Source organism: Haemorhous mexicanus, chromosome 14 (assembly GCF_027477595.1).
Source record: "Haemorhous mexicanus isolate bHaeMex1 chromosome 14, bHaeMex1.pri, whole genome shotgun sequence".
Lineage (NCBI taxonomy): Eukaryota > Metazoa > Chordata > Aves > Passeriformes > Fringillidae > Haemorhous > Haemorhous mexicanus.
This window is the reverse complement of record NC_082354.1, coordinates 3,705,851-3,846,372: the sequence shown is the minus strand read 5'-3', so window position 1 is coordinate 3,846,372 and position 140,522 is coordinate 3,705,851. Positions and strand designations below refer to the sequence as shown.

At 43.4% G+C, this 140,522-nt stretch overlaps 5 protein-coding genes and 1 non-coding gene across 13 annotated transcripts; 3 read left to right on the top strand and 3 right to left on the bottom strand.

Annotated features, from left to right (window-relative positions):
- Positions 1-3,632: 3,632 nt before the first annotated feature.
- On the bottom strand, positions 3,633-15,028 carry LOC132333700 (phosphoglycerate kinase). Its single transcript, XM_059859056.1, has 11 exons — positions 14,870-15,028; positions 12,313-12,363; positions 11,296-11,451; positions 11,058-11,202; positions 8,926-9,029; positions 8,087-8,206; positions 7,351-7,465; positions 6,876-7,055; positions 6,151-6,328; positions 5,878-5,976; positions 3,633-4,105 (listed from the first exon to the last, which is right to left on the bottom strand). Exons 1-11 carry the CDS (start codon positions 14,932-14,934, stop codon positions 4,065-4,067), a joined length of 1,254 nt encoding a protein of 417 aa, XP_059715039.1. The 5' UTR covers positions 14,935-15,028; the 3' UTR covers positions 3,633-4,064.
- Positions 15,029-20,736: 5,708 nt separating this feature from the next.
- Positions 20,737-50,632, bottom strand: ATP7A (ATPase copper transporting alpha). 3 transcript variants are annotated; one of them, XM_059859699.1, is made up of 23 exons: positions 50,496-50,632; positions 44,341-44,484; positions 41,429-41,918; positions 39,951-40,682; positions 39,025-39,231; positions 37,945-38,108; positions 37,177-37,338; positions 36,461-36,537; positions 36,050-36,275; positions 34,856-35,089; positions 34,510-34,601; positions 33,984-34,111; positions 33,672-33,826; positions 33,262-33,396; positions 31,051-31,245; positions 29,833-30,015; positions 29,326-29,539; positions 28,528-28,674; positions 27,978-28,120; positions 27,122-27,325; positions 26,472-26,589; positions 25,422-25,524; positions 20,737-24,078 (listed from the first exon to the last, which is right to left on the bottom strand). In XM_059859699.1, exons 2-23 carry the CDS (start codon positions 44,446-44,448, stop codon positions 23,802-23,804), a joined length of 4,494 nt encoding a protein of 1,497 aa, XP_059715682.1. In that variant the 5' UTR covers positions 44,449-44,484; positions 50,496-50,632; the 3' UTR covers positions 20,737-23,801. The 3 variants fall into 3 exon arrangements, with proteins under 3 accessions (XP_059715682.1, XP_059715684.1, XP_059715683.1); XM_059859701.1 differs by lacking the exon at positions 50,496-50,632 and adding an exon at positions 50,287-50,440; XM_059859700.1 differs by lacking the exon at positions 50,496-50,632 and having other exon boundaries at positions 44,341-44,502.
- Positions 50,633-51,301: 669 nt separating this feature from the next.
- On the bottom strand, positions 51,302-53,587 carry LOC132334024 (cytochrome c oxidase subunit 7B, mitochondrial). The gene is made up of 3 exons (XM_059859702.1): positions 53,430-53,587; positions 52,045-52,169; positions 51,302-51,500 (listed from the first exon to the last, which is right to left on the bottom strand). Exons 1-3 carry the CDS (start codon positions 53,464-53,466, stop codon positions 51,426-51,428), a joined length of 237 nt encoding a protein of 78 aa, XP_059715685.1. The 5' UTR covers positions 53,467-53,587; the 3' UTR covers positions 51,302-51,425.
- Positions 53,588-53,739: 152 nt separating this feature from the next.
- TRNAL-CAA (transfer RNA leucine (anticodon CAA)) lies at positions 53,740-53,856 on the top strand. The gene is made up of 2 exons: positions 53,740-53,777; positions 53,811-53,856. It is a non-coding gene; the product is annotated as a tRNA-Leu (tRNA).
- Positions 53,857-55,306: 1,450 nt separating this feature from the next.
- MAGT1 (magnesium transporter 1) lies at positions 55,307-66,468 on the top strand. Of its 3 annotated transcripts, XM_059858975.1 has the most exons (10): positions 55,307-55,439; positions 56,574-56,743; positions 57,606-57,723; positions 58,688-58,828; positions 60,062-60,202; positions 60,522-60,611; positions 61,796-61,859; positions 63,467-63,541; positions 63,970-64,060; positions 64,996-66,468. In XM_059858975.1, exons 1-10 carry the CDS (start codon positions 55,347-55,349, stop codon positions 65,009-65,011), a joined length of 999 nt encoding a protein of 332 aa, XP_059714958.1. In that variant the 5' UTR covers positions 55,307-55,346; the 3' UTR covers positions 65,012-66,468. The 3 variants fall into 3 exon arrangements, with proteins under 3 accessions (XP_059714958.1, XP_059714960.1, XP_059714959.1); XM_059858977.1 differs by lacking the exons at positions 63,970-64,060; positions 64,996-66,468 and having other exon boundaries at positions 61,796-61,884; positions 63,325-63,541; XM_059858976.1 differs by lacking the exons at positions 63,970-64,060; positions 64,996-66,468 and having other exon boundaries at positions 61,796-61,884; positions 62,833-63,541.
- Positions 66,469-71,547: 5,079 nt separating this feature from the next.
- Positions 71,548-139,571, top strand: ATRX (ATRX chromatin remodeler). 4 transcript variants are annotated; one of them, XM_059859381.1, is made up of 35 exons: positions 71,548-71,753; positions 81,967-82,079; positions 85,038-85,093; positions 85,922-85,974; positions 87,525-87,649; positions 88,828-88,947; positions 91,970-92,079; positions 94,109-94,176; positions 95,086-98,042; positions 100,933-101,011; positions 106,925-107,055; positions 107,554-107,766; positions 109,322-109,415; positions 109,907-110,015; positions 110,636-110,815; positions 111,170-111,311; positions 111,701-111,810; positions 113,623-113,769; positions 113,972-114,149; positions 119,145-119,282; positions 119,904-120,079; positions 121,093-121,210; positions 121,750-121,880; positions 122,179-122,267; positions 122,430-122,599; positions 123,516-123,669; positions 123,975-124,078; positions 125,566-125,674; positions 126,691-126,868; positions 128,570-128,764; positions 133,302-133,451; positions 134,598-134,720; positions 135,270-135,365; positions 135,847-135,975; positions 136,712-139,571. In XM_059859381.1, the coding sequence occupies exons 1-35, from the start codon at positions 71,563-71,565 to the stop codon at positions 136,988-136,990; spliced, it is 7,515 nt and encodes a 2,504-aa protein (XP_059715364.1). In that variant the 5' UTR covers positions 71,548-71,562; the 3' UTR covers positions 136,991-139,571. The 4 variants fall into 4 exon arrangements, with proteins under 4 accessions (XP_059715364.1, XP_059715365.1, XP_059715367.1 ...); XM_059859383.1 differs by lacking the exon at positions 71,548-71,753 and adding an exon at positions 81,381-81,421; XM_059859382.1 differs by lacking the exon at positions 88,828-88,947.
- The last annotated feature ends 951 nt before the right edge of the window (positions 139,572-140,522 follow it).

Below are 140,522 nucleotides of genomic sequence, written 5' to 3'. Positions count from 1 at the left end.
CCTGCCTGACTCAGTGTGTGAATGAAATCCACAATGACCGTACCGGGGACGGCCGAAGCAAGGCACGGATGCAAAGCTTTTAACCCTTTGGGGATTATCACCCTCCAAATTTGCTCTCCCGGAGACCAAAGCCAGGAGGATTTGGAGACGTTCCTGTTAAATTCAGAGCTGGGGCATGTGCGGGAGGAGAAGGGCAGAGCAGGGACCACCCCTGGCGGCCGGGGCAGAGCCTGCGGGCAACAAAGCATCCCCGGCACCACCCGGACCTGACAGCGCAGCTGGGAGGGGCCGGACAGAGGAGCAGGGACGGGTCCCACAGCTCCAGCAGCCCCGAGCCTCGCCGCCTCCCCACGCCCAGCCTCCCCCGGAGCCACCAACAGCGCGGGCTGAGGCCCAGGACCGCCCCACACCGCCCGGGGAAGGAGGAGGAGATGCCCGCGAGGGCAGCGGGAACACCCGGCTGCCCTGCCCCGCCTGGGGGGGCCCGTCCCGGGCGGTGCTTGAGGGGACAGCGCTGGCCTTTCCCCGCGCCGGCCGCCAGCCTCGCCCCGGGGCCGCGCCCTCAGCCGCGCAGCGCCCTTACCCCGCGGGCGCCGGGCCCCGCGGCCGCCCGCACATCCATCCCGGGCCGCTCCCCGCGGGCCGCCGCGGCCGCCACGGCGCTGGGCCACGCCGGGGAGCTGCGGCAAGGGCCCCCCGCCGATGCCGCGGGGAACTTTCAGCAGGCGGCTGCAACTACGGCGCCCGGCATCCCCCGGCGGGCCGGCGAGCGGTGCCGGCCGGGAGCTGTAGTTCCGCACGGGCGGGGGAGCCGCCGGGCGCCTGCGGGCAGCGCGCCTCGGCCGAGGGGAATCACGGCACCGGCGGGGCTGGAAAAGCCCTCTGAGAACAGCGAGCCCGGCCTGTGAGCGATCCCCACCTTGTCAGCCAGCCCAGAGCGCTGGGTGCCCCGTCAGTCGTTCCCTGGACACCTCCAGGGATGAGGAGCTCACTACCGCCCTGGGCAGCGCCTTCCAATGTTTAACAACCTTTTCCGTGACGAAATTCTTCCCAATATCCAACCTGAACCTCCCCTGTCCTATCACTGGTTGCCTGGGAGCAGACTCCAGCTGTCCCCTCCTGTCAGGAGCTGTGCAGAGCCACAAGGTCCCCCCTGAGCCTCCTTTTCTCCAGGCTGAGCCCCTTCCCAGCTCCCTCAGCTGCTCCGGGGGCTCCAGCACCTTCCCAGCTCCATTCCCTGCCCTGGACATGCTCCAGCCCCTCCATGTCCTTTCTGAAGTGAAAGGCCCAGAAGTGAATCCAGCACTGGCCTCAGCAGTGCCCACTCAGGGGACAGTCACTGTCCTGGTCCTGCTGCCATGCAATGGCTGGGACAGGCCAGGTGCCATTGGCCTCTTGCCCACCTGGGCACACCTGGCTCCTGTTCAGCTGCTGTTGACCAGCACCTCCAGGGCCTTTCACACCAGGCACTTTCCAGCCCCTCTGCCCCGGCCTAGAGTGTTCCATGGGGTTGGTGTAGCCAAAGGATTTATGTTCTTTACTTTTTATTTCACCTGGCTCTTAGTATCAGCCCCCTAAACCTGCTGTATCTATTAACTCCATCACATCATGAGATTTCTCCAACAGCTTTGCTTCTAAACTTTCTTCCACCATGTTTCTGACAGGGACCATTCCTTGGCCCAGAAACTCTCAACAAAAGCTATAAAAATGTAAAAGCCAACCTATCAAAGAAGTATCAGCAGGTAAAACTTAAAGACCCTGGAAAGTCAGTCAGTGAAATACTCAGCTGCTGGCCATCAAGGGTTCAGCTCATATGGTCTTATGGTCCATTTTTATTTACAGTTTATTTTTATTTAAAGCTGATTATCTCTCTGGCCCTGCTGTGCCATGTTTCCTGTGTTGAACACAGTACAGTACACAAAACAAGCCATATGGAAACAAAAGAATATTTTAGAGATGGGAGTAGGAAGCATCCAAATTCAGGTAGAAAAATGGTTTTAAGCAGAGACATCTGTGTGTACAGAGCATTATTACTGCTTGCTGTTTTTAATCACAGATAGCTTTGTTTTGTTGCTTTTGATGGAGAGAGGAAAAAGGCAGCAGAGGTTGGGCCACACACCAACCTTCCACTGTAAACACCCAGAAAGGAGGGCTGGGGGAAAGTCTGTTATTGCTCCATGGGAGTCCAGCAGCACAGGGGCACAAGAGTGACACAAAAACGGGCTGTGCTGTCACGAGGTCTTGTTTGCCAGAGCCAGACAACGAGGATCTGTTACAAGACATGGTGGAATGTTTGTTTTTGTAGTAGTGGATTTCCAAAATCCACGGTCTTTTTGTGGCTGACAAGTCCCCTCCTTTCTTTGCCTCGTTCCTGCAGCTGTCGGAGGTCTGCACCCCTGCCTGGAAAACATGAGCACAGCACAGCAAAAATGTGCATCATTCATGTGCCATCAGACAATGCTTGGGAGAGTTACAAAGCAGGGGAGGAAGAGGAGGAGAAGACCACAGCGCTGCAATAATTTGCATTATTTCTACTTTCTTTGCAATAGTCACTTTTTAGCTTTACACTGTTACAGCTATATATTTCATAGCAGCTTTACCACTCTCCAGCAATTACTGGGTTTTAATTCACACCCCCTCATGACCAGGTAAAATTTGGCAGTGTGTCTCTGTTCTAACACATACCACCAAAACAAAATGAAAGTATTTCATTTATAAAAATGAACTGAAAAGCAGAAATCTGTGCTGTGACCTGTTGCTTACCTCAGGGATCCCCTCCATGGTTCATCCTTAATGCTCTGTGCTGTGCAGAACCTCCTGGGAGACCACTGCTGGAATTTCACTGGCAATCAGACCAGGCCCTGGCTGCCCCACACCACTCACTCTTCCTGCATCCAGCAGGAAGATCCAGCAGTTCAGCTGGAGCAGTACCCCTCCTCAGAGCTGTGACTGCTGCCCTAACCCAAAGCTGAGGCCAGGCTGAGGCTGGACAAGTCCCAGGTTTGGTTTTGTGCTCACATTTGGGCCCTGCAGCAAGCACAGGAACCAGCACAGCGCAGCCCACGTGGAAATCCAGCTCCAGGCTCTGGCAGCACCTTGCTGGGCCTTCACTGACAGTACCTGCAGTGCTGCCACGTGCCAGTGAAGCCAGACACAAAGCTCAGTGTCCAACTGTGCACTTTGACCATGCTACTTGCAGTGCTTTTAGGACAACAAACTGGAACAGAGGCACATTGCAATTCTGTTTGTCAGGGACTTCATTTTTACCTCAGTCTTCAAAATTCTCCCTCTATTAACATTAAATACAGTAGTTGCCCACTATGAGGCAAGTTCTCTAGATGACAAGCAGCTGTACTTGCATTTTTCTTGACTTGCACATTGAAAATTTCATCTTACTTTATTATGAGGGGCATTGAAGTTTTAACATAACTGCACATCTGTGGCAATTTACTTCCTTACCAACTAAGTTCACTTTGATGATGACTGGGTGCTTATAGAACCACTGGACAAACAAAAAAGGAGATTTAGAAATATTATAATTAGAGCAAATAAGAAAAATAGCTCAGATTCCAGCTGCTAGAAGATACTTTAATGCAGACCATTCTAAAATCTGAAATAAGGACAACATACAATTGGGAGCACTTGAAATATGTTTATTCAGCAGCTATTACAACCAACCTCCAAAAAACTGGAGTCCCCTCTGGTTTCTGAACCGTGTCAAGTGATGGAAATGCCTTTAGGATGGAAGCTGGACAGTGCACTCCTTTCTGAGATATACATCTAACAGGGATTAATCTCTTTGAAAAGGCAAAATATAAATATATACACTCTAAATTCACAACAGCTTCAACTCACTACATTAATTCAAGTGGGGTAACAGTGGACAAACCCACATCATGTAAACTGCAGTCAGGAAAATCTCTGCTCTCTGCTGCTCCCTCCTGCTCCCAGGTCCCGTTCTGGTTTACATTCTGGGATCTGCCTCTGGCAGAGCTGGAAGATGGAAGCGCTGAAGTGCTGGATCTCAGGGGCTGTGCACGGGACCGGGCGTGGGGCTCTGCTCTCTACACGTTGCTCAAGGCATCCACACCAGGGAGAACCTTACCTGGGGGCAGAGAAAACAAAGCAGCAGGGGTAAGCACCTCTCTGTGCTCAAACAGCTTTGCAAGAGATGTAATGTTAAAAAGTGAATCAGGAATTATAGGTTGAAAATGGAAGAGTTTGGCTCCATGCTGACCATGGGCCTACTCCACAGAGTGAATCCACCCAGAGCACAGCTGCACTCAGATGTCAGCAGAGATTCCTAACACAGCCCAGCTATCAACTCTCAATTAACAGTCATGGTACATTTCTGTCCAAGTCTCTGCTAGGGCCAGATCCAAGCACCCAACATCCTTCTCCATTAAATTTGATGGCAAACAGATTTTTGATTGGATTTAGGGAGTTGCTGCATACTTTTCTAAAACCCTAGGGGCATGTAAATAGAATTCTGGGGAGTGTGGTGGAAATTTTAAGAATGAATTAAGAGAAAAAGCCTCCTATGAGTCTCAGGTCTTTAAATAACTAAAACACTCAGGTTGAGACATTTACATGTCTCATTCCAACTGATGGAATCAAAGAATATTCTCAACATTTTGAGTACCAGGGCCTAGATTAATAAAGTACAACATTTTCTAAAGCATTTTAAGCTTTTTTTGTCCTACTTTAATAATGAACAGACACCACTCTGGTTCTGCCTTTCCTCAGAAAAACAACCATCTAATGCTCAAGCTGTGCAGCAGGACTGAATTGTAACACTGTTCACAACTCACTAGTTTGCTGAGTTTTCAGGGATTTTTCCCCTTTCTTCATCTTCAGAAGCTTTTCTAATTAGCCAGACTTCCGTTACATTTAAAAGATCACACACACAAACCCATATTTTGGGCCAAAACTTAGACAAGTTTGTGCTTTTGAATACACAGCGTTTCCTTCGAGCCATCTGCATTCTTTCCCTTCCCCATCACTCCCTAGGCAACAGAAACAAAAGCTCTGTCTCCCATCTTACTCCTGCAAACAGCAGCTGCAAGGCAGTTTACTGAAGTTTCTCCTCTCCAGAGGAGTTGACAGCACTGGATAATTTACACACACTGGGAAACGGCAAATTACTAGAGGAAATGAAAAGTCGTTTAGAGAACAATGGAACTCGTTACAAGAATCCCTTCAAGCCTCACCATTTTGAATCCTAAGTACCCTCGTGCACGTTTGTCGGTGAGCACTAGAGGGCTCCCCAAAACCAAGGGAATTCCAAACAGGAAGAAGAGACTTTTGGCAAGAATTCCAGACTGTTCTGATGAGGCTTCCCTACCAGAAACCGAGCATTTTCAACCGGTTGGCATGTCCTGAGGGACCAGTGATAAAATCCAGCCCACTCTTATTTTCTATCTCAGTATTTTTGCTTTCTGGAAGAAGCATGCTGTGCTGTCTGCAGGAATATTCCATTTTCTTTCCTCTCTTCTCTGTGAGGGCTCCAGAACAGAAAAGGAGCTTGTAGCTCCAAAGCTACATGTAACTAACTCCACATGGTGGCACAGAAAAGACATTCCTCTATGTCCTGGTTTGATAAGGAAGTGAGTTTTTTGGGAGTTTGTGGTTAAATTAATTAGTGCTGAGATGTGAATATTGGTATTTGGTGTGGCTACTGAGGACATGGGTATGTTTTTGAGAATACAGGGGGTTAAAAGTAGAGAACTTTTAGGGGAATGTTTTTTTGGTTTTGGTTGGTTAAAGAGGTCAGTGTCAAACCATGACACTGTTGTTGTGCTTTCCTGATCAATGATAATGGTAAAGCACCCAGAACTCCACATCTACTCAAACAAATGAAGATAAGAGAGGATTTACCCTCTAGCAGCTCCAGGCTGGCACCACCTCCTGTGCTGACATGGCTGACTTTATCCTCAGTGTTCCACTTAGCACAGCAAGTAGCTGTATCTCCACCACCTGTAGCACAAAGAGAATCCATCAGACACACAAGAAATTCAGATTCAGCTGAAGGCCCAAGCTGAAGGACAGAGGAGAACTTGAGGAAAATAATTTCACCAGTATTTCTATCACACTGCTGGCCATCACAAGCTTCCTCCACACATTTAGAAACAGAAGAACACAACTACTTACCAATAATGGTGATGGAGCCTTTTCCAGTCACTTCTACCACTTTGTCCATCAGGGCTTTGGTTCCTTTGGCAAACTTGTCCCACTCAAAGACCCCAACTGGACCGTTCCACACGATTTGCTTGGCCCTTCCCACAACTTCAACAAACTTCTTCACACTCTCAGGACCACAGTCCAGGCCCTAAGGGAAGTGAGAGAAGTCACTCACTGCTGACCCCCAGCTCAAATCACCCATGCCCAGCCAGAAGCTTCCCCCTCACCCCAGACATGAAACAAGAACTTCTCTCTATTCACAGACAGATTTGCCACCAGCTGCTGCAGGAGGGTGGAGTCTGGGGGGGTATTTATCTTCCTAACACTTCTTAATCTTCCAGTAAGTCAATTTTAAATCAAAGTCAGATTCTTGAAGCCTTAGTTAGAAAACTTTGCCAACCCTACTTAAATTCTAGTCAAATAAAAGGGATTTCCACTGCATTCAGATCTGCATGTTGGGAGAGGAATTTTTTTTGCTGCTTTAATCCAAATCTCACAGAAGCTACTTTAGACTTAAAAATTCAGAACAAACAACAGGGCTTCAATTTCATTAAACCAACAAACTCCACACAGCTTGACTGCCCTCAGGAACATTTGCCAAGGCTCACAATTCTCTTTCTACTCCTTTAAGAGGAGTCCTACCCACCCTATTCCTTACTGCTCCCCCTGTCAGTCCCTTTCCCATTCAAACCTACCATCCAGCCAGCAGGAATGCCTGAAGCCACTGTGGCCTCCCCAGTCTGTGCATTCTCATCAAATTTGTCAGCAGTGATGAAGTCAACAGGCAGAGTGATCTTCACACCGTTCTTCTCTGCCTTGGCCATCAGGTCCTTGACAATTTTTGATCCCTCTTCATCAAACAGAGAGTTGCCAATCTAAAGGAAACATTTGGGGAAAGTAAGAGAGGTGTTCATTTAGCTCCTGGTCATGACAGAAGAGAACAACAGCACCCGAACTGCTCAGACAGCAGTTCTGGAGAGATTGTTTTCTTAAAGCCCATGGAGAGACATAGCAGCAATCTGAGTTTTGAAAAGAGACTGTCAAGTAATTTCTCAGTGCTCCCTACTCTTGCAGAGAGCCAGGAGAGCCAGTGCTCAATCCCAGAACATGCAAGGGACGTTCAGACCACATTCCCCACTAGGAGCAGACACGGAATTGTTCTCTTTGTACCTCCATGTTGTTGAGCACTTTGAGGAAGGTGAATGCCATTCCACCACCAATGATCATCTCATTGACCTTATCCAGCATGTTACTGATCAGCTGGATCTTATCCTGAACTTTGGCTCTGTAACAGACAAAAGGTAAAACAATGAATAATGAATACTGTGACTTTGGTACGTCAAGGCTGTTCTAGAGAATGATCCAACAAAAGAATTATTGGGAATGGGCAAAAGAGAATTTTTAATGTTAACAAGCCAGCATTAAAATTCAACTTACTGGAGCCTTATTCAGCCCTCTGTTTCTTCTTTTCTATTTAAATATAAACCTCATGTAGCCCTTTAGAGCCTGATTTCCCCAGACTGCCCAGCAGAGCCCATGCAGCCCCAGCAGGGCCCGTTGCATAATGAGAGGTCGTGTCAATTTACAGAGTGCTGAGCCTGAGCACTCCTGTACCCTGAACTGGGGGAAAAGGTCACTGACAATGTCTGGGCCATCTCTAACTGCTCTCCTGGCTCATCTGGGCAAAAAACTGCTGGGGACTGTCTCAATTTAGGGAATGACAATGAACAGCCAGACTGTATCATCACAGGAGCAGATCAGTTAGCTCCTCTCTAATCCACATCTCACATCTCAGGAGTCAGCTACAAAGCTGAACTGCAGGTATACTAGAAAGGAAAGCACTTGCTTAAACAACATGTCATTTGTTAGGGCAGTTAGAGAAAGTCACAATGTTCTTGAGTCTTACCCTCCAAGAATTGCCAAGAAGGGTCTCTCTGGACTCTCTAGGGCCTTGGCAAAATAATCCAGTTCTTTCTTCATCAGGAAGCCAGCAGCCTTCTGAGGCAGATTGACACCTACCATGGAGCTGCAGAAATAAAGTAAAAAGTGAGGAAAGGAAAAATTTCCTTTTCCTGTGAGACATGGAGGTATAGAAACACCCCCATGCCTCACAGCATTACAAAGCCAACTCTTCAGTCAGCTGCAGCAATGAGAACAGCTACCACCTGCATGAAAACACACACAGGGGCTTTGCTTTCCTAGTTTGGTAAGACAGCTGTGCATGCTTCATTTTTTACATTGGTTTTGCATAGAGATACTGGTCTGCAAGACATTTATCATCTCAACTAGTGATCCAATAAACCAGAGGACAAGTAAGAATAGCCAAGAGCAGGGATTTCTTCCACGAGGACAACTGCAGTCTGTCTGCAAATACACATATCCAAACACACTCCATGAAATAATACCTTTGGAGTGATGAATCTTTTAGAAAAGAGGGCTGTTGTCATTGCAGGACAATTTATACAAGCTCTAAGCAAGTAATCATTAGATGTTCAAAGTCTAAAAAAAGTCAATGCAAGTCTTAAGATCTTGTTTCAGCTTTCTCCTGTACCCCAAGACAGCCTGAAAGAGCATACACTGAGGACAACTACCTCCAGTAAATTCACTACTGAGGAACAAACACAGCACAGTGATAGTGGGATAAGCCCAAAAGGAAGTTAAAACTCCTCAGGGGCAGTATTTGATGTGTTTCCACAGCAGATACTGTTCTGTAGTTCTGCCTGTGGAAGGGAAATGGGTACCCACCTGTGAGCTCGGTGTGCAGTGCCAAAGGCATCATTGACATAGACATCTCCCAGTTTGGAAAGAGAGGCTCTGAAAGCCTCCACTTTTGCAGGCTCAGCCTTGATCTAAAAAGAGAAAGGACAAGTTTGTACCCTGAGAGTTTGACTCTGAATCTGAGCTCAAAGTCAGCTATGTGACTGAAACCCAAAGCAAAGGTCAGTTTGAGGAACTCATCAGTTCATCTGGTGGGTGTCTTCATTTGCTTTTTCCCAGTCCAACAGAAGCAACTAAAAGCTTAAATGGTTTAAATTCCACTTTAAACTCCCCAAGACTGCTATTGCTGAGGCCTGTTCACACTTCTGAACTGCAGCACCAAAAACCTTTCAGTCCCTCTCCAACAGACTTCCAGTGTTGTGTGCTGAACACAGGGAGCACAGGAAGGGTGTGGAGAGACAAGGCAATGCTGAGATCAGGCTAAACAAATTCATGCTCACTCACTGAACAAAGCATGCACAATCTCCAAGAGACACAAGTAAAAGGTTGAAGGACTGATTTAGCAACTGCACTGAGGATTAACCAATGAACAGTCTGATAAAAGGCCTGCACACTGTAACAGGCCACAGTGAAAGCAGCCAGTGCTGGAAATGCAGATAAGTGTAGCATGTAGTGGGTAAAAGCAGGTGTATTTCTGTTAAGAGACTCCTCCAAGCATCCTACTAAATCCTCACAGGATGGCTTATGCAGTTCAGCTCTCCCTCCCAGCATGAGGAGACAGCAGAGCCCACTAGGGCAGCAGGTGACTGCTCAGAGGTAGCTGGCAGCCACTTGCTGCAGAGGAGCAGCCCAGACTGGAGTCAGGCCAGCCCCTCTCCAAGGGCTCTCCTGCTCAGTCAGCTCAGCACCCCACGGGAGGCCTCTGCCAGCACCCAGATGTGACACCACAGGGACAATGGCAGAAGGCACTCCAAGAGATGGCAGCAGGGCTCAGCACAGCTTTGGGGGCCCTTTTTAGCAGAGCCTGAGCAGGAGACAATGCAAGGGACCACAGAGATTCTAGAACAATGCTGCCAACTGCTCCTTCTCTCAGTAAACTGCCTGGCTGCACAGAGACTAAGTGCTGCAGTTGGAACCAGTACCATCTGTGAGCAGAACACAAGAGGCTCTGACAGAAGGAACCACTACCACTGCATCTACTTTGGAAAAACACAGTTTAAGCACCAGTCAGCAACCTGCAATCCTGTACTGCATCACTGTTTCCACAGCATTGACTTTCACCTCTGTTAGGAGAGGCAGCTCTGACACTGGCACCTGTCCCCTGATGTGCTGAGTGCAGTGTGTGCTTCCATACGCACATACCCAGCTAAATCAACTGGGAATTACAGAAACACACAAAACCAAGGGATTGTCTCCCAGAGAAAATGAAATTCTTGCCCCATTCTTCTCCCTGCCACTATACATGCAGTGGCACATAGTTCTAGCAGGGAATAATTCCAGATTTGCTCAATTTCCCCCTTCCACCTGCACAGGCTCACCAACTCTGTGCTGTGTTCCTAAGCTGCAGGAGTCCTGTGTCAGCCCATAAAGGGCAGCACTCCATGTCAGCATTCCCTCCAAGCACTGGATCTCTGTAAGCCAGCGGGGTCACCATCGCTAAGAAAAGCAGCTGTCTGGAGCAAGCACTCTGCTGACCTTCAGCAAAATGTCAGAGGTGCAAGGCAGCCTGCTTCTAGAGAACTGCTCTGAAAAGCAGACAGGCTTAGAGGAGGGTTTGATAATCCCTCTGCTGCAGAAATATTAGGCATGTAACCCAAAAAGGAAGCATCATTCTTATGGGCCTGGTGGCAACAAACTGTCTCCAAATTGGTTTTCATTTTAGCATCCAATACTGTAGCCTAACAAGCAGCACAGCTCTATTTTGTTTCTTTCTCATTTTTTGACAGTCATCTATAGCCTTCCACTTGAGCTGTTTCATCTTGGAAACTCACTGTATTCCACTCAAAGCTTTTGCACAACAGTGGGACACACTGAACTAAAGATCTCTGACATGCTGTTAAGAGCAGGTTCACAATCAGTGCTTTAGAGAGGCTGCTGGCTCCTTGTCAATCTGCAGCAAAGAGCAGGTAAGACCAGAGCAGGCACACATGATGTTTCACCTTGTTCCCTGAAGCATCCTTGCCTTTGCCTTCCTCTTCAACGTGGAACCGGAGGTTCTCCAGCAGGATGACTGAGCCAGCAGCAGGATTGGCACAGGCCTTCTCCACCTCAGCACCAACACAGTCCTTCAGGAACAAGACCTCCCTGCAAACACAAGACACACACTGTAACCTCACCACTTTCCTGGTCCCTTGGCAGGGAAGGCCTGGTGCACACCAGGCTGCTTTTCCATTTTACCTGCCCAGGAGTGCCTTCAGCTCCACAGCTACTGGGGCCAGGGAGAACTTGTCAGGCATGGGGACACCATCCGGGCGACCCAGGTGACTCATGAGAACCACGGACTTGGCCCCATGGTCCAAGCAGTGCTTGATGGTAGGAACAGCTGCCTTGATTCTGTAACAGCACAGAAGAACCAATTAATAAGCACTCAATTAGAGTTTACCAGGCAAGCACATTAGTACCACTTACACATGAGCCCTGGGAGCTGTCCCTCAAAAATGACAAAAGAAACAGAGCACAAGAACTGGACAGAACAATTTCTTAAGAAAACATCAACAAAACTCTCCATCCCAGCCTGTTTGCATACATTTCACTGTTACCTTCCAAGCAATACAGGACATGGAATTAAAATGCATTTTGTAATCTAAGTTCTGCTGATTGCTCAGCTAAGAAATGCCAGGACACACTTGAACACTAAAAGGCTCCCTAGGTTACTCTGGGATCCTGCACCAGTAGAGAAATGATGAGCAGTGAGAACACTGTGGTGAGCAAAGCTAGCACCTCCTGCAAGTGGCAGAGCAGCAGGGCAAGACAGCTGGCATCACTGTTTCTAAACTCCAAGGTTTTGTGTGCTGCACTTTAGCAATTCTTCTAACACAGACAAGTTACCACAGCCCCAGGGTAAGCAGGAGGCACAGAGACTTCTGGATAGTAAGAGAGACAACTTTCACACACAGCCTAAGGGATGTGGCTGTGAAATGGCCATGGCCAATTTAAGAAGTTTAAGTTAATCTCTAAAATAACAATTTTTTTTCCATATGCTTTCCACAGCAGTGAGTATCAGCCTTGTATTTAAGTGTAGTTTGCTAGCAACTGCAGAGGGTTTAATTAAAAATTGTTGGACTTTCTCTGACACCTTTAAGACTCTGGTATGAACAATAACAGTTTAATCATGGTAATGTTCCAGGTACTGGGGTGAAGTCAGACACACAGCAGACTTTGGGGCCTCCATCTGGGATGGAAATTACAGCTCACCTCTGATTGTTGGTTATTTTGTGATCCTTCATTGGAACATTGAAGTCAACCCTAAAAAAAAAACCAGAAGCAAAATTAAATATTCAACAAATTTATTTTATTACTTGCTTATTTAATTTTAAATATTCAAGAAATGAGTGAGGGAACCTGCCAGTAAAGGTGCTGGCTAGAAAAGCAGTGTTACAGTTAGAGTTAGGTGTTCACCTCTGCCCTGTTGACAAGTTCTGTTCTGAAATCAATGTGTTCTAAGCCATTTCTACTTGTGATAACACCACAAATGGAGAACAACCACTGCTAGAATAAGTCAGGAAAGCTGGGCCACCAACACATCCTAATGCTCAGGACCAGAGCAGCAGTAATGCTGAGCTGGAAATCAACCCAGACAGAACTTTTCATATTTAAGTAAGATCATTTCAGATCCCCAACAAGGAACATCCTAAGGAAAGGGAATGAACAACAACTGGTGACTTTGTGTCCTCAAATGACATTTCAGAAATACTTGGCTGGACTACTGTGGCCAACAGGCAGTTCAAGGAAGCTTTAACTTCTGCCCCCTGCAGCTCTAATCTCCCTGCTGTGGCTTATCACATTCTCCCTGGAAGACCTGACTTGGATCTTGAGGTAACTTCCTGAGCCGTGCCAGCTGGAGGGCTGGCAGGGCGGAGTTTCAGCAGCCCGTTCTCCTGTGCCCATGTGCAGGAAGCTGCGTTGTGTAACCGCGGAGGCACAAATTGCTCACTGAGCTACGGGAGGGAACACCCATGGCTGGAGCAGAGAGCAGAGTGTGCATCCTTCATCCTTCTATACATTAAAAACCTCGCGTTCGGCAAGCTGCGTCACTGAATCCCCTGCAGCCCACTCAGCACGTGAAACAAATGGGAAGAAAAGACAAAAGCTGCCAGCAAAACAGAAGTAGCTGAGCAGAAAGAAATTGAACTGGCAGCCCCACAGCACAGTGGTCGAGTTCTAGAAGGGGCAAAGAAAAGCACCATTATCCTAAAAGGAGAGAATAAAAGGTCAGTTTGCTCTACAGAGCCATCAAAACTACAAAAGAAAGGTCCAGCTCAGCCTTCCTCCCCCCTGCAGACCATTGAAATCTGAGCTCCCCTGAGCCCTCTCTCCTCCCCATTCTCAACTTTTCCTGAAGCTTCGGCACTAGGACCCGAAGCGAAGCAGGATGTGAGTACACCAAAATTACCATGAACATGAGGAGAAAAAGAAGAGGTATCGATTTTAGTACTACTGAGAGCACGTGGTGACTCGTTTCAGAGAGCTGACATGCAGACGGGAGACACGGAGCCTAGCAGCTCACCTGCTGTGTTTGGGTAGGCCCTCACAGAACAGCAAAATTGATTCATTAGCATTAATTAACGGAGATTTTGAGCGGGCAAACCCAGCCCATCACCTGCCAATGCACGGCCGTTCTCTGTAACATGACTCAGAAACGGAAAAAAACCAGTCAGATGACCAAAAAAATAGTCAGGTGCAGACTTCTACAGAGAGATCTTTTGTTGTACCAGACTTAGAAAGTGCACGGAAATCCTGAGCAAGCTTCTTCAGTACTTGCTACATGGGCTGGTTTCTGATAATCGAATTAGGGAACTAGCTCAAAACGAGGTTGAAGAGACGAGGGGTAAAAAGAGCAAGTTGTCTGTCAGACTGCGAGTAAGAGCAGCTATATTCTTGCTATCCCTGCCTACTCACAGACCAGATAACACACACACGGTAACCACGTTCTAGTGACCTTGAACAAACTACCCCATAATTAAAGTATTTCGAGCAGGACATATCACGATGTACCTTCGTGCCCTTATCTCCCAGGACTTGGCAACAATTTTAACATGACGCTTTCAGGCACTGATGCTTTATAAATAAGCAAAGACTGCCTATTTTAGGGTTTTAGACCAGGATGTGATGAAAACCTGCGGTGACGCCCCACCCCTGGAAGTGTCCAGGGCCAGGCTAGAAGAGGTTTGGAGCAACCTGGTCTAGCCAAAGGTGTTCGTGCCCTTGGCAGGGGGATGGAAAGAGATGGGCTTTAAGCTCCCTCCCAACCCAGGCCATTCTATGATTCTGTGATTCGATTCCTGCTAAGAAATGAATTATTATTGGTATTTGGACAGCTGAGCAGAGCTGTATCTTCACTTTTTTATTGCAATGCTTTTTGAATTTGTATTAAGGAAAAAAATTACTGGGAAATAAGCGTTTTTTGGGGTAGCTCTCTGGAATAAAAGCACAGCAGGCTGGCTGGATTTGCCCTGCAGCCTCCTGTGGCCGACACACGTGCGAGCGGGGCGATCCAGGGCGGCAGAGCCGGGCCGGGATTTACACCCTGCCCGGCCGCCACGGCCCCGCAGGGGAGCCGGGCCGGCTCGACGATGATGCAGGAGCCTCTCCAACACCCAGAAAAAAAAAAAAAACAACAAAAAAAACCTCACAAATCGACATGTGCTAGGCTCGGGCAAGGGGCTGCTACCGGGGGGCACCGGCCCGGCCCCAGCGTGGAGCAGGGCGGCCCGCAGGCGACGCACATTCCCTCCGCCACGCCTCACCTCACCTCATGACGACGCGCTTTCCCTTCACGTCCACCTTGTCCAGGGTGAGTTTGTTGGAGAGAGACATGTTTGCTGCCGGCCTCGATCACTCCGCTCCCGCTCAAGCCGATCCGCTTCGCCGCCTCCGCGTTCTGCCGCAGCGCCGCCCGCGCCGCCACCACCCAGCGCGCCTGGCCCCGCCCCTCCCGTCAGCGATTGGTCCGTGCTGTCCTCTCTGTATTTCTATTGGTCAATCCCCCCGTCCGGCAGCGGACATCCCGCCTCTCGGGGGCGGGGCTGCGGCGCCAGCCCCGGTCACGTCCCACACGCAGCCGCCGCTCCCTGAGGGCGTCGGGAGAGTGCGGGGTCCTGTCCCCGAGCATGAAATGAACGGTTCCGCGCCTTATCTGAGGGAAAATCACTCATAAATGGTGTCTAAACGTGTGCCGGCTGGCGGGAATCCTTCAGATGAAGGGCAGGCACTTCACGGCTGAGCCATAGGCCTGGGGCAGGCCACGCGTCGGCTGTAAAGGACGAGACAAAACGCGGGATATTTTTAAGTGACCTACATAAATACTTCTCAAGACAAGTGGGGACAAAACAACTGTTTGAAGGGATACACCTTGTAGCAGCATGGTTTAGTAGAATCACGGAGTAGTTTGGGTTGGGAGAGACCTTAAATATCATTTCATTCCACCCCCCCACCGTGGGCAGGGACACCTTCCGCTATCCCAGGCTGCTCCCAGCCCCAGTGTCCAACCCAGCCTTGGGCACTGCCAGGGATCCAGGGGCAGCCACAGCTTCTCTGGGCACCCTGTGCCAGGGCCTGCCCACCCTCACAGGAAAGATTTTTTTCCTGATGCCTAATCTCAACCTACTCTCTTTCAGTTTGAATCCATTCCCCCTTGTCCTGTCACTCTAGGCCCTTGTCAATAGTCTTTCTCCCTCTTTCTAGTAGGTTCCCTTCAGTACTGGAAGACCACAAAACCTTCATTTTTCCAGGCTGAACAATCCCAGTTCTCTCAACCTTTCCTCATAGGTGTAGTGTTCCATCCCTCTGATCATTTTGGTGCTTCCTCTGGACTTGCTCTATGTCCATCCTGTGCAGGGGACCCCAGAGCTGGAGGCAGTGCTAATCCTGCCCTCTGTCAGGTCAGAGCCATTCCTGTTGTGTCCCTCCATGCCTTCATAGCAGGTTCTGGGTGCAGCCAAAAATCACCTGCCCCAACATATGTGCAGCCTCTAACGCAGTGCACTGGGCTGTGCATTGGGTGACAATAGCACAGTGCAATGCACTGTACTGGGTGAAAAAGGAGCTCATGGCCTTTTGTCTTGTGCCCATAGGATAGGCCTTTCTGTTGCTGACAGGGTTATTTTTTTGCCACACTCACAAAAATGTACAGATACCACTGAGAAAGTGGTGGTGACAAAATCAATTCTCTGCTGACAGAACGGTGCTGGAGAGAGTCAAGGGAAGGGCAACAGAGCTGGGGAAGGGTCTGGAGAGTCAGTCCTATGAGGAGCAGCTGAGGGAGCTGGGAAAGGGGCTCAGCCTGGAGAAAAGGAGGATCAGGGGGGACCTTGTGGCTCTGCACAGCTCCTGACAGGAGGGAACAGCTGGGGGGAGTCCGGCTCTTCTCCCAGGGAATAGGGACAGGACCAGGGGAAATGGCCTCCAGTTGTGCCATGGGAGGGTCAGGCTGGACATCAGGAGAATTTCTCACGGAAAAGGTTGTTAAACATTGCAATGGGCTGCCCAGGGAGGTGTAGAGTCACCATCCCTGGAGGTGTTCAAGGAAGGACTGGATGTGGCTCTCAGTGCTCATTGATAAGGCAGTGATCAGTCAAAGATCAGACCCAGTGGTGTCAGAGGTCTTTTCCAACCCAAAAGATTCTCTGATTCAAATGAGCATGCACTGACAAGAAATGAAACACAAAGGTACCTGGAGAGCCAGACTAAGGCACTGCTCACACATGGGTGAAAACACCCAGCCTGAGGCAGAAGGGTGGGAGTCTCCTGCTGCAAGAGTCAGGAAAGCCTGGATGGGCCTCCAAGAGATGTTAAAGGTATCTGTCCCAACAGCAATAAACACTGAAATACACAAGTGGGAACAAACTGACGGGTGTCATGAAATCTCCTGTGAGGTGGTCTCCAGTTAGGATGGAGGAGAGAAGGAACATCCCTTTAGTTTGTCAGTGTGTGCCACTGTAGTTTATCTCATATTGCTGTAAATCTACCATCGAGGTTCAAATTAAATTAGGGGCAGTAAAGGTCTCAATGTTGACTGCAGAGTAAACCTGGGGGGTACCCAGGGGTCCCTCCTGTGTCGTAGCAAATCAGACCCAACCTTGCAGTCACCAGGTGGGTCCTTGTAACCCAGAGCCCCTGGACAGTGCTTGCAGTGTCCCCTGTGGGCAGTGACATCTGGAAGTGTCACTGTGAATCCAGCCTTCACCAAGGCCTGAGAGTCAAATCCTAAAGTGGTCCTGAATCCAGCCTCCCCTCAGGAGCTGGGATCCCCTGCTCAAAGCACAGCTGGCCAGAGCCACTTCTACCTGCCAAGAAGCACAAGTGACAGCAGGTGAACAAACCTTAGAGGCACTCTGGTGAGGAGATAAGGGAGGACTTCTCTGGATCCACAGGAGCTGTAACTATTTAACTGTTCTGAAATTAATCCCTTTCTTTCTTCCTGTACTTCATGCTGTGCTGCTTTTCCCGAAGGCAAAGGTTAAATTCCTCGATGGTGACTCAGAAAGGAAAGCTCTTCCCAGCTGCAGCCCTCAGCCCTGCCTTCCCTGGGAAATGGGTTCATTCATTGGGACAAGGCTTTCATTTCAAAAGCTCTCCTGTCACCTCCTAGGGGTAAAAAAGTGTGAAGCAGGAATGTCACAGCGTGTGGTGGCACAAACACAGTAACCTGGGCACCCACAGCAATTTGGCAGAGCCGTGTGCCAGCTGAGGGAAAAGGGACAGCAGGACACTGGTGAATCCCCAGGTAGACAGGACTCCGAGCAAGAAAGGACCAAGGAAGCCATTAATAAAAATGACCAAGAGGACTCTACTGAATAGAACCAGTTCCACCATATCCCATGGGTTAGGAGAGTATTGGATAAGAAGCCTGGAGCAATCTTGGTGCACTTACAAAGATCATTGTTCTGGCAGAAGTGCAGCTCATTCAGTGTTGTCTGGTTTTATCCTTGTTTGCTTTTTCTCTGTTTTTTTTTTTTTTTTGTGTGAAGAACATGAGACAGAGGAATAGGAAGGATGTCACATGAGAACTTGAGGTGGCAGAAAACAATTACAGATGGGAAATGGCCCAGGCACGAGAATTTGTGTCTTATAAAAGGAGTTACAAAGAACAGGGGAGAAATAAAGACACACATTCAAAGCTCGCTTCCACGCTTGAGTCACCTCTCTGTCCTTCCCTCCTGTTGTGAAATATTTAGAATATACTGCAAATATTTAAAGAAAAAAAGCCTATGCAAACACTTCAACCCCTGCACTTTTAAATTAACCAGTGCAGCAAAGCCAGGAGGGCAAAGGGCCGGTAATGACAAACCCAAGGAGCTGGGGTTAGACCTGTGACCATCCTAGGAAGTCATTCCTAGGAATATGAAGCAGCAGCTGTACTTTAGACTTGCACATCTCTCTCCTGCGTGATCCTGCTTCATTTATCCAACAGGAACAGGACTGGGCAAGTTTAGGCAGACCAAAGGCTCTGGTGCACTGGGGTGCGTTTGTGAGACCAATAATCTGCATCTCCATCCGTGCCGCGTGACCCGGGCTGCAGAAACTTCCTGCTTTTAGAACCACCTGCTGCAGTTTAAACCTCCCCTTAAAACCAGGCTGCAGCACAAGGTCTGAGTGCTCTGTTCTCCTTGCAGGGGGAGATGCTCAATATCCAAGCACAGGGATCATGTAGGAAAGATAAAAGAGCACCCAGTCTGGAAAAGCTGCCTGAAAAACTGGCACAGTGCTCAGAGAATAAGGCAGACATCTGGCTGCTCCCTCACCTGGTCAATGCCTGTAAACGTCATTCCCAACACCTGCAGGGACAAAGGGCTTCAGGCCGTCCAGGCATGAAATTGAATGAGGGGTTAATTAAAAAATGCTGAAGAATCCTCTGTGTCTTTTTTTCCTGCACCTGAGTTTGTGTGTGTGTGTGTGTGTACAGCTCTCCAATTCTCCTCAAAAAAATTATTTTAGAGATGTGTTTGATGGGATATAGGCAAACCAATCTCACCTGGTCAGCAGTTTTCCTTCGTGACCAAGCAGACATGGTACAAATTCACAGCTACTACTTAAATTGTCCAGTCAACTGGAAGGAAAAAAACCCTCACAGTGCCCATAGCACAGGTCTGCTATCAAGGGCAGATGCTGAATTTGGAATGAGAGTCTGACCTTGAGGGCTTGTCATACTGCTCTGCAGAGATGTGATCTAAAAATGTTACTTAAGAAGGAAAAAAAAAAAAAAAAGAAAGATCTTAAAAGATGATGTAGCCATCCTGAACTGAAAGCATCAAAAAATCCATGCAGGATCTGCACGCTGGTGAAATGGAAAATGGATCCATCAAGCCTGCAAAGGTGATGTTTGAGGCAGCAGCTGCAGAGGCTCCAATGTTAACCCTGGCTGTGGCAGGGTGCAGGAACCCAGCATTGCTCTGTCTCTCTAGTGCCAAAGACAGTTTTAAATGAACATGAATCCTACTTTATCTACAGTATCATTTTCTATCAGAGCCCTTAAAGGTGGTATTTGTTCCACTGATTTTTACAATGTAGAATGAACCTCAATTTGATTTACCCATTTTTCCCTAACAAAACAGTGCTATGGAATGTGTGAGCTCTGCTCACCCCTCCCACGTGCTCACTGACACCAAAGGAGGTGAGGCTCTGCTAAACTGAGCTCAAGAAAAACTGAAATCAGGGGCTTGTAACAGAATTGACTCTGGGACAGCTCTCCTTTTCACTTAGGAAACATCATTGACTTGTCAGGTTTCAGGAAAGGAGAGACATTTTAAATTCCAGGAGAGTCTTAACAAGTTTTAGTTCTGTATTAAAGTTGGTGTTTCTTGAATCACAATGAAGGGTGTTGGCCAGTCAAATGCAGATTTTTATATCACAGTTTAGTCCATAGGATGTGGGGTCTCATGGCTACTTAATGAGGTTTTTTAAAATTTATTTTTAATTCAGTCAGGGCTAAAACAAAAGTTCCATTTGAAACAAGAAGGCTCACACACTGCCTTAACTCGAAATGACTCAAGGCCTAAATTAAATAGATCCAAATATTTTGGTTACTATTTTTGTACAACAAACCTCCATTTTCCAAACCAGTGCTAAAATTGTGGGTTTCCACACCTGCTGGGGCATACTAGGCCTGAAGCAGCCTAGGAGGATGAAATTACAGGGTTGATCTTAAGGAAAAGCAAAATTCTTCATCCTGGAAACACTTGGATACAAACTGAACCTGACTTGCTCAGTAAAACCAGTGACAGAACAAGGGTTAATTGGCACAAACCAAAACAGGGGAAATTTCATCCTAACACAAGAAACCCTTTTTTTACTGTAAGGGTGAGTGCCCCTGGCAACTCCTGCCCAAAGGGTTGGAGATGTTACAAACCTCAGTCCTGGGTGCTGCTGGGACAGGTTCTGACTGTGTGAGCTCCAGCAGCCTCTGCTCCTCCCCCATTTGCTAACACAGTGATGCTCCTACATGAGATTATTCCACAATTTCCCAACTTTCACCAGCCCCACCTGCCCCCAGCTCTACAAGTGTTTGCTCAAGGTTGTGTTTAGCAGAGCTGGAACTACACCTAAACCCCAATCCTTGGCCTTTTGCTAAGACAGCTACAAATATTTAAAGGAGATGAAAGAACATGCTTTAAACCAGCCTTTGGATGCTACATTTTTATTACAGAGCTTATAACTGCCATTAGAATGATGGAGGCACAGTCTTAAAAGAACAGGAAATGGGAGACAACATGTTCTGAGATGCAAAGAACTGTAACAGCCCTACATTAACATTCCAACCAGCCCTCACTTCTCCATTCTTCATCCCTAAAACTGAATAACAAAAGTTCTCCAGTTTAAAACAATTTGTTGGAAGTTCTAATCAAAAAATAAGCATAGATTTTAATAAATAAAAGAGTGTTCTTGCTTCCATTGTGTTTTGGCAACTTCACATTCTTTTTTTTTTTTTTTTTTTTTTTAAATTTCAAGTGTTTTAAACTCTTTTAAAAGTAAGTTTGGTAAGATTCAAAGAGTAACTTTTAAAGCCTGGAGCACATGTACTTTTTTATTAAATAGAGGACAGGTTTATAAATAGCTAGACACAGAAAACAATAAAATAGACAAAGGAGTAATACAATATTGTTTGTAACTGAGTGTTTCCAAGTGATAGTTTAAATTTCTGAATCCAAACTGTCTCCAACAGAAGCAACCTATTTACATATTAAAACATTTACATTTAGGAAAACACTGAGCTCCCACACATGATTCCACTTGCACTGTACATTCAAACAGAAAAGGATTTTGGTTCTTCAACGTAAAGCACCTTTTGTAATATTTTAATCTTAAGATAAACATCCTAGAAGTCATTACCTCACCCTTGGGGAGTGCTGGACAGAGAACCTGCTTTCAAAAAATCTGAGTTTATCACAACCACCTTGCACCCATCCCACCTTGGGCTCAGTTATTTCCTCTCCCCAGAGCCTGATCCTCTGGCTGTCCCTACAAGCTGCTCACATCCCTCCCAGCCAGCAGCTGCTGTTCCTTACTCCCTGATAATCATCCTGCACCTCTTTAGGTGTCCTGGTTTGGAAAAAGAGCCTTATTTTCTGTACCTGGATCAAACACTGAGTTTCACAGAAAATGATAAAGCCTAGAAAAAACACCTGTGTTGGGAAAACGTTGGAGGTAAAGCTGTAAACATTCAACCTACACAGCATTTGGACAATGAAAGGTTGAAGACAAAGCACTCTAAAATATTTATCTGGAAATTGTTTAACAAGTTCTTAATGCTGCTTTACTTACTAACCAGGAATTCAAGCCTGAATTACCTCCCTGTTTCCTGCAGTGGGAGGTGATGTGGCATTTCCAAGCCATCCCAGCCAGCACTGAAACTCCCAGCTGAAGGAGTGGCTGAGACCACCCAGAGCACAGACAGAAATACGGAAATACCTCCCTTGCACCTGCACAACCCTGCCAGGAACGAGGAGGGTGGATAAACAAGACAGCTGAAATCTTTGCATGATTGTGAAGCACTAAAACCCACCCTCACACAATCAAAGAGCTTTGGATAACAATCTGCCTCGTAAGAACAGCCCTGCTGCTGCAAACTGAGAACAAAACCTCATGGAATGGCTGTGCAGTGATAGATCTCAGCATGTAACACCACCACATATTACATACAGGTGTAATCTAATTTATAAAAATACTCTATATTCATGTAGAGATATTAAGAACCCAAATCCTGCCACAGAAATATTTTGTTTCTTGAACCAGCAGCACATGATACTGCTCCCCTCACTGCAATACAGGTACCCTGATTTCCTAACAACACATCCCCCAGCACACCTCCACTGCTCTCACACAACAGGATTTTTCTGGTGGTTCTCAGATAAAATGCCAGAGCTGTTTACTCAGGATTTTTTACATACACAATCTATGCCCTGACGTCAGGCTTTGAGTTAAAAAGCAGAACGTTAAAGAGAATCTCTTTGTCTTCACCAAACTGAGTATTTCTCCTCTACAAGCACAACTGGTACACATTTACATCACAGACTGCACTTCATAATGGAATTCAACATTATTGAACCCAGCAATTCCTACCAAGGACTGCCTCAGCAGGGGACAGCAAGGTTCAGGGAGTAACAAACAGGTAACCAGCCACTGCTGATGAGCATCTCTTTCTCACTGAGGATATTTTTGATATTAATGATTTCATGATCAAGAGCTGCATTTTGATACTGCAGTTCAGCCACAAATGACAACTGTCTGAATTCATGATGCCTGGATCTGCACAGAACAAGCAGAGGGGGTTGGATCAACCAATGCAGTGATGCTGGGCCATTTCTAGAATACAGACACTTCACAGGCAAAGCCTGAACTGTGAAGACTTTAAAGGCAGTTGGCGACAAACTCCCCTGGTTCACTGGAGTAGTGCCAGTAGATCCTGGTGGTGAGCACTGCTCCTTCCTAAAGCTGAACACTTTGGCTAAAACCACCTCACACTGATATTGCATTCAGGTGTTGCAGGAGTTTTTGGCTTAGGAGAGGTTGGGAATGAGCAAACCTCCCAACCCCAAACCTTCATGAAGGCAGGCAGAGCTCAGTGTGGGTATGGCCCCAAACCTCCCTGTTTGCTGCCACGCAGGAATCTGAATCCCATGGAGATGATTTGAAGCCTGGAGTGTGAAAAGCTGGAACCAGATGTTGACAGCAAGAAGAGGCATTTGAGAGGACCCATTTCTGGCACAAGGCAGGCTGTGGGAGTGAGAGGGTTCTGAAGTAAGGCACATCTCTCTGCAAACAGAACCTCCAGGATTTTGCAGATGCAAATTCACAATTTTTTTAACACAGTACTGAACTCCACTATGCATAAAATAGCCTGGTATAAGGCTGGGAAATCAGTTTCTGCTTCCTTAGTTTCCTTAATTGTATTTTGACAATTTGCCAAAATAAATGCTATACTGCAAGCTCCATGGGATGGGAACACTGCCCTGTTTGTGAGCATCAACAGCCCCGCACCAGATATTTTTGGTAAGTCTAGATTAAAAAAACCACAAAAGACTCTGGAAAGTCACTGCAAAAACTACCTCTACACTGAAGAAGAAATGCATCCAGAAGACCTCCACAAGGATCAGGACATGCACAGACCTCACGAGAGCTGTTTTGGTTGTGTTTTTTGCTTCAGGGTATTTTTGTTTTGCCTTAGTGGGGTGGGAGGAGCGAGTCTTTCATAAGGCTGTGTCATCATCTTCCCCAAAGTCCCCCACCAGCAGCGAGTGCTTGTCTGGCTCGCTGAGGACGATGCTGCTCACGGAGCGCTTGTCTGAGAGCAGGGAGTTGATGGAGGCCCTGCTGTAGGTGATGATTTGATCCATCAGGCTCAGCTTGGGGGAGCCAGCCCCACTCTCCTCGATGCCCACGTGCACACTGATCTCTGATGGGCTCTTGTGCCTCAGCTGGCCACGGGCACGGAACTCCAGCTTCTCAGAGCTCGGCTTCTGGTACCTAAGGAAGGAAACACCAAAATATATTGTTGCATTGTGATTGCAGGATTTACCTCATAACCTCAGATCCCTCCCTGATAATTCTCTGCCAGGTGTGTCAGTCACCTCTCCTTCCCCCTCCCTTGCCCCCTGCTGAGTGTTGTCTGTCAGTCCTGGCATTCCAGAAGGGTGTTGAGTGATTGGCAGAATTCAAAAGATGCCCTCTACCCCTGGGGGGACAGGGGGCCATCCAGGTGTCCTTTGTCCCTTAAGATGTACCTGGTTGGTGGCTTCCTACCCCTTCCCTCCCTGGGGTTAAAAGAGCCAGGAACGGTTTGGGAGTTCTGTTGGAGCTGTTGCTGGTTTCAGAGGCCTGTGGGCCAGAATAAAGCTCTGGATCCAAACCCTCCAGCAGAACCAACTCCTTTCCTTCACCATCACCTTAAAGCTTCTCTGCCAGAGGGAAACCTGAGCTCCTGCATGCCTGGACTTGCCTCCATGTGCCCAGCTAGCATCCAGCTAGCCAAAGGTCTCTGGGGTGAAAACACCACAGCTGCCACTATTTGGTCAAGCAGCAAGGGCCAGACAAGCTCAGGCATGTTCTGTCCAGCTATACTGGTAATTATTCCAATAATATATCAATACCTCTGAAGCTGAAGTACACTGAAATATGAACTGATTATGCACAAGTCAGAGGCATTTAGAATCTGACCAATAAGATTTCTCACAAACACTCAAAGGCCATTAAGTATCACAGTCATATTTGGTGAAAAATCTTTGCCCAGGATTTTCTCCTGGGAAGTTGAGAAGCTTCAGAGAAAAAGGAAAATAAATTATCATTTCATTTGCTTCTCCTGTGCTGTGCTCACATGTGGAATGTGTTTGGAGATTGTTTCATTGGTTTCATGTGAATTGTTTTGACTTATTGGTCAATCACAGCCAAGCTGTGTTGAGGCTCTGGAAGGAGTCACAAGTTTTCTTTATTATCTTTTTAGCCTTCTCTAAGTATCCTTTCTGTATTCTTTAGTATAGTTTAGTATAGTATTCTCTAACAGAATATAGTATCATAAAAAAATAAATTAGCCTTCTAAGAACATAGAGTCAGATGCATCATTCCTCCTTTCATGGGGCACCCCACAAATACAATAATTAAGGAATTTCCCATTCTGAACACTTCTGGTTTGTATATCTCTTCCCATTAGAAATTACATTTCTAAAAACTGCTGTCTGCTTAACACAGACTTGTGAACTGCTCTTCAAAAGCCTTCAAAATCTCTCACAGTCCTACATTTATTTTCTGTCACTCGAAGTAAAAGACCTGAGCTTCAAATCCAAGTTACAAACCACAAGACTGCTCCTACTCACATCTTCAAGAGCAAAGAAGAAAGCACAACAGAGACTGAGGAGGCAGCCATGGCTGCAGATCCCATCCAGGGCTGCAGAACCAAACCAATGGGCAGGAAGACACCTAGAAAATTACATCAACATTAAGTTCAGAGCAGGAACATTGCATTATTCATATATTAATAGATACAATTGCAATTCACACAGACTGTCCAGTTAGAGTTGTTTTTTAATGTGTGAGTAAATGGGATTTTAGTTTAAATGACCAATATTTAATACATAAGGATTTGTGGTTTATCTCAACTAGAACCTCAGCCTGAAACTCAGAGGTGGCATGTCCTGCCCACCCTGCAATAAAACTGCTCACAGGATCAGGCTCTAGCAATAAACCTTTTATCTTGATGTGCTGAGCACATCCACAGTGGCCATAGTGTGGGAGGAGGACAGGACAGCTCACTGATGCCTTGAGAGGCTGATGTAGAACAGAGACTAGACAGAGCTAAAGAATAAAGCAGGGATTGATTAGGAGGCCTCCATGGATGCACCTTGGGCAGCACTAGAGCCCAGCCAGGGCTGCACCCAAGATGAACCAAAATGGTCACAAAAACCCTGACTGGTCACGGAGTCTCTCACTTTTATCAGTTCTGCTCCATTTGCATATTGGAGTCAATTGTCCAATTCCAGCTTTAGGTGATCAAGTCCCATCCTTCTTGTTTTTCTCTCTTCAATTCACTGTTGTTAATGCTTTTTGGGCCTGAGATTTGGATCATTGGTCCTTGTCCCCAGCTAAAAAAAAAATTGTTTCGTCTCCCTACTCTGTGAAGTGAGCTTACCAACACTTAATATGAAGCTCAGAACTCTACACTGAAACAGCACAGAAACTGAAAAATATAAAAGCTAAAATTTAAGGTATCATCACAGATAGTCCACTGCAACTTCCCCAGGCAAAGAACTCTGCCCTTACTGACAGCCAGAAATAAAGACAATGGAAACTCTCCCACACAACAGTAAATCACTGCAATCTTCTACTCCCTGAGCCCAATTCAGTTAGTGCAGGCAGCACTCACACACCTGCAGCTATGGGAACTCCAATGAGATTATAAATTAGAGCAAAGACAAAGTTGATCCGGATCCTCTTCACAGTTTTCCTGGACAAATCTATGCTTGCTACCACATCCATCAGGTCATCCTGCAAGTAAAAATATTCACTGGAGTACTCAGAGACAGAAAGCACACAGGTGGTGTCCCCACAGTCCTGTGTTACAGCTCACTACAGTGCACTGGATGGAACAGGCTAATTACAGTGAGCCCTCTGGAGGCTGCTCTGCTCAGGCCAATCCATCACAATCCAAGTAATGTCCCCAGCCCCTCCCAGGACAGCTCCAAACACTGACCACAGTCTGCCAGGGATTACTGATGTGTAGGAAGAAGTGTCTGTAACCCTGGAGGTGCCACGGTGAGTTACCCAAATGTAATTTACGTTGGCCAAAGGACAGGTCACTTTGTCTTCCTTTGCCACTCTCAAACTTTAATTACCCCAAAATGTGCAGTACCCAGAAAAAGTGGAAGTTTCCTTCATGGGATAATCACTGCACTAAACACAGTGAAGACAATCTCTGCTCTAGTTCTCCAGCTGATGGAGACTGTGCACCCCTGCACACCCAAAACATCCTGGGCCTTCTGACCCCTCCTACCAGCTCCCTTCAGCTCTGATTCCTTACCCTGATGAGAACCACATCGGCTGCCTCGATGGCCACATCTGTGCCCGTGCCAATGGCAATGCCCACGCTGGCCATGGCCAGGGCTGGGGAGTCATTGATCCCATCTCCAACCATGGCCACGCGCTTCCCTTCGTCCTGCAGCTGCTTCACTTTGGCCACTTTGTGCGAGGGGAGAACCTCTGCAAACACTTTGGTGATGCCAACCTGAACAGAGAGAGAGAGAGGACACAGCTTTTCCAGCAGCTGCCAAAGCTCCTGCCTGGAATGACATGGCCAGGAAGAGTGAAAAACATTTTATTACTCATGAGCTAAAGAGCAAACCCAGCTGATGATATGAAAACAGCTCTGAATTTACAGCTGATGTACTTCCATTCAAAAACTTCTTGCAGTCTTGATTCCAAATTTTTTTAAAACTACCATGTTTCACAACAGAGTAGCTGTTGCAGTGAGGGAGGCTCGGTGACACCTCAATGTGAGAATCAGCAAGCTTCGTTTATTGATTAGAGCATCAGACATTTAAGCACAACATGTAATAAGCTCATGCATATTCTGTAAGCTAAGCAGTCTATTGGTTATTCTTACTTCTTCATTCTTTACAACTTACATCTCCCTTTTCTCATGCTCTGCTCTCGGCTACATCATCCTGTTCTCAGACTACAGCTATACCCAAGGCCACTGTGACCTTGCAGGTGCAGGGCTTCAGATTAGCTGAGCCAGTACTTTTCCAATTCTCAGCTATCCAGAGCATGTCTATGTGACCTTTGTCATGTAACCAATTCCCAACAAGTAGCCACCAGCAATATGAGCATGCCACACCACCCTTCCTGCTGAAACCAGGCCCAGGCCACCAGCCCACCTGGGAGGCAATGGACCGGGCTGTTTTGCTGTTGTCACCAGTCATGAGGACAACTTCTAACCCCATGCTCTTCAAAGTGTACACTGCCAGCTCAGCCTCTGGCTTCACAGTATCTGCAATAGCTATCAAGCCACAGAGCACTCCTGAAAACAGAAAGAAAGTGTAATTAAGACCTTTATCAATTTAAAAAACTAACTTCCCCCAGTAAGTCCAGTTCCAGAGCCAATTCATACTGACAGTAAAGGGCGGGATGACAAGAGATATTAAGGCAGCAAAAAAGGAAAAAATTCCTTTTTTCTCTCCTTTTTCCCCTTTTGCTTCCTTTGAAGTCTTTGCACTGTATTATGCCCAGCTGTCCTGTCAGCTAAGTGCAGGAAGAGCCTTTCCCATAAGAAAGTGCTGTAAAACTGATGAATGATCTCTTTTCATCCCATTACTCTGCTTCAGTGTAGCTGAGATGACATCACTACTTATTAATCTCTATTTATGTGATGCTTTATGTGGTATTTAGTGGCAATCAAACTGAACACAGCAGCAGCCCTGAACTCACCATCCACAGCTGCCAGGACAGCCGTGCGGCCTCTCCGCTCGTGCTCCATCATGGCTTTGTCCACCTCGTTTCTCACCACGAGGCCATTCCTGGTCATCCATTCCCTGTTCCCAATGAGAACTGAGTATTTCTGAGAGGTCACAGTAGCTGAAGGAAGAAAACACAATGTGGATAACCAGGGAGCTTCCCTGCAGCTCATCCCAGCCAGGCTCTCCCAGCGTGCACTGGAACAGCAGGGAATGCAAAGAGAAATACAGAATTCCTCAATACTTTCTGCCCTGCCATCTCTTCATGTGACCTTCACAGGAGGGACACCAACATTTCTTCAGTCCTGGGGAGCCACCCCATGTCAGAAGGCCAAAAACCACAGGTCAAAGGACAGTAAAGGACCAAGTCACCTTCTCAGTGCTTCTGATTTCTATGAACAGCCCAATGGAGTTGAAAGACATAACAGTGAGCTGTTCTTGAGTGAAAACTAAAAACCAGTTATGCAAATACACATAATTTTGGCTAGCAAATGGTAACTTGGGATGAAGCAAAGTAAAGCGAGAGAGAGCTGACAAACAACTCCTGTCTGATTTTCCAGTCCCATATTCAACATGGAACTTGAAATTGTATTTAACTTACATGTTCTGAGTGATGTGTGAGCACAAAATAAACTAATGAGCAACTATTTAATGTGTGCCTTGATGTCAGCCCAGTTCTGCAAGGTGGAAATAAATGACCTCATTCCTAGGGATCCTAAAGACACAGAAGCAAACATTGTCCATTTTATTCTCAAACCCAGAACTAACTTACTTGGCAGGTCAGCATCAATGATCAAAGCAGGCTGCATTGATTCGTCTGCATTCTCCTCAATTTTCACAAGTGTCACATTTTTAACATTGTTTTCTTCAACCATTCTGTTTTTCCTGTAGAGTAATGCTTCAATATTGGTGACTTTGCAACTAATGCCACAGCCAGGAACTACCTGAAAATCTGTACATGTCCCAAGGGTTTCTGAGTTCAGCTCCTAGAAAAAGAGGATGGAAACTGATGAAGTTTTTAACTACATAAAAGCACGATACAATTAGAAACCCCACAAAATTAAAGTGCAGTTGAACAAAGAGGAGAAGAGAAATCATCAAAATCTAGGTCTGAATGGTGCCTTTAATATGACGTGATTTATGTGGCTGCACAATTTTCAGCTTTCCCAATTAAACACAGCAACTACTCAATCTGCATGAACAGTCTTGTGGCATTGAGGAAGTCCTGCCAGAGAGGTTCTTGCCCAGGGAGAGCAGGCTGTGTGTGGGAGCCCCTCACCTTCTTGCAGTACTTTGTGATGGCTGCTCCCAGGGGGTGCTCGCTGCTGCTCTCCGCCGTCCCCACGATGGCCAGCAGTTTGTGACGAGGGAGGAGGTTCCCCTCCACCAGGAACTTCACCTGCATCACCTCTGGAGTGCCGTGGGTGATGGTCCCTGTTTTGTCAAACACAACCACCTTCACCTGCAGGAAAGCAGGAAGATTTCACTCAATGAACTGAGCAGGGAGGTGCAGGTTCCTTGGAAAAGCACCCACTTGAACCAGATCCTGAACATGGAGCCATGACCTAACATGGAGCACCCCGAGCTGGACGGGACCCACCAGGACTGCAGGACCATGTCTGGGTGGGCTGTTGGGGTCTAACTCTGGCCAGCTATGGACCCCAGCCCACACGATCCTACACAGACAAAAGAAAAGACCAGAAGGGCTCTTCCCCACGTGGGAACCTCTGTGGTATGTTTATTTCCAAGGTGGGCAAGAGGCCATGGAGCCAGGGTAGGAGACTTTTATACCCAAGGGAATGGGAGGTGGAGGAGGATCACAACCAATGGGATACAAGTGGAGAGGGACTGACCAGAGGGTACTGGGCAGAGGGGTGGGTGAGAGAGAAACCATGTCATAGGAGAGGGGAATAAGAAACCACATTGTCGCCCTGATTTTTTAAGATTTTCTAAGCCTTCTGATGTTTACATTCTTGTAGCAAAATTTCTCACACACTTTCTGTAAATAACTCATTGTTTTGCATTCTTTTATGGAGGAGGAGAAATTTGATGGACTGTTGGTTTGTCCAGTGTCATTGGAGAGGTGGCACTTTCACCCTCCAATCCACTGTCACTTTTGGAAAACTATAAATGTTGGAGTCATAAAATAAACTTCCCTTTTTTCACCTTGAGAGCAGCAGTGTGTGCGCCTGTGTTGTTTCGTGTCCTATAGAGACACCACGTGATATAACAAACTATTCAGTGCAATACAAAGCCTACCCTGAGCAAATCTCTAATAACTCAGTGCAAAACAACAACCAAATAAACTATTTAGTGCAACACAACGCCGGACATTCCATCATCATCTCCAAAGAGCTGGCAGCAACAGACACAGCACTGCTGAGAAAGGCACCTCTGGAACAACTGCTAACGTGGGGGAGAACATCAGCTTCAACCTCCCCTCTGGAGATTAGTTTAAAGGAAAAGAGTTTTCCACTTGGACAAAGCAAGGGCTCACCTTGTGTGCCATCTCCAGGGGCTCCCCTCCCTTGATGAGGATGCCGTTCTGGGCGCCCACGCCCGTGCCCACCATGACGGCGGTGGGGGTGGCCAGGCCCAGCGAGCAGGGACAGGCGATGCACAGCACCGTGATGGAGGCCTGGAAGGCGAAGCGGATGATCACCTCTGCTGCTGAAATGCTCTTGCTGTAGCCCTGGGCACAGAGGGGAGTGGGTCAGGGAGAAATCAAACAGGAACAACACATTGGCTGCACACCCCAAGCACTGTGATGGAGGCATGATCACCTCTGCTGCTGAAATGCTCTTGCTGTAGCCCTGGGCACAGAGGGGAGTGGGTCAGGGAGAAATCAAACAACAGGAACAACACATTGGCTACACACCCCAGGCACTGTGATGGAGGCCTGGAAGGCGAAGCACACGATCACCTCAAATGCTCTTGCTGTAGCCCTGGGCACAGAGGGGAGTGGGTCAGGGAGAAATCAAACAGGAACAACACACTGGCTGCACACCCCAGGCACCGTGATGGAGGCCTGGAAGGCGAAGCACACGATCACCTCGATCACCTCGGCTGCTGAAATGCTCTTGCTGTAGCCCTGGGCACAGAGGGGAGTGGGTCAGGGAGAAATCAAACAACACATTTGGCCATGCCTTGTCTTGGAGGTTGGAAACATCTGCTAATGGATCCGCTGAGTATTAATACTCAGCAAGGTATGCAAAACCTAAGATGAATGATTAAATTAATGATTAATTAACTGACTTGTGCTCTATACTATGTCACCATGATATTTTATGAAACATCCCTTTGCCAGGATTTTTCTCCTGAGAAGCCTCAGAAACAAAATGTAAACAATAATGATCTGATTGCCTGGAATGTGGTCTGGAGGTTGCTCACCAACAGGTGCAGCTTGGATTGGTTCCATGTGGTTTGTTTTAACTTAATGACCAATCCCAGTCCAGCTGTGTCAGACTCTCTGGTCAGTCACAAGATTTTATTATTCATTCCTTTCTACCCTTCTGATGTATCCTCTCTCTTTCTTTAGTATAGTTTTAGAATATAATTTTCTTTTAATATAATATAATATCAAAAAATAATAAATCAGCCTTCTGAGAACTTGGGAGTCAAATTCTCATCTGTCACCTCGTCCTAGGGACCCTCACAACACTGCAACATCCTGCATCTACCCACTGATAGCTGCATCTACCCACTGGAGCTGGGGGTGCTCAGCCTGGAGAAAAGGAGACTCAGGGGTGCCCCCATCACTCTGCACAGCTCCTGAAAGGTGCCTGTGCTCAGCTGGGGCTGGGCTCTTCCTCCAGGGACTGACAGACCCAGAGCTCACAGCCTCGAGCTGTGCCAAGGGAAATACAGGTTGGATAGCAGGGAAAGCTTTTTACAGAAAGGTGATAAAGTTCAGGAATGGCTGCCCGGGGAGGTGGTGGAGTCCCCATCCCTGGGTGTGTTTAACAAAGCCTGGATGTGGCACTGGGGACCAGGGTTTAGTTGAGGTGTTGGGGCTGGGTTGGACTCGATGATCTTGAAGGTCTCTTCCAACCTGGTCATTCTGTGATTCTGTGAATTACCCTCAACTGTTTTATTTATAGGACATTCCCCTAAACAAGACACCACATGCTACAACTCTTTAATGATGCACTCTAATAAAAGATACTGTATCAAAGATACATACAGTAAGGAGGAAAAAAGGGGGGAAAAAGGCAGCTATGAAGATGGCTTTCCTGGAAATGGAGAATTTCTAAGTTTTGAAACGAGAAACCCTGTGACCTAAGCAATGCTTAAGTCCAAGCTGGGATCCTGACCCTCCTCTGGAATTTGTAACCAAGATGAATTCCACTAATTGCCAAGATGAATTTACACAGAGCTACATACATAATTGGAGCTTGTGACAGGAGGGACTTCTTTTTCCCACACAGGAGGGATGATGGTGGGAAATTTTTGATGTTTAATATTTCTTTTAATTAACTTTTTTAAAAATCCCAGCTTACAAGAGTTGATTAATTACTGTGGATTCTCTTTAAATACAACTGCAGGAATGATATAATATAAAGAAATACGTAATATAAAAAATGTAATAAGAGCAGTAATGGTCAGAACTGCCTGCAAGGGTAATCCAGAAAGGGAACCACTGCAGTCTAACAGAACTGTAAGGCTGTTCACAAAATATTTCAGAAGGTGTTTAAAGAAATGTACTTACCAGAAAGTATTTTTCCACTATTTCAAAATCCACAAACCCAATTATAATCCAGGCAAAAAGGGTAACCACAGAGACAGCCACAATAAAAGGAACGAAGTAGCCACTAAGTTTGTCTGCAAATTGCTGGATGGGAGCCTGGGAAGGAGAAACACCACTCAGCACCATCATGTTTGTGTCTGAAGGCACAGAAGAGAAGAATCACAGCTACTGCCTGCAGCACACTTGGCTTGCCACACTTGGTAATTACAGATTTACTTAATAAGAGGATGAGACTGGGCTCAGCAGACAGGATGAGAGTCCTTATTCAGCAGTTCAAATGCAAGCAGTCTCAGCCACCCCTGCAGTAATGTGGTGTGCTGGTGCCTGCATGAGACAGCAAACCTCAAGAGTTGAAGTGGGTGATACTCTACCTTAGAGGTCTGGGCCTCCTCCACGAGTTTGACAATCTGGGACAGGGTGGTGTCAGCTCCCACGTGGGTGGCTGAGATGAGAAGGGACCCGTTCTGATTGATGGAGCCTGCAATAACTGTGTTGCCAGGCTTCTTGGTCACAGGCATGGCTTCACCTGAGGAAAGGGCAGCAACAGACACAGCACTGCTGAAAAAGGCACCTCTGGAACAGCTGCCAGCTGCTAACGTGGGGGAGAACATCAGCTTCAACCTCCCCTCTGGAGATTAGTTTAAAGGAAAAGAGTTTTCCACTTGGAAAAAGCAAATGCTGACCTGTGATGAGAGACTCATCCACCATGGAGTGTCCTTCAATGACACGGCCATCCACTGGGAATTTGCCTCCTGGGACCACTTTGACAATGTCCCCTCGCTGAACCAGCTCCACGTCCACTTGCTCCTCACTGGAATGGTGCAAAGGTTTTGTGAGGGACTAGAACTGGAGTGACCCAAGCAAAGGAGCTGGCACTACACACAAAGCACAGCCCCACTGGCTGGCATTAGTGCATACAAAAATGATCACAAGAAAGTCATAGTGCTCTTTGAAATGGCCTATTTTATCATAATTTTATTTACTTTCCAGTTAAGAAAATCCACTAACTGTCTTATCACAGAAAAAAAAAAAAATCAGCAATAAACCAAAGCAGAGCAGTGTTAATTCTGCATTTTAATATTTTCATCTGCCAGCAAATCTGAAGTTATTTGCTTCATAGTTCTATAGAATAGTAAAATTTTTCTGTGAATTAAACATATTAACAACAAAAAAGGAACAACAGAAAAAGCAAATGATAAAGCAAGATACCTTAAAAGAACGTTATCAGGGCCCAAGGTAACAATAGTAGCTTCAGTAGCTTGTAATGAAATTAGTCTTGCCAGTGCTTCTGAGGTTTTACCCTAGAATAATAATTTTCATATTTTTCTGACTATACTACTGAAAAAAAAGCTGGGTAAATGACAACTGTGAACGTTGCAATTTACCCTTCTGAGAAAACATTTTCTGCAAACAGTCTGATATCCAAACTTTTATTAGTTCAGTTATTAAAGATGGTTTTACAACACAGAAAGTTAAAGAACCCAGCCAAGCTTGTGCATGGGCTGGTTTTAGAAGGTTCTGAGGTGGTTCCCAGCCCTGGCTCCTGCTTGCTCACCTTTGCCACGTGCTCCAGCCAGCGGCCCAGCGAGATGAACACGAACAGCATCGGCGGCGTGTCGAAGAAGGTCACAGGGTTCACTTTGGCCCTCTCAGCCATTGCCACCAGGAGGATGATGAAGGAGTAGAGGAAGGCAATGGATGTTGCCAGCACCACGAGCACATCCATGTTGGCTGTGTTGTGCCTCAGTGCTCGGGAGGCCTGGATGTAGAAGTGCCACCCCCCGAACACCTGCAAGGGCATTTCACACGGCTCTAGCACACGGCAGCAGAAGCTTTCCCAGTTGATTGGTGCCATTTTCCCCTTTTCCTGAACAAAATCCCAGCTCTAGCCAGGGCTATGGCCTTCCCACAGCACTCTCAGGAATTCCCAGTGCCCTCCCAGTGGGATTCAGGTGCCTCAGGTGCACAGCTGCTGGACTTCTGCATGCTGAGAATTTTAAACTTTCTATGCTGAAGGGCACAGACACACAGGAATATTCTATATTTGACCTGAGGCCGTGGAGAAGGCTTCCAAAATTGATTGACAGCACTGGGATTGTGGGTGTGGAGTTTGATTAGAAGTGTGCAATATCACAGGGTGGAAAATTTAGAGTTTAAGGTTTTAGAATATAGCAATATATACGGGACAAGATGGAGGTTTTAGGGCAGTGGCTGGTCCTTCTTCTCCACCTTCTTCTCCCTGGGTTTGGGTGGTATTTTGTAATTGGACAGAAAAGTCCACATTGCAGACTTCAGGTGATTAGTTATTGGGTTAAAAGTGAAAGTAATTTTAGGTGTCATTTCTTAATTGGATAGTTTAGCCTTAAAAGACCTTGTAACAAAAGATTGTTAGCCATGTTGTGCCTTGTTAGTGACGAACTGCAGAACTCACTGCTGTGAGAGTGTAACACAGACAAGAAATGACAAACACCTGAGTCTGAACACAAAATACCATCTCGAGTGCCTTCAATCCCAGCCTTGATAGGGGTAGAAAAAGAAGCCAGGAAGCAGCACACAGCAGCTCTCCTCAGCCTGCCCTGCCCTGGAGTCCCCAGCACCCATTATTTTGGCAACAGCAGAACCATGTAAGAACCTCAAAAACATTTTGCATCAGCAGAATTGCATTCACTTTTCAAATTTAATTTCTTCATCACCTTCCAATTTAGGCATTTAAGCCCAACAAAGCAGGAGCTGGCATAACCCCACTCACCTGTACAGGGACACAGAGTAAAAATGACAGGAAATTCATGACAGACAATCCTGGTAGGAGCTGGTACTCCAGGACCATGGAGGAGTGGAGGGCCTCCATCTCCTCACTGCTCATGTTGTGATGTGCGTGAGCATGCGAGAGCTGGCTGTCCATCACCATCATGTAAATCATCAGCCCCATCACAGGGATACAGAAAACCAGGCTCACCACAAAAGACCTTTTCCACCTCAGATTAAAAAAAAAAAAAAAAAAAAAAAAAGGAAAAAACCACTTGTATTGCAGTCAAGTGCTGGAGAATATTTTAAGTAGCAAGTCTGCACAGTCACAGAAAAAAAAAAATAAATTGATGGTTGAGCAACAAAGAAGAATCAAAGATGTTTATGGAATCTTAGTATGTTCAGGAGTACTTACTGCCTGATTTCCTGTTTGTGATCCAGATGACTGGCAGATCTATCCTTTTTGACTAAGGAAGTAGTAAAACCTAAATCCTAAGGGAAAAAAAGCACAATAATAAAAAAGACAACAGTCAGTTCTAAAATGCACTTTGTGCTCACTTATTGCCAAATTACCGATGGTGCCAGTCTTACCTTTGGTTAACTGTATTAATATTTCTGGTATAAAGTGTTTTTATTGTTTAGTTCCTGTTGTCTGTTACTATTGTTTAGTTACTTTTCAAGAAGAGAAAGGCATTCTGATGTAGAAATTACCCCTTCTGGAACAAAATACTGTTCTAAAATGTGGCTCTCCAAAATGGTTGTTCCTAAAGCACAGAAACTGAGAAACTGAAGGAGAAGGCTGAGAAACTTATTTCACCTCTCACCTGCAATAGTACTTTATTTTTAAGTAGATGTTCTTGATTTTTCTACAACACTATAGCTGATATCTCCAAGTCTACCATGACCTGGCTTTCACAGCATTTCTTTTTAAAAACTTCAGCAAAGCTGTAACAGAGCATTTTTAAGGGAGAACACACAAATTAGCTGCAGAAACCTGCACCAAGAAGAAAGAAGATGGAAGGAGAGAGATCTGTTTTTTTCTTCAACAGCCTTTCCTTCTATTTCTGGGGTGTGTAACACTTCCAAGGACACTGGATATTTTAGGAGACTTGGTGTCTAGATGAAACTCACCTTTATCACTTGTATGACATCTCGAGGACCAATGGCCTCAGGGTCATATTTGATGTGGGCTTTGTTGGTGGCAAGAGCCACGGAGCAGTACAAGACACCATTGGTCTTCATGAGGGTGGATTCTATCTTGTGCACACAGGAGGCACAGGTCATCCCTCTCACCTGGAAAATAAAGGTTCCTTCCTGTTGGTAAAGCACAGGTTACCTGGCAAATGCACCTTAGCAAATAGGAAAAGTCATTGTGACTATGCTGCATTATTTATTGCTTTGATCTGGGGTGTGAGCACTGTAGAATCACAAAATAGTTTGGGCTAGAAAGGTCCTTAAAGACCATCCAGCTCCAAGCCCTGCCATGGGCAGGGATGCCTCCCACAAGATCATGTTGCTCAGAGCCCCCTCCAACCCTTCCAGAGGAAGCACAGCACGGGGACAAGGTTATTAAGCTCTGCTGGATGTTCAACCTCAGAGCTGGGGGACACTGAGCTACACTCAGCTTTGAAAAATAAATAAATTAAAAAAAGGTAAATTCTAGCAACAGGAACAGCAAACAGAAAAAGACAGGAATATTTCTCTGCATTTCAGTGTAGCAGTAAGCCAGAAGAGTTTGCAGGACAGACAAAATCTGTGATACAATACCATTATATTTAATTTTTTATAAATTAACCTCTCTTACACTATTAAACTCTAGGCAGTGGGCACTAACACAGGCACATCCAACAGATAGAAGCAATAACAGCTGAAGGTGTTGGGGTTTACTGATCAGCTTACAACAAGCTCCAGGATGCCATCTCCTTCCCCACAGTTTTCCAGCACGGTGGCTCCGAAGCCCAGCTCCCGGATGAGCTCTGCAATGGCTGCAGGGTGAATCACAGCAGGGTTGTACCTCACTTCTGCCTTCCCTGCCATCAGGGCAACAAGGATCGAGTGGATTCCTAGGAAACAAAGTGTGTGAGGGGCAGATCAGGCTTAGGAAACATCCTGCAGTTATTGTAACGTGAGGGCACGACACAATTTATTGAAATTGGGAAAGTTCCTTGTTGTACATAAAGAGAATCATCCTCATGTTTGGAAGCTACACCAGCACCTCAGTGCAGGTGTGACAGATAAAGCATCACTCCACATGAGCAGCATGCCTTTAACAGTCTAAATACAAACATACTGTCCATGCTATATGAAAAAAATATCTATTTTTCCTTAAAAGAAGTTCTTCTAAACCACAGTGCTGCATATTTCTCTGATCTGCATTTACCATTTCTGGCAGCCTTTTTTAAGGAGAACCTGTATGAGAAAGGGCAGATCTAACAGTGCAATCCTACTGGGCACTGAGAGGATTTAGTCATCCATTTTCTAGGATGAAAAACATTAAAATCCAGGCTGACTTGAAACCCATCCATCTTCATTATGATAATTAAACACAGTCTGCATTAATGACTCTGTTACATCACAGTCATGCAGCCATTTGTTCCTGCAAATATAATCACAGACTCCAGTGCCCTGACTTGCAGAGCTAAAATTAACCTGTGTCCCTTTAATCCACTCACACTGTCCCTTCTCACAGCTCCCTAAAGCTCACATCTGCTTCTGCCTTTCAGCTGCACACCTGCAGCAGTAAAGAGCTGTTCTACCTTCAAAAGGATCCCCTATTTGATCCAAATATTCTCTGGAGCTGCTGCTTTTGCAACAGCACGTCCATAAGCAGCAAGGAGGTCCCTGCTCCCACCCTGCGGGCCAGAGGTGAGGAGGAATACCTGTCCTGACAACCCACCCCTTAAAAACACTGCAAAAGCCAGAAGGGTTCTCCAAACAAGTGCTTGGAATTGTAACAGACCATGCTGACAGACATCTCACCATCCTCCCTTCTCAGATTCCTCTCGATGTTGGCCACGCACGAGGCACACGTCATTCCTGTCACCTGCACGTAGCACTTGGAGATGGCCTTGCTCTCCTGCCTGCCAAGGCGGGCTGGGGGCACTTTGGAGGGTGGCTCAGGCTTGTGAGAGTCCAGCTGTGCTTCAGGGCAGGGCTGAGCTTTGGCCACAGGGAGCTCTGCCTCTGCTGCAAAGGAGACACAGTTTGTGACAGTGTGAGCAGCCAGTGCAGGGAGGGATGATGCTGTGACACACTGCTGATCTCTGGGACTGAAAATGGACAATGTGATGTGCACACCTTGTCAGCCTGACCCACCCACCCCTCTGTAGTTCAGAGTAAGCAAAGGAAAACAAGACAAAGGTGGGCCACTGATTAACTTAGTGGCTTGTTACTATTTACCTTTTGCCTTTCCTCAATGTCTTTGTTCTGTTGCACATCCTCTCCTGTAGCTGGAAGCAAAACCCTTGTGTTGCAACCTTAGTTTCACACACAGTTTCATTGACTTTACCTGGAGCACAAAGCTGAACTTGTAAGCAAGTGCATGTTCCATAAACAAAACCAATGTTTTTAACCTTAGAGAGGGGCTCTGGAACTACAGGCTCCTTACAGCAGTTCAGGGAATGCTGTTTGAGCAGGTGAAAAGGATTAAATGTGAGCACCCAACAACTTCTGCAGCTATTGACATAAATATAGCATTTATCTGACATATTTATACTGCCAGACACCTCAATCATTTGAATCAATCTGATGTATTAAAGGATGTGCACATTATCTTTAATGATTTCATCTGCAGTGAAGATATCAAGCTTCCCTTGGCAAGCACAAAGTTTATGTCAACTGCTTAATTTCATCTTGGGTGGTACCAAATTGTAAATGGTAAATTTACAAGTTTCACATGTCATTACCTGGAAAAGATGCATCAAATCCCATATCCTCTATTGAGGACCTCAAGTCTTCTGGGCTTGTTTGCAGGGGGTCATATTCTATAGTTCCAGTTCCATTTGGGAGAGAGACATGAACAGATTTCACACCTGCCTTCTGGGACAGCACTCCCTCGATGGACTGCACACAGGAGCTGCAAGTCATGCCCTCAATATTGATCACAACAACTTGAGTGAGGGGCTGGCTGGGATCCTTGGAAGCAGGGCGAGATTTTAGTGGAGAGGCCAGCGTGGGGAAAAGTGCCAGGTTCTCATGCTCCTCAGGAAGGCTGACTCTGAACCTCTCAGGAGACACATTCTCCACAGCTTTCCTCAGCTTCTCTATGCTAATCAAGCTCGGGTTGTAGTTTATAGCAGCAGATTTGTTCTCTAAAGAAACCACAACGCTCGTCACCGCCGGCAGCGCCGACACGGTGCTCTGGATGTTGAGGACACAGGAATTGCAGTGCATCCCCTCAACTCTGAACACAACTGTCTTGGTGCCAGTCCCACTGGAGTTTTCTCTCTGTGATGCCTCAGAGCTTCTGGGTTGAGCATTCCTCAGCCTCTCCAGGTCAATCCCACTGAGCTTCAGGGGTCTAGGCTGCTTTTTGAAGGCTGCTGTGAAACCCGCTGCTTCAATTTGCTGTTTTATTTCTTCTGCTGTGATTAGAGGAGGCTGGTAGACAACAACAGCTTCCTTATTGTCCAGGGACACTGGAAATTAATCAATAAAATAAGTGTGTCACTGCCCTAAGCATAATAACCACATCCCAGGATCTTGTCAAAGCTTTCCAGCAACACTTTAAATAGTCAGAAATGTAACTGCAACAGAAAGGACATTTTGTTGATTTCATTGGTCAAACACTTAGTTCTTTAACCAGTTTTTGTCTAGCACTACAACAATTTTCAACTCCTGCTCAAATTTTTCCTCTTTCCCCAGGATTTTCACAAATGGCATCACTACTTCTTGCTGAATTTATCCTTGTTTTGGGGTCTATGGCAATACACTTATCCCAAAGCTAACTATATCAGTAAGCTGGTCTTGCCTTTTAGATTTTTAATTGAACAGAAAATATGAACTATTATTAATTACAATTTTAAAAAGGCATCTGTTATTAGAGATTTCTATAACTGGTAATAAAATTATGGAACACAACTACTCCAGACTGCCTACCAAATGCAAATCAACCACTGAACATCCATGTAACAGCCAGATCCTTCCCACAATGTGGGCTCCTTTCTTCATTTCTAGTCCACATTAAAACCATAATTAAATACCAGTCCCAAAAGAGTCACTGTCACACTCAGCTACCTCATCTAAAACCTGCAACGCCATCAGAGGGCAAACAGCACAGCCAACCTCAATTTCCATAAAAACTCACTAAAGCTGTACCTCTAGTCTGTTGAATTCCTTGCAATTTGCCAGCTTCAATTTCCATAAAAACACAGTGAGGTTTTACCTCTAATCCTCTGAACTCCCTGCAGTTTGCCAAGCTTGCCCTCGATGGTGCTGGTGCAGGAGTGACAGGTCATGCCATCGACCTTCAGGCGCAGCACAGCGCTGCTGGCCTGGGGCCAGCTGGAATCTTCCCACATTCCAGGTGTTACCTCTGGCACAGAGATGCTCAGATCTGCCCCTGGGACCATCTGGGTGATGTGCCTGCCATTGGTGATGGAAGGGATGAAAGTCACCACTGCAGTTCTTTGATCAGAGGACACTTTCACATCCACGATCCCTTTGTGGCTCAGCAGCATGGCACAGATCTGCCTGGGTGTTAGGGCTGACTGGGCAGGCAGGGTGAGGAAAATTGTGTCAGGTAGAACAGGTTGTGGGCTTGAATCAGCCAGGGTTGCATCAAATCCCATGTCACAGATGGCTTCCTGCAGAGTCACTGGGGTTTGCAGCTTGGAGTCGTAGATGACGACGGCGTTCTTGTCCTCCAGAGAGACCTGGAGGGGATAAACAAAGCAAGTGAGCAAACTGCACCAGAGCTGGGAGAGACACTGCAGCACACTGCAAACTGCTCTGACTTGCAAAGATTAGCAACACTCCTCCAGCACAACTTTCACTGCCCACCTTAAAGAGCAAAGGCACACTGAGTGACTCCTGTTCTCCTGTGCACCAACAGGGCTGGAGAGAGCAGATCCCAGCCCCACTCCCAGCCCCAGCATCCAGACTCTGTCTGGCCACTTCTACTTGCAACACCCAGACAGCACCAACCACCTAATGAAACTTCCAGAGCCAAACTCACTTCAATTAGGATGATTAACCCAACTTAACCCCTGGAGCAAAACAGCCCACAGAAGAAATTCGAATCAGTTAGCAGTAATTCTAATGCAGTTAGGAGTAACTGCCCCCAGGCCACAAGGATGGCAGAAAACACTCGCTGAAAAAACCCACAGCTTTAAGCAGCAGTAAAAGGAGCCCTGCTTTTCCAGGCAATGGAGGCACAGGCTGGTAACTTGCTGTGACCAAAAACTTGCATTAGACTTCACCAAAACTCACTTTAGACACCTGGTATGTGACAAACATTAAAGATGTTTTTCCTCTCTCTGTACATTTTGGTGATCCAGAGACATCCTCATTGGTAATAACCTTTCCCATCTGCCTCAATTTAATTTGCTCCCAACGGATGATATATCAAACACAATAACTGCAGTTTCTAAAAGGAAAAAGCAATGCCTGCCAGAGGCCCAACACATTACCAATTCAATTCTACCTTTCCTCTGGGCAAAGGTACAACCCAAAGACCACAGCCATGATTAAATTATATCCGTGAAATCATTTTAAGAACCACCTTTCCTCGTTTCTGTCCCAATTCTGCCTCAGCAGAATTAGCAACATGGACATTTATGGGTTTCATTGCAGAATAACCTAAAAGCAGCTGTTTGTCTGTATTAGTCATCTAACATTCATGCCCCTTGCTGACCTCATTCATAATCACTACACAAATCACTGTTTTACTATTCCCAGAGAATTTCCTGAATCTGCCTAGACTGAAGCTCTGATGCTGTAAGAAGGATAATTACTAAATATGACTTAAAAGTTTAAGAGTCCTGCTCTGCTCAGACTAAGGTTTTGCAATGTATCTTTTGAAATAGCATTCAGCTTTGGGATAAGGTATTTATCTAAAAACCTAAACACAAAAGCTTTAATACAGTCCTTTTAAAAACCTACTTCATTCTTTATGTAAAGGACACTGGGGCTGCATATAGACTTTATACATTTGTATAAATCTCCCCATCCTACCCAAAGCCACCTGTGCATTCTCAGAAATCACCTGACAAAGTGCTAGGCTGACAAAATGACACCTTTTGCTAGAATAAGGAGAAAGAGAAGATTCTGAAATCAGATTTTTGGGGGTATTATTTTACAGGCTGCTTTTAGCCTTTACCTGGGTTCATGCTTGCAGACACCCAGTGATTGATCTGGCCATGCACAGGGGGCTGTTCAGACCTGTCACAGCACAAACTCACATCAAAGCTCCTTTACAGCTGAAGGAAGATGAAAAATTATCTGTCTTGTAAATTTTGCTGCTTTTCACCAAAATTTCTGTACACAAACACCTATTTCAGGCCACAGGGAACTGGTCTGAGCTGTGTAGCACCTGCTCTGCAGGGGAAGTGCACTGCAATGGGTCCTGCAAAACCAGCTCCAGACAATGATCACACACACCCCAAACTAAAATTGTACCCAGTTCTGGGAAGTGTCCACCTAAGATATCCCATAAAACAGATGTTAACTGTTGATTAGACCAGGAAGATATTATTTTCTTTGGAGTAAAGTCAACAACTACAGAATGTAGGAGGATGCTTTCAGAACACAGACATTAAATAAATAAACTTCTCAATTTTCCGTGGTTACAACTGTTCTAACACAGGCTGAGGTTACAAAATTCATAGAAGTCTACCAGCTTTTCAATTACTTCCATTATTAAAACTACTATAAAATTATGTATTCTGCAAGGATGATCAGCTCACCCTAGAATATTCTATAGTCCAATATTTAGCCCATGACAGAAGAAAGCAACATCTCCTCTGAGCTAAGAAAAAAGTTAAAACTAAGTTAGGCAAAGAAAGCCTGGATTAGGACAAACCCTGTTCTGGCCTTTTTTTCCCCCCACTGCCTCCCAATACCAAGTTAATTGTAAAGCAGAAAATAATAAGAGCAACAATGACTTAATTCCCTCTGCAGTGAAGCCAGCACCTGTTTTTCTCTTATTTCCCAGAAATACACCAGTGCACCTCCAACAACAGCCCGCCATGAAACATACAGAATCAACTCTCCCTATGTTATTTTCCTCTCTCAGAGCACAATTTCTCATGGCTTCTCATCCAAACCTTTGCTAGGAGCAGTGCTAGGGTCACTCACTTGAACGTTGTGGATGCCATTCATCTTCCCAAGGTGCTGCTCAATGCTCTGGGCACAGGAGCTGCAGGTCATCCCCTCCACGCCAATGGCCACCGACTTCACCTCCATGCTGAACTTCTACTCAGCTCTGCTCATTGCTGGAGGCTAAAACCAGGCAGGACATTAGTTCCTAAAGAATTTCACAGAGATGGAAATAATACAGCTGGAGTGGAAGGAGTCCCCGTGGCAGGGGTTGGAGCGAGAGGAGCTCCCAGGTCCCTTCCAATCCAAACCATTCTGGGATTCTAGGGGTTAACAGAGGACCTCCTTCACCTCAGATGTCAAAACCTGAGCAGGTATCAACAGAATGGAAAACTCCATGTATTTATTCCCATGAATTCTCAAAACAGGCAAGAGTTCAGACAGCTATTATTCAATTTGGGATACACAAGAGATCATTTAATTGCATGCAACAAGCTGTGGTTCACTGGTGTGAGATATTAAATTACAGGGGGGAGAGAGAGGGACAGCAGCTCTTGGAATACTGAAACAAGAGGATGGCACATCAGCTGGTAACTCTGCTTTTCCCCATCTCTCTCTCATATATTGCCCTCTGTTTGCAAAAACAAGTGATGCTGAAGTTAGCCCAGGCAGCAAATCAAGCTTTTTACCACACCTCATTCAGAAAGGTCTCATTTCTACTCCTCTGAAGAGTTTAATTACTATTTTTGCTCATAAAAACAAGCCCAGAAAAAAAAAATTACTGAACCTAAATGAAATTTGTAGAAATAAAAGCTAATGGAAAGGACTTCTTTTGCTCAATGCACAAACTGTTAAGTGAGTGCGGGGGAAAGAGGGGACAAGAAGAAAATCTCCAGATTTTTTGTTAATATGTTGAAAAAAGTAATGGAAGGTTTTATTGACAGAGAGGCCAGTGACCAGGGAAATGATCACAGGTAATGTTTGGCAGCAATGGAAGCAGTAAAATCTGATGAGTAACTGAGGAGCTGAAGTGAAGCACTAGCTTAACTTGTTTTCTTACCCTGAGGACTTATCTTGGAAAACTCAATTACACTGATGTTTAGTAAAATAAATTTTTCCTGCTCCATGCTGACATTTCCAGGCTGTTCCCTGTTACAGAAGGCCTGAAGGGTTCTGCTTTCACTTTGAGACGTGACACAAACCATGTAAGAACACAAGGAAGTTTCATCATTGAAACCAGTTTACCTCCCTGATGCACAAAATGAAATGTTGAACTTAATTAACAAGCACTGAAAGAAGTATAAAACTGGGAATACTGACTTTTCCAGTAGATTAAATACATCTCATCCCTGCCAAGAACAGAAATAAGATAACTCTTCCTGAGAAGTTATTACAGAACTCTCTTGTCCCCTGCTCTTACAAGAGCTGAGTTGCTGGAAACACTCAATGTTAGTGTGTGAATAGCCACACCTTCCAGAAATGCAGAACTGTCACAAGAATTATCAACCAACAAGAAAGTGTAATTTAAGCAAATTTCATACAGCAGCTCCTTTCTCAGGATGATCTGCACACTCAGAGGTACAAAATACTGAAAAACCACTAAGTTACCTAAGGAAACTCTTGCTGTCCTGCCATCCCATTGAAATGTGATCCCCTGTGCCCCCCAGGTGTCCCCAAGGAATGCCCAGTGTGCACCCAGCAAACAAGGACAGCACTGTAACCCCACAGCCAGGGACACACCAACATTCCCACAAGCCTGAAACACAAACCAAGTTGCAAAAAGCACTTGAAATGTGCAGGGAACACTGTGAGCACAACCAGGCATGTGGGACTGGGACCAGGGACTAAAATCAGACAGCCCAGACAGAACAACCAGCCCTCCAGAAAGGTTTGGAGATGTGAATTTAAAAGCATTCCAGGTACAAGACCAACCTGAAACTGCCCTGTTACTGTACTCTGAAAACAAAAGTAAAGTAAGGGCACACTGTGAGCTGATGTCTAAAATAATCAAAGATTAGCAAGATGCTGCCTTGGAGGAGAGCTGGGGTCCAGCTGTGAGCCAGCCAAAACCTGCTGAGCTCCTGCCTGCCCTCCTGGGCTTTGGTTTAAGGGACTCAAGCAGCAGGTACAATAATATCCATTTTTACAAAACCAGGATACAATGTTAAAGGTTCTCTGTCAGACACACAGCAGCCACGCTCACAGTACACTGAATAAACACTGATTACAGCAACCAGCAGCACTGCCACCAAATGCTCACCAACGCATTCAAAACCCAACTGTTTAAATATGTAAAAATAACATTAAACTTCTTTTCACATCTATTGTTATTACAGTTTGTATGGACAAAGTGTTTCCTCCATTTTCTCAGTCTGTTTCCTTGCCCTTCTGCTGTTCATTCATAAACACAGCAGAGAAAACCCTTTCCTGGAAGAGGCTGAAATTAAAACAAAAACCACAACAGCATAAGAAAAGAAAATTTAAAATTTACTTTTCCTTTTTTACCCCTCAAGGCCCTGAAGTACTAGGACTGAGACCAGAATTTCCCTCACCAGAATTTATCTGTTGGACCAAACTGGCTCTTCATTTTGTTCTCTTCCATGAAGAAAGACCCAGATCTCTCTGACATGAGCATCACTCAGAGCTCCCTGCTGGTGGGAAGACAACCAGTGTGGATTTTTATTTGCTTTGTTGCAGGTTGCTAACAGTTTTTATACTAATTTTAAAACCAGGTTGTTCTCTAAAAGATGAGGCATGTCCAAATCTAACGGTCTCTTCAAACAGTCACATTATTATTCACACTGAATTGTTAATGAGCTGTTTCTCAATCTATGCTTTCTGTACAGCCTTGCTGAAATTTCCAAAAGCCAAACTGTCTGCGTTTCCAGTGCTCCTGAAGCTTCAAAATGATCTTGTTCTCAGAATGAAATACAGGGTTATACACAGTAACTCTAAATAGACAAATCCTTTTTTCCTCTTCTTGCAAAATTCCCAGGAGATCCAGTTAAATCTAAATTTAATCTCAGGCTGTATTCTACCTTGTCATAATAATTTCATTTCTGATGCTCTGCCTCCCTTACAAGTGCTTCAAGGCACAAAGAATTTGGCTGAAACTTGAATGAAATATTTTGTTATATTTCTTCCTGAAGTCCATGACTAAGCAGACTGAAAATACCTGTTACACCAACGAATTAGGGCTAGATGCAGACAAAAGGCAGACAAATATTAACAATTTAATCCCAGTTCTCCTCATTTGGGTTAACATTTTCCCAAGAAAATAGAAGTCAAAATATCTGCAGCACTCCATATATTCCACATCAATGGCTTGTGCAAGTTAGCATGGATACATCCTTTTAATTATAATTTATTTTCTTACAGAGAAAAAGACTTGAAGATGAGGTCCTGAAAAGACCTAAGATGCTAAGTTGTGGATTACACAGGTTTTAAAGAAAAAAATAATGCTTTTATTCTTAACCAATTGCTCCATCCATCAAACAGCTTTACCATCAATTAGTAAAGAATTTCAGACACAGGAATGGCAGTTCCCTTTACGAGTTACCAGTATTTAGTTCCATTTTCTTGAAGGAAGTCAGTTAGTACTTCTATGAAGTAAATGAAGCAAGAGAAAGAGGTGATTTCTACTTCCAACAGAAATTTCTCCCTATGGAAAGGAAAATTCAATAGTGATCAAGCACAAGGTGACTGAGACACTCATTCATCTCTCTAAATAGTTTTTGATGTGCTAACACCAGTCACTGTAAGTAAAATATCTGAAGAAATAAGGCTTGATGAGGTCAAAGTTAAGTTATTCATAAACCCACACTATCAAAAAAAATTGAAAAAAAAATGAACAATGCAAAGAGGAAGTTACAAGACCAATAAAAACTCAAGAATCCCATTTAACCCTAAAAAGGCACTTTGGTGCTTCTAATTTCTGAGCATCACAGAGCAGCAGAGCTCTGTGCCCCCCAGACACACTTTGTGCCAGTTCTGGGATTAGCAGGGGTACAGCTAGGGAAAACAGATGCTTCTGGTTACCTGCACAGCTCCAGTTTTCACCAGTTTATAATCACCCTGAATTTACAGCTGCTGAAGTTAAAAGAGGTCACAGCTTGACAAATACCACACAAATGCCAGCAACAGAATCTTGCAGGTTTAATTACAGCCTTTGGATTTTATTAAATTTCTAAATGGCCAAGTGCTACTTGGCTTTTCTATTTATGGCAGCAGAAAGCTAAATTACTTTTTACATTAAATGGAAAGAAGGTGCCTGTCCCTCAGTGTCTGCAGGGACCTGCAGAAAAGAGCAAAGGGCAGCAGAGGGAAAAAGGCTGCATCATCTCACCCTTGGGCTTGAAAAGTGCTACAGCAGATGGGTCCAAAAGGGAAGAAGGAGGTTTATAGGGTTCATGGGCAAACAGAGCCACTGGAAAGGGTGACTGGGTAGGAGATATGTATGATAGGCCCATGGGTAGGTGAGGTTTAATCACTGAGAGAGAAACTGTGCATCTGCAATAAATGTCACAGCTACGTGACACTTGTAATAGGTTGTAATTCATGTTGCTCAAGACTTTAACAAGCCTTGCTTGGTCAGCGGAGCGTGGAAATTGCTCTCAGGGAATTTATTTCTATACCAACTGCATGAGGAAAAAAAAAACCACACATTGCAAACATTCTGCTTTATTTCTAATGAGTTTTACAGTATTTGACACAACTTCTTAGCAAATCCTTTAAATCGTTCTTGGCTTTCCACAACCTCCTGAAGTCAGATTTTTGGAGAACACGAATATTTCCTTGGAAGAATCATAGGAAATATTATGAGTAGAATATAATTTATTACCCCTTGTTATGTAAGCATAGCAAGGTCGATGGGGGCTCCTCAGTCTTGAGCTTAGTCTCAAACTACTCAGCAGAACAAGGTGGAATGCATGATACAGGAAAAATAAGAAGAGTAAGACAGCAAACTACATATAACATTAGCTTTTGCTTCCCTCTTTGCCACCTGGGAAAGAAAAAAGCTTCAGGTCTTTTCTCTACTAAGAAAATACATTATAATTATTAATTTCAAATCAAACTGTGCTTGTGCTCAAACAGGACATTCTTATACACAAACTCCCACACTACCAAACCTTTGCCTATTTACATACACAATTCAACAAGTGTTTAACTACAGAAACTCAACCTTTGCTGACTGCACGGAAGATTTTAAGATTTTAACTTTACACTACTTACATACAATTTTCAGAACATGAACACAGAAAGGCAACAGTTGTGTTGTTCTTGCTCATTTTTGTGAGATGTCACCCCAAAGCATCATCAACGATTTGCCCTTTTCTAGAATTCCCACACTATGCTTTTAATTAGACAAAGGTGCTTGTGCACAGAGCGCTGCCATCACAAGGTGCCATAAGAACAAACACTAAGGAAGGAGTTTCAGAGGGCCAAGCTGAGCAGCTCAGAATTGGAGCAGGAGCTCAGTGACTCAAGCGCTCCGAGACTTTCTCTGCCCGGTGACAGGAGCACAGGAGGCACTTTTCCAAGTGAGTGCAGACTTCCTGCGGGCCAAGGCCCGAGCCGTGGCTGCTCCCGACGCGCACAGCCCGCGGGTCCCGCAGCAGCCCCGGCAGCCGAGCCCGTCCGGCCCCGCTGCTCCCCGGGGCAGCGGCTGAGCGGGAGCCGCCGTGCCGGCCCCGGGGCCGCCTGAACATGGAGATGCCGCCGAGGAGCTCTGGGGGTGAAGCCCCGGGGCACTCCCGGGTTGAGGGCACCCTCACGCACCGGACGGCCCCTCCGAGGGGCTGGGCAGAGCCCGGCCGAGCCGGGCGGATTTTGGGGCCCGGACCCTCCCGTCCCGTCCGGAGCACGCAGCCCAGAACCGCCGCAGCCGCCCGCACCCCCTCCCCGCCGGGGACACGGTGACAACGGCCCGGGGCAGCCCCGGAGCACGGGAGAAACCGGGAGCCCGCAAGGCGGGTCCGCACGCACCTGAGGCCGCGGGAGCGCCCCTGCTCCGCGCCCGCGGAGAGAAGCGGGAACCCCCCGAGGGTCCGCACTGCCGGGAACAGCCCCGGGGATCGGGAGGGCGACAGCCCCGAGGCGGGGCCGCGCTGGTGGAGGGAAACAACCAAGGCGAGGTCGCGGGGCAGGACCGCGCTGCCGGAGGGAGGGGAGCCCCGAGCGGGGCCCGCACTCACCGAGACCACAGGCTCCGAGCGCCGCTCCCAGCCCGGCACCGCCGCGCTCTTCCCCCGCCGCTCCACGTGACCGCCCGCTCGGCCCCGCCCACCGCCACGTGACGCGGGAGGACACGTGACGGTGGCGGGAAAAGGCGGGGCCGCAGTCGCGGTCGCTGCCAACGTATCGCGACAGGAGCTCGCCCGCCGCGCCGCGACCGCAACTTGGGGCGCTTCAAGTCCCCCCCCCAAGCCAAAGCAGCCTGGGATCTCTGATGCCAGCATGAGCCCGTAACAGTTCTTCCCCCACCTCATTTCTCTGGTTACTTCTACTGTAAACAGAAATTAAATGCACAGACAGGGTTGGAACCACCCCAAATCTGAGTCCCTTCCACCCCAAATAATTTTGGGATTCCCCAAGAATTCATTAAGGAAGTCCCATTCATCCTGGGATACTGCCTGCTCCTGTGGAGCCTCTCCAACTCAAAACTGACTTTAATTTCTTCACAACTCTCAGGGGTCTCAGGAGAAGCAGCCTACTGGCAGAAGGATTCAAGCCATTAAAATCCTTTTGTGGGGAAAAAAATGGGATCTCGCCTTTGTCATTACAAGTCAGATGTACAGGGATGTGTGCTCTGCAGTGGGAATGCAGTGAAGTTGGTGCACACACACACCTGGCTAAATGAAAACAAAGTTCTGGACTTGTCCTTTATCCACCAGTGATCTCTACAGCAACAACTGGGACTGTGTAAAATTACTTGAAGTTTTTACACTATTTCTTACACTTCAGCAGAAGCAGAGCACAGAGGAGACCTGGAAGAGCCAGACAGGTTTCTAGTACGTTTATTAGACCAGGAATGCCACTGTCCAAGTGGTAATCAGGGAGCAAATGCCACTACATGACCATTTTCTCAGTGAAAGTTTAGACCAGTTCATTAGAAGCAGAGGCTGTTACTCCCTCCATTCACTGGGAGTGACTCTGCCAACAGGTGAAAAGCCCCACTCAATTTTCAGCGTTGTAAACACCTGTAAAGGGATAAAAATCAAGATTATTAACTCTGAAATCAAATAAATCTTCAGACATAGGGTTATTTTTATTGTTTTCAGCTCAGATTTGTTGTTACTGGAACATGACATCTCATTAACTTTCTAATAAAAGAAGTAGAATATATTTATATTGAAGAGTATTTCAATGTTTCAGTTTTCTGCTTCAAAATATCCAACTGTAGAAGAAAGAATCTGGAATCTAAAACCCCACCACCATATTGGTATTTTCATCCAGTTTTGCTGCAGAAAGCTGTATCTGTAGAGGTTTGAAATCCCAAGTAAAATTGAGAACACTTGTGATTCTGATACATTTTCAAATCAGGCAATACACTGATGCAGAAATTTGAGTAACAACTCAAAATCAGGCTGGCAATTAAAAGAACTTTCCCCTCTATCACATCACTGTTTGCTTATGTAAGAAGCTCCTAAATTCTGACCACTGAATTTATTTCAAACAGGCAAAATGGACACTTTTAAAGTCTGCAACTCGAGTCACAAGGGAGAGGTGACAAAACCAACTTACATAGGTCCAGACAGCAGTGAACACGCCGGCTCCCCCAAGGAGGACCATGGTTCCATATTTATCGTGGAAGGTGGGCTCGTGCTTGCCATGAGCTCCTCTGACGGCAGTGTGCCGGATGCCACGAGCTGAGGAGTGTCAACAAGTACAGAAATCAACTCAAATACATGCTCAAACCATTCCCAGTCCTCATCTCCCACCAACAGACAGGCAAGTGTTAGTGTTAAAAGGCTAAAAATGCTGGAAAAAATATTAATTTGGTTTTAGAACTCTGGAATTACTCGAAAACACAGGATATACACAATTACTTTAATTTTTTTTCAGCTCTCTCAATTTCTCTCTAGAAAGTTATTCCTTAAGTCTAATTCCAGGAAAAAAAATCCCCTAAATTAACTTTTTCATTAATGTGTTTTCTTTAGTATTACTGTTTCTCAATAAAATATTTTGTTTAGTGCTTAGCATTTTTAGATTTCTATATGCAAATATATCTATCCTGGCAGTACGTGTACCTAAGTAATGTCAGGATGAAGCTCACCATCAAATTATGGGGCAATACCTGCCTCATTCCCTCAGGATTTTTTTTTTTAAAGGGAGGGGAGGAAGGAAACTGAAATAACCCGTGGGCATTTGATAAATAATAGAGAAAAAAATAACACAGTGATATCCTCAGGTGATGTACATTGTAAGCATACACTATAAAATGTACACTTATTAAAGAGAAGTGAACAGTGAAAAAGCAAAATAAAAGCTACAAAAGGCAGAATGCCCATTAGTCGTGTACAAAGCATTTGATGAGAGGGTGATGTGTGCATAAAGACATTACAAAATAAACCCTTTCAGTCGCAAATCAATGGTTTGCATTTTTACCCAACCGTGATTAAAGATGGTGATACCCATGTTACTACATCCCTTGCATGCTCTGTAATTCTGCACAAGGCGTTTTTTAAACATAAAAAAAGCTGAGTATCCACCGAGATAGTTATTTTAGGTGCCCGCACCTCGGGATGAGCAGGAGCAGAGAACAGCCCCTGCGGGTCCGTATCGCTGAAGGGCCGACTCTAACCTTGACTTTAAGGGCTGGCTATGGACTGTCCCTTGTCACCGCACAGCTACCAGAACAGAATGTACCTTTACGTACTAGGGAAAGAAAGCACCAAGGAAAGCGTCCTATACCAAAAAGCAACTAGGAGATTAAAAAAAGGCTGAAAGAAATAAAAAAAGCGGGAGGCGAAGGACGCCAGAGCCGCCCGCAGCCCCTGAGGTGCCCTCACGACCGTCCCCGGTACACAACGAGTGGAGGGCTGAGGGACAGCCTGCACAGGGGAGGGCATAAACCGGGGAGACCCCTGAGGAACCCCCCACACCCCGAGAGCCGCCCCTCTGCTTACCGACGAGGCTCTGCGCGGCCCTGGCCACCGGGAACATGATGAGAGCGGAGCACGTACCCTTGACGCCGGTGAAGAACAAAATGGTCGCGGCGGAAGTGGCGGCGCGGCAGGGGCCTGTGGGTAACGCCGGGCTCCTCCTCGCTGCGGTGGAGCTCCGCGACAGCGCCGGGCCGAGCTGGCCGTTCCCTGGCTGCTGTTCGGCACCTCCGGGGTACAGACGAGCTTTCTGTGATGGGCCAGGACATACAGAAAAGAATGTAGGGCAGTGTGACAGTGCTAAGTATGTCCTGGACAAGGCAGCGTACGCAGTGTCAGGATGGCCGAGTGGTCTAAGGCGCCAGACTCAAGGCGTTCCGTGCCTTCCCGTCACGGGGTTGGGTGTTCTGGTCTCCGTATGGAGGCGTGGGTTCGAATCCCACTTCTGACACATTTTTTTTTTTCTCCCCTCTGTGTAGGTCAATTTCAATTTGCGAGTAGAAAAAAATCGCGAAAAAAAAAAAATATCTGGGATTTCAGTGCAAATAGAAATCAGAAATAATTTAAAAATAAAACCTGAAGCCTGAGCAAATCCTTATTCCTCCCTGGGGATACTGCATCAGAGCTTTAACCCAGCACACACCTGCTGAGGCATTCCCCTGTGCATTTGGATTTTAACAATATTTGTAGCACACAACCCAGCAATTTATAGGGTGTATGTATAACACGAAGCCTGTATTTGAGGCAAGAGGGAGAACTTCATTACCCTGAGGGTGGCAGAGCACTGGAACAGCTGCCTAGGCAAGGTGTGGAATCCCTCTCTTTGGAGATACTCAAAACCCATCTGCAAGCATTTGTGTTGTTTCAAAATGTGGATTATGTAAAATTTTCTTAAGAAAGGATGTTCTTTGATGTTTGATCTTTGTGTGCTTTCTAGCCTAATCAACTAGGGAGGAGATTTAATTCATGAAACAACAGGTATCAAACTCTAAGTGATGTCCAGATATTGGGGGAAAAAATTACTTTTTGGTAGAACTGCCTTGTTAAGGTTTAGGGCTTGACATGTTTCAATTATCTCAGGCTTAAGGGGAGGTTAACAAAGTTTGGGAAGGAGGATGTGCCACTGATTGCAGACACAAAGAATGCAGAATTTATGGCCCACAAGGACATTTTGCAGCACTCCCACGACAAGGAAGAGACTAACAAAGCCAACTCAGCAACAGGGCTGAAATCAGTTCCAACTGGGGAAAGGGAATTCCAGCAGGGGCAGATCACGACCACCAACCCACCGACCAAAAAGAAGAGAAGGTCACAACCTGTGCACTAATTAGTATGGGAAGCAAAGAGAACAATTGACCCATAGAAGATAGAATAATAATTAATAAAAGAACTACATTACTTGTACCCAGTGAACACAAATTCCTTTGTTTGTTAAAACCTATAAACAGTAAAAAGTTTTGAGAATTGGCGTGTTTGATTTGTGGAACACCACTGAGCACTCAAGGCTAGCACAACTCTGACATAAATCAATCTGAGTGTGTAATTATTGGCTCGTTGCACACCGGGTAGCGAATCCGGTATCGTAGCGGGCAACACTGTGTCACCTGCCGGGAGCCCCTGTCTCGGGTGACTTGCAGAGGTGCCTTCGAGCCGCATGAGCTCTGTGGTGCGGCTGAGGTACCCCGGTACCCCCACAGCTGCCATCGGGTACGGGGCTCCCGCCATACTTTCACCCCTCAGGGCCCGCTCCGCCCCTCCCTCAGGGCCCGCCCCGCCCCTCCCTCAGGGCTCCACCAATGGCACGGCTCCAGCTCGCCGCTCTCCCACAGGCTTAGCCAATCGGAGACCGGCAGGGACTCTCGAGCCGGCGCTTCCGCCAATCTGTGTCTCGTGGGCGGGGCCTCACGGCTGGCGGGGCGGGGGGGGCGAAGCGGGGTGGCCATGGCGGCGCTGCCGGTGCCGCTGCTGTCGCTGGCGCTGCTGCTGCTGGCGGGATGTGGCGGGCCCGGCGCCGCGGGGCAGAGGCGGAAGGAGGTGAGAGTCGCCCGGAGTCCCCGTGCTGCGCCGGGGCGGGTTCTCGCTGAGGGGGATGAGGGCAAGACCGGCCAGGGCCCGCGGGGGGGCCTGGCCTTATCCTGGGTCCCCGCCCTGAGGTTCGGCCGGCTCTGAGGGGAGCCCGCACGGAGGGAAGGTGCTCGATTCCAGGTTCTTCAGTTCTTGTTAGGAGCACTGTACGAGTGTTGTCTTCCGAATGTATGGGATTTGCGGAGGGGAGGATGAGTGGTCTTTGGTTCTAGTCGCTAAGGTGCAACTTAATTCCACGCACTTGACCTGCAGGGTTTAGAAAAATCCTTCTATGTAAGTGTGAATACTTGTGTCAGTCGTAAGTCAGATAATAATAATTTATTATTATTATTGTTATAGCGAGGTTTTCGGGGCTGTCCTGTGCAGGGTCAGGAGTTGGACTTTGATGCTCCTTTGATGCTTCCATTAGGAACCTTCCAATTCAGGTTATTTTATGATTATTTCCTCTAGCATATTTATCTGAAGAAGGGTGTTAATAAGTAGAGAGGTGCTTTGTGATAAATGTAACATTTGTGAGTTTGTCAAACTAACGCCTCTTCTTAAAATGTTATAGAACTGATTGTCTCCTTTTTAAGGAATATTTTAGTGTTGAGCACTCTTGAGTTTTTCAAATATATTCTGAATTATGGTTCCTTGTTTCCAGCAGTGCTGAAAATGAGAGGTTGAGATTGGTTCCATCTCTGGTGTCGATTCCACTGCCACAATTTTTGAAAGCTGAAAGAGTTTGGCGCTTAGTATAGGAAAAAGGCTGTGGGGGGGATGGAGGTGGTTGGCACACCTGAAAGAAATCCTACAGCTACTGTGAGGAGGGGCTGCTGAGCTGAGGGTCTTCACCAGCCTGGTCATGCTGAGTGCTTAAAGCTCTGTGTGTTACTGGGTGGTTGAAGTTAATGAATTATGTGAACATGACTGTCCAATGCTTCTGTAGCCTTGCAGAATCTTACTGAACTGTCACATCACCTGGGTGGCGTTATGGAAAGCAGTGCAGATATTTGTTGTATCAAAGCTGAAACCTTCTAAGACTGTACTGTGAGACTGGGAGAAAATAAAACAACTCAGCAATTGCTCTGACCTGATTTTCAGATGGTGCTATCAGAAAAAGTGAACCAGCTGATGGAGTGGGCCAGTAAGAGATCCGTGATCCGAATGAATGGAGACAAATTCCGGCGCCTCGTGAAGGCCCCTCCCAGGAACTACTCAGTGATTGTGATGTTCACTGCCCTTCAGCCTCACAGACAATGTGTTGTGTGCAAGTATGAGCTCCTTTAGTCCTAAATTAGAACTTGAAAGTCATCTGATGCTTTGTAGGAGACTAAATTTAAGAACAGGGTTGCACTTTGACACAGGTGGGAGGAATAAACATGGGCAAGTTACAGTTGGATTGTCCTTGCAATCTAATGTGTGGGAGTATGTGTGTAATGTGTTTGTGAGGAAACATAATCCTCAGTTTTATCTCCCTCCTAAAATAATCCCTGCTTTGCAGAATGAGTGTTTACACTGGAGAAAGACACAGTGAAAGCTCAACTTTCCAGGCATAAGCTGCTGAATAAACGTTTGTAGAATTATTGCTGGCCATGGAGCTTAAATGTCGTTCTTATTTAATATATTGCTTGGCACTTATTTACAATTCCAATACCCTGGATCCTTAACCATATTATAGCTTTTCTGTATTAATCTGGAGGTGGCAGAGGTCTGTAAGGGTGATTTTTATACCTACTCCGTTGAAATTATTGGTTTCCCACCCTCTGACCTGGAAGAAAGGGCACACCTGGCCACACTTTGATGCTCTGTGGACTGGAAAATCATGAGTAGCTGAGTTCCAGTTCACCTTTCAGTTAGAAATTGCCTCAGCTTGTGTTCGTGGACTCAACAAATCTTGCCCTCCCATTTAAAAAAGCAGGTGCAAATGCTTCCCCTGGTGGTAGATGAGTGTCTGTTCTTAAATGAGTTCAATAACACTTAAACTTTGTTTGGAACTCCAGAAAATTAATGGGGTGGGTGTGGGATGCACGCATGGATGGGGTGGGTGGGCACAGCTCCCTCAGCTGCTTTACAGCTTGCACAAGTGCTGTGGACAACCCCCTGACACAGCCTCTCACTTGGTGTGTTTTCCAGGCAAGCTGATGAGGAGTACCAGATTCTGGCAAACTCCTGGAGGTATTCCAGTGCATTTACCAACAGGATTTTTTTTGCTATGGTAGATTTTGATGAAGGCTCAGACGTGTTTCAGATGGTAATGTCTTTTTCTGTTCTAACACTGGTTTTAGTTTGGGTTTTGGGAAAGAAGGTAAAGATGTTAAATAATTTAGTGTAACAGTGAACAAAGGAATGAAAAGTTAAAAGCTGTCACTCTTGAAAGAAAGATGGCTTGAGCATGTAGGTAAGAATATTAACACAACTGACAGATGTGGAATAGGTACAAGGAGTGAATTGGTTTCTTTGACTTTTTTCCCTGGATTTGTCTCCTGTAATAACTTATGGTGTAATTCTTAATGGAATTCTGTGGTATGTGAAGAGGCAAGATAGAAAGCACTGATGTCATTAGGAGCAGCTATTACAATTTTTAGATTACTAGAGAATGATAAATTAGGCTTTTGGTATTTCTTTTCAAGTACCCAGCCATTTTTCTTTTCTATTAACATTGTGTGACCACATTTTTTTTTGTTCTCCAGCTGTGAGAACATTCCATGTACACTTGGAATTGTAAGTCACATTAATAGTTCATTACAGTCTTGCAGATGTTAACTATTTTTTTTAAGAGGTACTAATCTCTATTTAACAGCCACACAGTTTAGGCAGTGATACTTTATTAAATGGAAGCTTTTGAACTGGAAAGTTGAAGAGAGATGTCTTTTTATTACTCTTTAATTTTTAATTTTTTCCTTAGTGTTACATTAAAAATGCATTCATCAAGCTATGGCCTTCCTAGGATGCCATATTTTAGAATCATAAATTGTTATTTTGCAGGTTTATCAAAACTAGTATTTGGAGAAAAAACAGAGTCGGAAAAATGTGCATGACATACAGAAATGCAAGCTGTGTGCTGTCTTCTGGGTTTTTTTTAAAGTCACGGCCATTGAATCAAAGAGCTAACTTTGCTGATTCAGTAACAACATTGCAAGCCAGAAATGGCATAGAATTGTGTCACTAAATAGTCCTTTCATAAGCTATATCTTCTGTGAACTCTCTCCCTGCAGCTGAACATGAATTCTGCCCCCACTTTCATTAACTTCCCTGCCAAGGGGAAGCCCAAGCGGGGGGACACCTACGAGCTGCAGGTGCGTGGCTTCGCGGCGGAGCAGCTGGCGCGCTGGGTGGCCGACAGGACAGACGTCCACGTGAGTACAGACACCTGAGCAGAGTCAGCACCCCTTCCCTGTGCAGGGCCAGCACCCCCTGTGCAGGGCCAGCACCCCTTCCCTCTGCACCCCCTGTGCAGGGCCAGCACCCCCTGTGCAGGGCCAGCACCCCTTCCCTCTGCACCCCCTGTGCAGGGCCAGCACCCCTTCCCTCTGCACCCCCTGTGCAGGGCCAGCACCCCTTCCCTCTGCACCCCCTGTGCAAGGCCAGCACCCCTTCCCTCTGCACCCCCTGTGCAAGGCCAGCACCCCTTCCCTCTGCACCCCCTGTGCAAGGTCAGCACCCCTTCCCTCTGCACCCCCTGTGCAGGGCCAGCACCCCTTCCCTCTGCACCCCCTGTGCAAGGCCAGCACCCCTTCCCTCTGCACCCCCTGTGCAAGGCCAGCACGCCTTCCCTCTGCACCCCCTGTGCAGGGCCAGCACCCCCTGTGCAGGGCCAGCACCCCCTGTGCAGGGCCAGCACCCCTTCCCTCTGCACCCCCTGTGCAGGGCCAGCACCCCTTCCCTCTGCACCCCCTGTGCAGGGCCAGCACCCCTTCCCTCTGCACCCCCTGTGCAGGGCCAGCACCCCTTCCCTCTGCACCCCCTGTGCAGGGCCAGCACCCCTTCCCTCTGCACCCCCTGTGCAGGGCCAGCACCCCTTCCCTCTGCACCCCCTGTGCAGGGCCAGCACGCCTTCCCTCTGCACCCCCTGTGCAGGGCCAGCACCCCTTCCCTCTGCACCCCCTGTGCAGGGCCAGCACCCCTTCCCTCTGCACCCCCTGTGCAGGGCCAGCACCCCTTCCCTCTGCACCCCCTGTGCAGGGCCAGCTGGGAAACGTCACTTGTGTTCTGTGCCTCCTGAGCTTCTCTACAGAGCTCATCTACAAAATCTAGTTCAGACTCATGACTGCATCTTGGAATTTCCTTACAGTCTCTGTGCTGGTGTTTTGTGTAATGCTGTATTTGAGAAGATGGTAAAACTCATGTTCTTCCTTCTCGCTGTCTGTTCCTGTGGAAGGAAAACAATCTCTAAATTATTGAACAGGGTAAAACTGAAGTTACAGTACTGGTGGAAGAAGCGTTGCTTACCTCCTGAGTCAGATTTATTACCTAGAAAACATGTGTGTGCCATAGTTTTTCCACTCAATGTGTTGTGGGTTTTTCAGCAGGAGCGCAGGTATGATGTCTAATCCTACTGAGAGAAAATAATTCCCCTGTGCTCTGCTCAGATCCGTGTGATAAGGCCACCAAACTATGCTGGGCCCTTGATGCTGGGGCTGCTGCTGGCTGTCATCGGAGGCCTCGTGTATTTGCGGGGCAGCAATCTGGATTTTCTCTACAACAAAACTGGCTGGGCCTTTGCTGCTCTGGTGAGTCACCATGACTTTTGTTTCCCTATAACACTGACTTTTGTAGCAGTTCAAGTTTTCAAAAGCTTCTGTATTTCAAGCTTCTTAAAACTGGTAGAGGAAAATGAGGTACAGTTAGTTTTGCTTTTTCATAGATTGATAACATTATATGATCTTAGTCCCTTCAGCTCACTGAATGCCTTTTGTACAAAGAGAGTGTGGGACAATTCTTAGCCTGTGTTCCAAACCAGTATATTTTGGTATGAAGTGAAAAAATATCAGGTTAAATTAAAAGTAAAAGAGAATCCTTATTAAATAACATTCCTTCTTTCCTTTTCAGTGTTTTGTGTTAGCAATGACATCAGGCCAGATGTGGAACCACATCAGAGGCCCCCCCTATGCTCATAAGAATCCCCATACGGGACAAGTGGTGAGTGTTGCCTTCACTTTCTTTTCTGCAGAATAAGGCTGATACTAAGAGACAAACCAGAGTGCAAATTCTGCTTTTGGCTTCTCTCTTTGTGGGTGAGACCAACCTCTCCTGCAGTGAGCAAGGCAAATCAACATGTCTTACACCTGTGTTGTATCTCAAATGGTGAAGAGATGTGATGGTTCTAAATTGCTTACAGCACAATAAAGGTATTTATAGGTTCAGTCTTAGATGCTGAAATTCCTGTTGCTGAGCCTGGCAATTATGTTTTAACCTGGTCTTGTTAACCCACACACTCATCTTATGACTTCATGTAAAACCATCTTTCCTCAAGATTCCTGAGGTAAATTAATAGCTAGTGACCTCAGATTTATGAAGCCTCTTTCTTGGGAAAAATTTCTTTAACATTATTTGAAATATACTGCTCCATTGATAACATAGAATGAGATGCACTGTGAGAGTTGTCACAGTGTTCAGAGAGCATTGCATCTGCTCAGGTGCTTACACATCACATACTGGCTTTTTTCATATTTTTACTCAGGGAATTAATTTGATGAAATGTCCTTTTGGGCCTGGTTAGATGGGTCAGGCCCTCTGTATTCTTCTGTAGAAAGTGGATAAAACTTTTTTTTCCTATTTAGATACAGCATCATAGCCATAATAGGGTGTCCCATAGGGATTAAAAAACGATATTTTTTCACAAATTTCAATTTTTCTGTTAAGCCAGAAGTGAAAAAGATTCCAAATGTTTGGTTCTGGAGCCAACTGAGTCAGGTTCATGCACAGATTGAAGGGATTGCCCCTAAGCTAAGCAGCAGTGTACACAACCTAAGAATCTCAGTCAGGGAATGGGTCAGATTTGGATCCCATTAGGGTGCAGGAGGGGCTAATCTTGTGGTATTTTGCTCAGCTGGATTGAGAATCTGGCCCACAAAGGCTGTAGCTGCACTTGCTCTTGCTGTATAATCTGAGGCTGACTGTGCATGGTAATAGAAGAAGGATCTTTGCTTCTGTTGAAGCTCCCCCAAAAATCTGTGATCAACAGCTGAAATTGTTCATGCTCCAACTTCTGCTCTTTCCTTTAAAAAAAAAAAACCAATGCAAACCCCAGTTCCAGGCTCTATAGCTGTTGTTAATTATGTCTCCAGTCTTTTCTAAATCTAGTTACTCTTTGTCTCTTACAGAATTATATCCATGGAAGCAGCCAAGCCCAGTTTGTGGCAGAAACACATATAGTTCTGCTGTTCAGTATCCTTCCTGGGAGAGGCATGTGGTTGGTGACAGATTTTTAGTCAGCAAATGCTGCTGCCTTTTCTGTGGTGCTTTGTCATGGCTTTAATTGCCACCTAACACTGAAGCAGAAGCTTGTAAAACCTTTCTGCACTGCCAACTGTGCTTTTCCTGTGCCTCTGATCTTTGAGTAGAAAAATATTTACTGCTTTCTCACCTTCTTGTTTAAGTACCAGGCTGAATACATCACTAAAATTGTGGATCTCTGTGGAATCAGAAGATTCTTCAGGATACTCCCTGTTCCTCTGTGCATGTCTCTTTTCAATGTCACTTATTTCTTGCTTTGGTGTTGAATTCATTCTTCTGTCACTGATCTTTTATTTCTTTGCTTATCTTTTTATCATCTTACCATTTGTTCCTACTAGTCTAGTGATGCAGGATTTTGCCATGCTGTCAAGAAAGGCAAGTGGAAATTTTCAGATTGGGAGCTTTTACTTTTCTCATTTGTATAAAAAATGCTTCTTTGGGGTCTTAAGAATACCTTAAAATTCAAAGTTCTGTTTTTCTATTCCCACATGTATGTTTCTGATCCACCATTCGTAACTTTCGTCATTCCTGGCTGGAGCTTTTCTTCTGTGTCTTGTCACCTGTGTGAGCATTCCTTTATTTTTTATTCAGGACCTTTTCTTCTATTTATTCTTTTAAATTTAAAACAGGCACTTGTATGAAAACTTCGGATCTTTTTCTATTACTGTATTTTTGATCCACTTGGTCAAATTCAAAGTAGAAACTTTTTGTTGATATTTATTTGTGTTATTGCTGTCCATCAGACCCAACCCACCTATTGCTGGAGACATTTTAAATTACTAAATTTGGTGAGGTTTCTGTGGGTTCAAGTCACTTTCCTCCTGTGCTGAAGGTGAGCTGTGTCTGAAATTGAAAGATTCCTGATGGTCCTAATGCAGTCAGTGATGAGAATTTTTCCTTTCAGGAGGAGACTTGGGACTGGACATTAGTAGTGAAATGGAATGAAATCTTTGGGAAGTCTGTCTTTCATTCCACTGGATTCACTACTTTGATTTGCAAGGATTCATTCTTGGCAAATATCAGGCCTTTTGTGTTGTCTGTGCTACTTTAATTTTACAATCTTTATTTTTTTTAAATTTGAAGAATTAGAAAAGAAATATTGCCACTTGAAAGACAGCCTTGGATGTTGGATTAAATACTGCATGTGTTTTATTGTTCTCTTGGCTGAGTGAATGCAGAAGCTGAATTCATTTGGGGATTTTCCAGTGGAGAATAGCAGTAGGAGTGGACCAAACTCTCTGGGAAGGAATGCTGCTGCATTGCAAGCTGAGATAATAAATGCATATTTTTCATTTTGCCTGAAGACTTTCCAGTTTATATTTTAAACTTTGCATTTATTTTCTCTTAAAAGCTGACATTATGAATGTCTTTCAGTTTTTCTTTTTTTTCCCCATAGTTGCTGATTTGTCTGGGAAGTGTTTGATTTTTCCAGTGAGTTTTAATGCCCCAGGTATGGTGTGGGAACTGAATTTAGGGGATCAGGAGTGTTGTTTTGAGTCTATTGTACTTTGTTGGTTAGCCTTAAACAGCATTTGTAGATGGTGGAGTTACTTTAGGAATGGTCCTTCTCCACGAAGCTGCTACTTCTGACATGGATGTGGGGAAAAGAAAAAGTAAGTACTGACAGTTTGCTCTCTGAGCAAAGGCATATTCAGTGAGGTTTGATACACCATTTCACAGAAATGGTGCACTGGGGGGCTTTGTTCACTCCCCACCTCTAAGCTGACAGAATCATTTGGATTTTTGGCAGTTTTTGGAGTTGCTTAGCAAACTGTAAGATAAATGCTTTTGGCAGATGGAGAGAGATAAAGATGCTTTGTAATGTTTTGCTAGTAGGAGGGAGAAGAAGGGATTTTTTGTCAAAGCATTTATATAAAATTGATGTAAAATTGGTGTTAATTTTGTATTTTTCAATGACATGAGTAGAACCCTCATCTGACCAAATCTGTAAACATTGCAGAAGGCTTTGGAGACCTGAGTCCCTGGGGTGTTTGCAGGGGCAGCTGTCCCATCTCAGCCTCTCCCTGTGCATCTCTTGCAGTAATGTGCATTGCTGGCATTGGCTTGGTGGTGCTGTTCTTCAGCTGGCTGCTGTCTGTCTTCAGATCCAAGTACCACGGCTACCCCTACAGGTATGGCAGCCTGGGCCCTGCAGCCCCTGCTCTGCTGGCTCATTTGGCAGGAAATTCTCCTCTAAAAATGCTCCACTGGTTTCTCAGAGTAGCAATATTGGTTGATATACTCCAGAAATAAGAGTGTTTCATGGATATTGTGATTTTTCAATCTAACCAAAGCAAACTCTACTTTTCATGGCATTGCATGTTATAAAATACTTCCATTTTCAGAATATCTCAGCCAGTTTATACTGCCAACAAATGTATTTTTTCCCTCTATTTTTCTCTCTTCCATATTTGTACATCTTCATTATTAATCCTTCTTTGTGAGAGCAGGGAGGATGCCTGATGCTTTAAAGCTGCCTGCATTTGGGGATGGCTTGTGTAAGGAGTCCAATGCTGTTAGTTGACCACTTCTGTATGTCTGACTGGCACAGATACCTAGGGTGTGTTTGCTAGTTTTTCTGCATTTTGAAGCAATAAGTACATGTTAAAGGACCAGTTTCTAATGATTTCACCATCTGCAATGAGCTGAATTTGTCTATAAAGCTAAACCCACAGACAGATATTATGCCTTCTCTATAAGAAATGCGTTCTCATTTAAAAATATATAAATAATAAACCCTGTTATTTTATGAAGACTTTTCTCAAGAGCAAAAGACAGCTGAAATTATTCCCTGTTTAATAATTAGTCAGCTTTTATTCTGGTTTCTGCAATGGTCTTAGGTATTCCTGCTGATGTTATTGAATGGAAGATGTGCTTGCCTTTGGTTTTGAGTTATTAGAAACTCATTTTTAAGTGTTTTTTTTTTTTTTTTTTTTTACAACTTTTGTTGTAGCAGCATCAGGCCCATTTCTCACTCTGATTTTCTTGGCATTTATAAAAGCTAAGTGGAATGTTGCACACCTTTGTTTCTTACAAAATTAATGTTTGTTATTTTGCTTTTTTCCAGTTTCCTAATGAGCTAAAGGATTCCAGTCTGTAACATCAGGAAGGTGGTGGCTCTGAACTTGGATGTGGTGGAATGAGGAGCTCAACGTGTGTGGTTTGTGCTACCTCTGCTTACACTGAGACAGTAAAACACTGAACCAAAGACAATGTAGTGCCTTAAATACAGCAAGCAGTTTGCTCTGAAGGACACAGAGTGTTAAGATGCAATCTCTTTCATAAGCTTTACATCTTCTTAAGCAGCTCTACTTATAGCAAAATTCAGAACATAATGCTTAAAACTACATTTCCATGGACTAACTAGAAATGGTACTTTCAATTCATTTGGATAATCTGTTTACCATGGTTTTGTTTTTTTTCCCTTGAATTATCACCTTATTTCCTGTTTGTGCATAGCAGGTGACAGCAGCTTCTCTGTCGTGCCTTTTCATGGTTGAGGAAACAGCTTCATGTACCTGGAAATCTTTTCCTTCAGCCTGTGTGCAACCCTTGGAGCATGCTCCAGGTTCCAGTGTGGAATGTGCAAATCCTAGAGCTGTGTCTCATTTTTGAGAAAAGTTCTCAACTGCTGTATGATGCAAGAGGGTGTTTCACAGATGACGGGGAAGTTTTCAACATGTTGAACAGTTATTAATTAGTTAAATCTTTCTTTGCCAAATGCTGAAACGGCAATGTTTAAGTTGTCAACTTTGACTCAAAGCTGGAAAAAGAATTCTTAGACTGGCCAACACTCACACTCTTAAAAATATGAACCAAAAGTACAAATGTAACTATCTATGTGTTGCATGAATTCAGAGTTGCTAATTGGCTTTCATGTTACCGCCTAGAGCCCTGGCAAACCAACAGATACCAGATTTCTGGTCACTGTGTAAGTTCTTGCATTCTCCACTTGTTTTCTCCACATTTTTATCCTTTGGGCAGAGATGTCTGCTCCTGGGATAAACGTTGTTACCCCAGGACACACTTGATAGCCTTACAATTGAATGCATGTGCTGCTTGCTCTCCCCTTTTGTTCTGTCACCTCACAAAGATACTTTGCCTTAAGAATTCTTGAGTGGAAGACATTGTGCCTCAGCAGAAACTGTTGTGCAATTCAGCAGTTATGCTACAGGAAATCTTTGCAGCCTGATTCAGTAACACTTCCTTCCGTAGGCTCTGGTGGCCTTAGAGTTTCATAGGCAGAGAGACTTCTGTCTCCTGCTTCTGCCTCTCCTCTCCCAAGGGGTTACAGAATCTGGATGTTTCAAATGGAATCTCAGAAGGGATTGTATCACTCCAAGCAGAATGTTATTCTTATGCAGTTTTGCTGAATTAATACACATCTCAAGTGCCTTAATGTTCTAATTTCATTGTTTGATGTTTCAACTTGTTGAGATGCATTTTTCTATGCCATGCAGAACGATGAGCCTTGGTGGAACGGATTAATTGTGTGCCTGACTGCATTTTGGACAAGATTCAATAAAACTTTTTAGTCTAATCCATGCTCCTGTGTCTTTTGAATTTTGACATAAAACAAGCCAACCTCTTTTCTTCCACTGTTGTTTCAACATGTTAATCACAGCCTGTTTGTATAGAGAGAGTAAACTGAGTATGGGTGAGTAGACTGGATTAGTGGCCTCTATGTGTTTATGTGGAGAATTACATCCCAGAGTGTCAGCACTAGAGAGATGCTCATGTAGCCAGCTGATAGCATAACAATTACATGATTTTGGCTTGTCTTTGACAGCTGTTGTGCTGTGAAAATCTTGGGTTCCTGGAGTTCTAGACAGATCAACTCCTGGTGTTTCTGGAGGTGGAATCTTGTTAGCATTGTAGATTTGCCTGGAACAACTCAGCACTGCTGTGGCTTATTTTCCTGCCCAGCTGGTAAAATGTTTCCCATAAACTTTTTCACTTATAATTTATTCTGTCCTTCTAAAACCATCCAGTTCCATATTGCCTAAGTTTAAACAGTCACACCTCATGCAGGTGAATGCTGAATTCATGTTTACCTTTCACTTGAGGTGGCCATGATGTTGGGCTTTTGGGATTTTCCTCTTTTTTTCCCCATGCTGAGATGAAAATAATGCTTCTTTTTTCCAACAGTTTTTCTGCTCTCTAGGCTGAAACTGAAGTGCATGGAGAAGGAAACAGGTGTGGTAGTGGAGCAGAAGATGGAGTGCTTGCAGGGACCAGTGGCAGGTTTAGAGGGGATGAATTCTGGCAAGGTTTGACTTGTGCAGCAGTTGGGAGGTAACAGCTGGCTCTGGTTGGTACCCAGGGTGATTCTTGGTGCCAGGGGCACTGGCAGCTCACTGCCTGCTTAATGCAACGCAGCTGGGGCCAGCAGAACAAAGGTGGCCAAGGCAACACATTCAAGATGTGCTGTGGGGAAACTGGGAGCTGCTGAGGATGTCTCCTTTAGAAAGGGAATCATTAAATAGCTCAGGAGTGCCCTGAAAGCTCACTGTGAGAGAGCACTTGTGATTAAGGGAGGAAATGGTGTATTCTGCAGCTGAAAATGGACTCTGTGGTTTTGGTAATGGGGCTGGCCTCAGTGAATGCTGCTTTTTTCTGCTTTTGAGAAGAAGCTGTGGTGTATTGAGAAGATATTTTGGAATAGTAGCTAGAAATAATTTAGGGAGCTCTCTGCACTAAGTGCAAGGCAAGACAGTAAATTTAAATGGATTAATCTGTGTAATGGTTTGCATTATGTACAATTTACTGGCTGTTCCTGCCTTCAAACCATTCTAGTGTTCAGCACAGAATGTGATTTTCAAGAGGCCCTGGCACAGGGTGCCCAGAGAAGCTGTGGCTGCCCCTGGATCCCTGGCAGTGCCCAAGGCCAGGCTGGACAGGGCTTGGAGCAGCCTGAGATAGTGGAAGGTGTCCCTGCCCATGGGATGAACTTTAATGTCCCTTCCAACACAAACCATTGTGGAATTCTGTGATGGTGGTGCCTAGTGGTCATTCCTGCAGCTAAGCCTTCTACAGCTACTCTATGAGCTCTTCAGGGCCAGAACTGCCCTGTCCTCCAGCAAGGTTGAAGATGTGCCCAGCTCTGCATCTGCTGTGTCTTTGGTGCTCATGCAAATAACCTTAATTAATCCCCTGCTGGTGATGGCTGTGAGGTTAAGATTCAGTCATGAGGGTAAGAACAAGTTCAGCCTCTGGGCAAGGCAGGGGTGGCCATCCATGCTTGGGGAATATGATGAGATGATGGCTGCCTAGGGACTTCAGGAGGAAAATGTAGGTGCTTCTATGGTCACAACCACTGGAAGTGTAAACACATGTACAGCCAGGTTTGTTCTGAGCCCTCAGAACATAAAAGCATAGCAGGCATTTTTTGATTCCCAGCAAATCAAAGTCAGAGTTTTAGAAGTACTGAAGAAAGTCAGCTTAACCTTCCAAACATTTGGAACATCCAGAGAAAATCAGGTGTGTGAATGGCTTCTGCTTGTTTGAGTATGCTGCCCATGACATCAGATGATGCCAAATTGTGGAAACTTGTAGCCAAACTTGGTTGGGAGAGAAGAACAGTCTGTAGTGTTCCTCCGGGGGCTGTTGGCAGTGGTTTGTGGTAGTTTGCTTTAAAAAAATACCCATTCTTTAATAGAAAAATCCTTAAACTGAAATCTGATTATTTAAGAAGTTAAAATAAAGTTATTATTTAAAAAGTTAAAGTGCTTTCATCTGCTGTGAGAAATAATTCTCACAAAGGATTTAAGAAAGTACTGGCACTTGGTTTCTGTGTTGGACCTAGTTTTCTCTGGAAAAGTTTAATTCTCAACTACAAACCCCTGCTCCAGTGACTCCACACCATTCCTTTGGACTTCCCTGAGGGGAATACAGCAACAGCAACAGCAACACAAAGAACAAACCCAGGCCCTGGAGTGAGCATCACCTCTTTTCAGTTTTATCATGCTTTTTGTCTGAGAGAGTTTCATTGCACATAACCTGTTCCAATTAACAGCTCAGATCTTGATCATTCCTACAAAATTAGTTTAAGCATAGCCTTTTATTGGTCTGGATTAATTGTGCTACTTTTATCACAGATAATAATATGAAAGAGATGTATATGTAGTTTGTATTTCTAGGTCAGGAGCACATCAAGCTATTAAAATATCCTCTTGTCAATTGATAGCTATACATGTCTTTTGGCCATGTTCTTTAAAAGTAGGGTAATATGTACTTAAGAAAGCTAATTGCTATTATTATGAAGAGAAACAATGGGTGTGATGAGACTCTGCAGTGGCTTGTCCTGCAAGCTGAGCTCTGAATCCTGGCTCTGCAAGGGGGAAGGGTCCTGGTGCTGGGGAAATGAACTGGGTGCAGGTCTGCTGGATGGGAAGTGTTTCCCTGCAGATTTCAGCCTACAAAAAGATTCTGTGCTTCTCCAATCTGTTTTTTGACAGTTCCATGATAATCTCAGGTTTTGTCTTCTGGAGTAATTGCTGGGAGATGGGAGCATTTCCATTTTTACTCGATCTCGACCTTTTCTCACAGTAGGAATCCTTTTACATCTGTGACTTCATATTAAAGTTATGAACTGGAGGCAATTAAATTTGGGTTTTTAAACTGCTTTCAAATACCTTCCCCAAGGAAACAGTGAAAGAATAAAATATTACTAGAGCAATAGTAGTAAATCTATGTTATTCTAAATCAGTGGGATATTAGTTGGTAATGCTGACTAAATCCCTTGAGGAGGAAAATGAATGATTTGTGTTCTTATTTTAATCACACAGTTGGGATCCTAATGCAGAGCTAAGACTGGGTAATGCTTCCTGTTTCCTTCACCTCACTGGTGGCAGAGCACCTAGAATGGCTTTTTTCAACTTTTAATGGAGTTTGTTAGTTAATATGGATTTTTTTTCTCCTAATATCGTGTGAGAAGGCAGGTGATGCTTTGGTCCTCTCCAGCATGAGACAGAGTTTGGTAACAAAGCTGCTGCTAAATCTGCTCTCTGCTGTTACTGAATTCAGCAGTTACAGGGTGCAGCTCTTGAGTAAAATGTTGCATTTAAAGCAAATTGTGTTTAGACCTGTTTGGAGAATTTCCCTGGGAGATGTGTAAGCTGGGATGTGCTGAAGTGTGAAAGTGCTGTTGATTCTATTATCACAGAATGAAATTGGTGTTAGGGGTGATTTGCTTGGGTATTTTCTCATGTTTCATACACTGCTTGATGAAACCAGGTGAGTAGGTAATTTTTTTTTTTGCTTTAGTTTCTGCAGAAAAAGATACCCATTTTCAAAACTGGTTTTCTTTACAGCAAGTGGCTAATGCTTGTCACCTGTTTCAGTTTCTGTGTGATACTGGGCTTGGCTTTGGTGAACCTGGTGAAGCCTGCTGAGTTCAGTCATCTTCTCACAAAAGCCTGCAACAACTTTCCCTTGAAGAGGGCTGCATTCCAGTCCTCCTCCTTTCACAACTTCTAACATCTGACGGAGTGTAGAAGCTGCTAGTACCAGCAAAATTGTCCTGGCACACTTAGGTGTAGCTGCCAGTGATGCATTTCCTTATCTGAGAGTTTTCTGATCAAGAAGGAGAAATCGTAGCCAAGCTGGGCTGAAGCTGCCCTGGGCAGGGTTCTTGGGGCTGCTCACCTTCAGTCTGTGTGTGGTCTATGTTATCCCTGTCTTGCTGTCTTTGTGCTTGGGGAACTCTGCTCCCAAGCTTGCTTGAGGGCTTGGAGTTCCAGGGCTGGTTCCTGCAGAGGATGAGGGTCATTCTGGTGATCCCCATGGAGGAGGAGGAGGGTGAGGATGGTGAGCCCTGGAGAAGCTGAGGGTCATTCTGGTGACCCACAAATCAGGGGGATCACTCTGGTGATCCTGTTGAAGGGGAGAGTGGTTGTGGTGATCCTTGCAGAGGAGGAGGGCTGTTCTGGGGATCCTCATGGAGCAGGACAATTGTTGTGGGGATCCTCATGGAGCAGGAGGGTCATTGTGGTGCTGTTGGTAGGAGTTTGGGCACCTGCTCCATGTTACTGTTGGTAAAGGTGACGTGTCTGAACGCTGTGATTCACCTGCTGTGGTTGGCTCAAGGCAGCAGAGTGGCCCAAGGCCGCAGTTCTCCTGCGATGAGGTGGCGCCTGTCCTGTCCTGGTGTGACATGGGCACCTGTCCTGTCCCAGTGTGACACCGCCTGTCCTGTCCCGGTGTGACACTGCCTGTCCTATCCCGGTGTGACACTGCCTGTCCTGTCCCGGTGTGACACTGCCTGTCCTATCCCGGTGTGACACCGCCTGTCCTGTCCCGGTGTGACACCGCCTGTCCTGTCCCGGTGTGACACTGCCTGTCCTGTCCTGGTGTGACACCGCCTCCTGTCCCCGCTGTCCACCCCCGGCAGTGTCAGCGCTGGGCTCCCGCCGCCATGGCCGCAGCCGCCCGCTGGGGCCCCCTGCTGGGCATAGGCGTCAGTGCACTTTGTTACGAAATGATGTCACGGGCTTCGGTCCATGACGCCAGCGTGACGTCAGCCCCGCCCCAGCCAATCAGCGCGGGGAAGGTTAGGATGGTGACGTAAACTGCCCTAGCAACAGTCGGCGCGGCGCCGCCCAATCAGAAAATAGCTGTGGGCGGCCGTGAGCCAATGGGAGGCGGCAGAGGAGGACGGCGGCAGGAGGCAGGTCCCCTCGGGCTCCCTCCGATAAGATGGCGGCGGCGCTGGCGATGGCGGCGGCCGTGGCTTTGTCTGCGCCCAGCGCCTGAGCGCGGCCCCGGCCCGGGCGGCCGCTCCGCTCCGAGCAGCGGCGGCGGAGTCATGACCGCAGAGCCCGTGAGGTACGGCCGGGCCGGGCGACTCCGCGGCGGCCGCGCGGGGTGGGGCGGGGCCGGGCCGGGCCCGGCGCGGCTCAGCCCTGGCGGGACGGGCGGGAGGCGGGATGGCGGCGGGAGGGCAGCGCCGCGCTCGGCCTGGGCGGCGGGGCCGGGCCCGGCGCGGAGGGCGGGAGGGACCGCGCCGTGCAGCGGGAAGGCCCCGGGGGCGGCCCCCGCCTCACGTGCGAGCGCGGCGGGAGCTGCGCCGGGCCCCCGCCCGCGCCTCGCGCCCGGCGCAGGCATCGGCCGCCGCCGCTCCGTCCGTCCGTCCGTCCGTGCGGCCGCGGGGCTGACGCGGAACGGCAGCAACCGACAGACGCCCGGGAAGTCGGGCTGAGAGAGGCGCCATGTTAAAGTGTTAATAAATAGTTGTCTTTGTGCGCTTTCGGTTTTGTCCGAATCGCAGGGCTCCGAGCCCCCCGGTCCATCTCCCTCAGGCCGCGTGCCCAGCCATGAGGGGCTGTCGCTTCACCCTCACGCTTGACCCGCACACGTCTGCAAACCGTGACAGGGAAACAGCACTGTGTCTTCGGTGCTCCTCACTCTGGCTTTAGTGCTGAGCCTTGGGTAAAGTTTTTCTGGGGTCATTTTTGTGTATCTTCACCTCCCGCCTTATTTTGAGTAGTTCATAACAACTGTGTAATTTTAGACAAAAGTTGAAGGGATACTTAACCCTTTCCATATTCCCGTGTTGTTATTAGTGCCACAATTAGCGTTGCTAGCAAGAGGCTGCTTTGGGGAAGAGGATACAGAAACTCAGACATTTTCCATGTAATTCTTAGATTACCTGCAGAGAGAATGGGATTATTTCAGATTATTCGTGATTTGAGATCGTGTGCAGTCTTTGGGTGGGATCTGCCCACGGAGTAAGCAGCCCAGTGACACACTGCTTTTAAATAGATGGGCATAACAACTTTTTGATGCTACAACTTTCCTTCTTTTCATGAGCTCAGTTCTCATTCAGTTTAAATGTTCGTTACAATTCCCATTCCGTGTAGAGCTCCTCTGGAGCAGTTTGTAACTCACCAGCTCTGTGCCAGGAGCTGGACGTGGCACTGCAGTGTCACACATGGCACTGGCCATTGCATGGGCTTTACCTTATTGTCCAGTCCAGTTCTTCCTAAAACTGGAGGTGGAGAGAAGGAAATGAAGAAGAAAAACACACCCTGTCTTCCTCTTCTGTTCCCATTTGCCACCAGTGCTGTTGGCTGTCAGTTGCCTGTGTTTGTGTCACTTCACCCTCTGCAGTTTGTCCATGTCAGAGGTGAGCAGAAATAAAGGACTGGGGGATCACTCTTACAGTTCTTGGGAAGATGTGCAGAAAACTGAATTTGGATGGAAAAGCTATTCCCAGCACTTGGGGAACATTGGCTTACAGTGTTTCAGAGGAAAATCATCAATCCATACTTGTCTGCTCCCAGAGAAGTTTTAAACTTTTGTTACAAGAGTACTTTTATTCAATGTTAAGATTCTAGGGGTCTTCCATGTTCCAAATGAGAAATTTAGAATTACAAAAACTGGAGTAATCTCCTAAGAAACTTTTAAGTGCTGCCTTTGTAAATATTTATAAAGATGCCTCAATAACTTTTGCACCAAAAACTTCTTTTTATTTTTTTTTTGTCCTTTCCTTTTCAAGGGGAGGAATCCTTGTCACAGTGACCTGACCTGTTCCTACCAATTCATACATTGTACAACATAAGCACAGCAATAGGAAAAGAAAACAAGTTTTGAATTTTCCTCACTATTTGGTAGTCAATGAATGTAGTTTGTTTGTTTCTTTTAAAGTTGGCAAAATAGGCTTAGTTCTTGAGGATTTTTTAATCCAGACTTTTCACCTCACATTGTGACGCTGGTTACTTGGTTTTACAGTTTTTATTAAATTGACTGCATTTTGAGTCAGTTGAATGTCTTGGTTCTGAGTGATATTGCAGGGTTGCTTGAGGCGTGTTACTTGATGCCACAATGATATAATTGGAAGTAAGTCAACACCAATCTTCTATATTCCCTAAAGGGACTGTGAAAGTTCTCTGTCTTCCACACTGTTCTGGAATGGGCATGGGCAGATTCTTCAGCTCTTCCTGAAGAAGAGCAAAACTGTGTCATCTTCAGTGCCAGCTGTGCCCCAGAACCAGGATCTGCAGCACTTAAGTGAAATTCTCTGGGAGAGGAATTTTCTGCAGAGACTTTGTTATTTATGGTTTTGTTCAGTTCTGTCTGTTAGGGCTTTGCAAACTTTATATTAGGGTCTTTATAGAGCTTAACTGAAGATATCTTAATTTTCTAGGAAACAATTTGGTGCATCAGAGGGGTGTGTAATACAAATTCTGCAGCAGGGTGACCTTAACATTGTGGGATTTGAAATTCTCAGTTTTCTGAGAATTTCAAATAGAAATTCTATAGAAATTTTATAGATTAACTCCTTTTACCCTCTGCTTGAAGGGTGGAAAAGAGACTGCTTTTTATGTGCCTATACCTCACCAAAAGAAAATACAAAGTAATGCTAAAATGTGCTGTGTTCATCATAAAAACAAATGTCTGCAGCCTGTGACCAAGTACTTTTTAAATTGGATTACCAGAAGTGTTTTTCTAAAGGGAAAGCCTAAGGATAGTGCTGAACCTCATGAAATCACATTTGGTATTGCTGGAGCTCAGCTGGTGCCTGCAGGTGATTTGGAGACATGGATGAGTTCATGGATGGGTCAGTGGCATGTTGTTCCCTTGGTGTAGCAGCAGGAGAAAGAAGAAATGGTAGAAATTCAGTTGGAAATATAGTGGAAGGTTTTATGTTGACTTTAAAAGAGGTGAAGTGTCCTGATTTATATACTAAAGGAGGAGCATAAAGCTTTCACAGTCTATGGTGAAATGTAGTTGTCACTCAGGGTGGGTGATGGATTGATTTGTGTTGGGGGTTTTTTGGGCTTTTTTTTGTTAGAAAAGGAGTGAAACCTTGGAAAAAATCAAGAACTTGATGACACAGGTTGCTGACCAATGTCAGCTGCAGTGCCATTGAAGCAGTTCATTTGCAAGTCCAAAAGCTGCATAGTTGTAGAAATTTCTGTCTGTTGGGTCCAACTGTAGGCTGTAAGAGGTTCAGCCTAGAAGCTTTGTTGGGCAAATGCATCTGTCATGTAAAGCAAGACTAAAATATAGGCAATAAATTTGAGACTGAGGTGGCTTTTGTCTTGTAAAATGAAAACCTTTGCTTTGGATGAGCTACAGCTCTCAAAGCTGTGGCAGCTGTGATTGGGATTATGTGGGAGAATTGAAGGGCCAGGCTTTGATTCTCAGCAGAGTTGGTACTGAAGGAAGTTTCCTTGAGAACCTGTGATCAGCTCCAGGGAGCAGAAGGCAAATGAAGCAAAAGGCACTTTTAGAGTTGGGGGTCCCTGATGCTCTTGGTCATGGGACCTCCCCCCTCCCCTTCCCCCTTCCCTTCCCCTTTTAAATACTGCTTGGTTTGTGTGTTATGTGTGCTAGACTAAGCTTCCTTTCCTGAATCAACAGAGTGAGGTGTGCACTTCACATGATTTTTGTCTCATAAGGGTGAAAATGTTGTGTTTAGGTTTTCAAGTAGCAGCTTCAGTCTTTCTCAGCTTGCAGGGTATTTCACCATTGAAGTTACACTTCAGTGTGGCATTGAAACCAACCTAACAGTGAGATTGTTTGTCTTACTTTTGCCTTGTGGATTTGTGATGATGTGGCTTGTTTGGGTTTTTTGAAGATCTCATTAAAGAAACAGGTTAAAACCAAAGTTTTTTGTTTTCACTTCTTAGTGAATGAAGTGTGATAACTCACACCATGTGAGCAGAAATTGTAAGCTTCCTTGAACAGAATAAAGGGTCTCTTAGTGACTTTGAACTGTTGCTTTCTCATTCCCCTTGTGTGTCTGGAGGAAGATAATTCTGTTTACTTGTCTGAACCTGTTATGCTGTATTTAAGCTCCAAAATTACTTCATCCACATCATCGAGTGTCTTCAACTGCACCAGGTATCACTTGATTAAGCCCCTGTGGATTAAAAGTCAGTTCTAAACAAAGTAAAAAAGTGAGTGTGTGTTAACAAAGTGTTAGGTGCATAATCTCTGATGAAGTGCTGGATGCCTCCCTCTTTTTTCAGTCAGAGCTTTGGTGTTCAGGTATTTTCTGATGTGTCTGATGCAGTCAGTTCAGTGTGGTACAACTCCTCCTGGCACAGGAGGAGTGCTTTGCTGTGATAGTGGTCAAACCCAGACAGCTCACCCAGAAAGATCCTGGGGCCTCCAGCTGTGGAGTCACTTGGAACCTGGCTGGACATTGTCCTGGGTGGCCTCCTGGCACTGCCTCTGCTTGTGCTGAGGGCTGCACCAAGGGATCTCCAGAGGGCCCTGGTGTGGAGTGGAGGAGGAAGGAGAGCACTGAGTGTGGATGGCATCAGGTGTGTGCAGGGTGTGAGGTGTGTGTGCTTGGGCAGCAGAGCTGCTTCATGCCAACACAACCAGATTGTGTGAATCCTGAGTGTGAAACCTCACTTGGCTTGGCAGAATTGGTGTATCACTGTAAGGAAGGGCCAAAATATGAAGCTGATCTAGGACTTACAGTGTCAAGTTGCTTTTGCCTGCTGAAAATCATTGTTGAGTTAAAAAACAAACACTGGGATGAAGTGCTCTGTTTTCCCAACATTATAAAATCATATTTTACTTGTTGAAGTAGTATAATGGTAGACTGATTTTATTTTCTGGTTTTATATTTTTTCTGACAGAAGTAGGTTTCTTTGGACATGGCTGGTATGGTGTGTTCACTTCATTTTTTAAATTGGGATAAGAAAATAAAACAACTCCTACTGGACATTTTTTGCTCTTTCACTCTCTTCCACAAGTTTAAGCTATTTCATTCATGTGTGTTCAGCCACAATATTGACATATTTTATGTGAAACAACAATGTAGGCTCTACCCTTGTAAATGAACTCTTTGAATTGGGCTAATTCTAACCCTTCTCATCAGGAAAATTTTTTATGAATATTAGCAGGTGACAGAATACTGGCCTGATTATATCAAGGCTTAGGAGTAGTCTCTCTTCCCACCATCCTAAATAAAATACTGAGAATTTTGCTGTGAGTTGTTGGGTTTCTGTTGTTCACACAGGGATACAGTCTGAAGCAGAGGACGGCAGTCTACAGACCAGCAGTTTAAAAGTCCATCTGGTTTTATTTTTCTTTAATTATTTTTCCTAAGGATTGTTTAATTTTGTCTGCTTAATAGTTGTTCTGCAGAGTTTCAATTTCAAAAGTGAAAAATGACTGAGACTTAATCTGGAGCAGCTGTAAACATGAATTGAAAAAACTTGTGCCTTGAACTATGTGAAAAGTTTAAACATAGAAAAATCTTAGACAAGTGTTGAATTTAAGGAAGACATATGGTTAAAAAAAGCATCTTGTCAACTTTGGGATAGATAAAAGCTGGAAAGGACTCCTATGCCACTGTCAGGAGCCACTGAAATGCACATGAGGGACACTTGTTTAGAGTAAAAGTTGGTAGGTGTTTGTTTAAAGACATTGCAGCTTTCAAATTACTGTTCCAGATGTTGACAATAACAGGGACATTCCCCACTTCTACTTTTAAAGTGTCTTAAGAAAGCAAACAGAAACTGAGTGCAAGAACGAGGATTTCAGTGCAGTTTCAGTCGATAGTCCAGTGTGTCCTGGGTTTGCTGCTGAGGTGGTCAGTGCTGCTCCTTCCACTGCCCTGGTTATGAATTTTCATCACCTCACCTGCCTTCAGAAGAAATATGATCATGTGAATGTGTGGCAAGTTGGATCCAAGTGAAAACTGTTTGTTAACATTTTATTTGTCCCAGGTGATGTGATTTGCTTTGGGGAAGGACAGTCATTAGCTGGCACAGGGGGTGAGGTTGTGGTGGGTTCCCACTGTGTCACTGCCCCTCCTCAGCTGGGCAGGGGAGGGAGAGGACAGTGAAAAGTTCAGGTTGATAAAAGGACAGGGACATCACCCAGCAAGTGCCCTCATGGGTAAAACAGACTCTGCTTGGGGAAATCAGCTGAATTTATTGCCAATAAAATCAGAGTTCAGTAATGAGAAATAAATCCCCAGTGTTAAAATACCTTCTCCCCATCCCTTCCTTTCTCCCAGGTTCAACTTTACTTCATTCTCTGCCTCCTCCTGGTGAGCAGTGCAGGGAGTGGGGTCCCTCCCATGGGAGATGGTTCTCCATGGAGTTCTCCCATGTGGGTCCTTCCCATGGGCTGCAGCTCTTCCCAGACTAATCCATCGTGGTCCTTTCCCATCCCACGGGGCTCAGGAAGGGGCTGCTCCAGCAGAGGGTTCCTGTGGGCTCACAGCCTCCTTTGGGCATCACCCTGAGCAGCTGTGGGGTCCTCCTGATGCCTTGGGAGGCTCCTGGAGCAGAGGCTGGGCAGAGTTAAAGGAATAAAGCAGGGATTTATTAAAAGGCATTAACAGGATACACCTTGGGCAGCACAAGAGCCCTGCCAGGGCTGCACCCCAGCTGGACGAGGGTCACCAGTTCTCACACTTTTATCAGTTTTGGTCCATTTCCATTTTGGGGTTAATTGTCCAATTCCAGCTCCAGGGGATGCAGTCCCATCCTCCCAGACTGCTCTCCTCAGTTCTCTGTTGTTTGCACTTTTTGGGCCTGAAGCTGCAGTGGTGTCCTTGGTTCTGGGGCTGGAAAAGGATTGTTCTGTGTGCCTGAGCTGTGAGGAGAACTTGCTAACACTTTATCTGAAGTTCAGAGTTATGAACTAATGCAGTACAGAATCTGGAAAATATGAAAGCTGAAACTTAAGGCATCACTCCATGGGCTGCAGCTGGACCTCTGCTCTCCTGTGGGCCCCCATGGGCTGCAGATGGATCTCTCCTCTGACCCTGATGTTCCTTCTCCCCTGGCCTCAGGGTCTGCAGGGCTGTTGCTGTCACACACTTGCTCCTCTCTCCCAGCTGCTGTTTTGCAGCAGGTTTTTCCCTTCCCAAATACATAATCCCAGAGCCACAATGGGCACTGCTGATAGGCCCAGCCTTGGCCAGCAGCGTGTCTGTCCCTCTTGGAGCAGGCTGGTGTTGGCTCAGCTGACCATGGGGGAAGCCTTTGGCATCTCTGCACAGAAGTTTGTCACACTTGTAGCCCCCTATTACCAAAACCTAGCCACACAAAGCTGGTACAGGTAAGGACATCCAGGGAACAGCACTCGACAGCCACTTGGAATGAAGCCTGTTATGTCTAGATTATGACACAACCTGTCTGGCTCTTTATTTATTCTAATTATTTATGGACTCATTTAGAGGTCATTTGCTTACTCTGGATGTTTTGTTACCCTGTAAGGGCCAGGCATTTAATTGTTTGCTTTAACAGCACTTGCTCTGAATGTAGGTGAGGAATGGTGCATTCCAAGGTAGCTCCCAAGGTCATGAATCAGGTTCATGGCCAAACCAATAATAGCAGGGCACCTTCCCTTCCAGTCCTGTTTTAATTAGGCTGAACAGTGTTGAAATAGCTCTACAGTGGTGGGGAAGCCATTTGCTTAGGAAACTCAGGTGTGACAACACAAATAAATAGGGTGGGGACTGTCAGTGTAGAGGAGCCCGTTTGCCTCAGTAGTGCTTCAGAGATGGTTCTACCTTTTCAGGCTCTTATGGTTGTTAAAAACCACGCGTTTATAGGTTGGGATCATTTTAATAGTGACTGGGTCTGTACTGCAAAGATTAAGCATTTTTTCAGTAGAAGCTTTAAGCAAAAATAATGGATATTATTTCTCAAGTATAAATGAATGACATAAAATCACTTTTGTACAAAACCAGATGAAGCGTTGCCCTAAATTAATATTTCGTAAGTGTAACACCTTTACTTAGATTTGACCTGGTATTCCTTAACAAAGGCTTATGGTACAAAATAATGAATAATCAAGAAAAAAAGCAAGTTGAGAAGACTTTTTAGTTTTAGTTTGTATATCATCTCTTTTGGTTGGTTGTCAGCAAGAACACTTTGCTCTGAAAATGATAATTTTACATTAGTTAGGATGAGTTAATGAATGGTAGTAGATAATGTTCCAAGTATTAGTCACAAAGACACGTGCATACTATTCTGATTTCATTCTGTATTGACAATACTAATACTGAACTCATCTCTAGCTCCCATTTTCTTTTTAAAATGCTGTTACCAAAACAAGTTATTTATAAACCAAATGAGCAGAATTCCACATGTGTGGCTTTTTTTTGTTGTTGTTTTTACTACCAAAAATGTACTTTCTTGTGGCCTTTCTAAATGTGCTTTATTTCTTCAGACCATCTGGAATGGATATAAAATCTCTTTATATGCTTTTACTATCAAATAATTCTGAACAACTCTATTTTTTTTTTCACTTAATGCGAGTAAATTGTCATTAAATCTCCTTTCTAAAGGAGAGCATGCAAGCTGTTAAGACTGCAGTGTACCATTATCATCTTCTGTAATGTTTTCCAAGTATGCCTTCCATCCATGAGAAAAAGAGAAGCCCAAGATTAGGGAGCTGGCAGTTGTATAGCAGCATGAGTCCAGTAATTAGAGGGAAAGACTTTTGGACAGATTGAGAGGAAAATTTTAAGGTACTCTTGAGAGTTAAAGAGCTTTGTTCTGCTCTTTCAGGCTTGCTCCAGTGATTGATGGTGCATGTGTAGTCTCAAAAGAAAAGTGCCCTTCACTCATGCAGAAAATCTTTTCATTGCAAAGTGCTATTTTGTTTTATTTTGAGTACCTCAGGTGATTTAAAGAAATAGCAGATGATTTTTTTTTTTTAATGGATGGTTTATGCTGTTTTATGTGGTTATTTTCACTGGTTGGAATAGTCACTGGCACAGATGTGAGGATGTTCACTCACAGCTCAAGAGAGCACTCAGCTGCACATCATTCTGATAAAATGAGATTTTTTTTTTAGCAATAACAAATTGAAAGTCAGAAGTTAATAAATTGATGGGTTCAGAGAAACAGTAGTGATGGTAAAGGTGACTGCTCAGGTTGAGTATTCAGAAGTTCTTATGACCAATAAAACAGGCACAGAAAATGTAATTTCTTCTTGCTATTAGAAGACTGTTTTGAAATTAATGGGGAAACAAGCAGTGGGAAGGGTGGGAAGCCCTTATCCTTCATCTGGGCTCACTTCTGCTGGGGATAGGGCAGGTCAGGAGTGGGAAAAGCATCTGGAGCAGCAGATAAGGGGGGTGATGAGTCAGGGCAGATCAGCTGCAGATTCCAGAGGGCTGATAAGGAGGGTAGGGAGCAAACAACTCCCTGGCATCGTCTGAACAGGGGCTGAACACCCTTGGCCTCAGAGCAGCTGGAAAAGCATTGTCCTGGGAAATTGTAGGAGTTTTGGGAGAAATAAACCATGTGAAATGGCAGGGGTAACACGGAGGTTATGAAATGGACCAGCTTGTTAAGGCAAGCCTAGGATCGAGATGTTGCTTTTTGCTGTAGTCAGTAAATGTACTCAGGACTGTTCCTGGGGTCTAAAAGTGTCCTGTGAAAGTTGCCAGGGGATTATTCTTTATGAATTAATCATCAGCACTCAAAGAAACAGATCAAGGAATGATCTGGCCCTGCATGGTGGTTTCTTGACAAAATGAACACCACACATGTATGTAGATGGTAGGTTTAATAAAAGTTTTGCATCAGCAAACTTTCATATCCAGTGCACCTGTCATGTTCACTGTCATATTCAGTGGACCTGTTCGTGTCTAAGTTTGCAGGTGAAACTTTTCTGTTAGTTCTAGTTGGGTTTATATCCCAAAGATGACATTTTTTAAAATAAAATAAAGATTGTATTATTCTTACCTGACTGGTTTCTGACAAGTAGAATATTGATTTTTTTGCTGTCTTCATGTCATGGCAGCATTATCACTCAGTCTTTCTTGGATTTTGTCAACAATTGTATTGAATATAATTGTATATAAACAGTGAAAATGACTTAAAATAGACTTTTTATGCATTTTTGTCAATGAGGCTGCACCTACTATTTCACTCAGTATTTACAAAAATTACATGCTTTTTATTTGCTCTGATATACTCATACAGAAACAAATGTTTACATTTCTTATGGATGTGTATTAATTGAGATTAAACATAAGCTTTTAAGCTTGATAAGTTGGAGTGAGATGTGTAGGTAACTCTGAGTATTACTTGTATTTTAACAGTGAAAGCAAGTTGAATACTTTGGTACAGAAACTCCATGACTTCTTGGCTCACTCATCAGAAGAATCTGAGGACGCAAACTCTCCTCCAGCATTATCTAAAAACAAAAGTATAGGTAAAAAGACATTTTATGTTCATTTTTAATGTATATGTGATTCTAAAGTCAAATAACTTGATGTTATTGCACTATATCACACTTCACTGGGGTAATTATACCAAGTCTAAATGTGATTTAAGTGGTGCCAGCTTGATAAATGCACAATAGGTCTTTGATACAATATTTATTACTGAGTCTTTATAAAGGTGAAAACATTTAATCTTCTGGTAATTTCCCTTCTCTGAAACATCAGCTATCAGACACACAGGTATTTGCTGTGCTAGGAGTTCCTTGTTCAGTGTTCCTGAATTTATAAATGCAGTGTCTTGGTTTTTCTGCTGTAGTAATGCTTTTGCAGTCATTGCAGGCGTGGGAGAAGTTCTGGAGATTATGCTTTCATAGTAATTTGAAAAAGACTTTTTACATATAATCTAGAAATAATACTTTTAAAAAAACTAGAGTCCTACACTTGGTCAAAATTGGAAATTTTTATTTCTAAGTTAGAAATAGGTGACAAAGTTTAACCAGTTTGATGACAGTGATTAAAAGTGAAATTATTTCATGTCAATACTGAATAAAATCTGTTTCCAACTTTAACTGGTTAAATTTGTTTATTACTTTCACTTGGACTGGATACAGGTGCAGAACCTTTCAATCTGTACTGCTTAATGAGCTAAAAGTTGTGTTCATGTGCTGGAGTCCAGGAGAAGAGTGTGCTGGCTGTATTAGAGTTTATTTTCAAACTCCTGTTGTCTTCAGTAATATCTTCCATGGGCTTGCTGGCGTGCAGTTTTTATCTTTTAATGTTTTGTTTAGAGAGAGATTCTGCTGCCTGTGGCACTCAGCTCCTCATGTCAGCATCAAACAGAACTGTTGGCACAGGAAAAAGAAACTACTCTCGTGGTGCTTCAGCAGAACAGTAAAATAAACTGTGATGTAGATGCATCTCAAAGTGAAATTTTTCTGAGGAGTGCACTGGGAAGAAGAATTCTCCCTTTATCCTCTGTAGTTAAAAATTAGAATTTGGTTCCTTGCCGTAAAACACAGATTGTCTTTGAAATGGAGACACTTGCAAATTCAGAGCAGATATATTTCAGTGTTGGTTTTGAGATCTAAAAGAACATATTAAAGTTGAAGAGTCAGGATTAAACACTTAAATATTAGGAAATGCCAGAATTTACTATGCAAATTTCCTTCCCTTCCCAATGTTCTGTGCATAACAAAAATGTCTTTAGCAACTGTGCTTGCCTTTTTCCTTTTTTTTTTTTTTTTTTCTTTTTAATCCAGAGGGTGCTCATTATGAGCAGAAGTTATGGATGTGACTGGGGCCAAATCAGATTTATTTAGTAAGAGATCTTGTTTTGTTCCAGCATTTGGAGGATGTGTGAACTGTTGGGTAGAGTGTTGTGAGGAGGGAGATGATGATGAAGGTGGGTTAGTGTGACCCAGGAAGGCTGGCTGTTAGAAATCAGTTGGCTATTAGCTGATATTACTTCATACCCTAAACTTTTGTCCCTGCCACACACAGAGGTCAGTTAAAACAGGAAGCAATACTGGCTTTCTAGCCTTAATAATGTTCTTTATCCCCTCTGCACTGGAACTGTATGTCTCCCTCCTTTCCACTGCATGGCTGCCAGCAGCAGAGTCACGGAGAGCTCAGGAGAGCCACCCTGCCTGCTCTTGTTCCAAGAGTGGAGCTGCAGTCCCAGGGGAATTTCTGCTCCCTGACAGCCCTAGAGTGGCTGGGCAGGAGCAGCCAGGTCAGCACTGAGCTGGGAGGGGGTGGCTGCAGCACAGGGGGCCCTGCAGTGGGCACAGGGAGAAACTGGCACTGCAGCATGTTCAGCTGCTTTTGGAATAGCACATGTGCATCAGGCTGCCAGTCTGAGTGCAGAGTCTGCACTCAGTGGAGCTGCCAGAGCAGGGGAAGCTCTGCCAAGCTCTCCAGGCTGGTATTTTCCATGGGTTTATCACTTGGGCAGAGTTGGTCAAGAGTAGATGGTGGGCAGTATCCAAGCTCCAGCAGAAATGTCACCCTTCTTCCACATCTCAAGTTCCTCCTTCACAATAGGGAATGCCTGTAATATTCCAGAGAAGTTTCAGGTACTTAAAAAGGCCATAGACATTGTCTGCTTCCATTTTGTGTTTCCTCCTTCACATGTGGAAATGGCTGGATTATTTTCCCTGCAATTTAATCAGTTCTGCAGAGGTCAGATATCCAGCATTGAATTCTCTGAGTGATTCAGTTTTTTTGAAGTATAGAAATAAATAGTTTGGTGTTCCCCAAAACTGAAGTTTAAGGACAGAGAAGTTGCAGTGCTAGTAGTCTTCTGTTAAAAATCACAAATAATGCTGATAATCCTGTAATTATGCTTCCTACTCAGTAGCATCTGTTAGAATCCTGCTGTTCCTAAACTTTTGGAGCAACTTCATACAAGAATCATTCAGTCACTGAACTCCAAACTTTCCCTTCTATTTCCAAGACTGGTGGATTGGAGCAGGTGCCAACAGGTTGCAGGTCTTTAGACTTTATATTCCACAGTTCCCAAGCTTGAGAAATAGGAATTCTCATCAGAACTTGGATCAAATGGGATTTTTGTCTGTGGTTCCATGATCCCAGATTTAATACCTTGTTTCTTATGTCAAGATGTGTGAAAGGAAATACTTGTAGGACATTCTTAAAGATAACAAAAATGCACCAATGATATTATTTCTGCATGCAGTTGCACTTGCAGTGCTTCAGTATTTCTTCACCAACAGCAAGGCTCCCAGGGACTGACCTGAAAGGGATTCCTGAATTATTTCTGTAAAATTTATGCCACACAATGGAATGTCTTTTCTCTTGTGCACCAGTTTGTCTCTGGAAGTCACATTTATCTCTGTCCAATTGAAGCATAAACAATGTTGTGACGTGCAGTGTGAAGAACTTCTGATGTTCCTTGCATTTCAATGGACTCCTTGAATTTCTCTCCATAGGTAAAAGTAGAGAACCTAAAGGAAGTCCAGCTTCAATGGAGAACAACAGGGACGAGGTAGGAATAAAAATGCTTTTGAATTCTAGGTGCATGTCTGTTGCACAGTGGCTGAGTTCAGTCTGCTGCTTTTGCAATAAATACTTCAATAATACTGTCAGAAGCACCCATTAATATCATCCCCCTTCACCCTGTTACTCACATAACAGTTGTTCTTTAGGCAAATATGCTTCCTTTTTGAAAAAACATTAAAATGGGCACACTGGATCTATGGTAAACTGAGCAGAAATTTTTCATGTGGTGTTTCTTACTTCTGTCTGTTCTCCTTTTGGAGACATTCTGGTGGATAAGATCTTAACATTGCAGAGAAAACACAAGTGCCAGTGTCAGGCCTTAGTTTGCCTTTACTGCTGTAAATTCAGATATTTTCAACTGCCCAGCCCTAGTTGTGATCTGAGTGCAAAAACAATTGAAAAAATCAGTTTTGCTCTGAAGACAGCCGATGCTCTCTGGCACATGAGCCACACACCAAGAGTCTGTTCTGCTGGCAGTTTGTGGCTGCAGGCTGCTGCTCCTCCTGAGTGCCAGAGCCCTCTGCATGGGTGTGTTGGACAAGGGATGGTTTCTTCACTCAGCAAGAAGAGCATTCCCCAACCTGTGTGAGCTGCTGACTCCTGACCTGGAACTCCAAAGATTCAGTTGAACTGAACTGGCATGAATGTAGAAATTGTCACTTGTAGTTACTGCTTTTCCTGCTGCTCTTTTAAAATAATTTTTTATAAGGACCCTGTGATTTCTGAGTTGTTTCTAGTTAATGCAAGAAACTGGTTTTTGACAGTTCCCTTGGATATAAATGTGTTGACTTTTGCATTTTTTTCTTGTTTCTAGGGAAGTAGTTCTTCAGAAAGAACCAAATCCTTAGGATCATCCCGTTCCAAAAGGTTGGTTTGGAAAATAAAAACAAATAAATTAGTTTTTGGGTGTGGGAAGCCATAGAAAAGTGGGTGAACTGTGTCAAATATTTTTGGTAAAAATCCATGAAGTTATGGAGTGCTGGTAAAACAAGTGCCTCATAGTGCATTTAAAATTCAAACCATTTCTCAGGATGAAAGGTTAAGATGCTAAAGCTTGATTATTATTTACAAAGACAAGATTATTCCATATCTTCAGGACAAAGGAGTTTATACAAGAGTCCCTTCAGTCTTGCTATTTGTACATGTAGAATTTTTCCCAAAATGTAATTTGGGTCATACAGAAAAATAGGTTTTATGTGCTTCAGTACTGGGAGAGTGCAGCATCAGACTGAGCTGTTGAGTTGTCCTGTGCAGAAACTGCCATTTGCTGTATCCCTGCTTTTTCTTTTTCCTTCTTTGATCTGAAAAGTATGGTGTGAATTGTTTACCAACTGCTTGAACCTAAGGAAACAAGTCATGTGTGTCCCAAGTAAGAGCAGACTTAGTCCAGTCAAACTCCTCCTCATCTGCTCTCAGCTGGTGCTCACTCAAATTCTGTCCTCTGTGATTTTTATGACATCCCAGTGAGCAGTGCAGGGAGTTGAGCTTTCAACAGCTGCTTTAGTACTGCTTTTCAGAAGTCTGTATCTCTTTTCTCTCTCCTTTTTATCAAAGTTGCTTTATTTTATCATGTCTGCTGGAATTAATATTCTTCAATCTCCTTTTTATGTTTGTCTTGATGCCATATTTGCAAGTGTGATTTTATATTTGACTTTAGTTTCTCTCTCATCTTTTGAATCCAGTGTCCTGCTGAACTCTTTATATACTTCTTTAGTCCTGTGTTTTGCTCCCTGTCTTATCACTAAAGGAATTTTCACTCATCCATTTACCATACTGTAGCTTATATTGACAAAACCAGTATCCTGCAGTAGTTCATGCTTTGCCTTCAGACTACTGAAAAATTTGCTCCATATTTTGTGTTATTTTCTCACCCTCCTGACATGGTAAATTCATTCATTTTCATGGATTCAGTTTAAATTATTTGTGTGGAATTCTGTCAGCTGATCCTTTTGTTCAGTAGTCAGCTTTTTAATTTCTTTCTGCATTTCCTTCATTTTCTTGCAAGCATCACTTTTGCCAAGATGCTTTTTGTAATTTGCTAATATCTGTTCTCTTTGTGCTGCCTGTTAAACCTGGAATGATGAATAAAACTCATGAGCAGACATTCACCTGTGTATCATTTAGACTTCTTTCCTGGAACTGTGACTTTCTTAAAAATACATCACACCTAGATTTTACAACAAAATATTTTATTAGTCTATACTTCTATTTCACATGGGAGGGGAGAAATCCTATTCCAAACCAGAAAATTATCCTACAATTGTATATTAACTTGGAGCATCCCAACTCATAATGTCTTTAATTAATTTAAAAGACCTTAGTTTTTCACAGTTCATATGGTGTTTTGCCTGCAAAGCTTACCTGAATTGCAGTTTGTACTGTTTGTCAGAGCATGGGGTTTTTTTCTGTCTATGCAGGAAACCTACAGTTGTAACAAAATATGTTGGGTCAGATGATGAACAAATTGCAGATGAAACTGTAAATGAAGATATTTCAAATGAGAACTCAGAGAATGATGTAGATATGCAAAGCTTGCCTAAAGGTAGGTCATGTCTTTTTTTTTGTTTGTTTCTGAATTCAGCAAATTGTCCAAGAGTATGATGCAGTATAAATAATTCACTAGAATGCACATTTATCAGTAAAATGCCTCTTGAAGGTCCTGTTGGTTTCCTGCCCACAAAATGAGGAACCTGAGCACTTTCAGTTTGGGACCCAGCAGATTTTAATCTGTGGATGTGCTGGTGGCTTAATTTCAAGTGCCTGCTGACATCTCTATAAAACCATCACAAAAGAGGGGAAATTATTTATTCTGTTGTTTTGCAGGAGTCTCAAGCTCTGTCACTTGGAGACCTTATTTTACTGTTCTGTCTTTGGGGTTCTTAGCAATTAGATCAACAAAAGCAAAACTAACTCTGGGGGAAAATACCATTATTGGATCTATTTTTAATCATCCCTCTGCTCTTAGCTGGGGCCTGCATCCCTCTGCTCTTAACTACAGTGTGAGTTGGATTAATCTCCTCCATTTCTTATCTATGAAAGTTACAGGAAAAATTGCTGCTGTTCTCTGTTGAGTAGCAGTATTGAGAGCAGTCACTCTAAAATGATTTTTTTCAGAATATTAGATTATTTTCAGTGTCCTCACAACAAAACTGGGCTCTTAAATAGGAAAGGTGTTTTTTCCTTCACATGATTTTGATTAGTACTTTGTTTAAATGAAAACATCAGATTTTGAATATTGTTAAAGACAAAGCAGGTTTTATTCTATTGCTTTTTTGTGTATTTCATACTGAAATAAATGAAGATGAGGGGAACTGAATAGAAGGAGGCAAAGAGAGAAGAGCATAGGGTTTTGAGGGGTTGAAGTGGTGTCCTTTATTGGTAGCAAGTTCCTGTCCTGCACCCCCCAGCAGTGTGACAGTCCTGTCATGCATGTGCCACAGCAGAGCACAAAGAGCAGAATTTGCTCCTCAACCCATTCAGTCCTTGGCTTCTGTCCTACAGCTATAACACAGAGGTAGTTTGAAATGTGTGGTGTTGGTTTTGGGTTTTTGGTTTTGTTTTGTTTTGGTTTTTTTTTTTTCTGTGAACATCTGTGCATTCAAAACTATGTTGAGTTTTAGTCAACAAATTGCTTTTTTTTTTGTTGGCTTTATTAATCAGAACTTTTGCACTTCACTTGGATGTGTAATGGTTTCCAATTTCTAAATAAAATTATTCTAGGTACAGTGGTTGTACAGCCTGAGCCAGTGCTGAATGAAGACAAAGATGATTTTAAAGGGCCTGAATTTAGAAGCAGAAATACCGTTAAAATGAAACCTGAAGCTCCCAAAAAGCGTGGAGGTAAATACAATTTAAAACATCTGTTGAAACGGGTTTAAATTGTTGCTTCTGACCACATTTGGTACATCTAAAAATTGTCCATATTTCTGATAAATTATCCTAAAAATACCTCCACTCTTCTGGCTTTTTGTTCATTAAGGATTTTAGCTGATAGAAATTAGCCTCCATTGCTGCCCCTGCAATGCAGCAGTGAAAGCTAAGATTAGTTCCCATTAAACTCCTTCTTTTCTATAGGTATAGGATGCTTCATTAGGTGCAGTTGCTTGGTTGCAATCAGGTGTTACAGGTGTTCCTTTTTTAAAGGAATTGAACACCATTGATACAGGAGCATTCACTGACTGACCAGGAAAGCAACCATGTTTGAGCAGGGACATGTATGGGCAGATTTTCCATCAGTGAGCTAAGAAAAGTCCTAAACCCTCAAACAATATAATGACTTCTTTCTTTTGCTTTGAAATTGTGGGAAATTCCCTACCAGTGGGCCCTTCTAAGGATTGCCTCTGAAAAGTTACTGTGTCAGCTGCTTTTCCATAGCTGCTGCTAAAACTGAGAAATTAGGTAGATTACAATACTAACAGAAATGAATTTTTCTCTTTTTGTCCCCCAAAAGCAAAGGAGAGGAGGGAGGATTATGTATAACATAGCCAATTAGAAGGTAGATATTTTTGTTAACCCTACTGCAATATCTTAGCTCACACACCTTCAGCAGTATTCAGGGTATTCATACAAACAGCTCTTGCACACACTCTTCATCCTTCCCACTGTATCATTTGAGATCCTTGCTCCCCTTTAAAGTAATTTATGGAGTGCTGTGGGTGAAGGGGAGTGAAATGTGACTGTGGAAATGTGCTTGTGCATCCACCTGGCCTCGTGTGGTGTCAGTGACTTTTGGAGCATTGATGTTTTCTCTAAATTACCAACTTTGGGAATCAGTTCTCTTTTACTCATGCAAGATGTCCTGTTCATATAAGAATGCTTTTTCCATTTGTGCTTCAAACAATTCTACCTATGGTCCAGCAGAACTCTTCAGGGGTACAGTGTTAAAAAGATGAGGCACTTGTGCTTGAGCTTTGTGGCCTGTGTCTGTATCCCCAGGACAGTTGTGTCACCTGCCCTTCCAGCTGTTTTAATCTCCATCCCTAGGGAATTTGCAGGCCATCCTTTGTGTGTCTGGACTGGTTACTCATGTACTATGCCTGACATATATATATATATTTTAAATATTTGCATTTCTAGTAGGAACTATATGTCCTGTGTGTATTAGAAATGGAGGCAGAAGCAGAACTCTGGCCTTTCTAGCCTGCAAATGCTCTTACCTAAGACTGTAAGAGGCACTGTGTCATTATTTTTAAGTTTTGTTTCTGCAGTGTGGTTGTGGTTGTATTTTTGCTAATAAATTCTGTTAGGAATGTTTTTAACCAGGTAGTCTCTCAGTATTAATGAATTAGTGGTAGTTTAATTTCTTTGGATCATCATCATTTAGTAGTAACATGGTTTACAAAGGTTTGCCTCATAAATTCTTTCTTTTCCTGGTGCCACCTGGCAGGTTTGAGGAAGGAGGCTGTAGTGCATCCCCTTGGTTGTGGAAAAGAGGAAGGTGGTTCAGGGCTTGCCAGGGAATATCATGTTCTCCCTGGGTTGGCTGGGCCCCTCAGTGGTTCCTGCAGCAGTTTAAGGACTGTGGTGTGTGTCAGCCTTGGATTCTGTGCTGCAGAACGTGGGATTCTTTCCTGAGGAGTGTGATGGGATGGATGAGTTCATCCATGGTCACAGCAGAGTTTGAAAGTGGGGTTTGAGCTGGTTTGGAGCTCCTGAGAGGGGCTTGCATGTCCACAGAGTCTGCAGGGTGTGCAGTCAGGAATGGCTGGAGGGTGCAAAAACATCCTGTGTCCAGAATTTCACTGAGTTAGGAGCATGATCAGCTGTTTCACTGCCCCCTGAGCCATCTGAGGTTGTGCTTCAGCAGCAGATTGCTGGGAGCTTGTACTGTGTCCTGAGAATGTTCCTTCAGTTCCTTAACATGCTGGTGTTGGAGCCTGGTGCTGATTCTGGGGTAGTGATTATTTAATTAAAAAAAAGAAAAAATACAGGCTCTGTACTCAGATTGCAATCATTAAATTCAACTGTTTGAGTTAATTTCCTTATTAATTTAATCACTGAACGTGACAGCAAAGGACAAGTCACAGTTCAGTGATCTCTTACCAAACCTGTATCTGCTTGATCCAAATTGGCCTTTTGGACATGCAGAACTTTCACCAATGATTTTCCTTTTTCTGCTGTTGAAAACAAAAAAAAATCTCCAAGTATTAATTAAGATTCTGGCATGGAGTGAGCCTGCCAGGCCCAAGTTCATCCCTTCTGAAGTGAAATGGGGGGTCGGTGTTAAAAAAAAGCTTTTTTGACCAAATGTAGATGCAGCAGCAGGGTGGTGCAGACACCATGGGAGCAATCAGCACATGGGGAGAACATGGATTACAGCAAAAATGTAGTTTCAGAAAAATCCAAAAACCACTGCCAAGAAGGGAACGAAATGTGAGAAAATGTTTTTCAGTCACTATTACAGGGATTACTTGCATTTTCTGTCAGTTTTCTGTATTTTTCTTTGAGAAGCTAAAACTGTTTGTGAAATAAATATCATAATACAAACATGAATTGCAGTGGTATTTGTTGAACTAAGATTAAATGGGGAAGGTTGTCCAGAATATCAGAGCTGCTCTGAAAGAACTTTAATGATGACTCTAATTTAGGTGTCTTTTCATGAGGTGACCAGTTAACCCAACTTAAACCTCTCAAAGGGAAAGAATTGTGCCTTGAGACCAAGTGCAGCATAGAAATCAGAAAAATTCAGTCTTAAAATGGCAAATGGTTACAGGAGGATTTCTCTGGTGCTGGGTGGTGCAGAAATAAAGGCCTATGAAAAACCTGACAGGCCAGAATATTGCAAGAAAATGCAATAGGTATATACAGATGTCTTAAATGAGAATGAAAACAATTAATGTGTTGTTTGTAATCCTCTCCCTAGAAGAAGGACTCCATGGAATTGTGAGCTGTACAGCTTGTGGGCAGCAGGTCAACCATTTTCAAAAGGATTCAATCTATAGACACCCTACACTGAAAGTGCTTATTTGTAAGGTATGTGGTAAACAGTTCTGTTTGGTTTTGTTTCAAAATGTCATATTAGTTGGTTTGGGTGGGATTTTTGTGGGAGTAATTCTTGTTCATTAGTTGACAAAGCTTTCAGTCATTAGCTGTTACAATTAAGGAAAATAAAAGGAGGGGAAAAAAGCAAATATACTGATGAGTTCATATTCCTTTTTTCTTATATGCCAGTTAAACTGGTGGTGGTTTCTTTGTTATTCTACAGCTTTAAGGGTATAATTTTAGTGAATTTTTAATGTAAAACGATCTGTCTGAAATTTCTGCCTACTCATAATGTATTTTAAGAACAGATTCAAGTGTGCATCTCCTGGTAAAACATTCCATGTAAAACAGCACTGAAATAAGGAGCAGAAAAGCAGCTTCAAAGCCATCTTTATTTCTGCCAGCTTTTGGACTGTTTTAAGTTATGGCAGCTTTGCAGTGCTGGTCTAGTCCATAATCTGAGTCTTCAGCTGTGTGGCTTCCTGGTGGCTCCACACAGGCCCTGAGTTGGCAGCAGAGGGAAGAGGTGGGACAGGGCAGGAAGGAAATGTCCCTGCCTCCTGCTGTGGTAACCTCTGTTAACTTTCAGAGGGCTGCAGAGATCTCTCTTGCATATTTCTCTAGTCAGGGAGATTTTGTAGTTATAAGATATTGCTAAAGATAGAGATACAGTTCTGTGTTATAATGTACATGGAGCATTTCCCTGCTCTTCCTCCTCCTCCTCCTCTCCAGGTCCTCATTAGTGTTACAGACTCAGCCATGCCCATCTAGGCTGGTTCTTCTCTGCATTCTGGCTTGTTTCTTATACAAAATGTGCTTTACAAAAATCAGCTCACAAGGTGACCTTTTCCCACCTCCATTGGAGTCCCAGCTCATGTTCCTGGCCTTGCACACCCATGTTCCTGCAGTGTGACCAGTGACCTGGGTCATTTTTGGAAGCTGGTCAGGCTGTTGGGCTGAACAGCAGCTCTTGATTGGGAGCTCTGCTACCTGAATTACATCAAGGGTTGTTCCCCTTGATTTTCTCTGGTTTTACTGACTTGAGCCTGGCCTTATATGAATGTGAGAATGAGAAATGGAAACCCCTCATCTCCAGCTCTTCCATTATTTCTGTGCCTAGTTCTGCCCTTATTTTTCTCCTACTTAGGTAAAAGTCCCAGACCTGAGAAACTGTTTTCCTTTGGTTGTGAATGTTCCATCAAGTGTCTAACCATCAGATTTTACTGGGGTTTTATGTTGATTTTAGTTGTTTGGATAGTTTAGTTGAACAGATGTGCAAGTCTGTTCCAGATAATGGGGCATCATCGTTGTCAATTCAGGTGATGAGGCCTCTTCTGCATTCTGAATTGTATTAATACCTGTTCAAAGTAGAGCTGCAAGTCTGGGAGAGCATTCTTCTGTAACAGCTGGGAAAAAAATGACACCAAACCTTCAAAATTTGGTGTCAGCAATTCAGCAGCTGAAGCCATCAGTACTCCTGGCTGAGTCATTTGTATTTTTTTTATTACCATTACCAGAATTTCAAATGATAATGCTTTGTTTGCACCTGGAAATGGAATTCTTGGATGCTAACATCATGATAAATGCTGAAGACTTTTTAATCTAAAGCCTTATGGCATCACATGGTAACATAAGGAGTATCCAGCTGAAGATTGTAATTTATGTGGGATTAATTGTGTCAGGGAGGATGTGGTGTTGATTTACCTAGGAAATAGATGGAAGAAACGTTCAGACTGGAGAGACGTATTCAGCTGATGTTCTAAAATACACAAATATGCAGCCATTAACAAAAGCCTGTTAAATTTTCCAACAAACCTTGAGCCATCTAAATAATCATGGTTTGGGACCATGGAAGATGATTTTTAGATTAAAACAAATGTAAAAGACTTAGAATGCTGAAGACCTTGCAGCTGCTGCTTTTGCTGGCTTGCTTCTAATGCATGCTGAAATCTAATGAACTGCTGAAGCCCAGTTGAGGAGATTTAATAAAGAATTCCTTGTCCTCTCTCTCTCTTTACAGACTTGCTACAAATATTACATGAGTGATGACATCAGTCGTGATTCAGATGGGATGGATGAACAGTGTAGGTAAGTGTGCAAAAACTGCAGTGTGTGCAAAAACTGCAGTGTGTGCAAAATGGGAAAGTGTGCAAAAACTGCAGTGTGTGCAAAATGGGAAAGTGTACAGAGACTGAACACCCACAGCTCTACTGATTTGGGGGTCTTTTTTCTTGCTCTTGTGACATTATTGACAAGTAAACACAAATACATAAAAGCTGAATCAACAATTATTTGTCAGCAAAAAATACTGAACCTCTTGATTTTTTTAACTGTTTGTTTTAGTAATGAAGAGGAAAACATTTTTAAAGAAATCTAATAGAAACACTTGTAAGAGATCACATTTCTAGTTAAATAACATGCCACCTTCCTAGCTCCTTGAAGATAGGGCTAGAATCTGACATTCTAAAGTTTATGAGCCTGAGAAACTCAGATGCATCAACTCTTCAGATGCATCTCCCACTTTTGAAATATCAAAGAAACTTCTCTGTCCTTATGTCAAATATCTAAATGTGTAATTCAGTAAAAATTGTGCAGTCTGTGGTTTCTATGAGCTTATTGTCCACCACTTTTCAGTTTTGTCTACTGCAATAGTAATATATGAGTTAAGACTAGAAAGACTGAAGCTCATTAATTTTGCTGTAATATAAATCACAGATTTTCAGAAGAAATGGGGAAAATAAGTTTTAATTAATTTTTTCTCTTCTTTAAAGAAATCATTGCTGAAATTCTGTTAAAAATTCCTGACTGTTTCAGCTTTGTGAGCTGTTAATCTAAAACATGAATTTTCTGACTCTGCAATTCTCCAGTGAGCTTTTCAGTAACAGCTTCAAGTAATGGATATCTGTTCATCACCTGAATTTTTAAATATGTGAACTTAATAATGTATCACCTTGTTGTGTGGAGACGAAACTCTTACCTTTCTCAATCTCATTGCAGGTGGTGTGCTGAAGGTGGAAATTTGATTTGCTGTGACTTTTGCCATAACGCCTTCTGTAAAAAGTGCATTCTGCGCAACCTGGGCCGAAAGGAGCTCTCGACTATCCTGGATGAAAACAACCAGTGGCACTGCTATATTTGCCATCCAGAGCCTTTGTTGGACTTGGTCACTGCATGTGACAGTGTCTTTGAAAATTTAGAACAGTTACTTCAACAAAACAAAAAAAAGATGAAAGTTGAAAATGAAAAAAGTAAAATATATGACCACACGGTCAAGTTTTCTCCAAAGAAAAATAATGCAAATTGTAATGGGGAAGAAAAAAAATTAGATAATTCATATTCAGGTTCACTGACATATTCTTATAAAGCACTAATGGTGCCAAAAGACTTGCTTAAGAAAACAAAAAAACTGATTGAAACTACAACAAATCTGAATTCTAGCTTTGTAAGCTTTTTGAAAAATGCTGCAGAAAATGTAGAAATAAGCCCAACTGTGCAACTGTGCCAGCTGAAAGCTTTTAAATCTGTGCTGAGTGACATGAAAAAAGCTCATCTGTCACTAGAAGAAGGCCTGAACCTGGAGATTCAAGCATTGAATGTTAAAATCAAAGATAAAAATACCAAAGAGAAAAAAAACGAGGTAAGACCAGAAAAAAATGAGGTGAAAAAAGATGAAGGAAAGGAACATGTGGCATTAAAAGAGGATGACGCCGCACAGACACCAAAAAAAGTCGTGTCGGAGCAGCCTGACAATGAGCCCATGGATCAAAGTGTTCCCTCAGTGGAGCAGACAGATAACAAGGCAGCTCCTGGGGAAGAGAAAAAGTCTGGCAGAAATGAAGAACCGCAGTATGAGCCCAACAGTACAGAGGCTTTAGACATGGATATCGTGTCCATCCCCTCATCCGTTCCTGAAGATATTTTTGAGACTCTGGAATCTGCTATGGAGATTCAGATGCCGTCAGATGAGCAGGACAGTGGAAACACAGCAGCAGATCCTGAGGCTCCAAATTCAAATACAAAAGTGAACACTCCTGTGAAAGATACCAAAGGTGGTACCAAGCTAAAATCGTCGGCTAAAGGAACAAAAGAACTGATTGTAAAATTGACTCCTGTTTCCCTTTCAGAGTCCACAGTTAAAGCTGAAGATCAAAACAACAGCCTAGAAAAGGACAGTAAAGACGTTGATGCATCTAAAGATGCTGATGCATCTAAAGACGTTGATGAATCTGAAGAGGTTGATGCATCTCAGCCTGGGGCAGCAAACTCTGACTGTGGAAAACAGAACCACAGTGCTGGCAGCGAGCCCTCCACAGAGAACGACGCCGTGCCCCTGGAGGACTCGGATCTCCGGAGGTCACCCCGTGTCAAGACCACCCCGCTGAGGCGCCCCACGGACATCAGCCCCCTGACATCCAACTCAGAAGAGGACAGCAATGACACGAGCAATGAAAAACAGAAGAGGAAAGCATCCAAGCAACCTAGGAGGAAAAACGATAAAAGAAATACTTCTGACAGCGCTGCTGACAGTCCCAATCCTAACAAACTTTCCAAATCCAAAAAGCCATATAACTTAGATCACAGCTCAGACTCTGATGAGGTGCCAGCTGTCCTTAAAGAAGCAGGGATGATGAGTCGCAGCTCCTCAGACAGCGAGAGCAACAGCGAAGCACCAGCAAAGAATCAGAAGAGTTCGGATTTTCAAAAGAGTCAACCAGTAAAGGATGAAAATGGGAAACGAAAAAGGAAGAGTTCCAGTTCCGGTTCAGATTTGGATGCTAAAAGAGGCAAATCAGCCAAAAATGCTGCTGCTGCTAAAAAGAAACGACAAGACTACTCTGATTCTTCAAACTATGATTCTGACTTGGAAAAAGAGATACAAATGTTGAGTAAAATTGAGGCTGCAAAGAAACCGAAGAAAAAATTCTCAAGAAAAGATGATAGTTATGATTCCTCTGAAGAAGAGCAGAGGAAAAAAGTAAGCAGTAAGAGGAAGGTAAATCTGAAGAAGAAGAGAGGTAAATCTTCTGAAGAAGATGATGATGGTGAGAAGTCTTCTCCAGAGAAGGAAATTAATCACTCTCCTAAAGATAAAAAAATGGGTAAGAGGTCAGCTGCTAAGGACAAGCTAAGCAGAGACTCAAAAGAAAAATCTGCAAAGGGAAAACGGGATGAGTCATCTGATGCTGAGAAGTCTTCACTGGAAAAAGAGGAAAGTCCTGAAGTTAAGAAGAAGAAGGATCTGAAAAAGAAAAAGGCACAGGATGATTCTTCTTCTGAGAGTACTGAGAAATCTGCAAAGAAAGAGCACAAGTTGGAGTCTTCAAAAGACAGGCTCAAGAACAAAAAAGGATCAGAAAGCAAAGCAAAGCAATCTGAAAAATTAAAAAAGAAAGGTTTCAAGAAAGAACAAGATGATTCCTCATCTGATCTTGATAAGTCATCTCCAGAGAAAGGAAGTAGCAATTCTTCTGAAAACGACAAAATTAAAAAGGAACCCGTATTTACAGAAAAGAGAAAATTGAGAGAGAGAGTAGCTAAAAGAGTGCACATTGATTTATCCTCTGATACTGAGAAATCTCCCCAAAAAGAGGAGAGTTCTGATGATGATGCCATGCGGCGTAAAAAACGAACTGAAACAAAAGAAAAGAGGAAAATAAGCCACAAAAAGAAGATTTCCAAGAAAGAACAGAATGACTCATCCTCTTCTGATGAGGAGTCTTATGAAGACACTAAGAAAAAGGTTAAAAGAGGATCAGTAAAAGAAAGTAAAAAGAGCAACTTAAAAAAGAAAGTGGCAAAAAAGAAGGTGGTTGTCACTTCCTCTTCCCCGTCTGATAAGGAGGAAAATGATGATCAGAATTCCACAGGCGACGGAAGCAGTGATGAGCAGAAGATCAGACCCGTGACTGAAAGCTTGATGCTGTCTGCTGATGCAGGATTTTGTCAGTCATCAGGTGTGCCAAAGTTGTTCATTTGGGTGACATTTAATAATCTAGAAGCAAAAAACCCTCATCAGCTGGTAATTATGCATTTAAGTGTTTGCAGCCTGGCGGGTTTTCTGATACGGATTTGAAAGCACCTGTTGTAAAGTTCCCTTCCAGCCAAACTGTCCTGTGGCTGTGAGATTGCACAACTTCAGTTTGTGCAGCTTGTGCCTTGAGGGGAAAAATGATGTCACTGTAAATGAGGTGCTTTGGAAACTCCAGGCAATATTTACACCAGGTACTGCCTTGCAGTCCAGCTTTCCAAAGCCTGGCCCTTGCCTCACCTGCCCAGGGATTACATAGCAGAAGCTGGTTGGAAGGAGTAGATAATAAAAATAGTAGATAATGTGAACTCACATTTATCTAAACCTTCTGTCTGTGCACTGGAGGTGATACTGGAGACTTGTGGCATTATAATATACATTTAAAAATCAAGGAAATGATTTTTATGCTTCACAAGAGCCATGTAGGCTTAGAACAGCTACTTAGAAATCTGCCATTGTTCTCATATGTGCAGATAATACTGGCACTTGTAGGGCTTTTCCATGAGTGCTGCCTTATCAGTGTTTTCCCCAGTGATGTCACAGCTGGGGGAGATTGCAGATAATTCATTATTTGCATAGTAACAAATTGGTTTTTTTGCGTATGGTCACTGCCACAGCCATTGAAACTCTCCTACAGACAGGTAATTGATGGCACTCAGTGACAGTTTTCAGCACCACTGAACCATCAGTGAAAAATGCCTTAAAAATTGAATTGCTCATGTACAGTTCATGGACTTGGCATTGAAATGGCCCAAGAGGTGAAAGGTGGTTTTAATTTGTCAGAAGAATTTGTCTGAGGCATTGGGAGCTTTTAATTTACAGGTCACAATGGAAAGATTAGGTCATTATTGGAGAGATGGATAGCAGGGTACAAACTGAACAAGGTTGTGGTGTGGCATGATTGACAGGAGAGTTAGACTGAGAGAAAAGTGGCTTGGTTTAGGCTGCAGACAGAATGCTAAAAATTGAGTGTCTGAATTTCTGTCTGTAAATCACCTCATGGGCACTTTTATCGGGGGGCTGAGCTGGATGTGTGCCCAAAGGATGAGAGGCAGTGGATACAGCATTTATCAAGGAAAACTGATAGAGATGCTGGAGTATTCTTACACTGAGCATGGTCAAAGCTTGGAACTGGCTGCCCTCTTGCACTTCAGAATCTTTGTCCTTGGAAATGCTCAAAACTTGACTGGCCAAGACCCTGAGGTAGCTGACCTGACTTTGGAGTTAGCTTTGCTTTGAGGATGGAGTTGGAGTAGAGCATGTCCAGATGTCTCATTCAGCTTTAGTTATCATTTGATTCTGTGAAATTCTGCCTATGTTAGTGTATTTTCAGAGGAGAAGAATGTGGCCTTTGTCTGCAGTTTGCTTTTGGTTTAATAGGTGAATTAATGAAATAGTCTGTTCTGTGTCTGAATAAGCTGTGTGTTGTAGATTGATTGTTGAATGAGACTTAGGATCTGATTTAACCAACCAAGGATACTTTTATTTATCTACATGAGAGACTGTCTGTGATCACCTTGGAGTGCCCCTTACAGCCTAGTGGTAGTCCAGTCCTCCAGTCCCCACAGATAGAAAATAAACAGAAATTATGAATGGGGGGATCTCAGCTCATTGGGATTGTGAGGTTTCTTTCCCTAATTTCACTGCCTAGCAGATTTGTCTGACTTGCATGCAAGATGAAAATGAGAAAAAAAGCAAGGGGAGAGGCCTGGGAATGTGCTAGAAACAATCCATATTCCTCAATCCAGCCAGGAGAGTGCAGAGGAGCTCCAGGGCAGGATTCACACTGTGCTGTTCCTTCTCTGCCATATGTCCCACACTGTTGGTCTTGATGTCCTTTGTACATGTAGTGCTAGTGAGTGCCATGTAGTGCTGCTGAGTCTGGATATTTGCAGTAAGGATAGCATGTGGAATTCTAAAAATACAACTCTTTACACACACTCATAGTGTGAAAGCAAAAATAGGAAGGGTTGGTGTTCTCCAGTACTTTCCTCCTGGCAGCAGGGCAATGCACGGGCTTGGGATGCAGTTCTGTCCTCTGTTTGTTGTGCCTTCTTTTCAGTTTCCACAAACTCACTCGTGGAGCTTCTGACAGAGCAAATAACTTCTTAGGGAACTTATTTCTGATTCCTGAGTAGAGCATTTAGTCTCTTATGTTTTGGTGTAAAATCCCAAATTTGCAGCGTGTAGTTAGGAACAAGTTGCAGGTAGTAGTGAGCAAAACTGAAAAAACAAGATTTGATACCGTGATATTTTCTGAAAAATCCCTTTGCCAGGATTTTGCTCCTGAGAAGCTGAGAAGCCTCAGAGGAAAAGAAAAACAATAAATATCTGCTGTGGAATGCAACAGGTGCATCTTTTATTGGTCCATGTTGGTTGTTTCTAATTGATGGCCAATCACAGTCAGCTGGCTTGGACTCTCTTGAGAGTCATGAGCTTTTGTTATCATTCCTTTCTATTCCTTGCTAGCCTTCTGATGAAATCCTTTCTTCCATTCTTTTAGTATCATTTTAATATATAATTTTCTTTTAATATAATATATATCATAAAATAGTAAATCAGCCTTCTGAAACATGGGGTCAAGATTCTTACCTCTTCCCTCGTCCTAAGACCCCTGCGAACAGCACCACAAAGATTTATTTTTATTTGTCAAGACAGGTAGCTGGTAGAAAAATGGTATCACCGAGGTGTTTTCAAATGGGGATTGTTGATAGAAGTGCATTTCATACCTTGTATTGCTTATTGTGCTGTCATGTATTGTTTACTCTTGTATTTACGCTCGCTAAATGTTTTCTGTTGGGCTTTTTTTTTTTCAGGAGATGAGGGAGATGCTCTATCAAGGACTATCCCAATGGAGGAGGAGGAAGATGATGATGATGACGACCCTGAGAATAGGTATGATACCCTCCATAAGGACTTAAAAACGATTAGAGCACAGCCTAGGCGTGGGCGCGAGCCGGCGCAACGGAGGAGCAAGCAGGTGGTAAAAAGCACGGCTGCCTGCCCGGTAAAGACTCGCTCACGGGCCTCCTGCAAGTATGAACACGGGGCCAGAAAACAGAGGCCCAGAGCCAGGAATGCAAAGCAAATGTTTAGAAGTGGTAGCTGACACACCTGGCTGGGGGGTGTTCCAAAAGCGCTGCAGCGCTGTGCCGCTGCGGCTCCGGCTGCTCGTGGGAGGGTGGGGACAGGGATCTTGCAGGCAGGGCAAAAGCTGCTGCTGCTAAATGTGAATTTCAGCTAGTTGTGGGGAGTAGAAGGGGTCAGTGCATCTGTGCAGTATGCAGTGCTGCAATATTTTCAGAATGAATTTGGTTATTACTGTTGCTTAATATGCTTTTCTAATTGAAACGCCTTTTCTCAATAAAGAGAAAGCACAAATGTGGGAAAAACCATATTAGATATTTTCAGCTGTTAATTTAACTGAGTTTTAATCCACTAAAAAGTACCTGAAGTGAATAATGTGAGTTAAGGCCATGATTCTATAAGCACTGTGCATAGGCTCAATTGGTATCAAAGAGACTAATTATATATTTTAAGTCTTTGCATAGATATTTTCAGAATTGTGGCTTATATGTATTGCTTCAGTTTGGAATTTAATAAAAAAGAATCGCTGTAAGATACAGTTAGCTGAGACATGTCATATTTTACCAGTACCATTGTAGCTATCAAAATCAGCCTGGCTAGAAATGTAAAAGCTTCATTTCCTAAATGCACAACATGAAGTGTCACTCAACTGGAGCCACAGGTTCTTTTGGAAGTTACTGTAGTTAGACTGAAGAGCTGCTCAACAAATTTTTATACAGTGTTTTCAGAAACTGATTTTTTTGTTGTTGTTGTTTTGGCCATGTAGCATGTGTGGGACCAGTTGCTGGTGGAGTCTTTTCTGCTTCTGAGCCTTACTAGTTTAGAATATGGAATCCTTGTTTCACAGAGTTGTATGTTTTGAGATGTGGCTGAAGTAAATTTTAAAAACACTGTTTTCTGTCCTTTGGGGACGTCAGTTTGGCATCACAATGCTGCTGCTGAATTAGTTCTTGTGTGTTTTCAGTCATCAAATTTAACCCAGTAATTCAGCTCTTTAAAGAAAGATGCTTTTTAGGGACTTGACAGCACAGGGTCATAAGCAGAACATGTAAACTTTGGTATAACAAGTTTTTTTTTTAATCATGCTTTAATTTCACTCCTGTTTTAATTCATTATTTTTTCTTTTTCTTTTTTCTTTTTCTTTTTTTTTTTTTTTTTTGTGGTTGTGAGTTTCTGGTTGATAACTAAACCAATACAATTCTGTCAGAAGTTCAGTATTTACTGCACAAACATTTCTGACAGAACTCAGTCATGATTTAGATTAAGAGCTATATTGGGAAATAAATGAACCTCATTGATAACAAACAGTAATATAAATTCGGGCTTTAAAAATCAGTTTCTGTACTTTGTTTTAAAGCTGCCTCTTTGTTAAGATTTTATTTAGGAGACCTTTTGAACATCTATTTATGAGATGGGGAGGTATTTTGTCAATAAACAGTGTTGTCAACCTTCAGACATGTTAACTGGTAATGCAGTCTGACTTTACCTTCATCATGTGTTGTACTTGGCACCAAAATCAGAGCTATAAACTGTAAAAAGATGGAACAAATTTCGAGAAGTTAAAAACTTGTTCTTGTGTTTACTCAACACAAAGTGTTTAAATAGTTTACCTACTGATTCAGAGAAGTTGCCTATTTTCTTCCAGGCCAAAGAGGGTACCTAGTACCTGCTGGGTGTTTGTAGTGTGGGAACTCTCCTGTTTGCAAGTCTCTAGTTTAGATGTTCTGTTATTTGCATACCTGAGGATGTGCATGACATGAATATTGATAGCCTTGAAATCATCTTTTTGCCAAAATGCAATATCCAAGTGGGTCATACTATGCTATACAGTGCTGTATGCTTTCATCTTCTGTTGTGTAACTATTATTGGTCCTTCTGATCTTTTAAATGGTACTGTTTGATATGTTTGCAGTAGTTCTGTTTATTAAGAAGTTAATAGTGTATTAAATGCAGAATGCCTTTAAGTATTTGATGGTTACAATAAATTTTTGTAAAACGTTTTTCTTGTCCAAGCATTTAATTTAATCCAACTCTGACAGCTTGAAAATCAGCCTCTTCCAACAAAGACAGCACGGTATTTAGAACAAAGTGTTTGGCAGTTTTCACTCATTTTTTTTAGACATGTATGACATTTCATCCAAATATTAATGTCTTAAAATATATTTTAAAGGGTTCTGAATTTTCTAGTAGTATCCTGAAGGCCCATTTAAAGCAGGAGTGCTCTAGCTGGAATTCTAGTGGTTTTTATTAGCCACATCCCACCATCCTTCCCCACCCAAGGGCTTGTTTCAGGCAACCTTACTTCTACATATAGTTAGTAGGTATTTATGAACACTGAGTGTGAGTTGATGGAATCTAATTGGTAATAAAACATCACAGTCATGAACTAAAATTTAAAATCATGGCTTTTTAAGAAAAAAGATTTTTGCAGTGGTAGCATTGTCTCACGGAGATTTTGAACAATCCCATTGTATTGGCACTGTAAAATTCTTGAACAAGAATGGTGCAAATTACCATGGGGGCTTAACTCCACACCATGAGAGGCTGCACTTACTGTTCCAGTTTGCTGCAAGGTCTGAAGGAGCTTTTAAAGTAGTCCTGCAGTGTAACCAAGCAACCCCTGGGTGATTTCCAGTCTATCTCTTGTGAAAACTCTTCTTTTAGCACGACTTAAAAAATCCCATAGTAATCAGTTCATTGTTTAGAAATGTGTTCTGCTGGGGCTGTTCTTACAAATGGGGAATATCTTTAAATGCCAGTTGATACAGAACTGTGCATATGTGCTATCATTTAATTCTAGAGTTGGTTTTGTGTGTCCTGGTTGAGGCTGCAGCCCCATTCTGTGAGGCACTGGCTAAATGTGTGATCATACAGATGTCACCATAAATTTAGATAAGATGGAGTGGGGCAACATGACATGCTCAAGGTCTCAGCAGATCAGTGCAGGAAAGAGTAAAATGCAGGGATTTTAAAATATTATTTTATTTTTTACTTTGTTTTTTTACTGCCTGAAACCCTGTGCTGGAGGTCATATGGCTCTCTGTGCCTCAATTAAATCCATTGCTGGTGCTCAACTGTTACATCTGAATGGCCAAGAATCTTTTATGTCCTTGACCTGAGTAAATATTACAGTCCCTTTGGATTTCCTTGGTTTTCTCTAGAAGAATATGAGTGAGGGAATTTTCACACTCTCATAGCTTGTTTTTCTTGCTGCTATTAATGCAAATACTAAAATGGTAAAGCTACCATGTGAAGTTTCTTAGCTGAGAAACCTGGTGACTTTAAATGGGTTTTATCATAAAATAGAAATATGATGTGTTATCCTGGTCAACATCTATTGTGGTTTAATTTAAACCCAGCTTCCAGAGTCCTGTACTCAGTTTGTAATAATTCATGTAAACCATTTGTTACATCAGTCATTTGTCAATGTGCATTTACAAGGCCTAATCTCTTTGGGTCTGATGTTGCTTACACTTATCATTCCTATCAGATGTGTAGTTAATTAAAAATGGGCTTCTTTTAAATCCTGAGCATCTTAATAATGTCTCACTTTTTGGCCTGAGTTCACACCAGTAAATGCATTGAAGGAAATGCAGCTTTTCTCACTAACAAACAGTCCCATCTCAGTTTGGTTGCAAGTGGTAAAGTCTTTCTCCTAGATAAAAAACAGGACTTATTTTCTATCACAGCAATAACTTCTTAATCAGTATCATTACAAATAATTAGAAACTAATCAGGTTACCCAAGCTGGTGGTTGGTTATGCTGGTGATTAATAGGAAAATGAGATGGTAGGTTTTGTGCATGGTCTTTTTAGGTGTTAGAGACATTTGCTGTTTCCTATAGCTCTTAAAAAACCAGATACTTCATTAAAGAACAAATTAAAATGAAGGTCTTGTTTTGCTAAGAACCAAAGTCAGCCTTTTAAAGGTGACTTGTGTAGAGGTAAGTATTGCTATCCACAAGCTGTGTTAACTTTGCTAATGCACTTGCCAGCATAAGTCAAAGGCAGGACTTTCAGGATTCAATTTCAAGTTTTTTTTCAGATCTTTTAGATTTTTCCTCTTCCAAAACTCTGGGTTTTTATTAAACATGAAGAGTAGCCAGACCACTGCTCTCTGCATTTTCTGGAGGAGGAGTCAAGGTTAATAATTTAGGTTAAAAGCTGTTAAAGGGAAGCCAGCCTGTGACATTCCAAGCAGTTTCCTTTTGAAGAAAAAATTCTGACCATTAAGAGATGGAAGAAATATAATCTGAGTTTCTTATATGAGGAGCTGTTTATTTCTGCTGCTGTTACACATGGTCTGCTGGGTTAAAAAAAAAAAAATCAACATTTAACCAAATCCTAAATCCTTTTTCCAAATATCCTCTGGGACGACCTAATGTAAAAAGCATTTGGAAGAGGATGTTACTTATCTGGGGACTTTAGTAAGTTTTCTTTGGGTTCATGCTGCGATTTCTTGATAGATGTGGAATTAAAGTTCTCCAAGGGTACTGCTTGGTAAAGTTTTAATCAGCTTTTTCTTCTCAAGAGAGAGGGGGAGGGAGTGTTTTGGATGCTGATGGATGGTCTGGCTCACTGAACAATCTGAACTGTTTTGCTTCCATCTTTTAATAATAACTGAATATAAATTAGTGCAAGAGTGTTTGTAAAAACTGTAGAAAATACTGTGTGGAGTGTCAGGAAAGATAGCTCGGGAAGAGTGCCTTTGAAAAATGATTATGTTTTAGGGACACATTGCAGGCTGGAAAATGAAATACTGATTGTTAGAAGCCCATTTTTTAGTGCTCCATAGAAGCAGCAGCTCAATTTTCTGGTGGATAGGAAGTTTAGCTCGTGAGATTCCTGTTCCTTTGCCATTCCCAAGTGAAGGCTGGCTTATGGTTCAGTTCCATGGCTTTTGAGCTGTTGTTTTGACTGGTGTGAGAGCTTTCCCATCCTGAACTATGTACACACAGCATGCATTAATTCTCCCAAAAGGCAAGACAGATGAGGTTTCACCTAGGAAACACATATTTCATTTAAAATGGATGAATGAAGACTGTAGTATTCCTGATATTAATATGAGGAAGATCTGGTTGGTTTTTTTTCCCCCTGGAAGTACAAGTACTCTAAGTCCACTATTTTCCTGTGCTTTTTACATACCTGCCTTGGGTAGACTCAGAAGATTTTTATGTTGCAAGTGCATGTAAAGAAATAATTTTTCCATAGTCACTTGTGCATTAGCTGGAAACTTATCCTGCAGTGAAACCATGGAGAGCTGAGCGGACAGTTTGTGGAGCAGGAAATAAGATGATGATTTTTATCTGAAATTCAGGTCCTGTAGTGTTGGTCAGACTTTTTGGGTATAAACACAGAAGGGTTTTTGCAAGAGCTGCTGTAAGGCAGGTGCTTGTGGTTAGTGATCCAGATAGACCATGAATAAAATGAAATCTTTAAGTCTGTGCACGTTATAACCATTTCAAGTCTGCTTTAAGCAGGCAACTTCTCTTTTTAAGAAGCTTTATTACAAACCTGCTTTCTAAAAGTCACCACATTACATTTAATGTGAGATTTTTGCTGATAGATCCTGTCTTGCCACAATGACTTTTCATCACGTGTCTTTTTTTTTGTTCAGCTTTCAGCCCTTTTTTTGAAGTTCTGAATGGTGTAGGATTACACTTGTCATTCATAGATTTATTTGAACAATGGAATAAATAGTGTTTTCTGTTTTACTTCAAAGAATTGCCAAGAAAATGCTTTTAGAAGAAATCAAAGCCAATCTTTCCTCTGATGAGGATACGTCTTCAGATGAGCAGCCGGAGGAAGGAAAGAAGAAACCTGCAAAGCAAACTGAGACCACAGGAGATGATGGTAAGCACCAAAAAGCATCTGGGAAAAAGTGGTGCTGTGGCACCTGGCACGATTTCAAGGGTCACTTGGGAAAATGATGATTGTTAAAGTTCTCAGCAAAAAAATATTGCTGATTTTGATGTGTAGTTGCCACATAGAGGCCAACGTGCGTGGTCATGAGGATTACCATCTCTTTTAGTCTTCTGTTTGTTTATTTTTTGTAATAGTCTGGGTTTTGTAAACAATTAAGAAGTCCTGGGGGTTTGTGAGGGCTTGTTATCTATACAGAACAGTAAGTCCTGCAAGTGCACAGGAGAGATTTGGCTGACACAGCCATTGGAACAGCCATTCCAAGCATTCAGGCAGTGGGAAATGCTAAACATGGGAGGAAACTGGTATGTTGGTGCTTGGAATTGCCTGGAAAAGCACAGGATTTAGCCTAAATTAATTCAGATTTTAATTCTTGTAAGATAAGAAAGTGACTGGTATGCACGTGGTACTGACTCTTCTGTGTGACAGGAGAGAAGGAAAAGGAAGACAAGAAGTCAGAAAAGGAAGAAGCTAATTCTGAGTCAGATTCAGAGGAAGAAGAAACATCCAAGAAGCCCAGATACAGACACAGACTGCTGAGGCAGAAGCTCACTGTGAGTGATGGGGAGTCTGGAGAAGAAAAGAAGGTGGTGAAACCAAAAGACAAAAAAGAAGGGGGGAAGCGCAGAAATAGAAGGAAAGGTACATGATCCACATCTCTTTTCTTTTCTTTTCTTTTTTTTTTTTCTTTTTTTTTTTTTTTTTTGGTCATAAAAAGTACTTGCTTCTGTAAAATAAATCCAGAGCTTGTCAGAATGGAGATCTTAACCTTTATGATTTTAAAATCTCTGTCTAAACTTCCTTGTGTATGAAATCTAGCATTCCCTTATCTTTGTTTGATAAATAGTTTTATTTGAAATGTCAAATACAAGTGCAGCTCTCTCCTCTGCTGTATCCTCTGAATTGGATTAATCCTGTGGAATCTTAGAACATCCATCCTAAAGAGCAGAGGCAAGGCCAGGATGCCTGAATTTGGGAAAATCAGTCTTGGCCTTTGTGTAATTTCTCTCTTGGAGTGGCAGTAGTGCCTGAGGAATGTGTCCATGCTGGAGTTGCAGTGGAGCAGGCTGGAGCTGAGCACCAGATGGCACTGTGAAATGAGCCTGGCCTGCCCTTTCATTGGTGCAGGAACAAAGAACCTGGGGGTGTTTCCTGGCCAGGAAAGGTGCACTGGGCTTCCCTCCTCTGTGTTGCACCAATGCCAGCCAGCTTTTCTGGTCTTCCACAGAATAAAAGATGTGGTTTGTTTAGAATTTTCCTCTGTGAAAACGCTCATTTTTATCTGCTTGCTTTTCATATTTTTCCTCCCTTATAGGATTAAAGCTCCACCTACAGCATTTCATGCAGGAGGAGTAACTGTAAATTACCTCTGAAGTAATGTGCAAGTAAGAGGCAGCTTAGGGTTCTTCAGTGCAGCCTTTGAAGCTGACTGCCCTCTAACACAGCAATATATTTGATTGCAGTTGGCCCTTTTTAGCCCTGTGTTATTAATGTTACCATTCCCCATGTATGTAGAACAACTCATGTTTTAAGCCTTGTCATTCATAAACCAATTAAACTTTCCACTGTGTTCAAGGTCAGGCTGAAATTCAAGGTGTTAAATACCACACTGGTGTCTTCATTACCTAAAAATGCCAGGAACAGCTCCTCAGAGTGGTTGGGAGAGTCTTGCTAATGCTGCTCTTTTAGGTGTGTTTTTAATTGCTTTTTGAGGCAGTTTTGAGCTTGCATTACCTGAAGAAATGCCAAGCCATAAATGTAGTGATGCAATTTTGTACTTTGTGTGTAAATTAGAGCCCTTTCCTCAAAGTATGGTTATAAAATGACCTGTAAAGCATTTGAAACAAAAGCTTCTGTTTAACTAAAAATCACCTTTGGTTTTCTGAAGTTCCATACTGTTCCCTACAGTTCTCCATCATTTAATGCTCTCTTCCATTTGCTCCTAAAATAAATGTAGATGTTCATGCATAAGGACCTCAAGGCTTGTGGCACAATAAGCCACCCACCAGGACTCAGCTGGTGCTTAAGATTTAACCTTTTCTTCTCTGTGCCCTTTGTATCTTCTCAATGTGGGTCCCATATTGTCTGGAATGAGCCCTGGCAGTGCTTGTTGCTCTGGAGCAGTTTGTTGTGCAGTGAGCCCTGCTGGCTTTGCAGTGATACTCACCATGAAATAAATGCTGCTTTCTTTTCCAAGTGAGCAGTGATGACTCCAATGACTCAGAGTTCCACGAGTCTGCAGTGAGTGAGGAGGTCAGCGAGTCTGAGGATGACCAGAGGCCAAGGACAAGGTATGAACAAAGCTGAGCTGTGTTTATTTTGGGTTTTAATAGTGCAGGGAGGTGGTAAAAGGTAAAACACTTTGGAACAGTTCTTAAAACCCTTGATGATATTTGTCTGTAGGAATTATAGAATATTAATTTATCTTGCAACAAATGTGGGATTTTTGAATCTGTACCACAGTACAACAATTTGATGAGCCAGTACAAAAAAAAATCAACAAAAAATGGACATTTTAATGCCAAATACATCACTGTCAACTGGTGGATTGCAGTATTAAACTAATGCTTTATAGTTCTGAGATTCTGAAGGCTTTTCTCTTTGCTCTGGGTGTCCAGTGGGCTGAGCAGGAAGGACTTTAGAAGTCAGCTCTAACTGCACAAAAGGAGTGCATATCTTATTAATTAATAATGAGTTACTACTCCTCCTTTACCATTGTTTTTCAGTGAGGCAGAGGATTACTGTGGTTAATCAGTAATATTGCCTTTTGCTTTTTTAATAGATCTGCCAAGAAAGCTGAGGCAGAGGAGAACCAGCGCAGCTACAAACAGAAAAAGAAACGAAGGAGGATAAAGGTTCAAGAGGATTCATCGAGTGAAAATGAGAATAAGGTGCTCTGTCATGTTTTGAAGTAATAAATTGGGATTTCCTGTCTCTTCTGCTCAGGGTATCTCAAACAGCTCTGCACAAAGTACAGTAAAAATTTTAAAGCTTTTCTCAATGTCAGTTCAGGCTAAAATTTGTAAAACGTCACCATTGTGGAGGTCAAACATTATGTTTGAACTAAAACTTTTCCTGTCTAGATCTTGATAAAAATGCATGATATTGAAGCAAATGGAATTTTTAATCTAAATGTAGATGAGACAGATTGTAGATTAAGGCTTTGGTAGTGTTGGAGTTTTTTTTCCTATGTGGTGTAAGTAGGGGCTGATCTGATTTAGCCTCAGTAGAACAGGAGAAAAAGTGCTTTATTAATGATCATTAGCTACTATCAAATGCTAACAGTGCCTTCAGTATGGCCTTTGCACAGCTGGGCTTATCTTTTATCTCAGAATACTTTAGAGTTAAGGTGGCACTTCTTTTGTCAGGCTTCTAAAAAAGGCATTTTTTTCTTATTAGCAGAACTTCACCTGTGTGTGTAAGAATTTCTGGGAGCTTGTCTAAGCAAGAAGGGTTTGATGATCTTGCCATAATTTTCTTGCTAATGTGTATTTCACTTAATTTCTCATAGAGTAACTCTGAGAACGAGGACAATGATGACTCAAAATCTCCTGGAAAAGGCAGGAAGAAGATCAGGAAGATTATTAAAGATGATAAGCTCAGAACAGAAACACAAAATGCACTTAAAGAAGAAGAAGAAAGAAGAAAACGTATAGCAGAGAGAGAACGGGAGAGAGAGAAATTGAGAGAGGTATGGTCTGATTCTCTGTGAATTTCTGTGAACTTGAATTCCTGATGATGTTTAACTTCAACCTCAATGTAATTTGATGAGTAATTTTTGAGAGTCCCTTACATGCAGCCTTATAAGCCCCAAGTTTTGTCTGCAGTTTGACCTTGGTAAGTTTTATTTGACTGCTGTGACCTTAGAAAGTTGTTTCAACTCCCTGTTGCTTCACTTGAGTGCCAAAGTTGTGATGCAGTAAAGAATTGAAGGTTTCTTTTTAATAACTAAATTATTGCTTCCAGTTCTGCTAGATCTGAAGTGTCTCAGATGCTGGGTGTTACTCCTGTGAGAATGTTCCTCTGATGCCTTTTCTGTTTGCAGGTGATAGAGATTGAAGATGCCTCACCTCTGAAATGTCCCATCACAACCAAGCTGGTTTTAGATGAAGATGAAGAAACCAAAGAACCATTAGTGCAGGTTCACAGGAGTATAGTGACCAGACTGAAACCACACCAAGTAGATGGTAAGGAAAGAGTTTAAAGGAAAAAAAGATTTTTTTCTCTCCAGGGGCACAGCACCTTATGCAGGCTGAATGTGAATAATAAAAACTCCTCCTGGTAAAACCAGAATGTGTGTTCTCATCTCCCTGTCCCCAGGATCAGGCAGTCTGCATCCTCACAGGAATATTTTCCAACCCAGTAACCACATCTTCAATGAAGCTGTGAATATAATCAAGTTCAGGGCAAAGATCATCCCACATACACCCCACTGGTGTGGGAATTGAATCAATAATTATCCTGACAGCTGCTTTCCTAAGACTTCTCATGATCTCAGTGATCACAGCTGTCTCTTACTGGCTGAACTTTAATAAAATGAATGTTTAATCAGAAAACTTTCAATAATTTTCTTCAGGTGTTCAGTTCATGTGGGATTGCTGTTGTGAATCTGTAAAAAAAACCAAGACATCTCCTGGCTCTGGCTGCATTCTTGCTCACTGTATGGGCCTGGGGAAAACATTACAGGTAAGACCCAAAATTTATTTCCAAGGGCTGTGTAGTTCTCTTGCAACTCAGAACAAGAAAATAAATACAGCTGGCAGGAGAGAGGCTCCAGGAACCTGTTTCTAAGACTGTGGAATAAATCTTAAGTAAATTGTGTTTTTTCTGTCCTCCTCATTCATTTTTTTCCCCTTGAATGATTTATTTTCTTGACTGCTTTAAAATTAATTTGCTGCTGCTGAAGTACAGGTTTGTCAGATTGGGTTGGTTTTATGTTTAATGCCAGGCCTTGTGTAAAGTCAGATGCTGGTGGGTTTGTGGGGGTTTTTTGAGTGGCACAGAGCTGAGGGTGACCAGGGAACTGAGGTCTCTCAAGGTATGACCAGCTCAGGCAGAGCTGTGGCTGGGGCTGGTGCACAGCAGGATTTCATCTCCAGCTCCAGCACATCTAAAAATGTGCTTTGTTTAGGGAAATGGGGGTGGCACACACAGTATGTTGACAGTCTGCAATTCTGCAGTACATTTCAGAAGTCACCTTTGAAAGGTGTATTTTTACAGACTTGATCCTGGCTTGGCTGCTGTGGTTCTTAAGGAGTTAATCACACCTTTTAGTGGAGATCAGCAGTGCTTCAGAGAGCTGTTGTGCAGGGCACTTTTTCCACCTACACTTTGCACACCATGTAGTCTGATGAAATACAGCAGAAGGTATTTTTATAGTGATCCAGATGTGTTAATGACAGTAATTTTGGCTGTAACTTCTTGATAAATCAAAGAAAGCCATAGTTAGAGACATGTATCAGTATAAGTGGTTTTGAGGGCTGCTGTATGAAGCTGAGGTGGTTGTTTTTCCCACGTGTCCATTTGCCAGTCACTGGTGTGCTCTGTGATTGTTGTCATTTGTTTTTAGCTCTTCAAAGAGCTGAACCAATCATGAGTTGTGGCAGACTTTGCCAGCTGCAGGGCAGGATGTCAGCAGAGATCAGGGAAATCAGGGAATTGGGGACTTGCTGGCCATGAGACTTCCTGGGTAGTTTTGTCTTGCACAGAACCACCAGTAAATCCTTCTGTTTTAAAAGCACTTTGCTGCCCAGTGTTCCAAGCACAGTCATGCAGTTTAAAATCCCTCTGTCAAATCAGAGTTGCCAGATACCAGGATGTGAACTTGTGGTGTTGTACCAGAAGTCCAGTGGGAGAGCTGGAGCTGCCATGGCATCACTGACTCTCCTCCAGTCCTGGTTTGTTTGCTGCTGCTCAGACAGGCAGCCCAGCAGAAGCCCTGAGTGACAGCACAAGGTTTTGGGTTTTTCCCAGCCTCAAGGAGGTTTTGTCATGCTCAGCACACAGCCAGGCTGGCTGCAGGGTGAATCCTTGGCAAACACTGCCACAGCCTGCTGCAGAGCTCTGCTGAGAGAATTTGCCTTGAAAAAAGTGTGAGGAACTGCTTTAAGACTGAAATTCACTTTTCAGAAACTTCACTGTGAATTTATTTTGTGTTTGGGATGAATGTTGGCAGAAAGCTTCGAAATTACTGATGGAAGTATTTAATTGATTGAAATGATGGGTGGAATGTAGAGGGAGGGTTTTCTGTGAAACCATTCAGCTGTTCAGAAGTATCTCAGTGTGTGAAGGATGTGTGCAGCCATGGAGCACAGAGTAAGGAGTGTTTGAACTGCAAATACACCTGCATGAAAATGTAACCAGAAATTCTATTTGTTTAACCAAAAATATATTTAAACAAGGCTGTTATTGGTGATTTAATTGCATAATTGAATAGATAACATTTATCCTTTTTTTCCTGGTATTTATTTGGTGTTCTGGCTGTTTTTTCTCTTGCAGGTAGTAAGTTTTCTCCACACAGTCTTGCTATGTGACAAACTGGATTTTCGGACAGGTCTGGTTGTGTGTCCACTCAACACTGCCTTGAACTGGCTGAATGAGTTTGAAAAATGGCAAGAAGGTTTAGAAGATGAGGAGAAACTGGAGGTAAGAGGCTTAAAAAGAGTTCTTCATGAAATAACTGGATGATTTTCAAAATTGGGAAGCTCCACCACTTAAAATAAAGGCTAAGACATGTACTTTAACTGTGTGAAAAATCTCCTTGCATTAATACATCAGAAATATTAAAAATTAGATCACTATTGAATATTTTAAGAGGAATTAAAGGGATTTTTTCCCTCTTTGGCAGGTCTATGAGCTGGCAACTGTGAAAAGGCCTCAGGAGAGGAGCTACATGCTGCAGCACTGGCAGGATGAGGGAGGTGTGATGATCATTGGCTACGAGATGTATCGAAACCTGGCACAAGGCAGGAATGTGAAGAGTAGAAAACTTAAAGAAATATTTAATAAAGCTTTAGTCGACCCAGGTAAGTGAGAATTTATACAGCTTGTATAGTTTGGACTTCCAGGTTTATGTATATGAGCAAAGAAAATAAATAGTGTTGGTAAGATTCATCAGGTTTTCTTGGTTGGCTTTTGCTGAGTTCCAGAAATTTGTTCAGGATCTCCCCCATCTGCTTTTTAAAATAGATTTCTGTAACAGTCTTTTCTATTAAATCAAATGCAAGGAATATTTTCTAGAAACTTTTCCTACCAAGTATTTTTATTTGCTGGTTTTGCTTCCTTTGCAAAGTAATTGGAGGTTTTTGTTGGGGACCCAAGGCTGTTTTAATCTGGTAATTTGTTACAACCACAAGCTGGTTTGTCCTTGATGAAAATATACCACTAAGGGGGCAACTACACATGAAAATAGTAGACAATGTACCTTAGAAGTGTGAAAAAACAAGTGTTAATGAAGTGCTAATTAAGGGAGTGCAGATAAAGCAGTTAATTATTTTTTCAGTCTTGGGAAACATATGTCTGGTTTGAGCTGAGCTGAATTTGGCAAACTTATGTCAGTGTGTATGGAAGCACTTGAAAGTATTCCAAGTTGATGTAACTGATTTCTCAGGTGCTCCCCAAAAAGGACTAAAAATTTTAGGATTAGGAAGGTTCACCAAATAGCAAAATTTCCCTAGAAATTCTGAACTGGCAACTGATAGCTTAAAAAATCTAGAGTTATGCAGAATGTCTTAAAAACTGGTTTTAAAAGTTTGTACAACTTTGCTGTCCTGTTGGTATTTCTCCTTGAGAGTGCAGGTGTGGAAGGCAGAGTGAGTGGAGCTGGGTTTTCTTGGATTTTAATTTTCTGATGGACTTTGCTTTGACAGTGTGTGATTGATTTTATTTTCTTCCCCTCCTTCTGGTTGGTAATTGTACTTGTTGAGCTTGATTTTGTGAAGTTTCCTACTAAAGTAGGGCTGTGAATTCTGTTCAAACAGACAAAAGAGTTTATTCTAAGGGGGAAAAAAACCTTCATGATTTTTGGCATTGGCCAAGTGGAACTGGCATCTCCAGCTCTGCAGAAATGCTGTTGGAGCAGCTGAAACATTAATTAATTTTCTGCCAGCTTGACTAAGTCATACAATGGCTGTGGAGTCAGGGAAGCTCCAGGACAGCAGCTGATGAACCATTTGAACTGGTTTTGTTGATGTTTTTGTTTGGTGTTTATTCCACACCCATTATTTAAGCAATGCAGGAAATGCATTTCTTGCCAATGGGTTTTTTGACTCCTCCTACCTAAGCTACAGTTCCTAAGAACAAGAAAACCCAACAACAAACCAAAAAAGAGGGGGGAACCCTGTTCTGTCAGTGCTATTCTGTGTCTGATTTTCTCAGGATATTGCATTTATTGGGGATATTGTCCAGGAAGTGAAAGCTAAGGGAGAAAAGGTGGGAATTGCTGTCTCAAAGCACTGGTGACAGTGATTCTGTATTTAGTGGGTCTTGTTCTGGTGCAGAACAAGGTGAAATAAAATGTTACACAATAACTGATTTTTGTGGGGTTTTTTCCCCTGGTGGAAAATGTAAGGGAGGACAAACAGAAGGGTTCTTACTTTGTGTCTTTGCAGCAGCATTGTCCCTTCATGGATTTGTGTTTGTGTAAGCCCAAAAATACTGGAGTGTGGGATGTTAGGAGGAGACAGTGACTGGTGTGACCTTCTCTGTCCCATCCCATGGATTTTACATCCTTCTGTGTTCCTGTTCTCCCTCCAGAGCTCTTGAGGCACTGGGACAGGGCAGTGTTTGGGCTTAGCTCGTGCCTTTGTGTACTTTAATCGAGTTTGGAAGCTGCAGCACATTGACCCTCAGAGATTTTGGATAATTCCAGATGGACTTGGAGCCTCCTGTTCAGTTCTCTTCTAGGACTGGTTGATAGAGTGCAATCAGACCATTGGGAAAGCCAACCTTGAAATAATTCCTTAATTATTTTTGTAGAATCATGGAAACTTCAAGGTGGAAAAGACCTCCAGGGTGGAGTGCAGACTCCCCATGCCCACTAAACTGTGCCATGATCTTCCATCTCTGTTCATTTTTTGAGCACTTCAGGGGTGATGACTCCACCACCTCCCTGGGCAATTCCTTCTATGCTTAACCAGCCTTTCAGTGAAGAAATTTTCCTAATATCCAGCCTGAACCTCTCCTGGCACAACTTGCAGGCATTTCATGTTGCCTCATCCCTTTCTCTATTTTAAGTAATTGCAGGAAGACAGAAGTGTCTGTGTGTTGTTACCCATTCATCTTTGGAGCCATTTGGATTGGCTAAGTGTGCATTGCAAGATTCTCATTTGTTTCTTGCTCCCTTGGTGGGTCAGCTTGGACAGTTGCAGGAGAAAACCATGTACAGGCTTCTGCTGGGACTGGAAATAGGGAACCCTTGGCCTCTGGGAGCACTTCCCAGTCAAAAAGGTGCAAAATTGGGATTGGAGTGCTAATTTAATGAGATGTGTCTGGTGAATTCTGCTGGACTAGGACACAGTACAGGAAAGGCTTGTGTTGCACTGTCAGGGGGAGCAGAGGGGGAAGGTTTAGCCAAAGTTTCTGGGTGGAGAAGTGATTTCATTAATTATCCAGCTCAGCTATGTGGAAGAATGGCAGGATTTTATACACATGCAGGGTTTGCAGCCTGCCTTGTGCCACTGCTAAGGGCTGTTGGTTATTGATCATTGCTGTGCTCTGCTTGAGGAACTTCAAACACTTTTTAAATTTATTTTTTTTTACTTGTTGCTTCTAACAAAAATTCTGGTACTGTTTAATTGGAGGCTTCTCTTTAATTGGCAGTTGTATAAAGTTCTTGTAGACTTCAGAGGAGCAGGAGAACTGTGTGTATATATCCATATCTGTCTTTTATGTATTTCAATATATTAACATGTGCAAGTACAGTAAGAAGGGTGAGAAGATGAAGACTTTGAGGAAGGATTGCATGAGTAGGGCTTTGTAGCCTAGGAAAAAAACACCAAAATTTTCCACCATTTAAGAGCTGGTTAATGAAAGGAGTGTTGTCAGTTGGTTTTGACATGATCAGGAGAAAGGAAAGGGCAGAATTTATTCAGATTTGTAGCAAATTGGGTGTTACTGCTCAGTGTTTTAGCAAGAGAGAGGCTGTGGAGTTTCCCACTTCTGTCAGGTCTGCCCCTTTCTCATAACCCTAATCTCAGATGGAGAAAATGATCTAAATGATCCCCTGAGGTCCCTTTAAGCTTTACATTCCTTTATCATATTTTGAGGAATGTTCTGTCCATAATGATTTGCATTTGAATTTTGGAAGAACAAGGGAAAACCCCCACAAATGGATGAAAATCTCTGCTGCTGAGCTGTAGCCAAGATGTTAGTTCAAGATATCAGTGCTGCATTGCTGCCAAGCAAACCATGAATAATTGTACTGAGCTAGGGGTTTTTCATATTTTTTCTGTCATTCACTTGCTCTAAACAGTTTGAGTTTTGGTTTTAAAATTTAATTTCTTTACCTTCATGTGAATGAATCACAGTCTTTAATGAAATGAGGACTAGAGAAAGGATCTGTCACTGCTAGAGGTGGTTACTTCAAATGAGAGGAAGGCTTTGTGTGTAGGCACTCAGTGTTTTTCATTCTTTCAAAACTGGGGAGGTACAAAAGTCATGAAATAATATGGGGAAATGTTTCTGTGGCAGGTGGGAAATTCAGAAATCCATTGGCTTGGACAAGCCTGAGTGCATTTGGAATTCATATGTGGATTTTCATAATTGTCTTCCAGACTTGTTTGAAAAGTTTGGGGTTTGTTTTGTTTGGGTTTTTTGCTTGGAAAGAAATATCTTCTTGATTCCTTTCTCTTCACATGTAAGATTCAAATCACTTTTAAATCACCTTCAAATGGCATGATTAAAGTGACTGGCACTGGTGTGTGTGTGTGTAGTCAGAGGTGTAATCAATTCTCTGCTGTTGATCACTGCCCTAGAATTAATTTTATTCTTTAGAAGGCAGTTTGAATTTCGTCGGAGACAAAATATTCTCAATAAATTATAAAAGATTAAACTGTCCTTGCTGACAAATCCTCCCCTGCTCCTCAAATATTGGCCTTTTTAGTGCTGAATTGCTGAACTCAACTGGTGGCTTTTCTCCAAGGGGCAGCAAATTGTCATGAGCTGCTTTCAGAGTTGAGAGTTCTGGAACTGAGGTCAGGTTTAGAGCTGGTAAAACATTTATTCTGAGTTACTACTTGGATCCTAGAATATCTTTTACTTCATTTTCAAGGAAAGAAATTCCAGAAATTGTGCTAAGTCTGAAAACAATTAAGAGTAAGTCAGTCCTGCCAAGTTGGGTATTATTTATCTTATTATTAGAGTTGCTTTGCATGCTGTGGGAATGTGTTGTGGTTTTGACATTCCTTGTGCAGCTCACTTAAACCAGACTGATATTTTATCTCCTGGAAGAAAGATGAGGACATTCCTGAGGTGACTTTCAGCTGCAAGGTGGCAATTCACTTGTCTGTAATTCAGATCAAATCTGGTTGTGTTTTTTATTATCTAAGACTTCTGATTGCACTCTGTTCCCCTAGTGTTATTCTTGCCTTAATGAAAAATTTCAGGTTACCTGATTTTGGGTGTTTTGGGATTGCCTAAATGTCAGTAGATGGCAGCCTAAAGCTGGAGAGAAGGAAGTTTCACTGAGTTTTGACAGGATGGATGGAGGTGCAGCCATGCACAAGCAGCAGCAGGAATGGACCATTTTATCAGGAATATGCTGCAAAGCTGAGTTGAATCCTTGCCATGAAGACTTTACAAACAACAGCCTTGATTTTATCAGAGTGGCTCCTCTGAATGCTTGTGCAAAGGCTGAGTGAGAACCCAATCAGTGCTAAAAAATCTCACCATAAAACACACCCAAAAAGTTTGAAAAAACCCCAAAGTAACATTGGTGTAGAACAAATTTTGGATACTTTAAGCTGTCAGGTTCTTTGTGGCAATGAAATATTGTGGAGAGATTTAATATTGTTTCTTTCCAGGTCCTGACTTCGTGGTGTGTGATGAGGGACACATATTAAAAAATGAAGCATCTGCTGTCTCCAAGGCAATGAATTCTATTAAATCTAGGAGAAGAATAATTCTGACAGGAACACCACTGCAGAATAATCTTATAGAATGTGAGTTGTTGTCTTTTATTTCCTTCAGTGCACTTTTGCCTGTCAGCCATAGAAGATGTGGTGCTGTTCACAGGGGTCCCAGGATGTGGGAAGAGATGAGAATCTTGACTCCATGTTTCAGAAGGCTGATTTGCTATTTTATGATCTATATTGTATTAAAAGAAAATGATATATTAAAACTATACTAAAAGATTAGAAGAAAGGATTTCATCAGAAGACTGGCAAGGAATAGAAGGGCAATGGAATGATAATAAAATCTTGTGACTGACCAGAGAGTCCCAGGCAGCCAGACTGGGATTGGCCATTAATTAAAAACCACCACGTGAGACCAATCCCAGATCCACCTGTTGCATTCCACAGCAGCAGATAATCATTGCTTACACTTTGTTCCTGAGGCCTCTCAGCTTCTCAGGAGAAAAAATCCCAAAGAAAGGATTTTTCATAAAACATGTCTGTGACAGATATTTGGAAGAAAAGGATTTGAAGCAGCGCAGCTGCCCACTAAGTTTCTAAGATTCACTGAGACCTGTATTTAGCTGTGGCACATTTCTCTTCTGTTTGCATTAATGCCAGCACTGTGCTTTCCATGTGGAAGCACTCATGGTGACCTGTTTCTCCTAGATCACTGCATGGTGAACTTCATTAAGGAGAACTTGCTTGGCTCCATCAAGGAGTTCCGGAACCGGTTCATCAATCCCATCCAGAACGGGCAGTGTGCAGACTCCACCCCCGTGGATGTCAGGGTGATGAAGAAACGTGCTCACATCCTCTATGAGATGCTGGCTGGCTGTGTTCAGGTGAGAACACTTTGTTCCTAACTCATCATTTCCCTCCAGGGAAGGAGAGGAGTTCTTTTGTTTCACTCTGAAATCACCCAAGTCCTGGAAACTTCTGATTTGAGAGCTCCATAAATCTTTTAACTTAAATATTTTCACTATTTTGCTGGAAAAAAAATTTTACAATATTTTGCAGGATTGTTAGATCCCTGCATTATTTGTGACTAGAAAACTTCATAATTTTTCTCCAAATGTCCATGTATTCTAAAATACAAGTATTAGAGATTACAGCTACTTCCTGCTGGGAGACAAGAACATTTTTAGGTAGAGTAGGACATTAGTTGCTCTGAAATATTCCATTTTAATTCCATAAGCACATTTAAGATCTGCCTTAAAGTTTGCAGAGAAAGTTGCTAGTCCTAATTTGTCAGTTATTTCTGAACATGTATTTTTTCTGATCTGCAAGAATCAGAACAGTGGAAAACAAGAGAGAAGGAAAATTATTCAGTTTCAAGAGGGTGAAGAACTTGTTACTTTCTAGACCTTAGATAAAAAAGCTTTGGCTGGAGCCCACATGGATTTTCTCCAGCCCTGTGCAGAGCAGATGCTGTCCATAGAGAGCAGCTCTGTCTTGTGGTCACTGGCTGAGTGGGGAGACAGAGTAGAGTCAGAGGCAAAAAAACCCAAAACAGAGGTAAAATCTGGTTTTAGTATTCTTAAAAAAAAAAACCAAGAGTAGTTCCCAGAGCAGCTCCTGGAGTTGCAGTGAACTTTGCAAGGACTTGGAACTGGGCATGGGCTTGGCAGGTCATGGACTTTGGCCTGAGAAGCTCCCGAGTGGGGCAGGTGGGTTCCTGCTGCAGGGCCTGAGGAAATTGTATTTCTGGGCTGATTTTCCCCCTCTGGGGCTGAAAGCACCAGGATCACCATCCCTGATCCCACAGTGCTTTGTCCTTTGAGATGCCCCAAGTGCTGAAGCTCTCAGGAGTGGTTCCCACGTTTCTGTGACTGAAGCAGTGTCTGTGACCTTGCAGAGGAAGGATTACACAGCCTTGACCAAGTTCCTGCCCCCCAAGTACGAGTACGTGCTCGAGGTGAGGATGACCCCCATCCAGTGCAAGCTCTACCAGTATTACCTGGATCATCTGACAGGTATGTGCCTGCAGCTCTGATGGCATTTCATAAGGGGCATTTTGCCACACTTGCTAGGTGAAAATCAACTTTCTGGACATTGCATAAGGTGCTTGGACAACAAAAAAAATAAGATTTGTTTGTAGGAGAATACTGCAGCATTAAAGGTAGCTCAGATTAGTTAGATTCATTGAGACCTAAATGCAAATGTTATTTTGTGTTTTCCACCTTGGGCTGCTTTTACAAAACCTGAATAGACAAGTTTGTCTTTTTAAGAGGATTTGTGTACATTCCTGTACTGGGGAGCAATGTGCTTTTATGTAAGAAATGTAATAATGTTTCTCATTATCAAGAAAATGGAGAAAATCTAATTTTGACAGCTTTAACTGGGAAAAAAAATGGCTGTGAGTGAGTAATTTGAGTCCTTTTACAAGAGATGTTGCAGTATGATGTGCAGCTGGAAAGAACACTCAGATGTGCTGTGCTGGGCTCTTCAAAGGGGAGCAGAGTGTGGCAAACTCACTTCAGGGCTCACTCTAAAACCTGAACTTTATTGTCAGGTGTAGGTGGTGGCAATGAAGGTGGAAGAGGCAAAGCTGGAGCTAAACTATTCCAGGATTTCCAGATGTTGAGCAGAATCTGGACTCACCCTTGGTGTTTGCAGCTGGACTATATTAGCAAAGAAAATAAGGTAAATTAGATATATCAAAATACTCTCACTTGAGAACTTTCCAAATAAGCTCTGCCAAGCTCTAGGTAAAGTTTCGTCAGATTAATGGAAATCTTTGTTGCTGTGGGGTCATTTTGCTGCTGGTTTTGTCATATTTTTCTTGCTGGGATTGGCATACGTTGTCATTCTTAATCATTTTTCAAGGCCAGGCCTTTGTAGAACTTCCCATTGTTTAAATGAAGAGTGAGCAGATGGCTAAAGGTTTCATAGAAGCCTCTGGGTGAACATGGTTAATAATTTCTGTTTTTTCTCTTTTGAGGGCTATTTTGATGAAGACAGCATGGATGACTTCATAGCTTCAGATTCAGATGAAACTTCCATGAGCTTAAGTTCTGATGATTATGCAAAGTAATTGACTTTTTATTTACTTTGTTGGTGTTCTTTCCCTTATAGAACTGATTTCTATAAAGTGAATGTTCATTTTGTATTTTATGTGTCTGATAGAATATGTTTTCTTTTACTGGGATTTAAAAAAAATAAAATAATGGGGTGTTTAATGTTGCTTTTTAGGAAAAAAAAATCCAAGGGGAAAAAGGTGACAAAAGAGTGTAGCTCAAGTGGGAGTGGCAGTGATAATGATGTTGAAGTCATTAAAGTCTGGAATTCAAGATCTCGTGGAGGTGGGGAAGGAAATGTGGAAGATCTTACAAACAACCCAGCATCAACAAAGTCAGATGAAGGTGAGGATAACACAGAGTGGTGAAAACGGTGAGGCAGCTTTGTTTTGCAAAAGGCAATTTGAGAGGGCTCTCAGGAATTCTGCTGTGTGGCAGAATGGCAAATTCCTCAATTCACACTTACAGCTCCTGCTACTTCTAATTAAGTATTTATCCTGGAAAAACAAGAGGCATCAGCTTAGAACTCAGTGGTTTTGAGGCAGGGAAGCTGCACAGTGACATTTTTAAATTCCGAAGTACAAAATTATATAACCTGGAAGATTAATGGAAAGATTAGGAAATATATCTGTCATAATTTGTTGCATCTGGAATTTGAATTGGCTGCTGAGCAAGCAGATCCAGTGCAGCAGGAACACAAGACCTCTTTAAAGTTGTTATTCAAACTTCTTACAGCTGCACACTGAATTTTTGGGTTTTTTTCCTGTAATGATCTAGCTTTTGTCTTGTATCTGGTGTCACAGAGATAATTTTCTGATTCTGTTATTTCACCTGTGTCTAATCTCTTTCCCTAAGTAATTTAAAATTTTTGGGAGACTTCAGGTGAGAAATCTTTTTTTTTGCCCCCATCCCAGTGACAACATCTTGTAAATGTGTAAGGGGTGGAGGGTGTTGTATGTACCAGAGATTCACAGAGATTTCACAGAGATTAAATGTGTTAAAGGAATCACATTCTAGGCAGGCTGAGTTTCTGTCTCTGCATCCCTTAAATATTTAACTCTTGTAATTGCTGGTAGTGCAAATGCTGGGTTTTTTTTTTTGTTTTGTTTTGGTTTTTGGTGGTTTTTTTTTTTTTTTTGTCTTTTTAACTCTTTTCATACCAGTTAAGTCTGATAATGAGGGGACAATTCTGTAGTTCAGAGCATTTAAATGAAGATCGTGTTCTCATGTTTTTATCTCTTTTTCTTTGGTGTTTTTAAAGGCAAAGCTACATCCTCTTCCAATCCTGGCAGCCCAGCTCCTGACTGGTACAAAGATTTTGTCACTGATGCAGATGCTGAGGTGTTGGAACATTCTGGGAAAATGGTGCTGCTCTTTGAAATCCTCAGAATGGCAGAGGAGCTGGGAGACAAAGTGTAAGTTCTGGACAGGTCCTTGAAGACTTCAGGAATATCTTGTATGACAGTCACATCTATATAAAATAGATTAGTCTGACAGTGTTCCCCATCCATCCACTCTCCATTCTGCTGTTTCTGAAGCAGACAAGCATGGTGCACTCATTTTTGGCAGGGATCTTCCCACACCTGCACGTGCCCCACTGAAGTCTTGCTCTGTTTGTCTCAAAGGTCATATCAGAGAGAGGAGGGAACAAAAATGAAGCAGTGCAACAATTAAAACTACTCCAGAGATGAATTCTGTGTTTCCCTGTTTCTTTTTTCAGCCTAGTGTTCAGCCAGTCCCTGATATCTCTGGATTTGATAGAAGATTTCCTGGAGCTGGCTAACAGGGAGAAATCTGAGAGAGATCAGCCTCCTATCTACAAAGGTGAGTGTCTCCCCCAACAACTGCAGTGCTCAGAGCTCTTTCCCAAGTGTCTATTCAGTGCCTGAGGAGTGGTTTGAAATCAGTGTTTCCATTAGGCTGTTGCATGCTCTGGGCTGCCCCTGGGGCTGGCAGGGTTATTGGGCTCCCATTGTGGACTCTGACTTCACTCTCTGTCATCCAGGCTTCTTGTAGCCTAAGCAGATTAAATGTTCACATCTAGAAGAAGGCATTTGGTTCAATCCTGCACAAAAATGATGTTAAATTCTGGTGTGTGGCAAAGCCTGATCCTCCTGGGAGAGAGAGTGTGAAGGGAAATGAGGCTGCTTTAAACCAGTGTGGAAAATGTGAGTTTAGGCTTTATGTGCACAGCAGCAGGTTGGCTTGTGGATTTCATAGGGAGCAAGTATTGAATCAGTTATTATCCTAGTGATGCTCAAATGGCATGGAATGCCTCAGTGAGATGTTCCCAGAGCTCTTCAGGGTGCTGTTCCTCCTTTCCCAGAGTTTCATTGCCAGGACATGTGGATTGAAGAACTCCTCCAAGTCTGCCTTTCCTTTCCAGTCTCTCATAACTCTTCCTTGAATTTGCACTTGAGCTAAGGGAAAAGTGGCTCAGTGATGGTGACTGGAGATCTCCAGGATCTGTGTCTCACAGATTTATTGTTCCTGCCTGTTGTTCCCGTTCTGAATTTTGTCATCTCAGACATTGCAAGGTGTCTTGTTGAGGAGCTGTGCCTTTGTTCTGAGATTTTAAAGAGGTTGGGGTTTTCCATGTGTGGTAGCTCTGGCCAGCAAAATTAGACCATGGCAAGGTTCACCTTTCCTGACAGAACTCACCAATCTGCCTCTACAGTGGATTGAATTGAGCAGTGCTGCTCCCAAAACCATTGTTTTCTTTATGATTGATGGCTCAGGGATATCAGTGTTGTGTACAAATACCTTGATGGCCAGAGAGGGTGGAAGATTACTGAGAGAAGAAAATCCTCCAGCAGCTGTAGTTATTTTTTCCCCCAGTCTGACAAGAAATTGCTCTAATTCACAGGGTAATTAAACCCAAAGATTTTGCTGGGTTTCAGTTTCAAAATGAGTTTGACCCTTGAAATCTCCTTTGGAGCATTGACTTCTCAGTGCTGGTTGTGTGAGAGACTGACACTGGTGCTGTAATGTGAACCTGCCTGGATCCATTGGCAAAGTGCAATTAACAGCACCTAAAGATGAGATGTGACAGCATCTTGGGACTTCTAGAATTAACTTTGGCTCCCAGTTAAGGCACAGCTCATCAAATCTATAAATACTGCTAGAAAGTGTGAAAAATAAGAGGACTTCCCCCCACCAAAAAAAGCTCAGATATTTTCAAATAATTAAATTTACATTTAACCTCAGAACTATTTTTTTGATTATAAATTTCTGTCATTAAATTCCACTTGGTTGCCAGTCTGGTCATTTACACCATCAGCATTTTCATAACCTGGCTGTTGCATTTGCAGGTGAAGGAAAATGGTTCAGAAATATTGATTATTATCGCTTGGATGGCTCAACCACAGCTCAGTCCAGAAAGAAATGGGCTGAGGAGTTTAATGATGAAACTAATGTGAGGTGAGATCTTATCTGAGAGATACATGCTTTATTTTCCCCTTTTTCTTCCTTTTGTTTCCTAATCATTATTACTTTTATCAGCTTAATGACCTCAGGACCAGGCAGATGGTGATCAGAAGTCACACAGAACCTGCAGGAATGTGTTACTGACTTCAGGTCAATCCCATTGTACTCAGCAGAGTTTCCTTGCTATTTTCATTGTCCTTTAGATTGGAACCAATTTAAATCAGAGGCAGTGTTTTTATTGCAAGCACTTAAAGGATACAAGGACCTAGGAAGGCTCTGCAGTCCCTGGGCCACTCAGGAGCAAATTAATTCTTTCAGCTGCCTCCAGAATTGGCTCCCAGCCCTCCTCTGCTCCTCCAAAATTGGACTTTCAAGTCTGATTTAGAGAGAGAGGTACAGACTTGTCTTTGAATGAAGTTAAGGAGCTTCACCTTCCTAGATTTGTTTAAAAAATAAAATATGTAATCATGGTGCAGTCATTTATAATGTGCAGGGGAAAAAAGTTAAATTAAGAAGTGAACTAGCCCAGTGTTAATACTTTGCCCAGTGTTAATACTTTAAAATAGTTTATTCTCTCAGATGTCTGTCAAGAGCTGGTTCCAAGGTGAACCAGAGTGAGATTTTTCTGAATCTCAAAAAACCCAAATATATCAAAGAGACAGGGTCACTGGAGAATTACCCTGAAAGTTTGCAGGCCAGGAGAGAGTTTCTATGGCATGGAATCTGCCTGTTTAAAATTAGGGTTTCATTTGATATAACTAATTTCATTACAGCTTGAAAATGCAAACCCCAAAGTTTTTTCTTCCCCACCAGTTTTTAACAGCTCATTTGCAAAAGGCCTTGATGTGTATTTTTGGGAGTGTATGTTTTGCTAAAAGTGTTGTTCTTGTAAAATCTGCATCTGTTTTCTGCTTAATACATTATTTTAATGAAGTTTCAGAGTTATTTCAGTGTATGAACAACAGTTATTTTCCAAAATACTCAAATTTTGCAACTGTTCTCTGTTCCAGAGGCCGCCTGTTTATCATATCCACTAAAGCAGGTTCCCTGGGAATAAACCTGGTGGCTGCTAACAGAGTCATCATCTTTGATGCCTCCTGGAACCCCTCCTATGACATCCAGAGCATCTTCAGGGTGTATCGCTTTGGGCAGAACAAGCCTGTCTTTGTCTACAGATTTTTGGCTCAGGTACTTTTCTGGCTGCACTTGCTGGCTCTGCCATCCTGCAGTCAAATCTGGGAGCTGGGACTGGGGGGACTGTGCCTGTTTGGGCTGTGTTGGGGTCTGGAGTGACCCAGATTGATCCAGTCATATTCCAGCTCTGAGCTGGAGCAGGGTTTGGCCACTGAAGCAGCTCGTGAAGGAAAGAGTGGTCAAATAAATGTCACATTATTTCCTGTGATGTAGCTGCAGGCACAACTTCCCAGGGATATTTCCTGAGAATCACAGCAAGCAACCTCAGAGAAAGAGAAAACAATTCTTATCTCTGTTCTCTGCTCCTGTTGTTTTGCACATGTGGAATGTGTTAGGAAAATTATTTACCTGAAGGGAGTTCTTAATTCAATTCTAGTGATGGTTGTTGATATTAATTGGCCTGTTCTGTCCAAGCTGTGTCATGTCTGTCAGAGACAGCCGTGGGTTTCTCAGTAGTATTCCTTTAGTATCTCTTTAGTAGAGTATCTCTTTAATAATAGTATAATGTAATATAGTTTAAAGCAATTGTGCAGCATCCTAAGTCAAATGCCAATAATTCCCTATATCAGGAGCTCCCCACATTGGATACTGTGAAGTCCCCCTTGTCTGACACTTCATTAACCCAAATTCTGGAATTCCACCAGTGATCATCACGCCCAGACCAGACTCAGAACAGGAGTCTCAGCCTTTTTAATCTGCACACCACTAAGAACTCTGAATGGAGCAGTCCCTGCAGAGGATGGTGGTGGTGTTGGTAGGGCATAGCCCTGCTCAGGGCAGCTCCTTCTGCAGACTCTGATGGTCCAACTGCAGTGAAACCACATGGATAGAAGTGAATTTTTGTAAAAAGGCATCCAGTCTTCCTTGAAAACTCATAGCACACTCTGCAGATGTTCAAGATGGGTAATAACTTGGGTGGACACTGATCTGTGCTTTATGTAAGGCCATTGTTTCTGTTAGGAAGTGCCTCTTCAGCTTCTGCTTCCTCAGGTGTGACAGAGGAGCCTGGAGCCCTTTCCCAGGAGCACTTAACCCTTGATCCAGTCACTCTTTCCATCCCAGATCCTTGTCTGGGACGTGTTACTGTCACAAATGAGGTTTTTCTTCAGGCTTCAGTTTATTTTTGTAGTTTTCTCTGTGCACTTTTGAACTGTTGATATCCTTTTTAAATTATGCTGTTCAGAACAGGCTGTGCTGTTCTCGTCCTTCTCAGTCATCTTTTTTTTTCAGAAAATAAGTAATTTTCCTTTTTTTCATCAAAGATCTAATTTTTTTGTACACAGCTGTGGTGAATTAGGCTTGACTGCCTCCCTTCCCCTCTCCTCTCCACCACAGTGATATGGTATCTGTTTTCCTTTTCACAGGCTGCTCAAAGCAGCAAAATAAGGTACATGCTGTGAAAATTGCCATTTTTTGGTCAAAATCCTGCTTTGGGGAATTGAAGCAAACTGGATCTCTTAAAAACACCACTAAAAGACCAATTTTCTTCCTCTAGTCAACAGCTAGATGACATCTGTGCCATGCACAATTCCTGCTGGGAGGGAAGGAGGTTTTTCCTTGTATTGCTCAGCAAACAAACGGCTGCAAAGTGGCGGAAGCACAGAAAGAAGGCAGAGAGAGCTGCTGGGTGGGTGGTTGGGCTGTTTTCCACCTGTGAGTGTTGCTGTGGGTGAGCAGTGGGTGTTGTGTGTTCAGGGAACCATGGAGGACAAGATCTACGACCGGCAGGTGACGAAGCAGTCGCTGTCCTTCAGGGTGGTGGACCAGCAGCAGGTGGAGCGGCACTTCACCATGAACGAGCTCACCGAGCTCTACACCTTTGAGCCAGACCTGCTGGATGACCCCAACTCGGAGAAGAAGAAGAAGAGGGACACCCCCATGCTGCCAAAAGTGAGTGCTGGCCCTCAGCAGGAATTCTGTGCTGGAAAAACCACCTGGCTCTGTTCCAATGTGCTGCAGGTTTGTGGTGTGGAGCAGCGCTGGCTGCTTGGAGTGGAGGTGAAGAGCAGGAAACACAATCACATCCATAATTAACAAACAAAGCCTTAATGAGCTGGCTGAGGAGTTTCCTCTCAGTGTAGTTGACATTATGAGAGAAAGATACTCATTAAAAGACCCAACTTTTAAGTCAGAACAAAGAAAGACACTTTTTCACACATTTTGAATGAATAGAAGTTTTACTGCATGAAACTGTGGAAAATTCAAATTGGCATCTGAGTGGGTGCTGGTGAGCCCCAGCACAACCTCAGTTTGTGAGAACACATCTGTGAGGTGGCACTGGAGGTAAGAGTCATCTTAATCCATGTTTCCCTTTTCCAGGACTTTTTGGATTTTAGTTCCCTGTTTAACTTCCTTTCCTAGAGATAAGGTAGAGATAAGAGTTGCACTTAGGTAAGAATAAACTTGAGGGGAAAGAATAACTGGTTCCATTATTTTATTCTTGTTCAACTGGTTTCATTATTTTATTCTTTTTCTCCAAGTCAGTTTGTATTTAAGATTAGGCTGTGGGTTTATGTTTCATTTAGCCTCTGTGTTTGTGGGCTGCTGAAGACCAATTCATCCTTTAGCTGTTGTGGGATTCTCTGCTTCTTGAACACATCAGGGAGTGGCCAGTAGTTCATGAACTGGATAAATTTCTGTGGTTTGGTCACTCTGCAGTGTCTGGGCATTATATTATATAATTAATAGTAATTTATCTTTTCTTTACATTCTTAATTAATGCTTTGTGCATTTGTGCCTCCACAGAGCCAATGCAGCACCATTTGCTGATGCTATTTCTTATTTTAAAAAATGCAAAAATAACCCAAAAACTTGTGAAGCAACTGAATCTGTTAACTTGAAACATTGATCAATCCAATGCAATAATTCTATTTTGAAGGTTTCTGGTTTTCTATTACAAAATGAATCAGTTAATGAATGTGTTTATAAACTCAAAACTCTCTCCATCACTCAGTTTTATGTATTGAGTTCCATATTAATGCCATCATCAGTGTAAGGTTTGTGCAAGTCAAGTTGAATATGAGCTTTTAACCATTTCCTGCCTGTAAATAGAGCAAATCTGGGGACTGGACTTATTTTTGTGTTGTCTCCTGGTATTTTGTCTTCTTGAAGATGTGCATCTCAGTACATGCTGTGTGCAAATTTCAAATTCCTTTTTGTTTGATGGCTGAAAAGGCTGTAAATAAACAAGCCAATTCATCTGTGCAAGGTTCCTCAGCCATGATCTCTGTTAACTATTCCTTCTTTCAGTGTGATTTTAGCAAAGCTGCATGATTCAGCTTGGTTAACAATCTCCTTAACAATTAATTTAACAACACACAGCATTTTTTTTAGGTTGATTAAAAATGTGTTGATAGGAACACATTTTATTGTAACATCAAGCAATTACACAGCATTTAGAGACAAGAATTCTCTTTAAGGTCCTGTAACGTGAGGGCTGGGTAAAAATACCACATTTTGTGCTTTTACATTGTTTCAGAGTGCAAGGGGAGAGCAGAGCCCTCAGAGCATGGGGACAAGGAGGTTTGAAAATGCTCCTTTTAGAAGTGCCCCTTTCTGGGAGGGAATTGTGAGCGAGAATTAGGGGAAATGTGTTCCATCTTTTCTCCAACCATCTGAGCACAAATGTGGAAAAACCTGTGGGGATAATTGGTTTTCTTCTCAGAAACCTGCCTGGCTCCAGGGCATCCCCCAGTGGGAAGGGTCTGCAGGAATCCTGAGCCAGGATTCCTGTGGGATGAGGAGGAATAATTCAGAGCTGAGTGCTGGGGTGCTTCTGACTCCTTTTGAACTTCCTGGATGGAAGAAAAAACCCAAATATTTAATTCTTGTGTTTTAAATGGGATGGGAGAACTCATTCTGTATTGTTTTAAAAGTCTGCAAGTGAAGAAACAAATCCTGCTTGGTTTTAAACTAGATCCTTGAGAATTTTGGCTTCACAACATCCAGCTTTGAGTCCAAGGGCAGTTTTCTTGGAAAGTGCTGGTAAGGGGGGAGAAGGTATTGGATGCTTTTATTTGCTACACAAATGACAGTGCAGATGTGCAGTCTGTTGTTTTCCTGGAAGATTATTCAAATTTCATGGCCAGTTTGAATTGGAGCAGCAGTTTTCTGCCCTCTGTGGTCTAACAAGACCTTGGGGTGTGGAGATTCTCAGGGAAGAAATGCCTGTGGTGCTCCAGCCCTCAGAAAGAGCTTCTGGTCTTCAGCTCTGCAGATCCTTGGGGTTAGCAGAATATCTGTAATGCCAGTGTGGTTCACATCAGTTATTTACTCTTCATTCCCATTGTTTGATTTCATTCATTCCCTATCCCTGCCCAGCTGGAAAAGGCTGCTTTGGAATTTCAGCCCAAAAAAGGCTGAATGATCACTTGGTCACCTTTGCTGTACTGAAGTATAGAAATAAGGATATATTTCTGTAACTATAGAGAAATAAGGACATGATAATTTCCAGAACAGCTCAGTACAGTCCCTGAGCTGGACAAAGGCAGGCTTGGGGCACTGGGTGTCCCTCAGAACTGGCCCTGCTCTTGCAGCCCTGCCATGGGCTCACTCCCCATTCCTCATGCAGGGAATTAGACTTGAAGGCACTTTTTTATTGATGTGAAATGAAGGCTTGGCTCAGCTGAGGTCATGTAATGCAGATTGGAAGAGCAGATTACAGTCCCAGTTCAGGTTCAGTGGATGTGGGTATCAGTGGGACAGACACATGTGCTTTACTGTGCTTCCATACTCAGGGACAGCTTTGTGAATTTGGATCTCAGGATTAGAAGAATTTGCTTCTTATTTAATTTTTTTTTTATTTTTAGCTTTAGTAGTAAATATTCAGCTGGTTGAGAAAAACCTGTGAATTACAACATAAATTGCATTCCTTCATGGAAGTTTTCCTTTCTAATACAGTGATCTCTCTGTAGCATTTACTTCCCATCAGGACTTTAAAAAGACAAATTTTTTTTTTAATTCAAACCCCTTTTTCAGTCTCTCTTCATATTTTCATTCATCACCAGGATTTCATCCTAAAGCTTACAAACCAATTGATAATCACTATTCTATCAACAAGCTAAACAAATGTAAAGAAATAATTATTCTGATGGATTATTATGTGTAAGGTGGATTTATTATTTTTTTTCTTGTAAGATTGAACTAAATGCATCCCTGTTTTCAAGCTCTCATCATTGAAGTCAACACAAAATAAAGTTTAGGCAAAGAAAAGCGAAGCCCCAGTTGGATGTAAATTAAAGCACATTTGGAGGGCTGTGCAGGCTGAGGGAGGCTGGGTTAAATTCCAGGGCTGTTTGCAGCCCTGCTGTTCCCAGGGCAGTTCCTGCACCTCCAGGAGCCTCCTCAGCCACCTCCTCTGGGCTTTGTGTCTCCCCCATCCCTGGGGAGGCAGCTCCCAGCCCCCCAGAGCCCCCCATGCTCTGCTCCCTGTGCCCTGCAGGGTGCAAACCCCACCCGGGATATTTGGGAGGAGCTGGTGATGAGGACATTCACACCCAACAGAAGGGTGGGACAGAGAGCAGCTCATTGATAATTGGTTAATGTAATTAACAGTTCAAGCACACAGAAACAAACAGCTGTGACAGAACCCCTGGTCAGGACTTCCACACTCAGTTCCCAGAGTGGCTGCAAAAATCTGTTTGTTTGTGGGGCCTTTTTTCAGTCATTGTTCAGCTGAGATTATAAAATGCTGGGGTGGGGTGGGCTGGATTCCAGCTTGTGCAAACCCTGGCACAGTGAGGGCAGGACCTGGAGGGGCTCAGATTCCTCCTGGACTGTAATTCCCTCTCAGGAGTGGTTCAGTGATGCTTTCACATCAGCAATTTTAGCCTGAGCTCTGAGGTGTGTTGGAGCTTCCTTAATTCATGATGCTCGTCAGGCACACAAGTCCTGTAAAGATCCCTGTGCAAGAATGGCCTGGGGAGAGGAGCTCCTGAGGTGCAGCAGGAGCACTTCTTCACAGTCCTGAAGGGATCTTCATCTTCTGCAGCATCTCCTTGCCTGTCAGGCAAAAAGGTTTGACTAAAAAGCATTGGAGATGTGGGACCCAAAGTAGTGCTCAGTGTTTGAAAGCTGTGGAGCTGCTGTTTCTGTATAATAAATGCAGATGTGCTGATGGGTCCTGTCTGTTGTCCAGCCTCAGCAAAGGAGCAGCCACTGAGAACATTCCATTCCTTTTAGGTGCATTTATTGTTGTGGAGTCTGAGTGCATTCCTGTGGTTTATTAAGTGACTGCACTGTCATCTCTGCAACTGATTGTTAATCCATTGCTCTCCCTCGGAGGAAATTTGTACTTTTAAATGATTTCCAAGTTTTATTGTGCTGTGCAGTGCTGATAGCTGCTGTGTGTGGAATGGGGAGGGAGCAGGAGGGGGGACCCAGGGCAGAGCTGCTGAGTGACTCCTCCTTCACCCCCTGCTTTGAACAGGACACCATCCTGGCAGAGCTGCTCCAGATCAACAAGGAGTACATCGTTGGGTACCACGAGCACGATTCACTCCTGGACCATAAGGAGGAGGAGGAACTCACTGAAGAAGAGAGGAAGGCAGCCTGGGCAGAATATGAAGCAGAAAAGAAGGTAAAGCTGTTCAATTGGGTTTATGTATATGAAAATAACCTTTCCAGGTTTAGAGTGCCAATAACCTTTTCAGTTTGTCTTTGGATAATTAAATATTGTTATAGACCAAGAAATAGGTATGTAAAGCAAATATTGACATCGGAGAAATGGAGACACTGTGTCTTTCTTCTCCTTCTGGTTCTTTCTATGTGTTTGCTTTGCTGCTTTAATTACAAGTTACTTTTACACCTGCATTTTTTTTTTCTAATTTATGTTAAAGCTCAGCTGATGTCCTGTGTAACCCCTCTTTTCCCATATCAGGTGTCCCTGTCAGGGGCTCTGTGTGACAGTGTTACCTTCCTTAGCTAAGACACACTTTCACATATAAACCAGTACTTGATAATACAACAGAAATCTGTGAAATTGCAATGAGGTGGAACCCTGTTCCCATTTTGTTGCCCTGTGCCCTGTTATTGTATCAGATCCAGTTGATGGTGATTTATCCCCACTAACTGGGTGTGTGAGGTGCTCCAAAGCTCTTTGTGTTGCTAAAACTAAAGCTGTGCCTTCACCCTTGGCAGGGTCATAAGGGAAGTTAATGGGATACCACCAAGGTTGAAATTCTCAGTCAGATTTGTTGTTGTTACCCCAAATTACCTTTTGAATTTCAGTGGGCCAGGCACCCTCAAAAACCTTCCACTAAAAGTAGAAAAAGTGGGTATAGAAATTGCCACTGACCACCTTGAGTGAACTGATGAAAAGGTTTGAGGAGTGAAAAGAAATAGGGACATAAAGATTAAAATCTGAAGTTGCCCTGTGAGAAATCCAAATGGGCAATGAGCTTCACATTCCTGAATAAATTGTGCATTTTACTTCTTCAGAATTTCATTTCAGACTGGTCAAACTCTGCATTAAGTAGTGGGTTTTCAATATAAACAATTACCTTAGAGTACTGATAAGCCGTGGTCATTTCTGTATCAAATACTGACAGAGATTGTTCAGGACTGGAACTTGGATTCCTCTGTGACTGAAATGGGGTTCTGAGCTGAGCTTTGGAAGCCTCCATGGTCCATGTGCAGGGCCTGTGGCTGTCTGCAGGGCTGCTTTGGCTGTGTGGTTCTTGCAGAGTTACCAGAGTTGGTGAGCAGTGCACTCTGTGTTTTCCAGGGCATGACCATGCGTTTCAACATGCCCACAGGGACCAACACAATGCCCACAAATTTCAGCTCTCAGACATATATTCCTTACAATCTGGGTGCTCTGTCAGCAATGAGTAACCAACAGCTGGAGGTAAGGAGCACTGCATGCCTGTGTTGCTGCAGGGCTTTTCTCTCACAAGTTGTGCATAATGTCAGTCAAAATATTTTTATATTTTTGGATGTTTGGGGATGGGGGGGGGGGGGGGGGTTGCATGTAGCCTTATTGAAGTTTACCTTGCATATATATAAACCTATACCTGGGCAGATTGTCAGGATTCTGGAGCATCACCTGCATTCTTTGCAGACTTTAATTACCACGTTTGAAATTGTAACATCTTCAAGTCTGTACGGTAGAAAATTTACCTGGGTTTTTACCATTCTCATGTTGGTCTGAAAACCTGTGGGTACAGAAATAGGTTTTTACAAATGCTGTGTACAAATCATAAGGTTTATACATGTTGTTCAACTGCTCTGTGCTAAAATTCAAATAGGTGGCAGCTTAGACTCATTGACTTGTGCAAATTGGGAGCAGAGAGGTAATTGAAGTCTAGGTATGTACAAGAGAGAGATGAAGAAGGCTGGGGAAGAAATGTGTTTGTTGTTTCTGTGCTTTATAACTGATGTTGTGGTGTTTTCTCAGGACCTCATTAATCAAGGAAGAGAGAAGGTAGTGGAAGCAACCAACAGTGTGGCTGCAGCAAGGATCCAGCCCCTTGAAGACATCATTTCAGCCATAGTGAGTGCAGTGGATAACCCCGGGCTTAGATCAGGAGTGGAAAACATTAAACATTATCAAAGATACTGCTACAGCAAATGGCCATCCAGCTAATGAATTGCATTTTTAATGAGCATCATTTCCAGTTGGGAGTGACCTTTATCCCAGCAGTAACCCTTGGTGGTGTGTGGCTGGCACAGAGCCTTACAGGAGTGGCAGTTTAAATCCATAAGTATTTGCCATGCTCTGAAAATGCTGGTTTTTCTAGAAATCAGAATTGCAATTACAGGCAAGTAGCTGTTGTATTTTGTGGACTGCTAATTGCCAGTCAGAAGAACTAATAATTCCTGGTTCTGGTTCTGGTGAAGCAGTTCTGCACTCACTGGAAGTTGGGCTATTTAACTCTCGGTGCGGCTGTGAATGTGACCTAGGGCCTCAGTTACTGTCAGGTTTTTGTTCAAACCACCAGTGCCAAGAAGGTTTTGGGTTTTTTGCTTTCCAGTGGAAAGAAAACTTAACCCTGACGGAGAGCCAGGTGCAGGCCCTGGCCCTGAACAGGCAGGCGAGCCAGGAGCTGGATGTGAAGCGCCGAGAAGCCATTTACAACGACGTCCTCGGGAAACAGCAGATGGTAAAATATCCTCCATTTATTTATCTTCTGTCAGAGTTTGAATGAGGATCTTGTGTGTGTTCATTCCTGAGCTACCAGTGTATGTTCAGGCACATAAATATCCCTCACAGAGTGGTCAGCAGTGCGCTGGAGTTCATTGCTTGGCCTCAGTGAGGGAGAGGCTGATGAAAAAGCCACTCGCCAGGTTCTGGAGCTGAAGGGCTTTGCTGCGAGGTCATGAGGCGTAAAGAGAAATCTGATTCCCAGAGCTCAGCCAGCCACTTAGGAAACACATCTTAGAAAGTCTTGGTAGTGTTGTTTTAGCTTAGAATTACTTTGCAGAATCTGCAAGTTGCCCAGATGATGTCAGAGGGAAGAGTTTTTCTCTCAGGCAAACAAACACTGACAGTCCTCAGGCGGGACTTTCAAAGGGAAGATGGATGGTACCTGACAAATGATGATGTAACTTATACCTGGGAATAATTTCACAGTAGAGTACATGTTGCCATGGCAACTCAGCTAAATGCTGCCTGCAACACAATAGCCAAGTCTTCAGGAGAACTGAGCCCTAAATGCTGTTACTAAATGGTTTCTCCAGTAATGGGCTGCTGAATGCCATCACATTAGGGATGGTGATAACAATGGGGCTTTTTCCCCCAGCCATGCTGTCCCTAACAAATTGATTTCAGCTCTGAACCTGATCCTGGGAGCAGGGGGACGGGTGGTGCACTCAGGCAGCTCTGCTTTCCCTCCGCAGCTGATCGGGTGTGTCCAGAGGATCCTGATGAACAGGCGGCTCCAGCACCAGTACAACCAGCAGCAGCAGCAGCAGATGTCCTACCAGCAAGCAGCCATGGGCCACCTCATGATGCCAAAGCCTCCAAATTTAATCATGAATCCTTCCAGCTACCCAGCCATAGATGTCAGAGGAATGTATCAGTCAGTGTCTGGTGGGATGCAGCCACCACCCCTACAACGAGCACCACCCCCAATGAGAGGCAAAAATCCAGGGCCTTCCCAAGGGAAATCAATGTGATTTTGCACTAAAAGCCTAAAGGATTGTTAAAATCAGAGAAAGAACTTTTATTTTTTTAGGAATCAATGGCCTAACAGAACTCAACTGTAAAAAAAAAAAAAAAAAATTAAAAAGAATAGTTTGGTTGCTCCCCTTAAATACCATGTTCCATATTAGTGTTTCAGCTTTGTTTAAATAGGTCACGATGTTTTCCCTGTTGTCAGTGATGTTGCCTAGAATCTTCTTACATATGTTGAGTACAGGAGATAACAAGTTGTTTTCAGTGAAAACAAGTCCTCCCGTTACAGTAGCATCTCCACAGGTTTCCTGTCTAAACTCCTACGCTTGCTTTTCGTGGCTGCAAAGCTTTGGGAAGCTTAGGAAGGACTGCAGGTCTGTAAGTTCAGTCTGACATATGTGAATTGAAAACAGCTGAGTTCTTGATTAGAGTTGATTCCTCAAATTATGGAATACTTTTCTGCTTACCCATTTCTTTCTATTAGTGGGAACGTTGTAACAGAAATAGTCTAGTTTCCTTCACGGGTCATCTGTGCTGAATGGAACAGGAGCTGAAAATGCTCTCTGAAACAGAACTGAGTGCAATATTTGTAACTACTACTGCTCTGAGACACAGGGAACTGTGCATCCAGCCTTAAACGTGACTGGGCCTTCCCCAGTCTGCTGCCATTTCTTATTTTCAGTTCCATGTGATGGAATAACAGCTGATGGTCTGGGAGTGGGAGATGCTTTTCCTTCACAGGCTGATCCCTCGCTGTGGAGTCCAGCACAAAGCACATTTCTGTAACTCCTTCAGCTGGTGCTACTGTCTCCTCCATTGCCGGCAATGGGGGACGGGCCAACCCAACTCAATTCCTGTCTCTTGGGGGAAGGTGGTGGTGCTGGCCAGGGTCAGGTGGCCTGTCAGAGAACCCCCTTCAGTGTGGCACAGCCACTGCCCATTGGAAATCCATACAGAGAAAGTGCTGTAGCAACTTCTGGAGCTGCCAGAAGCGTGAAACAACTTCACTGGTGGAGATGGGGTTATGCACTCCTCCCCATCCCTTCAGTTGTGTGAGAACATGGGTTAGGACACAAAGAGCTTGATTTTGCTTTTGTTTCTGTTCTGGTTTGGGGTTTTTTTAATGTAGGCCATAGATAAATTTCAGGTTTATTCTATACCATTATCACTCTTTGCCCACACTTGTTTTGCTTGTCAGGTTCTTATTAAATACAAACAGGGCTTTCCTTTGCATAGACTTTGGTTGATTCTTATCTCCCAAAAAAACCCCATTGATCATCTGGGGGCACAAGGAAGTGGCAGGAACATGGAGGTGGTGGTGTGTGGACAGCACAGGGCTCTGGAGACAGATGGAGGCCGTGGCTCCACATTGTGCTGGACTCTTCTGACGCTGGCGTGAACTAAAATCATTTTGGTTTCTGGGAAGTTTCTTGCAAGAGTTTGAGTTCTTGCCCTGAATGGACAAGTTTTGCATCCAGATGTGCAGATGTTCCACGATGTTCTGGTGTGTGACTCACACTTGGTTTGTGACGTGGACAGAGGTTGTTTGGGCTGCTGCAAGCCCAACTGACAAGTTTCTGTCTTGGACTCTTTGATGACAGGATACCACAAAAGACCCTCAGTGTGTTCTAGTGCTCTGCCAGCTCTACAACTAACTCTGATCTGGGGGAGGGAGCAAAGAGAGACATGTTGGCACTAGAAGAGACAAAAGTGAGATGTTGAGACAAACACATGAAGGCAAATGTACTCTGGGTAATAACTGTCACCGATATTCCTATGTGTTGTGAATAAGAGAAGTACCTTCTACCAAACCTGGGAATGTTAAGTGGAGTTTTACAGTAACTCAAAGACTTAAATGTGGAAGTTTTAGGCAACATTGAAAGGCACATTTTATTTCATCCTGGACAAACCTATGGATAACAGAAGACTAATGCACAAGAAGGAATACAAGATAAGCATTGAAGTTAAACCTGGACCACTTTGCTTACGTTTCTCACTTGACATTTTAGCTGCATAACAACGTGCTTTGAGTATAACATCAGGCTTTAACCAGTACTTAAAGACAGAACATACATCAGTAAGATAATAAAAGGCTCATTTTTATATTTGTTTTAGATGTTTTAACTAGATAAAAATGGCTTAAGATGACAAATAAAAATGTTGCTTGTAATACAGTTTTGCCTGCTAAATTATCCACATTTTGTAACCTGTTTATTCCTTTGGATGTAAAGCGTTTTTGCTTAGTATTGTGATATTGTATATGTTTTGTCCCAGTTGTATAGTAATGTTTCAGTCCATCAACCAGCTTTGGCTGCTGAAATCATACAGCTGTGAAGACTTGCCTTTGTTTCTATTAGATGGCTTTTCAGTTCTGTATTAAATATCTTAAGTACTATAGAAAAGGTGTCCCCTCTTCCTATAAGGCTGTTTTGTAATATATATAAGGACTGGAAATGTGTTTTTAAAAAAGAAGAAGCATTCAAGTATGACGATATACTATGTGTTTTCACCATTCAAAGTGCTGTTTTAGTAGTTGAAACTTAAACTATTTAATATCTCATTTAATAAAGTGACCAAAATACATCAACGTGCCTTGTGCTACATTCACAGTCCAGTGTTAACTCCACAGGGATTCAGCCTGGGAATGTGTCTTTGGAGAACTGTGCTGTGAGTTGAAGCTCTTACTGTTTTCTATAATGACTTTAGTGGATATAGACATTGATTTCATTTAGGGAAAATAGCTGTGGTCCAGATTTTCAAATTGCTTTATTAATAGCAGCTTCTGCCAATCTGTCTGTTAAAAATGAAATGAGTTCTCCATTAACCATTCTCATGGTTAAAAGTGAGGTGAAGTTCTGCTTAGTCAAATCAGAATAAGGTGCTGCTGTATTTTAACCTGGTAGTTGTACTTCTCCCTTCCTTAGTTATTAAATCCCACCTGTTGGGCACAACAGCCCCTTTCCTAGGCAAAGGAAAGTGCAATAATTGTGTTTAAAGGTGCCCTCTGCTCGTTCCCTGGCACTGCAGGGCTGCTCAGGGACACAGTCTTGGTAAAGCTGAGGGAGGTGGGAATGGTGTCTGAGGTGAAAATGTTGGAGTTGTGCTCCAAGGGGCCCTGTGGGCAGCGTGTTTTTAAATATCCCTGTGACTTTTAACTTGGCTGAACACTGGTGGAAGGCAGTGGGCAGCTCAGGCTGGATGTGGCTGTCTGTGTTGGGCTGGGAGGTCTCCTGGGACGAGTCCCATGTCCCAAATGTTGTGCTGAGGTGTCCTAACACTGACCAGCCCCGTTGCTGTGTCAGCTGTACCCAGCCTGAGCAGCTTTTGCCTTTATCTTAAAAGTAGAACCACTCTGCACACAGTAAATAAAACTAAATTCATCACTTCAAGCAAAAAATAGTTTTGAAGTTGGATAGATTTTCAATGTTTATGGAAAGCCAAATGTCCTAAATGTTCCCAGCTGGAAGAGTCTGGAAAAAAGCTGGTGTTGCAGCACCAGCACCAGTAATCACGTGGTGTCTGAACTTCCCAGAC

What these genes read in the sequence shown, in the direction of transcription:
- LOC132333700 (XM_059859056.1), bottom strand. Translation starts at nt 14,934, where the DNA reads ATGTCTCTCTCCAACAAACTCACCCTGGACAAGGTGGACGTGAAGGGA. An exon ending in CTGAAGGCACTCCTGGGCAG is followed by an intron (nt 11,203 to 11,295) that starts GTAAAATGGAAA and finishes TTGTGTTTGCAG; the next exon opens with GGAGGTCTTGTTCCTGAAGG. An exon ending in AGGATGCTTCAGGGAACAAG is followed by an intron (nt 9,030 to 11,057) that starts GTGAAACATCAT and finishes TTCTCTTTTTAG; the next exon opens with ATCAAGGCTGAGCCTGCAAA.
- ATP7A (XM_059859699.1), bottom strand. Translation starts at nt 44,448, where the DNA reads ATGGAGGTGAAGTCGGTGGCCATTGGCGTGGAGGGGATGACCTGCAGC. An exon ending in TACTCTGTGTCCCTGTACAG is followed by an intron (nt 35,090 to 36,049) that starts GTGAGTGGGGTT and finishes ATGCCCTTGCAG; the next exon opens with GTGTTCGGGGGGTGGCACTT. An exon ending in TCACAAAGTACTGCAAGAAG is followed by an intron (nt 29,540 to 29,832) that starts GTGAGGGGCTCC and finishes CTCTTTTTCTAG; the next exon opens with GAGCTGAACTCAGAAACCCT.
- LOC132334024 (XM_059859702.1), bottom strand. Translation starts at nt 53,466, where the DNA reads ATGTTCCCGGTGGCCAGGGCCGCGCAGAGCCTCGTCG. An exon ending in GGCCGCGCAGAGCCTCGTCG is followed by an intron (nt 52,170 to 53,429) that starts GTAAGCAGAGGG and finishes GACACTCCTCAG; the next exon opens with CTCGTGGCATCCGGCACACT. An exon ending in TCACTGCTGTCTGGACCTAT is followed by an intron (nt 51,501 to 52,044) that starts GTAAGTTGGTTT and finishes ATCCCTTTACAG; the next exon opens with GTGTTTACAACGCTGAAAAT.
- MAGT1 (XM_059858975.1), top strand. Translation starts at nt 55,347, where the DNA reads ATGGCGGCGCTGCCGGTGCCGCTGCTGTCGCTGGCGCTGCTGCTGCTG. An exon ending in AGACAATGTGTTGTGTGCAA is followed by an intron (nt 56,744 to 57,605) that starts GTATGAGCTCCT and finishes TGTGTTTTCCAG; the next exon opens with GCAAGCTGATGAGGAGTACC. An exon ending in CCGACAGGACAGACGTCCAC is followed by an intron (nt 58,829 to 60,061) that starts GTGAGTACAGAC and finishes TGCTCTGCTCAG; the next exon opens with ATCCGTGTGATAAGGCCACC.
- ATRX (XM_059859381.1), top strand. Translation starts at nt 71,563, where the DNA reads ATGGGAGGCGGCAGAGGAGGACGGCGGCAGGAGGCAGGTCCCCTCGGG. An exon ending in AATATGAAGCAGAAAAGAAG is followed by an intron (nt 133,452 to 134,597) that starts GTAAAGCTGTTC and finishes TGTGTTTTCCAG; the next exon opens with GGCATGACCATGCGTTTCAA. An exon ending in TCCTCGGGAAACAGCAGATG is followed by an intron (nt 135,976 to 136,711) that starts GTAAAATATCCT and finishes TTCCCTCCGCAG; the next exon opens with CTGATCGGGTGTGTCCAGAG.